The sequence below is a fragment of the Limanda limanda genome, chromosome 10, assembly GCF_963576545.1.
Source record: "Limanda limanda chromosome 10, fLimLim1.1, whole genome shotgun sequence".
Taxonomy (NCBI): domain Eukaryota; kingdom Metazoa; phylum Chordata; class Actinopteri; order Pleuronectiformes; family Pleuronectidae; genus Limanda; species Limanda limanda.
The window spans coordinates 9,073,931-9,216,002 of NC_083645.1; the positions used below are offsets into that span (position 1 = coordinate 9,073,931).

Here is a 142,072-nt window from a genome sequence, read left to right on the forward strand (position 1 = left end):
GGGGGATGAGGATCTCACCCCTTCATGCGCTGTTGCACAAACAAACCTTTTTGGCGACCAAACGTATACACATCGGGAAAATAAGGCCGACTTTTAAAAAACCCAGGGAGACAAACTCCTAAATCTGAGGGGTGTCCTTGTTAGTAAGCAGTGGAGGGTACAGGAGTGCTCTCAGCCACATCATCAAAGCCTCAGCAATTACTCCCATGCTCCCTCACTCCGGCATAAATCTGCTCTTATCTCGGCTCGCTGCAGGATCAGGGAATATCAGCTCCAGCATCTGCTCAATATACAAACCCAGCCACTAAGAGCACAACAAAGTGTCTCTCTGCAGGCATAAATAAAGGAAGGAGGGGCAAGCGGGAGAGGAGAGGGCAGAAGTGTAGGGGAGGGGGGGGATATAGAGATGTAAAGGCATATAGAAGAAAAATGGAGAATGAAAGATGAAGACAGAGGGAGGTGATGGTGTGTGTGTGTGTGTGTGTGTGTTTATGTGTTTCTGCTTGTCCTATTTGCCTCGAGCTTTTCCGCTCATTCCCAAGGCAATCTGTCAATCAGCCAGTCCCCCCCCCCCCCCCCCCAAAGAAAAAACAAACAAACAAAATAGAACGAATCTCCGAGGGGATAAACTTCCCGCGGGAAATTAAAACATATGAATAGAAGGAAGGTCAACAGCTCTGGTTCGGGTAAAAGTTCAAAGTGGTCGGAGGTTCTAGGTGTAGCTATCACTGCCCGCCTGCTCATTGCTATTTTTGGAGTTCCCTCAAATTATTCAGAATTCAGTAAGCAGACATTAAATGTTTTAGCATTTGCCTCTCTGATTGTCCGCAGGCGTATCCTTCTACACTGGAAGCTGCCTAAACCCCCGGCAGAACAATCTTGGCAGACTGACCTAATGTCATTCCTTAAATCAGAAAAAATCAAATTTTCACTCGGAGGGTCAACTGAGAAATTCTATACTATATGGCAACCTCTTATCTCATATTTCGATAATGTAGCTACAACTCCTACGGTGTAGGGGTGAACAACACATTATGTTTTGTTTTGTTTTTTGTCCAGCTGTGCTCTTACATCAATGTGAATGTACTAATGTAAGGTGGCTGATGAGATATTCTGTTTGAAAAGGGAAGACCAACTGGGGTGGGGGGTGAGATAATGTTTTGTATGTTTTCTACTTGTTGGTTTGTTTGTTTGTATGTTTGTTTATTTGGCAAAATAAAACAAAAAAAACATGCATCTATTTGTAAAGGTCATGTAACATGATGTGATTAAATAAACAGATTTATTAAAAAAAAAAAAAAAAAAAAAGTTCAAAGTGGTCCTGAGCAGATAAGAAGTCACGACCTTCATCTCATATTTATTGGAGGAGTTAAGGCAAATCTCTGACTCTCTGTCAAAGGGACAAGATGAAGGGAGGATGAAAAGGCCCAGCGGAACTTTCTTTTTTAAACTTTATAATTGATCTGTTTTGCAGACGCCACGTGTCTCGAGACAAATCTGCCAGCACCTCGCCGAGGCCACGGCAACAACAGGAGGATGAGGCCTCTCCAAGTATTTTTAGGAGGATGTTTATTTTCCTCACGGGGCAGCACTGATGCATCAATCTCTCATTCTGACCTCTTTTATTGCAGCTGTGACCCTGACCTCCCTCCTCTGCCGTCCTCCCTCCCACCCGCTCCGTCTCCTGTTCCTCCCTGTCCTCTCGGCACTTCCTCCTTCCTCTCTCCCCACTCCCCACTCGCCCCCTGGGTCGGCCGCTCCCCGGCACAGAGCTGTGGCAGGCCGGTATGCGATGGAGTCCACAGATAGAGGCTCGAGTTTACAACCAGAGCCGAGGCGCTCAGCTCCACGTCGGTAATAGAGACAAAATGTAACAAGTTAATGTTGTGAGGAAATACCTCGGCTCCAGGTGCTGGCTGCGTGGGTCAGGGGTCAGAGGTCACCGGGTCACGCAGCACCCCTCAGGCCTCCCCTAACCCCGACCTCATCAAGGCTGATGAATAGCGTGCTAACGGGGACCAGCTCTCCCTTGTACTGTGTCTGCACTCTCTCTTCTTGTCTTTGACGGCCTCTAATTTTTTCTTTCTCTCTCTCCCCAGTTTTCTTTCCCTCCCCTCCCTCTCTCTCTCTCTCTGTCTCTCTCTCCCGGGGGCCGATCTGGCAGTGAGCGCAGTAGTAATACTTCTTCTACCTGCTGAACCTTTAAAGTACCTCGCCATCTGTCGTCTCTCTCTCCCTCGGATTTATAATTATCATCATATCACATTGAAACCAGGCCCTGTCACACTCTTACATAACCTCACCCCTATCTCCCCGCCGCATGCAATACTCAAGAAGAGATTGAATAAATTATTGGGTGAGGTGTTAAATCTTGGCCGGCAATAGAAGTGCTCTCTTTCCTAATGAGGCGCCCCCCCCCCTCCCTACCTTGTCGTCGGGTCGTATCCGTGCAGAAGGGATGTGAGAGAGCTAATAACAGGCACATGCATGAGTGTGTCCCCCCCCCAAACACGTGCAGACACACCTAACATACATGTACTAATGGACGTAACGCAGACATGGACACAGCACACCCACACACACGCACACACACACACGGACACAAACACGGGAACACACGGACACACATGAACACACAATCACACAATCACACACACAGACAGACACACACACACACACACACACACACGGACACACACACAAACACACAAACACACACACACACCTAACATACATGTACTAATGGACGTAACGCAGACATGGACACACACACACACACACACACACAAACACACCTTACATACATGTAGTAATGGACGTAACACACACACACACGCACGCACACACACACGCACACACGCACACGCACACACGGACACAGACACATACACACACACACACACACAAACACAGACACACACGGACACATACACACACACACACACACAGACACACACGGACACATACACACACACGGACACACACGGACACACACACGGACACACACACACACGGACACACACACACACACACGCACACACGCACACACGCACACACGCGCGCACACACACACGCGCAGACACACACACACACACACACACACACACACACACACACACACACACACACACACACACCAGGGCCATTTGCACAGTCATATCGTGGAGCCAATTAAAGAGATGAGTCTTATTAGTGGAGGTGTCCCGGCCCTCGTTAATCACCGGGGTTTCCTGGCAGGGGCTGGTGACACGTGGAGCTCTCCGTCATCTTTATAGCGGCCCGTCTCATCACGCCCTTATAAGACACTCATCCAAACCTCACTGATACAGAACCGGCTTGGCCCAGAAAACGCGTTCATTCATCTGCCAGGTCACCTTTGGATGAGCTTCAAGCGGTAGGGAAGCGGAGGAGCAGGAAAGTAGGGCCCCGTGTGGCACACCGCTACCTCGCCAGCTCTCATGTTTTGTTTTGTATTTCAGCCTCAACCCCCTTTCACTAATTGAAAAGCCATAATCTGGTTTCCCTCTCGCTGCCGGGGAGAAACGTTATTATCCTCGCTGCCGAGCTAAGGCCCACTGGGGACGAGCGAGAGTGGCTCCACAACAATGAGCGCGAGGTGAGGAGAGGAGGTGTGGAGAATCAGATTCCAGGGTAAACACGGAGCCGCCTCCCGCTGCTGAACACCCTGGCCTTGTTTTCTCACTCGGCTCTGCCCGGACCTCTGGACCACCTGCAGGCCGGCCGACGACAGATTCCCTCCGCACGCTGGACCATCAGTGCCGAAGGGAGACTAATCCCCCCCTGCTTCTGTCCTCCGACAACAATGGCCCTGTCACTCGTTCACTCATTCAGAATACCTTTAACAGCTCTGCCCAGCGAGTCAATACGAGGAGGACCGACAGGAGGCAGACAGTCGGTTCCCACGGCGCTCTATTCATAGCTTACCGCTGGAATCTCTGACCTGTTCTGGCCTGTTTTATGAAACCTGCTCCTCATAATGAAGGGCATTGATCCTGCTCCTCATTTCACATTCACCTTGACATCTCAGTTACGGCGCACAGAGCGTCTCCTCTTGATTCAGGAGACATTAACTCCCCCTTTTTATTCGGTTACCAGATATGTTATTGAATGCACGGTGCATTGTTGTGGCTCGGAAATGTCAGAGGACGGGGGTGCGCTCCGGCTAAGTGCTTCAGGGGGAGAGGAGCCTGGACGTTTGAGCGCCAGTGGTCTGGGAGCTCGGTCTCCTCGTCTGGGTGCGTGAGTCCCTGTTTCTAATCTGAGGCAGGTTCTGGTAAATGATTTTCTGGGGTCAGCTGCTTTCCTCTGCCCTTACAAGCCGAGAAGATTACAACCAATGCTCTCGTTAATGATTTATCCGTGGAATTAAAATTCTGCGGGGTTTATCTTCTTGTAGAACACTCGCAAAGTCTTGTCCTCCGTGTACAGCAGCTCCTCGGAGAGCTGTTATCATTTACATTAAAGATGCAGAGCAAAAGTGAATATTTAAAATTTGCCGTGAAAAACACTTGCGTCGACACGGTGAACTCTGCACATGCATGTGTGAATCGCGGTTCCCCAGTCCTCCTTGACCCTCTTCGAGGTCTCGGCACCAGATAAACTGATAGGGCCTGTGGAGGCCTCTGGGTTATCAGAGGTAAACAGAAGATGAGAGCACCCACAGGCGCTGCGGCTCTGATTTAAAACGCGGCATCCCTGACCCCAGAAACACAACTTAACCCGAGTCCACCCAAACACATGCGCCGCTGTGAGAACAAATCGGAGCGAGGACAGTAAAAGGGAAAATAAGTGTTCTGGCACAGGAGAAGGAAATGTGGACATAAAACACCCGCTCAACTTTCATTAAACTGGTTTGACAACAGCTTATCTGCTGGTCGAACATTTCCCTTTGGTCTCTCTCGTTGTGCAGAAACACAACGAGCAGCGTTTTACAAGAAGGACCTGACAGCTCCGGAGACTATCAGGCAGGGGGGCTGCTGAGGTAAGTGCTTCCCCTGCACATTATTCTGACAGCAGACATGTGACGTAGTGATAGATGAGCCTCTTCATGTATCACAGGCCGGACATGAAGGCAACTCTCTGCCAGGGCCCATTCGCACACGCTCGCATTGATCTGAGCTCCTCTTTATTAATCATGCACTTAACACTGAAGTCTGGAGAAGCTTTCATCCTCTCCTGCGCTTCCTGTCCTCCACTTTTATCCTTACACCAACTGTGGCGCTCTTTGTCTGCGCAGAACAAGACATCACTGTCGCTACAGTGGGCCCTTTTGATTGTCAACACAAATGTGAAACCTCTCAGGTACACGGAGATGTGTGCATTGAAGAGACAGAGGGCCCGATGACACATTAACAGTCTTTAAACAGAGGGAAAAGGATACAGCAATTACACGTGGGGATAGGAGGTAGCTGCCTTGGACTACACTGCCCCCCTGTGCCACTTAAGGGAATCTGAGAACGGTTCAACTTCAACTATTTTACCACAAATTTATTTATGTAGCCCCAGCGTTCACCATTATTTTCAGTAAAAAGTACCACTGATGAAATGTGTTGATTTTTATTCAAAAGTTACTGTCTCCAGACAAGTACAAATCAGAAAGAGTGACTGAAAGAGGATGGGATAATAGACAACAACTTAGAGTGTAGGCAATAGTGCATGAAAAAAACAACACAGAAATGGCCAAAAAGGAAGGAAAGAAATTAAATTTTGTATATATACACATGATCTAATAAGAATTTATACCAATGTAGTGGTAAGTAACAAACAATAAACAGTACTTTTTCCTTAAAAGAATTTTCTCTTTTACTTACATAAAATAATTAGGCAAAACACATATAGGCTGTTCATCTACTTTATCACATTACATCTGACCACCTCATGTTTCATGTTCTAAGAAGCCAATTATTCCACCTTTAAACATGACTGATCCTCTGACATGGAAGATTACTGTGAGAGAAGGTGACCATCACAAGCATGTTTAAGGCTTAAGCATGGAATGACTACAAAATAAAAACCTCAGTAGACAAAACATTTCATTAAAACTCGCGTGACAAATATATGTCAAAATCTAAGCTTTGTCTAGCTGCCACAGCGCTGCTGATCATTCTCATCTTCAGTATTGTCTAAATGACTACCATACACTTTTTAACATTTGAAATCTTTTGAAGTGTTGTGTGACAGGAACTTTTTCATTCTTGAGAAAACCTTAAAGCTGAATTTCACAAGTCTTTTCATTAGTTTTATCCAAACTAATTTACACGTAGGAAAAAAGGTAGAAACCCGAAGACATTATCAAGACAAAAAAGGAGAGACAAAAACAAAACAAAAAAACGAAAAAATACAAATTTAAAAATCTTCCTTGATGCATGGATTCACATGCTCTCTTTTTTTTTTGTTTTACTTACACGTTTCTCAGACTTTTTGACTGAAGGTTGAAAAGTTGAAAATAAAAAAACCAAAAGCACATATATAAAATCAGCACCGATTCATATATAACTTTTATTCAAAATGTAGAGATACCCATTTCAACATTATGCTGCTGGATTTTTAGAGGAAAAAAAAACAACATGATTTTCTTAGACAGGGCTGCTTTAGTCCAGAGCCCACACAGTGGCACTACTGGGATTTAACTCTGCTCATTGTTGGGGGACACGTGCCCCTGGTGGATGGTGGTTAAGGAGTGGTCCGAAATCTTGGGGTAAGCTCCGGGACTTACTGCTTTAAACCGGGTGGAGCGTTCAATGGACTCTGGGAATCTTCACATCATAAAAAGAGATCCTGACTGATTCTACGTCACCATCTTAACCACCAGTGGTTATCAGGACCTCAGGCCCAGCAACAGGGAAAAGAAACTCAGAGAGGGGGGGGAGGAAAAAAAGAAAGAGCACAGAAACAGAAAGACCTCCATCCACTTGGCTAACACAGTACAAGCAAGCTACTACAGTCTGTTTATAAATTACTACTTCACACCTGGTAACTTACTACAATTGTAAAAAGGGTTAGACATAAACAAAAAAAAAAAAGGTTCTTAAGTTAAACACACCAATTCGTCCCCGCTGAAAAAAGGAAAGGGGGTTAAAAAAAAAGGAACAAAAAAAGAAAAAGAAAGCTATTATGGATTTTTCTTCAGACAAGTCTCATTTCTAATAGGTTTGGAAGTGGCCTGTCACACTATTTCTGAACAGGAAGAGCTTACCCAAGATTATAAAAGTAAATATTTGAAACAAAGTCCTCTCTGAGCAAGCAACACTGAGTGTGGGTTGTCATTGGTCCACGTGGAGTACAAGCCAGAATTTTTTTTTTTGTGTTTTTGCTTTTTCTTAGAGAAAACGCTTCCGTTTTTTTCGCATCTAAAATTCTCTTTAAATACAAAGCGCCTCTTCTGTTATCCCAGCGTCAAAATCGTCTGGGTATTAGCTTAAAACATGGACACCCCGAGAACCTAGAGGAGACACACAAAAAACAGGCATTAATGACAATTATCAAGGTAAACAAGCCACATTTCATATGATTGAAATAGATGACACATCACATCCTGACATTAAAAAGTAAAAGCCCAAAATTAGTGAGGTTGGGCAACACAATCGGTTCTTATGAAGTCCAATATCTCCCAGACTGGATCACATTGAAGATTCCAAATTATAACTTTCAATTTGCCTTGACAATAAAGAAAGTCATCAACTTTTTTCTTTTTACAACCGATACCTAAACCTAAAATCTTAAATCCTCCCATCTCTTCACTATGTATGTAAATGAACATGAATAAAGATGTGGGTCTACTTCAGACCAGAGTCTTAAGTGTGAAGGTAATGAGGCGTACCACTGTCAGGTTATGAGATTATATTTGGCCATAACAAAAGTGGCTGGGCCTCCTCACGGCAGGGTGTCACCTGAGCGGCTGCATCATTACAGTGGTTGCTGCTGAGGTGTCACAGGGAGAAAGTAACCTACCTGCTAACTTGAGCGCACTCACATTAATAATTCCTGGCTGCTCTCAACATTTCTGAAATCCTGCTGCGTAACAGCGCGTTTCATTTCCATTCGGCTGTTTCCAAATAGAATCACGTCTGCAGCCACATTCTTTCTAAGTTACTCAAAAGTTCAGCAACTAAAATAAAGTGTCCTGAACTGTATCTGCACTACAGCTCAGAAATAAGCTGAATGGCGCAATAGGTGGAGTGTTTGATGACGGGAAAAAATATTTTCTGCTTTGATGAGACAATTAAATGATTTTAAATTGACACTAACGACCTGCACAAAACTCCATATAAGGGCGTCGCTGAAGAACATTTCAAAGCTGAGAGTGGGAACAAACCCCTGGGGCAAATTGCAGGGTTTTCTTAAAGTTGGGACACATTGAAACAAGAATTTAAGGCTGGAAGTACATGCTGAAATAAATAAATATTTGGCGTGTTTATACAGGCAAAAGAAATACATAAAAAAAAGGCAGCTTTGCAACCAATAAGAAATGTTGTATTTGGCTGCTGTGCGTTCAGCCTGGTTTTCTGAACTCGTCTAAATGTTTCTGTCTCGTTCAGCGTCCCAAATACAACACTCTTGCATGTGATCCATATAATGCGACTGATTTCCAGCCATCCATTTTCCATTTACCCCCACAGCCCCGTACCAATTTCAGTGTTTACTTTCTTTAAAAGGAAGTCACAAGTGGCGTCTACTCTCGCTGTGCTTCACAAGCATCTCCAGCTGGCCAATGCACAAACACATCTGGAATCTCCATTCAACAACGGCCTGAGAACAAGCCGGGGTTTTGAGTAGTGGGGTGTCTGTGAGTACACGATGTTTAACAGAGCTAAGTGATGCAATGATTCTTACCGACTCATCCATAATAGAGGCAGGGTCAAAGTAGTCTGGCTTGAGCTCAGATCTCTCACGACGGTTCTTGGAGGGTGGCTAGAGGAGAGAGAGAGGAAGCATTTAGAGCAAACACTTAGAATCTGTCCTGCTTAAACAGCTGCTCTGGCAGACCACCAATAAATGTTTGAACTATTTGCTTATACAAAAGATTTGACCTTAAATCATTTCTGGGAAACAAACAAGATGCTGACATGGATTTTTTGCGATATGCATTACAATATTAAAAACAGGAGAGGTACAAGCTCAGCAGATCTGTGCAGCACTGAACCCCTGCAGCTCAATTTGGAAAGAATTCCTCACACATGCAACGAATGGAGTGAATTCAGAGGAACTGGGGCAGTTGTTCCATTTTCTGGTTGATTCGACGTGACATTTGGAGCCTTTTCTCAGAGTGCAGCAGCAGTGTAAGCATCCAAAACAGACATTTGTCTTGGATAACATTTCGTTCTGGCTTTAACACTCATCATACATGGTTCTGTGGTTTTGGCGTAACCGGTCAGATGAAGGAGTCATGTTGCCACGTGTTGTATATACAGTTGCGATGCCCTGTCGACAGAGTGCGTCAGCGGTTTCCACAGAATTAGATTTTATCTATGGCAGTGGGAGTTGAGGGTGGGGCACTAGAGTCGGGCCGCTGAGTTGATGATTGTGGTTGTCCGGTGAACACGCACACAGTAACACTCTCATGAGCACACAAATGACTACACAGAGGCGTGTGGGAGGTCTCTCAGAGTGCTGGGGTCCTTCTGCCTCTTCAGAAGTGCTGGGTACAACGGAACCCTTGTCTAATGGGTTCACACGTTGCTGATCAGCTCAAGGTAAATCTCTTTATTGTGCGGATCTTTCTTTCAGCCTCCGCTGGCACATTATTAGCATCCTACGAATGATTGGTTTACCGGAGCAAAGAGGGAGGTAACTGTAGCAACGGAGGTGGAGTATGCTCCAGCAACCAGATGAAAAACTGAAGAAGCACCGGAGTAAAGTTTCTGATGTTTTCAATAAATAATAAACTTGTTTTCCAGAGGGATTTAAGTCTAAAAGAAAAAAGCTCAAAAAAGGGGAGGGAGACAAGGGTTCCACACTGCAGGTTCATCAGTTACATGCATATCTCACCAGATCAATGTCCATGGTGTCGAAGTCCATGCCTTCATTGAGGTCATCCATACGACCCTCGGATGACATCATCACATCCTCCACAATCGGCTCTTCGTCTTCCTCCATGAGCCCAGTGCCGCGACGGCTGCAAAAACAAAAGCGTTGTATCAATATATAAATCATACATTAAAAAGAGATTGAGACAGGCAGCTCTCAGTGCAGGTGTTTCTTACATAGCGTGCTGCAGGTTGGTTCGGAGCTTGGCATAGTTCATGGCTCTTTCCTGCTGCTGGCGCTGCTCCTCCTGTTGTCTCTGAGCCAGCATCCACGTCACCTGGGAACTAAAACGCCCAAGATGAAAAGTCAGGGTGGATAAATAAACTAGTCAGTCAAAGTCCCAGCTGGCCTCACACTTGGCAGGCTGCTAAGTGCAAGCATTTTACTACCATTTAAATTAATAGCACGCAAATGGGAAATTATATTGAACTCTGTCCTAATGTATTCTGGCTCATATTCCACACCTCTGATTCCATTCTTAGAGAATAAGTGATCTACCCAGCTGAAAGTTGAATCTGGACAGAAGCCTAGTCAAATTTATAAAATGTTAGGGTAGCATTAGGATGAAAGGAAATAACAGATAATTAAGAAAATGGCTATCAAAGTGTTTTGGAAATGCAGGGGCAGCGCAGCAATTGCGGAGAAAGACGTTTAATTGTGGACGGGGGATATTTAGGAATGACCCGTGTGTGTGTGTGTGTGTTTTGGCACAATATTTAATGGAATAAAAGTTTGATGGTGTGCACAGTAGAACTTAACGATTAACTGAAATATCCCTATTAATGATGCCCCCAAAGTAAACTTTTTATAAGCATTAATTAAATACAAGAGCGAACACAATATTGAAGACAGATGTCAACACTTAAGTGTTTTAGATTTAAAGTGTTCTTTTATTTGATTTTGCCTGCCAACCAAAAAATAGTAAAATTACTACAACTACACGACCAGAATGACATGCAGCGGTACCCCAGCTGCACTACAGCCGACAGGGGAGACGTACAGCGAGTTGTCAATATGTCTCAAACCTGAGACAGACAAACAATCATCTGCACATAGACCGATAGGCTGTTAAAGAGCTTTTCCCCCTGTGATGAGGACAAACTGTTGAACCCATAAAAACCATGAACCCAAAACAACTACTCCTACCTCAAGTTAAATATTCAACTGTTGCCAGTCCAACTGTCAGTGTTTACAGCATTTTATCTGATCTGACTATGACTATATACATATATGTATATACACATTTCTGTTGCTATATGACACTGAACCAAGTTTTGTTGTATTTATCGTTCTGAAAATGGTTTTTGGATGTCATGTCTGAGAATAGTTATACCTACGTTCAAATTGCAACATGTGCTTTAGCAAACTGCAGTGACTGCATCATAGCACCTCTGGAAGGCAACGTACTTGTAATCCATGGGTGTCTGGTGGAGCTGAGGCGTCTGTTGATGATGCTGCGGAAGCTGGTGCGGCTGCTGCTGGTCGTGAGGGGGGAGGGGGTAGACCCCCATGAAGCTGTCATCGCGGCCCCTCTTGGGGTCACGTATGGCAGTGGAGGTGAGGTGCGGCGATGGGAGCATGACTGGGGTCTGCATGGTCTGCTGCCAAACCTCACTGCTGCTGCTGCTGCTCTCCTCTGGAAGAGAAAGAACAAAGTGTCAAACACACATTTTTCGACTATTAACAATGTTGAGATTCAAAACATAACTGACCAAATGTAGGCCTGTGACTGGATACTATAACAAAAACCAGCAAACGTATGTTTACATTGACGCAGGGGTTCTCATTGGTTTTACTTGAGACCTCCAAAAAGAAGATGGGATGTGGGAATTGTATTTCCAAACTTAATTTGAGTGTATTCCCAAAGGATGTGGAATTCAGAGCTAGGTGTAAAGTACCAACCACTCATTGCAAGTAGAGGTTTGACCTTTCACACCAAAAGGAATTTCTCGATTCAAGGCGAGTGAAGGGACGCCAGCAATAATCCTGAGAGCGAAATCCAAAACTGAGATAACAAAGGGGGTCAGATCAAACTCTCAAATGTCTGCGAGAGCCACCATTTGATTTTGACTGTACTACACTGCATGTTGCTACACTGCAAATGAAATGTTATGAAAGTTCTGTCATTCAATATTCTAGTGAAAACCTTGGTCATGAAAACATCTTAAGCAAACACTCAGAGACACATTTAAGAGACCCAGTGATTGGTCAGGAGCACTGTGACTCTTTGGACTCTCTCCTACCATCTGCTGTTTAATCTCCTCACCCATCAGCTCCACTGGCTGATCCGGCCTGGTAGAAACGCATCTGGGTTAATCTGGGCTCCAACTCTGCTTTTGTTATATCACAACTAGGCTACAATATATGTGGCTCTCATTAAGCCTTGTTCTTAGTGTGCTGGTGCAATGGAAGGTGCTGATTGATGTTTTTAGTTAATGACAGAAAAACACTGATGTCCAGTTCTAAAGCTTTACACTATAATTAGCAAATCCGGGTTTTATGCCAAGTTCCAGGAAATATAGTCACTATCTCCCCTTCTGGCCAGAAAAGTTTTTCTGCAGGAGATTACATTGTCTAGAATGTATATTATCTGGACTGTGGTGGCCCGGCATATTCCAAATGGTCGTGCCATAGTTTTATAATGAAACATTACTCATCGACGTAAGAGATTTAATTTAGAATCCTGTTGGTTGCTGGTAGAACTGTCTGCAGAGCTGTTTGCCTCACACTCACTGGTTCGGTCCCTCTTGGATGCTCGCACACAATGTGTTTGAGTTTGTACCGTCAATGCTGACACCTCACAGTTCGAGCTGTAGCTGTGTGCATACCAGCTGAGCCCTAACTCAGGGCGGGTGTCCACACTCAAGTGTGTACCCTAGAGTGTCATTCAATACAGGTCTCTACCAAACAAGAACTTCTCTTTTATCTATTTTCTGTGCACCCGTCAACCGTCCTGTTTTGAACACGAGACCAAACTGCGTGCCTGTGCAGGTGCTACCGCCACAACCTTAAGCAATTCTGTGGGGAAGACTGGTGACCTTTGACTTCTACAGTTAAATCAGTTCATCACAGCATCAAAGTGAGCATTTGTGAAGGAGATAAAACAAGTAACTCTGGTTGTCCCTGAGATTTCAAGTTCACATGAATGGAATGGATGTAAGCTCAATGGACTTGACATTTGACCAAAATCCAGTCAGACATGAAAACATGTCTCTGGCCACGGCTGCCGCCACAGCAGAGGCCTATATAGTTGTCACCAGTATCTAAAATAAAGTTAATTTACATAGTTCTTTGAAGTGATAAAAGCTTTAAAATATTAATGATTTATTGCTTCCTGTGTGCACTATACCTTCTGGCAGTTTCCTCTTGGCTGCCGACGTTCCGGCTGTTACAGAAGGAGGCTTGGACTTCTTGGAGCGAATGGAGGAGCCTCTGCTGGAGTAGCCACTCATCACCGACATGGTGTCGTCATCACCACCAGCCTGCAGGGAATTCCTGTAGGAGATGAGGGGGAGCCAGCAGTCCTCTCGCTGCAGCGCCATCTGGAATGTCATGAAGCGCTCCAGGTACATGTGGCTGAGGAGCAGAGGGAGGACACAGAAGGAAGATTAACAAACCTGTGCATCCGTGCGTACAGAGAACAAACGCTACACACATAACCAGGTGCACTTTCCGACTAGGGGGTTAAATCTGAAACACCAGTTGCAGCAGTTGTCACAAACACCTGTTGCTCTGAGACACTGAAGCCTCCCACCAGTCAGCTCAGCAAATAAAATACTTACACAGTCCTCTTGTCTTGTCTCATAAGCTTGGAGGAGAACTCGCTGAGGATGTCTAAGAAAGCCAGGTGGAGGGGAGGGCCTCCTTCTCCCTGGGGACTGGGATCCTTAAACGCAAACTCAATACCATCCCTGAGAGTTGCAGAGAGACAGAAAAGATGAATGACAGACAGTTAGCGGAGACAATGAATTTATTTCATGGAGATAAAACTAAATAAAGTTGATCAGACTGTGTGGAGAAGAGTCAAAGTCTAAAGTATCGCAATAGAGGTTTTTTTTTGTGATCCGTTACAAGGAATACTGTGGTTAATAAACCTTATTGGATAGGTGATCATTAATCAGGTTAACAATTAATTTAAACTTGATATATTCAATATATCCAGTATCAACTTCCCTAATCTTACAGCGCTCTACTTAACAAGATATCCAATTTTGTTTTATCTGTGGTGTAGTCCTGTCTTAATCTTGTAATGCTGTCAGCTCAATCTCCCATTAAAAAGAGGTTGTTAGCCTCAATGGGATTTACCTGTTTAAATAAAGGATGAAAAACTTAATCTGAGGTGTAAACAAAAGGAAGATTTTCTTTTTTGCCCGTGTGTCATTACCTTAATACCTACTACACAACCTACATATCCCATGACAGTTTGACCATATGTTGCACAATTGCAACTGATACCCAAGCAAATGTGCATTAACTGCTTCCTTGGAACCTGACTGAGATTATAATTAAATAATGTAAGTTAAATAGATACACAAAAGCCAATGTGACGAATGTGGTAATTTACAAATGTGGAGGATTACGTAATATTATACAAATCAACTCTCCATCGCAGTTCAAATGAAACGTGTATGCTCCAAAAAGGTCAGAACTGAATTAACAATAGTTTCTTGTTTTACCGCTACACCACTTCATGTTTACATTGGTGGACAACTGGATTAGGCAGCAGCAGACATTAATGTAACAAATTTTGGAGCAACATTTGCTACATAAGAGCAATTTTGATTGATGTTAGAGTTTCTTAAATAGTGTGTGTAACAGACCAGCTTTGTTTTTACAGCCTGACGTCATTGTACATGTTAAATTATTTTCAGTTCATGGGAAAAACTGCAACATCTCATTACATGAGTCTCTCCAAAATTCAGAGGATGAAAAAACCTGGCAAGAGAATTCAAGTGGTAATTTGTCTGACATGGCAGCTCCCAGACTGCAAGGCAGAAAGGTTTAGAAAGAGCATTGCCAATGTAATGAGAGCAGAATTAAACCTTACTTGTGTAGCATAGCGATGGCATCTCTGGTTTTGACTTGGTCGAGACCAAAGGTTAGAGAAAAACGACGTGCCAACTCTTTAATTCCACAGAACGCAGAAGAGGAACGATCAAACCCGTGACCCAGTTCTGACAGCATTTCATTGAAGAGCTAGCAGGAAGAGACATGAAAGGTTAGATTAACAAACTCTTAAAAGTAGGAGCAGAAGGTCAGAGTAACCGAATTAATTCATCAGTAAGCAAGTGTGTGTGCACCGACCTGCTGCAGACTGAGGATAAGCGTCTTGGCACATTGAATCTTGTCGATTTGTCGAGTCTTACTCATAGTCTCTTTGATGATGTCACCATAATCATTGTAATACTGTAAAGAAATAAAGGAAAACATTACATGGTCATTCAGCACAACTCTATAATTTATATGACAGATTATTTAACAAATCTGTAACTGGTTTAAACCATATGGACCTAAGGCGCGGGGTAAAAACTCATCCTAACATTTTTTGAAAAGTACCACCTGACAGAATTGTTAAAAAATGTTTTATTTATCAGCCTCTTCAACAGACAGACATGATCAATAATCTATAGATGTAAGATATAAAATGTTGAGGAACATCGCCAGGCTCTTAAATTTTCATTGTTAATAACTCCATTTTTGATTTTATCATTGAAAAACATGGCTGTAAACGGCTTCAATATCACTTCCTTCGCATAGTTCATAAGCGATTACCTGAAACGCTGCTTAAAAAATACTTTTATACAGGCCAAAACTGCTAACAAACAATCTATATCCCGTAATGCATTTCGCCTTTCCTGGGGGTATTTCAACGAATTAAATTGTATTTCATCGATCACGTCTTGAAAACGACCAAAGGGAGAAGCACGCAAATGTCGCAACTGGTCTTAAAAAATCTACAAACACACACATTAGACCTCAATGGATTCAATGATATAGCTTTACTTACTCGCATGTACTGTTTGAAGATGTCAGCGCCAGTCTTCATGTCTACCACACAGTAGATGATCAGTTTACAGTAGGCAGCCAGGAGGTTTCTCCTCTTGTGCAGAGCTTCAATTTTTACAGCCTCATCGTCCTGTTGCCCATCTGAAAAGAGAACGAAGAAACCAAAGTAGTTCTAAAAACTGCATTGTTTGATTTGTCCTTTTTCCTTGCTCTCCTTGCCCATTGGAGCAGGGCTGGAAGTAAATGAGCCTCTGAAACTGCACATTTGCATTTGTACCTGTGCTATTTGTGTCTTCGTCCTGATCGATGAAGACATGGTTCAGGATGAAGGAGAGAAGCTCAGCCTGCAGCGAGTCCTCCGATGAATAGACGAGGGGCTCCAGGTGTTCTCTGCCTCCGGACACCATCTGGTGGCTGAAGATGAGCAGCAGATCACACAGGATGGTGAATGCCTGCAGGGGGACAGAAAAAAGTACAGAAAGTTAAAGCTCAGTTCGTACAATACTATACAAAGAGCAGGTTTCAGGGTATAGCTACACAAAGCGCCACATGGATCTGCTAAAATAAGAATTTTCAAATCAGTTTGAGGGCAAAAATGCAGCTCAAAATCTCTATTCATCAATTATGTACAAAACAAGTAAAAAAGTATGCAGTGAATCCTTGCCGTTGATTTTCCATGTGATAAAACCCTCTTACCGGCACCTAGAGGTTTAGAAATCCACTGCTGCTGGAATGAACAGCTGCTAAACCACCTTTAGTGAGTGAATGGTTTTTGCCACCATATAAAAATATTAACTATTCCCATTTTATATCTTTGCTATCTAGATGATTCTACAATAACAGATCTGCTGCTGTTACAGATGCATATTTGCTGTTGTACATGTTTGTCACCTGTTCTTTGACAGCTGTGTTGACATTGGTGAGGTAGCGCTGGCACATCATACAGAATGCCCTCATCTGCTTCCTCAGGGTCCCCATGTCATCCTAAGTCAAGACAGAGACAAGATGCTTTTAGTTTTTTTAAACATCACACTAACATCCATCCATTTCTTCTCAAAATTATGCAAAATAAAGTGAACGTGGCTTTAGGAGACCTCACCTTCCTGGAGCTACCCTCAGATATCTTGGCCAGATTCCACAAGATCACGTAGTGGGTGCACTGCAGCGAATGGATGACTATCTGCTCACAAGAGGAAAAGACATTCATATTTCTGAACATCCACTATACATGAAACCTATTACTACAGGTAGTGCATGTCCATATCTAACAACCTGCTCAGGCATGTCTCCATTCTCTATGCCTGTGTTGAGGAGCTTGAAGTTACTGGTAAAAAGGTCCCACCCCGACAGGTCGTGTGCACTGCAACAGATATGATTAAGTCTCAGTCAGTTTCAGACAAACACACACTGGCAAATTATTGTTCTAACAGGAGAAAAGCACAAGAGATGTGAAAGAATAATATAAGTAAATTGTGGGAGGAAATAGGTGTTACACATAAATGTCATACTTGTGAAATGCTGTGATCCTCTTTAGAGTTGACAAAACCTGATATGCATCATCTTCATCGGCCTCTTCCCCCTGGAAAAAGAAAAGGAGCACATTTGTAATTATATTGATCAAGATGTTTTCTCATCTGATAAAGACTGAGGCGCCAAGATCACGTACAAATCCATGTTTATCAGATGCCTCAACACTGAATATTTAACAAGTTTTCTTCTCAATTTCTCATAAACATTATTTTAGTTTTTCAAATATTTATGCATGTTTGCAGTTAATATAACAAACTGTCTTTATTAAATATTCAATTCGGTTAATGCTTCGTTGCTTCCTATGAGCAAAACAATTTTGTTATCCAAGGGCTTCTGAAATTTGGATGATTTAATGTCACGGTTGAAAGAAAGAAAATTGTTTGATGCATTTTGCATGGGCCTAAACCACCCTTTAAATATGTTAAAATCAACAACTTTCATCACAGTAAGTCGAATTCATAGAGTAATCAAAGTTTTAATTTACAGAGAAAATTCCAGTAGTAACACAAGACAATGGCTAGAAAAGAGGTTGGTATAACATTACTGAGCAGGCAAATAATTTAATTATTAAGTGGTAGAAATGATTGGTCTCACTTTTCAAAAGAGCCAGCAGAATAAAAATGCTTGTGAATGTGTGCATCCTGTTACTCCTACCTCTTGTAGAAAATCCTCCAGTAGCCTGTTGAACTTGTCGACCTGTTCATCCAGCAGCTGGGAGCGGGCGATGTCCACCCTGTTGAAGATTGTGAACTCCTCGTTGCAGAGGGCGTGGAAAGTTTTGGAGCAAACCTCCAAGACTTCAGTGTCTGTGTGCTTCTCCACGATCTCTCTGACCTGACGCATCAGGGACTCCAGATGCTGTATTAGAGGAATATAAGGAAACATTGTGTGTGACTATCGACGATGAACATAAACAACTTTGTTTTTAAATTAAACAAACTGATTATCTTTTTTCATAGTTTGGTTGCTGTTGTGCGATAATGTTCGTACCTTCTCCAGACGTCCCGTGGTGTAAATTTCCAGATCAAAGAACTGAGGCAGCTGCAACAAGTTGGTCACCTTCTCTGAATCCACAGCATACTGTAGACAAAATAATTCAATAACATGTGAATACCCAACTGAAGCCAACATGCCTTATAAGGAGTACTTCAGTGGTTTAACAAACCTTGGCCAGTAGAGGGGGCAAAGCCACAGCAAACAGCTCCGTCATTCTGGTTCTGTCATCCAGCTGAGTCTTCTTCTCCTTAGCAGTCATAACCTGATCAGAGATGCAAAAGTTATATGAGTTTCTAGTTTGCATTCACGCAGAAAGTCTGGTGTTGGCTTTAGTAGTTTACCCATTTGACCTGACCTTTGCAGTTTTCTTTCAACCCCAGCAATGTATTCTATTGCCATTTTTATCGCACTTATGTTTCCGAGAGAACTTAATCGCCCAGTACAGGTTTTTTTGCAGCAGAAACGATAGTGCTAATGTAAAACATAAATTTAAAATTGCAGAGGCAAGATCCAACAGTAAAACCGAATGAGAGATTAAAGTGTCTGTTCAGCACAATGAAATCTATGTAGCAATGTGTGTTAGGTTGTGGAACGAATGCCCTCATACTGTCACGTCTAAAAATGCAACTTTGCAATGTGCCAATCACTGTGCATCCACCCGGCAGGCTGTCATCCCAGAACTGGCACCAGACATTTTAAGAAAAACAACCAAAAAAACCACTGGACCTTATTCAATATGTGATATAGATATATATATGGATATAAATATAGACATACATAATTTGAATGCATAAATACAAGTCAACCAGGCAAGAAATGAATCTGTGTAAAATAGGTGCAAGTGCTGTCAGAGGGGATCATTTCAACTGTGTTTTGGTTCCGCTTGCTCTGACCCGGCTCAACAGTAAACACTGATCAATGCTTAATAGATCTGTCAATAAAGCAATCCCAGGACAGCTGTGTTGGAGGAAACTGATTTATACTTTAACCCATCTTGGTCCACTATTCAAAGCAACACTTACCCTCTTTCCTGTTCCTCTTCCAACAGGCGGGTGGCATTCAGCAGCCTGGCGCACAGTGCACAGCATAATTTCAATCAAGGCTGTCTCTTGTCTGTCTGTAAGAGCTACAAAAACATGGAAACATCAGGGTACATGTTACAGATAAAGCTGAAGGTGTTGGCATCCTTCCACTTCAAGAAAAACAAGAAAGAAGCTGAAACTAAACTGACAAAAGTAGTTGGAGTCAACTAAACTGACAAAAGTAGTTGGAGTCAACTATTCACTATTTAAAAGAATAGACATTTATTCAATGCAACACATCATTTCAAGAGATATGACCTGCTCTGAAAATATTTAGGGGACCCAGTGTCAGATGCAGCAAAGTAACCCAAAACATTACTGAGCCTTGTTCCACAGTGGTGATGTAATATTTTCTTTGAAAGCTTCATGTTTTCCTTCCGTGAACATCGAGCTGATGTGACTTAACAAAAGCTCTAATCCAAAGTCATCCAAAAGTCCAAAGGGAATCTCTCCCAAAAGCACTGGGGCTTGTCAAGTTTAAGCAAACTACAGTCAACTATTTTTGTTTTAAGCTTCAAAACTTGGGTCTTCAAATGAGTCCACTTTCATTCATAAAGTGATGTGGAGTAACTGGATACTGTAGTTGTACAACAAGTTTCTTGGTTTGCGTTCACGTGAGAAAAAAAAGTATAAAACTTTCCAGCTCTCTCTACTATTCTATAAAAATCTTTTTATTTCAACAAATTAAAAGAACAGATCTAGTTTCAGCGAGGTTTTTTGAGCCACATCTCTTTTACCAGTTTGTGTCCTGAAGTGCAAACCAGTAACGTAGGCTTACAAAAATAAATACGGACATACCTTCCTCTCCTGGTAATGGTTCATCTAGCAGCAGGCTGATCATACACTCCCAGTCCTTCAGCACCTCTGCACCGCATTCCCAGAGGGAGTCCACTAGGTAGGCTGCATGCTCGTGGAGCTATGGAGAGATGTTCACATCAACGGTGGATGATTCAGTCTATTTACATATGCTAATAGAGATAGAAAAGGTAGCCTCAGTCGGAGGATGAAAAATATGATAATGTACCTCACTCTCCAGGAAGAAGAAGACAGTGGTCTTAATGAGGTTGGCGTTGGGACTTTGTCTGCCTCTTCTCTTGGGGGCACCTTCCTCCTCCGTTTCCCTTTGGCTGAACAATCTATGAAAACATTCATCATTAGTTTTGTATCATTCAGAAGCAAAAAGCATATAATCCTCCAGCTACATTTCGTAAGAGCAGCAAGGGGGCTTAAAAAAAAAAACTCAACTAAGCTGAAAACAGACTGACTTGTAAAATTCAACTGAGAGCAAGACAATCTGACAGAGAGCAGTCATTGAGTAACTTTACAAACTAGATATACGAAGTTACCAACAGAATTACTGCCAGGATGAACCTGTGAAAGAAAGTGTAGATGCTGCATTTACAAAATGAAGTTAGTCTTTGTGTAAAAAGCTGAGTGTGTTAGGAATGTTGTTAGGTGTCCTTAAAGTTCTGTAACAAATCCATTGTTCTTTTTCTTCCTCTTCCCTGACCTGCCTCTACATCATGGTGTCTGTTTTCACTTCTATTCAGTAATGTGAAGTTTGATGCATGCCCAACATACTTCTTAAAGAGGAATTCTCCAGCTGCAATGGCGACAGGCCTGTGTGCCGAGTAGACCAAGTGATAGACACTCTCACAATCCTCAGGGGTCAATACCTCATCCGTACTACTGCAGAGACAAACACAGAAGATCAGTCAGCTACAGTTCATGAAGTAGCAGCACATGTGTACTTCATGTAATTCATGAAAACGTTGCATGTGTCTCTCTGAACAGTACCAATTGGTTAACGTTGAGAACAAAGCCACTTACTTCAAGACTAGAGTGAGTAGTTTAATTGCTTGTACAGCAACATCATACTCTTTGTCCAGAGTCATGGAGACGATTCGGTCCTGAGAGAGAGAGCAAAAGAAGAGCAAGATTACATATCTAATGAGTCATTGGGCAACAGGAAGTAATTTGATGATTGTGCAAGTGTCTGCCAGTATAAACTTAATTTTGAGTCCAGAAAGCTCAATGCTTAAAGAATGAGACCGAGAAGTCTGAGATGTTGTGTCTAAGTTCACCAGCAGGTGGTGCTCACCTTGAAGCGACTGGTGAAGAGTTCCAATCTTGCATTGAGCTCTCTGTTGTAGTAGAGACCCTGCAGGGCTGTCAGACACTTCAGTCGTACCTCACCTTGCTGGAAAACAGAATTAAGACAAAGTTATTTAGCTGTCGTCATAGTCACAGTCGCAAATGACACATAAAAAAGGGTTTTGCAAAGATGAAAAAGGTTTCTCAGGTTTACGATAATAACTGAAATAAACACATCTTAAACACAAGGTAAAAAATCAGAAGCCAAGATTCACCTGCTGCAGTAACAGCAGGTTTCAAGCATGAGCTCCAAATTTGTCTGGCTTCTCTTTGTTTATGAATTGAGTCATTGATTTTGGCTATGCAAAGGTGGATTCTAATCCAACAGAGTATCTCCTCACAGTGCACTCACTGTCCTATCTGAGCGAGCACTGAAAATAAATAATGATCCTACACAGCCCTGGTTCTGTAAATGGAACGTGGGTCGGACCAAGCAACACAACACTACTCAAGCGGTTAAAGATAGTTTTTGTGCTTGTGCATAGGACAAGAGCCAGAAAAGGTGGGGTGGCAGTGGTTAAGGGAGTGGTTAGGGGAGGTACCCTGGCAAAATCTAATGGATAATTACAATTTAAGAATTATCAGTATGGCATCGCCAGATGAATTCACATCTGTAAATGAGTGGAGGAACAGCCAAAGAGGAGAAGGACAACACAGATTCTACAGTCTGACTGAGACAGGGCCAGGGAAGTTTTAAGAACTTTCTGGATATTTTGGATGTTCTACCAGTCCACCAATGAGGCAGCTCACTGGGATTTGTCCTGGTAGTCTGACTACTGTGGTGACACAAGAGGTATGAAGATGGATGTTTAGGTTGCTTTGTTTTTGTTTGACAGGCGGGTAACATTTCTTTTGTCGTTTCAGAGAGCATTCAGTATTCTTTCATCCGGAGTGCAAGTGTGTGATCGCTAATCCCAAAGGGCAACAAATTCAAATTGCCTGCCCATGGAGATTTAGTTTACTGCCAAGTTTGCCAAGATAGTGTTGGGATGTTAGCAGAATTAGTAAGAAGAGAGTTGTGGGTATTGCTGTGTGTAGCTGCTGGGCTTGCTCAGCCTGTGTTTGCCCACAGTGCTGAGCTGTGGTCTAACCAGGAAAATAAAGCATCAACTCCTGTGGACCATGGGTATTCAGGGTCTTTAAAGTAAAAAAAAAAAAACTCACCTTATCGTGCATTGTCCATCCCACATACTTCAGATAGCTGTCGTTGAGGAAGGCATCGCTATAGAGTTTCATCCACACTCCAATCTCTTCTATACAGATCGCCCGGATTTCTGCTATTGAGTCACTGTTAAAACATCACTCTTTGTTAATCAGTGCACAAGAAGACAGTATCAGAATGAACATTTTTTGATGATATATATTATGTGAAGCCATACCGATATCTGTGAACAAACACTCCTTTGAATATGGCATTCATCATGTTTTCAATCTCATCCTGATTTTCTTGGAGCTGAAACATAGAAAAAAAACACGAGAACATGAGCACATGTATTAAGTCAAACATAAAGCTTAACTGACAAGAATGTTAAAGAGGTAACCAGGAAGCATTGTTAACATAACAAGATGTGTGTGACAGCCAACTCTGCCATCATGCTGTGGTGTGGCTGCACAGTGAAATAACAGATGGATGCCCAGTAGGACCCGCTGTTATATAACCTAATAAAACTGACTGGCTGAATAACACTTGGTACGAACACAGTCACTGCAGGTCCGCCACCTACCAGGGTGTTACTATTCTAAAAAAGGAACAGATTTATAGGTAAAATAATTCACAATCATTTGCAGTTATGGTGTTACTTTAGGGGCTGTGTGTGTGTGTGTTTGCGTGGTCATCATGATTTTATGATGACACACATACATATATATAATGCCTGCAAGTTGGGCAATGGTTATATTTAAATCAATTCTGAGTTCAGATGTGATATAATAAATATGACATTTAATTACCGCTGCAATTACAAACCTGCAGTCAGTGTTGCTTTATCTGGCTGGAAAAGGAGAGGATGGGTTCGTAAGGTTCCACGTGGAACATTGGGACTTAACGTGTCATAAGGCTCAGTGCCAGATGGGACAGTAAGACCTCAGACGATTCTAGTTTACTGCTGCTTTCCTCACTGAGACCAGTCCAATCAGATGGGATGTCCAGTAGAATCATTTCTCAAACCAACCATTCTTCCTTTTACAGCTACTCTTGCAAAGACTGTCTGTATCAAAACTGTAAAACAACAGTCAGACACTTCTTCGGGTACCATCTCCTAAACTGAGGCTGTGGTTGTCGCCTTTTTTATTGTTAACAAACAGTGAAAATATCTATTAAATTATCGGGGCTATAATTTAGATAAAGATCTTTTATTTATTCATTCAGGTGCTTAAATTGCTGCAATTCCCATGTGTATATTTTCAACCAAATTGCAATGAGACACATAACTGGCAGTTAAGCTAAATGAACTATATTAAGCTCATTGTCTGAAGAACATAAAAAGCTGAGAAGAGTTTGAAAGCTTGTTTAACGTTAACATCAATTTAGAGGAATATTGTAGTCTTCTGCTTCCTTTGTAATAATACAACCAAATACAATATATTAACCAATTTCTCAGGCTAATTTTTTCTCATTAAACAGAAGTTGATCTATATGGACAAAAATAAGCAGCCCTGCATGCTATAATTGCCAATAGTCTATGTCTAGTACTGGTAAATATCTACTCAGGTTTAACATTAGCAACAATAAAACCAGTGGTTTTCCGCACATCTGTATGGATGCATAACTTTCGAAATGGAGTTTTGTGAACAAAAACCTGCTTTCTTTGTAGATTTAATACAAAACACTATAGTGTTTTCTAACTGTTCATCATCTGGGTGCTGCAATGTGCTGTTGAATGCAAGTTCCACATCTTTGAGTCAATATACATTAATTAATGACCCATAACAACTAACTTTACTTACACGAGAATGAATACATTTTTAGAAGGTAAGAATCACAATTAAGTAAAAGTAAGTAAAAACTTTCTGCCAAAGTCGGGAAAAACCTTGCTCTAGCTCAGAGTATTAGACATTGGCTAATGAAACTACTAAATATATAAACCACTGTTGATTGTCTACAATGTAGTTACAATTTGAGGCATCCAATGAGTATGCATCCGGAAATGCAAAAGGCGTGTTACAGGTATTTTTAAAAAATGGCATTTAATTGCCCTGTGGCCACTCTTACCTCTTTCCGTTTCTGCAGGAGCAGCTCTAGTCTGTCGTTGGCCCTTTTGGGGACCGCTTTATTCCTCTCGGCCTCATACTGGCGCTGGGTGTTGTCCATGTTGATGCTGAGGTTTAGAGCTACATTCACCAGGGCTGTCATCAGCTTCATGGCTAGTAAGTAACAACAAGAAAATTAAAATCTATAACAATAACAGATCAATCATGTACAATGGAAAATTGCCTCGGGATGTAATATATTCTTCAGGAGACGCAGTTCTACCACAGAACAAAACAAAACACTTGAGTGACCTAACCTTTAAGCAGAAGGAAATATGTCAAATTGCAAACCGATTCTGGGAGAAAAGTTGTTTCAAATGAGACATTAGAGCTTGGCTGGAGCTGACGCCTACCTCCATACACTATGAATACCAATCGGTCCAATTTTGGCTGCAATTGTGTTCACTTGTTCGTTTCAATGAGCAATCATTATTTAACAAGATGTCATCTGAAATAGCTCTGTACCAACTGACCCGATCTGGCTGCCTCAACTAGCGCAGATATCACAACTTTCAAACAACAAAAACATGTTAGAGCTGAACACTGACAGATAAGATAAAAGTGCTTTCTGAGACAAACATCCACACGAGTGTTTTGAGGCTAAACCACCCACCTGCTCAATTAACAACAGTCATTGTAAAATGTCCATGCTGCAAAAAACATATGAGCTGTTGTTCTGAATTCCTCTGGTTAGTACAGAGCTCATGATCTGACCCTACTAGGTGCAATAGGTACTTTACTTTAGTGGGTAAATCCACCTACACTTTACTCTACAAACCTGAGCACCTTTGCATTCATGACAAGTGCGACCAACATGTCCAAATAAACTGACTAATTCACCAAAATAAATGAAAATACGTGTGGGTGTGCCATGGAAGTTGATTAGGTTTATCTGTGGACGTATTAATACCGTCTTTTAATTGTCACACGATAGAAAAGTATGCAGACAAAATAAACTTCAAACAGTTTCATATTTAAAAGTATTTGAAATGCACATGAGCTTATTCAAAAAGTGCACCGTACACTGTACTCTCTTACAGAAAACATTGATTACACTGACATTCAAATGTACAGCTCACACAAACTGACACACACCCAGCTCATCTTACCTGCCAGTGTTGAGGTGTGTCTGAAGGCTCGGACCTGCGAGTCCGATAGTCCGGTGAGAAGAGAGATGACTGTGTCCATCATGTACTCATCATAGATGATACTGTATTGACACTGGCGCACTAGCACAGCGATGAATTCACAAAAGCTTGATTTGAACTTCTTCCATTGGGGCCCTGCTATGGTCAATGGGTAGTCACCGCTGTCCTACAGAGGCCACAAAGAGAAGAACATCAGTAAATGCAATGACATAACACTATGATTTGTTACCATTTCTATCTGTTAAAAAGTTAGAAAGTTAAAATGTTCTTGAAGTTGATATTTAATCTCAATTGACACTTTGGAGATTTACATTATATACGGAACTAATTATACTGGAAAAAGTCAAGTTACCTCATCAAATTCTTCTGTCATTCGTCGGATGATCTCAGAGTTCTGCATGTTGCGGAACATTTCTCCACTGACCACACCTGATGAGCACAGAGTGGTAAGAGAGGACAATTAACTAAATGGTCAAGAACAACAACAACAACTGAGAGAACCAAATATGTCAGAGGGCTGAGGGACACACAACCAATAAATTACCCCAATACATTTGAAAAAGGACCGATCACAGGGTAAAGTTACACATACAATACAGTACTTGCCTTTACATCCCGAGCATTGGATGAAGAAATTGATGAGATCTAGTAGCGCAACGTCTCTGTCATGTTTGTACGACTCGATCCAGTCATCAACGACAGACTGCAGGAAGGTTGGGATACATTGATGTAAAATCCAAATGAAATTAATGGAATCTACCATGACTGAAAACCGTTGTATACAAAGTGGCCATTAGAAAAAGCTTGCCATTCATACCTGCATTGCACTCCTGCCCAGCTTCACCACCTCAAACAGCATCATGTTTTCCATGCCATTCTCTTGGTGGTGGCCATTTAACCGGCCTGCTCCCTTCCCTCCTTTGCCTTTCTCCCCGGCGGCCTTCTTCCCCTTCTTCCCACCCTGGAACACCACAGAAGAACAAGATGATTAATAAATGTGTGAGAAACATCACAGGGATTAAGAGGAGACCAATTTCATTTTACACAACAGAAATATCTATGACGGCAATAAAAGAATGGACAGCATGCTGCTTTATTTGACCAGAATATCTTGACCCAGGGCAAGTGCATTGAGCAGTTTGTGCCTTTTCATACCTTTCCTTTCGCTGAGAGCGTAATTCTTCCATCAGGCTCCTCGGAGAAGTCTGTGTCTGAAGAGAATCGAGTGTCTGTGTCGCTGGAGGACACAAGAAGACATTAGTATGTAAATTCAAACCAGCCTCAAACTAACAATAAACATCAACAGGAAGCATGTACTTACTGAGTAAAGGAGAACTCTGATGGTATTTCTGGTGCTGCTATCATTTCTGTAACATCTTCTGGATAACTTCAACTTATGACTGAATTGAGATCCTCAGAGAATACCAGGCAGGGGGGGTCGCATGTGACCTGGAATATGGAATAGAGTGATTAAGAGGGCTACACGTGCAGCCCCAGTGCATGTTCCAGCACGGCAGAAACAATAAACGTCACAAAACAGACATCAAATGTGTTCATGTTTGCAGAAAGCACATCCTCTGTAGTGAGCAAATGCTACTTTGATGCCATTCAGAGGGAAAAAAACGGTTTCACATGGTAACGGGGGCGGGAACCAAAGCTGCTGTCACGCTCAGCCGCCTCCCCATTGGCTCCCTCCCTTTCTCAGCTTCCTCTGGTTTACAGAAGGCGTCACGCAACAAAGATTGGAGCGTCTTCCTCAATGGCCAAATATGGCTCTGCCCCATACGCCCCACTCCTCTCTCAGCCAATCGAGAGACAGTATCAACATCAACAAGATACCGCAGGCCACAGAGCATACGATTGCATGGCTGTGATGTGTAAATTAAAAGCACATACATCAAAAAGAGGAGTAGACCTAAGTTTTGAAATCAGAGTTCTTACTTTGACTGTTTAAATAAAATACAAATGCCTGCTTGGTATTCAGGGAATTCAATAAAAGCCCATCAGGAACAACGGATCTGACTTGAAACAGCTGAAATAAACTCCACCTCTCATATCAACACACATGGTGCAATATGCGCCTTTTCTAGCCGTAGCTTGTACAGTGGTGACATTAAATGGTCATTATTTGAATACAATAACGTTTGTGTGGGGTCTGCATTACAAGCGAAGAATTTAACACATATGTAATTAATTCTACGTGTTAATCATCATGGGATTCTCTCCTCAACAGTGCCCTGGAAACGATGGCCCACCTACATGGGGGTCTGATGAAGTCCGGATATTATCCAAATACAATAATCAACTTAAATGACCCGCGACATAAAGCACTCGGACAACGTAGAGCGATCATGTTAGGACACGGAGAGGTCTCCGGGTCTTAAACCGAGCAGGGAGGTGTGTTGGTGGGAAAATCTGCGACCATGTCCGTTTCCTTGATGTTGCGTGTGACAAGAGACGGGATTCTATGGGTGTAGACTGAAAAAGTGGCGCCAAATCGAGCGGTGTATCTCATAAACTCGTGCCTGCGAGTCGACACAAGGCGGTTTCCAGACCGATCGGACGCGTGGAACCAGACTTCAAGTGTTCGAGCGGTTCATCCGAGCCACGGAGCAGCGGCTCGGGTCCCTCCAGCAAGCCGGCGCCGCCACGCTCTCCGGCGGCTCCTGTCAAAATTGACACCGGTGCGCTGCTGGTGCTAGCTGCTGGTGCTAGCGGCTAAGCTACAGAGGGTTTCGGCGTCTTCCCCCCCAGCGTCGGCTACATGAGATTTGATCCAGAAAGCGAGCTCCTCTCCCGGGGAACCGGAGTGCGATCTTCCGCACGACGAGCCCGACCGTCCGCTGAACGAATTCACGCAAAGAATCTGCACGATCCCATGTGTACTAATGCTATCGTAGCTGGACAATAATAACAAAACAACGCGAGCCCCACTGTACCAGCGCAAGCTAATGCTAGCCTGTGCACAATAACCCGAGTCAGTGCTGTTTCCAAAGACACTATCTGCCCCCCCACTCCACACCAGTCACATGTAGGGCTCCTGTAAAGATCGAGTGAATGGCCACGATGATTTTCCAACAACTAAAGAGCAGAGAGCCACCACCGCTGCTCGGCTATGCTAACTGCTAGTGCTAACGTTACCTAGAAAAAACATCACGTCCTTGCGTCCTCCATCTTGCCTCGGGAGTTCCAGCACCGTATTGCATAAGCAACAAACACTTTGTTTACAAATATATAAAGTGTATGGAAGTCGCACTAAGCCACACAACGCTTCGTTGGGTTATTAACTAGATATTTTGCAGCCGTGAGCCCAGAAGCGGGTTCGTTAGCGTGCTAACAAGCGACGTAGCCATGTAGCCCGAGCTAACGAAGCGACTCGGTGGAGGCAGACCTCCGCGCTCGGGGCTCATCCACAGCTAGCCAGGCTAGCAAAATACAAATCAACTAACTTCCACATAGCTCTCCGCCATTTTACGGCTAACTTACCTTGTTGTGAAATGTAATCCCGGTACAGTCGGAACTTTTCACTATTCTTGCACCGGCTCCGTCTGAATCCCGCTAAAATGCACTAGAAAGAGTTTAAAAGTCGCGGTCAGAGGCGGTTTCGGACGTTCTCTCACCCGCTCGCTCCGTAGTTCGGTTTGTTGTTTCGACGACCTGGGAGGAGGAAATCCTGGTGCAGAGCTGCCACCTAGCGGCCACAGCAGCCTGTGAGATATACTGCTGACAAGGTGACATCTAGTGGCCACCGGCGAGTACTTCACCTCGTGATCACGGTTTTACTCTCCTGCAAATTACTGTGGGAAACAGCAGAAGCTAAAATATATGTCAACACTGACATCACCTTATCTCACCCCTAGTATCCTTAGCAAAGGAAGAAGAGAAGATCGTTTAATTTTCCAAATATACTGTAAAGGCTGATTGGACTCTGTCAGAAAGATGAGTATTTCCAGTTGGTCCTTGGAAAAATAACATCAAATTAATAACATTTTATATAACTGATATAAATGTGATTTATTCATTTTGACTCATCTAACAAACCAATTGTGTAACAATACAAGGTTTGTGTCTTCTAAACACCACTTATAGTATTTAAAAAAAATCTAAACCTAGTAGTAATTGAAGAAAACCACTCAAGTCCAGTTCATTAAATTTATTCACGCTTGATGATACAACAGATGTTATGGTGTAATGGTAAAATAATTTCACAACACACTCATTAAACAAAGGCCCTCACCAGTTTATCTTGTATAATTAAGAGTAAAGTTAATGGATTTACTAATCTGCCCTGAAATATCCAAACAGTGCAGCAAGCTTATAAAGGTCTAGAAGGTAAAGTACACCAAACTAAATCAATGAGCTGGCTTCATAAGTGTATGAAACTGAAATGAGATTGACACAACATCTGAAGTTTAGGTTGTAATTGTAATTGTGCTAAATGTCCAAAAGGAAAAATAAAATCTAGAAATTAGTACATAAAGCATTAAGCACTCAAAAGGCACTTCTGGCAAGAATGAGTGTTATAATATGGGAAATATATTTAAGTGTGTATTTACAGACGTCAGTATTCATGATTGAAAATCAACAATTACTATATATTATATCACCTCAATATTAACAGCTATGTACCACTTCAGATTGTCCAAACATTTCCTTGTTCTTTCATTCTCATATTCATACAGACAACATTGGTCTTCAAATATATAACAGGCTATCTACATTTAATTGTAAAATACAATATTATAAAGTTAGAGGGGAAAGCAGCATTGAAGTCAGCAAGCGTTCTATTTTATTCCCTTAAGAGATGTAGGTCTTGAGCTTCTGTTTGATGGCACCACAGCAGATTGGGCACTTGATGAGTGACTTTGAACACTCGCTGCAGCTGACCAGGTGACCGCATGGGATGAAGACGATAGAAATGTCTCTGTCCATACATATTTTACACTGTTTTTCCCTCTGCAGCTTTATCAGCTTCTCCAGTGGGTTTTCATCTGAAAGAAAGACAGACGGAGAAATATAAGAAAGATCCAACCCTGGTTGATCATATATTACAATCTCTGCTGCTCAGGCTTTGCTTTGTGTAGTCAACTGTGGTATTTGTTAATGCCACGGATAAGCCTCAGGATACAGGAGCTACAGTACCTTGCTTCTCTGTCTCTGTAGTTTCATTCTCACGTGAATTGTTGAGACAATCTTCCAGAAGTGCCTCCAAGCTGGAGTAGCCTGAGCCTGTGCGGCTGATCTTCTCCAAGATGGTCTTTTCCACCTCACAGGGATTTAGACCCATCTCTACGGCCTTCTGAGCCACGGCCGACCGCAGTGCATCTGAACACAAACATGAATCATCAGTGGTCACGGCTACACATTTTATTTTATCCAGTTATATTAATTCAGTTTGATACATATTAAGTCATACTTTCCTTCAAGCACAAGTTATGTTTTGTACAGATTCTGTAAGATAAAATACTTTAAGTATTTACCATTTGTATTTCCAGAAAATCCATTCTGATGACTTGAAGCCTGGAAACAAACATGATCAATTATTGTGAGTACAATTTAAGAAGAATAAAAGGCTGTGAGGCCACTTGTTGATCATGATATGTCACAGAAAACATAAAGTGATTTTGTCTGGAAAATAACAAATGTACAGCAAATCATTTAGGTTTCAACACTATCACTGATTTTAGGTTTATTAAGCTGGATGGGAAATGATAAAGTGATCATGTGTGTCACAGGATTGTGTTCATCAATGCAGTTGAATGGCTAGAATATATTTATCAGACTGTAACACACACACACGCACACAGTACTGAGCGTTTATTTTTGCTTAATCTAAATTTTGGATTTTGGAACAAGGTAGCGCCACTGTGAGGGATGATTTTGACCTGTTTTACCTCTTTGTATTTATCCGGAATAAGTAAAGATGTATATTGTGTATTTGGAGTATGAGAAAATCTGATTATCTAGCTAAGTCAACAACAACAACAACCATTTTTTTAAGTTTACTGAAAGCTTACAGCTCCATTTCGTCGTGGGTCTGCCAGCTGGATGCTGTTGACAAATTCTGGTCCCTTTTCTGACAATAGGAAGCTGCATCTGTTCAAATAAAACATGTCATTGTATTAAACCAAATTTTCCCCATTCTGGGCAAGACTTCTTGACCCAATTGGATATGTTGAAACAAGTGAGCATCAGCGTTGCACTTACCCAGGGTAGTGTTTTGCATGCTCTTCCCAAGGGTCTTCCTCCGGCTGCCAGGCCTTCAAGCCTCCACCACAGCGGAAACACAGCACCTTGTCTCCTGCCTCTGTAAGCACAGACATAATGTAGACATGCTTGCTTAGCTATGATCAACTACCAAAGAAAATGCTAATCACTCATAGTTTTCAAATGTTGCTTTATCTTTTCTGGTCCCAATATTCCCCTTTACTCAGACATGTGGCTCTACCTGTGCTGTAGAAGCCAGCTCTGGCGAGTCTGTCATGATCGATCGTGTGCTGGACACCTGCGAAACTACCAAGCCTCGCCTCAAAGGTGCCCATAGGGACTCGAGCGTGTTGGGGTGGTGTACTGCCCCACTCCTCCTCTATACCCCCCTGGAATGGGATGTTGCCCACATCATGGCCAAGGATGAAGTAGCAGCAGGGATAATGTTTGGTATGCTCTCCCCAGGCAGTGTCCTCTGGTTCCCAGCCACCCAGCATGCCACCACAGCAGAAACACTGCACCCGGTCACCCTCCCCCAGGTAGTAGAGCCCGGCTTGGGCCAGATCCTGGGGTCGCATTGGTGCATAAGAGGGCCAAGAAGAGAAGGTCTGAAGCCGCGCCTCCTCGCTCCTCATGTGAGGAGCCATCGGGTAGGTGGACTCATCAACCACTGATCCCGTTCTCAAACGATATTCCAGGTCTTCTGTCTCAGCATTGCAGATGGAACCGGGGTTCATACTGGAGCGGTGGGAGCAGCTGAGAAACGTGCACGATGGGGAGACCTGTAACAGGAGGATTGTATGATTGTAGCTGCAAAAGAACAATAAAAAGTCAATCACATTTGTTTTATCACTGCTATCATGATTACCTCTTTATGCCTCTCTACAGGTCGGTCTCCACTGTGCCAGTTTTCCACAGTCTGTTGACAGCTGAAACAGCGGACCCGGTCGGCCGGGCCGGTGAAGTAGAAGCCAGCCTGGGCCAGCCTCTCTGCTGGTACCTGCCGGGCCAGGCCGGAGCCACGGAACGAGTCCAGACGACTGTTCAACAGGGAGAAATCAGCTATGTAATCTGACTCCAAGTTACTATCTTGTCGGAGATCACACATGACGGAAGCTGCTGCGTGGGATCAGTTGGACAGATTATCTGCAGATAAAACAGAGAGACAAAAGAGGTTGCAGATGTAGAAGTTACGCAATGTCTGAAAAGGGTCAAGTCATATCTGTAATGTCCTATTGTGCTGTTCTAATCTGCAGGATAAAAGTAATCAAAATAGCTAATGATCTACAAAACACGATCTGTGGAGGGTCACTGTGCCTTTAAGAGAAGCCGCCAGACGTGATCACATGGAGGCTCTGGATATCCCATGTGAGGGATGGGCACCATAGAGGCTGGGTTAGGTACACACAGAGCACAACACAAGGTGTGTGTACTGTGGCATCCAACCACACCAGAAAGTGAAAGTTCTGCATTCATTCATAATCAGATGGAACTGAGACAATACTCAGGAAATGCAATTGAAAACGTCACCATACGGAATGTGTGTTGCAACTCTTTAATACTTCATGGTTAATTTAGCATGACAAGCTTCCTTTTGGACATATTTTCCAAAAGGGTGGAACCGGAACTGTACTGCCGTCACCCAGCATAACGATTCCTCTATCAACTGAAGTGCATAAAGTCCATTCTCAACCCAGGAAGGATACAGTTTATACTTTAGACTTTAGAGGACGCATGTTTGTTTCCCCCAGAAACAATGTATAGAGGGATAGATGTTAACTAAACCAAACTTACATCTACATCAATACAGTGTTATAACATCTTTAAACACAGGACGTGTCTTGTAACCACGTGATCCAACTATTCATTGATCCGTCGGTACAGATCTGACTCACAGTCATTCCAGGTCATAGTATCTTCTGGTATCTACTGGTGTCCACACTTCATTGAGTGGAGCAGCTTGTGGTCTTTAAACTGTGTTAAACACGTCAATGTGTTTTCCCCAAACGAACATATAAAACATGTTATTATGTCATATCATGACAATCAACCATAACAACAAAAATGTAAATATCGACTTTAAAAACAGCAAAGTTAAGTCAGGCATTTTTTTAAAGGTGTTTTTATTTGATATCTAAACTGCTTTGCATTAAGTTAGACTTGCGTGCAATGAAATCCATCTAAACTAAACGTTACAGTAATATTAATTACTGTATCAACAGAAAACACGTCCCGCAGCTTTGCGTTCTCCCAGCAGCGATCTGTGGGTAAACACTAGCGGACCAGTGACAGCTGACACTGGTTCAGCTCAGTGACGTACTTTCAGTTTTCCATAACAAGTGAGTGCAGTGTGAGGTTAGAGCCCCTCACCTGGACTAGGATCAGCTCTCTGCAGCTGTACTAACGATACGTTAGAGAGCAGGAATGCTAACATGTCCTCCAACGCTAGCGACAGACCTTAGCTAGCTACGTTAGCTTAGCTATTCCACAATATATCAGAAAGTTACTCCAGCGAGCAGGAAAAGCAAAACTTGAGTCAAATGGTGGTCATACTTTACAGGCAGCTCGTCGGTGTCTGGTTCCAGTCAGTCCCGGAGTGACCACCGCACACAGGAGAGGGCCAGGATCGAGAGAAGTGTTTATGTTATATGACCTAGAATCCAGGAAGTGGAAGCGGCGCAGTGAGGCACTGAGCATGTGCCCGTGCGCGCCCCAGCTGACCGCCATTGTGACGTCACTGAAAGTAGAGCCTTCCGCCAGCTCGGTGGATAAACCCACGTCTTCCCTTTTAGTTTTATTCATCATTAATATATGCTGATGTCTTACCTGCATTATATTACAAATATACTTTGATAAATACAATATGTACTGTATTATTGTACTGTACGTGTAGAACTTAGTTTTGTGACTAGAGTAGTTTTAATTTAGATTATTTTTAAACTTCATAATTCATTATACTCCAATACGTTACAAGGTATATTGCAATTTTTTTAATTGCCTCAAATATAAATTAACTAATAAAATATTAGACTCCATCTCATATAAATACAAAAATGCTGCTTAGACATTAATTGACAAGTAATACATTTTTCAATAGTATTATATTATACACTGGTATTTACACTTCAAATTTAAACTAGGGCTGCGAGCAGCACTGTGCGGGTCCGAGCACTTACGATCTTGGGACCCGATGCGGCTGCAGGGGAAGGGGAACACTTTAAAATGCTTTAAAAATATTATCGACGGTTACTGTTTTTACAATTGTGCCGTAATTTACTAAATAAGGTTTACAATTCAAAAATTATGATTGCTGAGCTAGCCGGAAAGGAAGCTAGCTAGCTAACAGCTAGTTAGTTTTGTACATATTTTTCTTTCTCACTTTTAATGGATTAAAGTAAAATAATACATACATGCAGCAGATGTGCAAAAGCAGCTCAAACATATTCACTGTCATTTAAAAACAAATGGCTTGAGAAACCAGGCTTTACATAAAAGAACACTTCAAAGAATTCCTTATTTTCAATTTGCTTTAATGTCAAAGTGTCAGTGATAGTGTTTTATATTAAACTGGGCCTAGTGCCATGTATAATCATAGCTACCCTGTTATTATGCATTCAATACTAAGCTATAGCTAAAAAAAATTGGTTCTAAAATAAATTTTAAAAAATTGAATCAACCAAAAATTTTGCGACCCCCCCTGCAGTACCTCAGATCTATGAGACTAAAACAGTGGTTCTCAAAGTGGGTTGCCCTGGGGGGGCGGGAACACTCTCCAGGGGTGGCGTGATGACACAGACGGAGAAAAAACTAAAAAATTAAAAAAGAGAGCATAAACAGTCTTTTTAAAGACTCACTCCTTCATTAGTAATACCTTCCTGCATGTGCAGTAGGCCTGTTCGTAGCCTGATCTAAGGAGTAATTTGCTCCAGTCTTTTTAGAAAGCTCGTAGCCCCAAGAGCTTGCCTTCTAGCTAGCTAACGTCTTCCAACTGCAGCTAGCCCTTTTCTCTTTAACACCTACCTTTACATCTACAGTCATCCACCGTGTGGCAACAAATAAAACACCAGCACTTGAATACTATTCTGTGCTGTCCCTGCCTACATTGTGTAGGCTACTGTTCGTTTTGTTAGGAACCATTGCCTAGCACAGCCATATTCATTATTCATGTGCAAGTCCCTCACAACCACACATACAAACACACTCACAAGACCACGACGTTCCAATTAAAACTTTATTAACTTCACACACACTGTACTATAGACAAGTTTCTGATTTGTAAAAGTCAGGCAACCGATGCGCCAGATGCGAAGAAGCCAAAGCTTTGCAAATATGACGAGAGCTATTTGCAGTTTGGTTTCACCGTCACTGGCACGACTGAGCAACGTCCTCAGTGTGTTTTGTGTGCCGAGGTGCTGGCAAATGACAGCATGAAGCTGTATGGGCCTAACAATAACAATAGCCTAACCTTGACATGTCAGGTCATCTATCTATCTATCTATCTATCTATCTGTCTATCTATCTATATGGTGGTGTAGTTGAGGGCGGCGGTGGCGAGCGGCGGGGGGGTGGGGGGCCCCATCTACCCCTAACCAGCTTTTGGGGGGCCCAGCTTGAAAAAGTTTGAGAACCCCTGGACTAATCGGTAGTGATAGTGATAGCACCACTTACTGGCACCAACTTTAATTCGATTTACATAAGATTTTCACCATGTGGTCTACTATTGCTGGAGTGGACCGTAATGTGAGATAAGTGGGCGTAGTTTAGCGCCGCGTGACGGACGCAGGAAGTGATGTGTTTATTCCTTCCCTTCCCGCGATGCACAAAATACACGCAACAAGGAGCCGTTTCGACCGGTCCTTGTTCGCCCCCCCCGTGGCTGCATCAGGTCACAAGTGCTCCGGCCTGCACAGTGATGCTTGCTAAGCAAAAATGCTGCTTCTACATTATTGCATGAGAACTCATTTTTCAATAATATAAATATATTATTACTCTGACAGAATTGTATACAGAGTACTTTTACTTTTGAGTTTTACTTATTGAGTATTTTTACATTGTGGTATCTAAGGTTCAAGGTTAATCATAAATATGCAACTAACAATGTAATCAAAGCTCCACATTATTTTTATATTGAAAAAAAGTCACAGACTCAATGTGAGTCAACAACACTCTTACAGTCAACACCAGAATCAGTGATGGGTGTGGTTAGGTGTGGTGTGAATTTAGCTTTGTCTACCTGTAAACATACCTAAGAGTGATCTCACAGGGTACTAGGGCACACGGGCATGTTGCTGTGGGGGCTGTTCTCATAGGATATTCTACATAAACTAATGCACTAGAATTCGGGTACTTTGTAAAGCAGCCTGAAGCTCTTTGGAAAAATGACAGCTAACCACTAGCATGGGCGTATTGGTCAGTCGAGCCTAAAGGCCATTGGCAAGCAACAGGCATGCAAAAGAGTGACTGACTGGGTGATGGCTGGCTTGCTGTGAAACTGGACATTCAGCAGTTGTTAAATCACACTTTCAAGTTCACACCCCAGGCTACAGTTCTGGTTCCAGAGTCCCCACTTTAGCTTGCACTCATGAGCTGTGCTAGCAGTAGCTTTACATATTTTTCATCAGCCATTTCAGTGTAGATCTCCATTAATGGCTACTTTTAGGCAGAAATTTTCACAATACACAACATAAAAAAGATGAGTGTAAACAGGAGCTATTAATACAATTAAACAATTACAATTAACAAGGATCCACTGTACAGTCGCAACACAGTGCCCATTTGCTGGAGCCACTGATTTCATGTTTAACAAATAAATAAATAAACTCAAAAGTTGTTAAGAGGCTGAACACTTTCTTTTATTATGTCCTTTTAACAACAATTCGAACTTCATAGAAAACAGGCGTCAGTGTTACACAGCGCTAAGTGCAGGAGAGTGTCTGCACAACTTCAAACCAACATTTCAAACTGTTTAGTTCAGTCCAACTTTCCTCTCTGATGCCGTCTCACCTGTTACACATCTGAACCATAGACTGTGATCTGAACGTGTCACACCAGGCTGCTCACGGGGGACTGACTGAGCTGAGAATACTTTATATAGAACATGGCAGTGGTGGGGATTCAAGCTGCAATATTTTACTTGTTGATCAGAACAGATCATCCCTCCACGATCCGACGAAGTATGTTACCCAGACCACCCTTTGCTATCTGGAGTGGGGTCTTCTCCTCTTTGTTCTCGATGTAGATGCTGGCTCCGTTCTCCACCAGTAACTTGGCTGCTTCCACTCGCTCCTCATCACATGCCAGGTGGCTGGGGGGAAAAAAAATGTATACAGAATTGTAAATGCAAGAATACTTGTAATTTTCATTTATAAAAGCACCACATACTTAGTTCCTTGTGCCAGAAAGATACTTATTCCCACTTACAGTGCTGTGTTGCCCTGTGAGTCCTGGATGTTAGTTGAGGCACTCTTCTTGAGGAGCAGCTGGATGAGGCGGGAGTTTCCCTTGGAGGACGCTCGGTGGAGGGGAGTAGACTGATACTTGTCGGTGACATTGGGGTCGGCTCCTTTTTCTAATAACACCAAGGCTATCTATAAAGAGGGAAATTCTTGTTAATCATACGTCACTGGCAAGTACCCAACTTTCAACTTCAGATTTTTTCTATTTACATGAAAAACCCATTTCCAGATCCTGTCAGTTTTAGGGGAAGCCCGATTCATACCTCAAAGTTTTAACCCAGTTTAGGAAGTAACAGTGAAACTAGGATCAGGGTATCTTATATGACAGGTAAAACTGTGGGTGAAACAATGTCTATTTAATCCCAAAATGAGATATGTTTCTTAAAATGTGTAGAAAGTGGAGTAAAGTTATTAAATCCAACAAACACATTCACAATTCAGATTATTATTGTGACTTCCTGTAGTAAACTGTGACTTCCTGTAGTAATCTGTGAGTCATTTTCTGTGGCCTGATTCCATAATACTAATGGTATCCAGTGCATTATTATAATTAACTATGCTACTATAGAATAATGCAACGGTTTTGACTTATTACTGTTCTATAATATAAAATATTAACTACTTTCAAAGTACGTCAAAGTGATAATTCTAACTAGATAACATAATATAAGTTTAAAAAAATGGTTGACAGAACCGTTACATAAATTTCCTAGAAGCCAAGGTGATGTCATTAAGTGTCTTCTTTTATCTGATCAACAGTTAAACATTTTCTTGTTTGGAAATGCAACAGATTTAGTTTTTCCTATTTGAGAGGGTTGAACAACAGAATATTGAATACAAACTTAAATACTTAACTGCTCAGTTCATTGAATAATTGATAAGTCATCAGGTCTAAATGTATGCCGACATTTATATAGAAACATATGAAAGACTAAAATATGATGGTAGATACATTTATAGAGCCACTTGAACAGACACTACAGAAACATTACAAACATTCAGCATTACAAGTATGGAGTGCAGTCATGTGGCATCATGAGGCTCAAACCATTACTGCGACATGTGAGCCTTACCTCATATCTGTCTTTAGAGGCAGCATAGTGCAGCGGGGTGCATCCATTTGTATTGACTGAATTCAGCTGAGCTCCTTTAGAAATCAGAGATTTCACTATTTCTTCTCTGCCTGCAGATGCAGCGATGTGAAGAGGGGTCCATGAAGCCTGGGGAGTAAAACATCACGTGTGGTCAGTTCACTAATCAATGAAATAGATAACTACCACAACTAAATAGCCCACCCTCGTTTAATTCAAATTGTAACCCTGAAAACCAAGTGTCTAAAAACAGAAATTTCAGATTTACAAAAGTAAACAGATGTATTTGATAAGCCTCTACAAGCTTTGCACACTGAAATTTAGGCGGTTTATTACTTCATGTTCATTCTAACAGGTTCCTCCGCACATATATGGAATTTAATTTGGGGATTTGGCTGCACCACTTAGGGGCTAGCATATTTTTTTTCCTGGCACTCGGGAGGAGTTTTTTCCTCTATATTCAGGAGAATTAATTCTGATTAATATCTCTGCTCCCGCTGAGAATCCCCCTGTAGCAACATGTGTCACTGATGGAATGACATATTGCTTTTGAGTTCTACAACAAAAACTTAAAAATGTGTCTCATTGGAGCGGGAAATACTCTTCCTCATGCTCTGAGACTCTTTGTGGTTCCATTTCACAATAAATGAAGCCGGTGAATTGATTTTATGAATTTGCAGTCACCTATACCTCCTCGGTTTCATCACAAGTCTACTGAGAGCTCCTTGGAATTCCCTGGCTTGATGTGCATAGTGAATTGTGTGACATTGTATTTGTAGGTGTGTCTTTCTTAATTATATCGGAACAATTAAATTGACCAGCGTTGGAATCCTATCAAGTCAGAGACACATCGGGTAGAATAAAAACAGAGAGTTAGACACACGACTGGGAGATTTGGATTTGAATAATATTTTTATGAATTTTCAGTTGATAGGAGAAAATAGATAGTTTTGCTAGAAGGGGAGGGGTCTAAAAAGCTCAGGAGTTAGAGCTGGTCATCCACTAACTAGAAAATTGACTGTTCTATCCCAGTTGCCCCCATTCTGCATGATGTAGTGTTTTTGGGAGAGATCCTGAACCCTGTACTGGGAATGTGTGTTTGTGAGGTGTGGTAGAGAAAGTACTTCACATAAACGCACTGCATGAATGTGTGTGGATTGGTGGATGGCAGAACTATATTGTTAAGTGCTACATGTGGACATCAACACTAAAAAAGCCCAATTTAAATACAGACCATTTATCATTTAAACTCATATTCATGCATATAACATCAATATAACTTATGTTATAGTATACTACACAAAACATGCTTTATATTGATATTGTAAATAAAGTTTCCTCTTTACACCACATTTTCAGTTATTATTGTGATTCTACATTAAATCATAGGAAAATTCACTCATTACCTACCTGCCATTATGCCAATGGTGACTCAATCACTTCACCCACCCAAACATCAGCATCCTGGGAGGTAGATAATGAGTGAATTTTCATTTTGTGTGTGAACTATCCCTTTAAGTGTGATTTCTCCACCTCCATAAAGATCAACATGACTGCTGCATCTTCCTCTTGGTTTAACACAGATAAACAGCAGAACATTCGACGTATTAAAAATGTGTCTACATCATCCTGCAGGTTGACTTCCACTCCCAGGTCGAGCAGGAACTCCACGATGTCGCTGTATCCGGCGGAGCAGGCCCAGTGCAGCGGGGTCCTGCTGTCCTGGAGGAGAACACACAGGGTCACGTATCATGGCGTGTGTTGTCGTCTGTCTTGTGAACAGCAGCAGGTGAAGTGCCATCTTACCTGGTCCGTTTTACAGGCGAGAGTCTTGTCCTGCAGGATGCTCTGTTTCAACTTGTCGAACTGTCCCGTGTAGGCGAAGTGACACACCTCCACGTTCGATACTTTCGCCGCCATTCCTAAATAAACTTATAAACAAGGAGGAGGAGGAACAGTGTCAGCGCCTCTTCTCTAGTTTCTCATTTGAACTGGAGCAGGAATGACTCAGGAAATTATTAAGTCTACTTCCGGGTTTTCCCTCTTCAAGTTAAAACACTCTTTGGATCAAGAAGACTACACTGCCCTCTGCTGTTTGTTATTAAATGTTCTTTTAAAGGTCTATTTGTATTTTCTAAACTTTATATCTATGGCACCTTTCAAAACACAATTACAAGGTACCTAACAAGTTAAAAATGAAGGCAACCATTAGGTAATAGTTAGAGTTATTGTGATGGCTTTCACCTGCACCAGTGGAAGAAGTTAAGATAAAGCGTCAAGTTCTAGAACAAAAACCTAAAACTCTCAAACTTTGTCACGGCTGATAATATACAAAATACAAAAAATATATAAATGCCAAATTATATTAACTTTCAAATTTTGTTAAACACATTTAATCTCTGTGTAAAAGAAGTAACTTTTACGTAAAGTTAAAATAAAGGTAATGGAATATAAAATTAAGCCCTCAAAAAGTCAATTAATTTGCCTGAAAAAAGTAAATAATAATAACTAGGACTGCAAAGCAGCACTGAACGGGCCCGAGCAAAATGTATTTAGAAGCGTTGCATGCGTTTTGCGCACTGCTGCAAGGAGAAACACTTCACTTGCTGCGTCCGTCACGTGATGTTGATTCTTGCCTGCTAATTGCTCATTGCGGTCAATGCTATCAATTGCATATCAGCATGTGAACATTTTATGTAAATGGAATGATAGTTGTAAAACAAAGCTTATTTCCTGTTGCCAGTATGTAGCGCCATCAGTATTATTACATACAGACTAATAGATCTCTTCAAGTAGGGGCTGTGTTGTAGCGTGATCAATGTTGTGTCAATTGGACAATGTTACAACAACTTAATTTTCACAATGATCAGTAGGTGGCGCTATGGCCCTGAGGAAATATTGACACATGGAGCTGTTCAGGCTTGGACTCTGATCATGTGACAGAAGTTTGGTGGTGATAGGACAATGCACAGTGGAGTTATGACAACATCGTCTCCTTCGCCGCGACGGTTTCTCTCAGAAATGTCCCAATTCTGAGAGAGAGAAAGAGAGAGAGAGACGTCCCCTTTGCAAGACATAAAAATTCCTTTGATCCATGACCACTGTACTGCAGGAGTGGAGTTGTTTGTTGACAGTTCAGCATCAAAGGATTCATGGTCCATGTATGTCCGAGATACAGAACATCATGTTTTGATGGCGTCAAACTTTGACGTCACGCCACGGGCTACGGTTTTTGTGAAGATCGGTCAAAGGGAAACCTAGGGGCTGTACATTTTCACCACTTTCTAATATTCTGCAAATTTTGGTAAGAATTTGAGCATGTTAAAGCACTAAAAAGCCAATTGATTTGCCTAAAAAAAATAATTAATAATAATAATCCTTACAATTTCAATAGGGCCTCACCCTGTCTCACTCTGTTCGGTGCTCTAGCCCTAATTATGGAAAATAAGGTAATGTAGTACAACTAGTACAAGTAAACTGCAAGTTCTTCAAAATTGTGCTTTGATGTAAAGTCAGAAGTTAAATGTGCTATCAACCACTATTAACCTTTTAATTCAACTAACTGATGTGTATTTAAAGTATTTTATACTTTTATTTTGATAGATGGAGCTGGTGACCGGCGGAAGTCATCCATGTGCCAAAATGGCGGAGTTAGCTGTAAGTCAGTAAACAAGAAAACCTCCGAACGTGATACTAGACAATATTCTCCTCATTTCGTTTCTCACTATCGTTCGTGAATCGTGTCTGTTCATCTGAACTCATGGCGAGTACGCTGGTAAGCTCGAAACCTCCGCTTTTATTCTGACATCGAACCTGCTAACTCAGTGTGATGCTAGCTGGCTCGTTTCTCCAATGTGCTCCTGCTTCACAAGGACCGATGAGTGGACTCGGGTTCAACATTCACATGTGAGTTAATGTGTCCCTGTAGGACTTCCGGACCCATGTGGACCAGTCCTGCAGATACTCCGAGGAGTTTGTCAACATTTACTACGACTGCATGGACAAGAAAAGGAGGGTGGGTACTGATCACCTTCTGTTCTGTCCATCCGGAATCAATTCTGTGGTTATTAAAGATGATACATGGTCAATATCATCAGCCAGTTGTAGGTAATCGGATGTGACAGTATTCTGCGTATTAGAAATCGATTACCGATATGATGAGGTCATTATCAGTATTGGTATTGCATAGTTTGGATTTTGATTTGGCAAAAGAAACCACTCTTTCATATTCTATATCTATGTTTTTTGATTGTTTTAATGAATACAATAAATGTCAATGACATGGACTTAGCTTATACTTTGAAAACATAATCAGTCTAACAGGTGTTGGAGGAAGTTATGTTTTCATATATATAGTATACACACACTGCTCCAAAAAATGAAGGGAACAAATCGCACATCAGATTTTTATGAAATAATTATTCAAGTTGAAAATCTTAACTGACGTACCTTGTTTGAATAGTTGAGTTTAAAATTACATAGCAATGGTCCATGGAAACCAAAATCATCAATGGATTCAAAACCACACTGAAAATCACAGGCTGATGGAACTATAATGTATGCTGCGTGCCTGTTTGCACTCCTGACGACATCTGGGCATGCTCCTGAGGAGTCTGAGGATCGTGTCCGGGGGGAACTTAGACGAGGGGGAATGTGAGGGCAAATCAATGACATCAATGCCTTCATCATCCAGGAACTGGCCACATGTCACATTATCCTGCACCCGGAGGATCCTCCTGTAGCTCTTTGGCCCAAGACAAATTTCCCTATGGGACAATGAAGTATATTTGATCTGAACCCAGGGCCCACTCTAAGATAAGGTCTGACAATCGCTCTGAGGGTTTCATCCTGTCTCCAGACTCTCTCACTCCTGTGACGTGTGTAAACCTTTATATATACAGTCTATGGTGTAAACCTGCTGTCAAGTGTGAAGACACTTTCATTTGCACCAAGATTAACGGACTGATGTTATACTGTGACGATTAAGTTTTCCCTTCATTTTTTAAGCAGTGTATATAGATTTGCAGCAGTCTGAATCAGCTCCACGTTGCAGAGACTGAATCTGGAGCAATGTTTACGCCCAATATATATATATTGGGCGTAAACATTTCCATTTTATATTTCCTTGTTTATATACAATGTTTTCTTATTTATTACTTCTACCTGATGTATATTATCTTATCTTTTTTGTTAAGGCTGAACTCATTAGTCTGCTTGAAATATCTCTGTAGTCTTTGTAAATTAAACAAGATCTTTGTAATGGATTGATTTATTCAAACCGTAGGTTAGGAGGACGAAAGAGCTTTTAACTTCAACGTAGAACGGAGCAGCACCATAGGCTGCATGTTTGTTACATTTCTGCAGTAATCCATTTTTAGGGATCCTTATCCAAAGTGTAAATTTTTTATACGTCAAAAATGATCTTATCTGATACTGTATGTTTGTTTTAATGTAAATGCTAATACTGACTCTGATATGAGAAGTAATCCAGTGTTGGTCAGCCTGTAGAGCAGATGCTCTGCTTGGCTCTTGGTTGAGGTCATATGTGATTGTTGTTCTTGTTCTTGTTCTTAACTGTAAATATTAATATGCTCCTGTCTTTCAGAACTTGACCCGACTCTACCTCGACAAGGCGACGCTGGTGTGGAACGGCAACGCGGTGTCAGGACACGCTGCTCTGGGCGACTTCTTTGAGTCGCTGCCATCAAGCGAGTTCCAAGTGCACACGCTGGACTGCCAGCCAGTTCACGGTTAGTGGGACAAACAAATATTCAATCAAAGTAAAGTGTGAACACACATCTTCCTCCATAAATTGAACATGTGATGATCCTCCACTGATGTTAATCCAACATGGATCTATTCTGTCTTTATTCACAGAACAAGCGACTCAAGGCCAGACGACGCTGCTCGTGGTCACTGGTGGGACCGTCAAGTTTGACGGCAACAAACAGCGTTTCTTCAACCAGAACTTTCTGCTGACCGCTCAGCCTTCGACCAACAATGACACGCCTGTTTGGAAAATCGCGAGTGACTGTTTCCGATTCCAGGACTGGAACAACTGAGGGCTTCTCCTTGTCTACGCCTAACGTATAAGCTGTCAACAGGCAGAACCCTGAAAATTGATATGCTGTTTTTGTTATCTTTTGTTATAAAATAAAAAATAGGCCATGCCACACAGATTACGAAAAGGATGTTTTATTTTTCCAAATGTTGAAGGCATGTGATCAAAATGAAGTAATAAATACATATAGGATCACTGTACAACCATCTTTTACGTGACTGTCAATGTCCGCGTCCACAAGTGTTTAATGACAATTCATCAGCACAGTACTTTGAAAAATACATAAAAAACACAAATAATTAAATCAGACGTTTAGATACCAAATTGTGCAAACCTGTCAACTGAGGTAAAGTACAGACAGTATTACAGTGCCAGTTCCGACTACAGCTAATGCTAGAATAGCTACGAGCTAAAGCATTTTAGTAGTTAAGCATGCTTGCACTTAAATAAATAAGCCTTCTACGACTGTTAGGACAGAAGCTCTTTCTATACAAGCGACCCACTATTTCCCAATCTTACATATTGAAACAATAGTTTACTTTATCTTCCTGAGTCATGTATGTTTACACATTTTGGTCTTAACGTTAGGGATAAATCCAAACAAGTGAATAAATTAAACAATTGGAAAGAAATAAGCAGACACGATTGTTACCCATGTCAGTGTTTCTCTTGGTGGGGAAATATTTTTCCTTAAGCCCCAAGTAAACATTAACCTGGCCGTTTAGCCATTTTTGTAACAAGCACACAAACTATTAGTTTTATATATATATATGCCACTTACTTCTGCTTGACCACACAAGTACTGCAGACTGAAGGCACAGTAACAAAAGGACTTCAACATTACCAGACCTTAATAATAGCTGATGATTACTGTTCATAGTTTTCAATGGAAGTAACAACAAAGCGTCAGAAGTACATAGAGAACAGTGGTACTTTTTAAAACAGCAACAACATTGTGTGCCGAATAATTTACGTGGATGGCAGCTGTGAGTTCTCATGGTTTCAAACCTTTCTGCGGAATAAGCCACTCTAGTGCATCTCTCATAATCTTCCAACACACGAGAATAAAAAAAAAAGCAGCACATACGGATTCGACAGCTATGACTATTTACAGCATTTAGCTTTTTTTGTCCGAGACACTTTTCATTTGGATGTCTGTGGTATACACATGGCATGAAAAACTAAACACCGGTGCCAGAAACAGTTTTTATAGATCGGAACAGTGGTTGTGAGGATGAGTGAGACTCTTGGGTAAAAAGTTAGTTGCGTCCGTACATTCTCTCTATTTGGGGGAGATAGTGGTTCTTAATCTCTTTCCTCCTCAGCTTGAACGCGTCTGTGACAAGACCAGTCTCTGGGGTCCAGGGCTCGGGACTCAGGTGCACCTTCACTGGAATCTCAAATCGCTGGAGTTTAACTGGAGGAAAAGGTAAAAGGAACAGATCAGTGACTCTCACTCATCTTCTTACATAAACATAAACTAAAGCCGAGATCACACTACACAACTTTCAAAGTAGTCGGACTTCTGTCTTTAGATCAAAAATCTTCACGACTGACTGTCATCTGGGGGTCAGGCACTACACAATTTTTCATATTAAGAGAACCCCCCCCCTCGGTTTACTATACCTGGTCACCAAACTACATTAAATCCTGAAAACAGGCAAGAATGTGAATCTGGTGATCCTCCTGCTGTTCTGTTTTATCCTGCTACAGAATGACACATCAAGCTGGAGGAGACGAAATGCCTCAGTTGACATCATTAGTAAACCAAACTAAACCTGATAGAAAACAAACCCAACCCAAGCCTGATGCACTAAATGTAGTTTGCGTTACCCTGTACCTCAGGCACATGGTTTTTGCTTGATTAGACATCTGCAGTGTAATAAATTAGAGGGCACGTCCCCACTTCATGCGCTGTAATTGGCTTGAATTGATCAGGGGTTACCCAAACTAACTCAATTTTCAGCAGGCTGGACAGCTCTAATCTCTCTCTAATCTAATCACGTTTTTGAAGAGTTCACACATTGATTAACAGTCGCCAATCAATCGGTAATCAGGGGCTTTTGTCTGTGTCTGGCAAGTCCAGTTCATGTAACGTGAACTTGGCTTAGAAAATGTCAGATGTAAAACTTATGGACAAAACTAAACCTAATAAAAAGACTGTCAGCTCTTACTGTTGGCAGCAACGGCCTTGATCTCCTTCAGAACTTCCCTCTCCATTTCGGGGTGAGTGCAGATCTCCTCCCATGATCCCTCGATGTTTCTCTGTTTGGCCAGCTCCGTCAGCTTTTTCTGGTTGGGAACCACAAAGCTGATCACGTAGTTCTGCTCACTGCGAAGAGTAGTAGTAGAAACAAGGTTAATAAAAGTCATGCTCAGTACTGAAAGTGTGCAGTTTGAACATTAAAAATAATTCAGATATTTAGTCAGAGTGAAATTGAAAACTTTGGGATGTGCTGAAAAACAACGGACGCAGGCACAGAAATAAAAGCACTGATTAACTATGATGGTTATTAACATTATTATTGATCAATGATAAGACAGACCTCCCAAACCATCCACTCTCTCAACTCACATACAGAATAGACTTTTATGTGATTTTGGAAAAAATATACTATCAGTGATTGGACAGTACATATCTTCCAATAGAATTTAAACTGATGACAATCGGCCTAATATCAAGATATGTATGCGTACACATGTAGGACATGTTGCTTGAATAAAAACCCTATCTGTGTCACTCAGAAACAGGAAAAATTAATATTATTTAACTCAATTATAAATTTAGAACCATATCTGCTGAGCTGGCCATTTAGGACAGGGCTTATAACTCACTAACCCTAAGCTTAATAACAAGGTTAGACATACAGAATGAAGAACATACTCATGATGTTAAAAAGGTAAGAGAAATCAGACACTTTAACTACCTTCACAAAAGCTGAAGTAGGAGTTCAAAAGAAAGTGTTGAAAGAAGCTGAAGTGTTCATTTAACTGTATGATTTGAGTTGGTTGGAAGTTAAAGCACTGAGAGGAGTTGAATTGTCAGTCAAAGCATAGGCGATGTATTCAGTGGAAGTGGACGTCCTGTAAGAAATCCTTGAACTGAGAGGTGTCAGTTTAAGTGTTGGCTTGAGTGTGAGCACACGCATATTCATCATCACCACTAGAGAGGAAACGGTGTGAAAATCTTACATCACGATTATAGAGACTAAAACTATCATAGTGTTATTCAAATGTGCTGAAAATTTTCCAAAAGAACTGATAAAACAAACTGATGTAATTTCAACAAAAGTAATTGGTTAGCACCAACAACGTATCAAATGTTCAATATTAACATTAAAGAAAGGAGGCTGTAGCTTGCTAAAGGAGATTTTGTTTTTCAGTAAAATCTTCAAGTAATGCAGATTTAAAAAAATAAATAAAATGTGCCTATAAAAATAACACAACCATTATGAACAAAGAATGTGTTGAGCATGAGCAGCTTGAACGGTTACTGTACCAACCAAATCACCACGGTAATCATAGTAATTTTAGATAGAAACGTCAGGAAACGGTATTGTGTGAAAACACTAACAATTTCATCCCTTAATAATCACATGCAAACCCACTTTAAATATACCCACTAATATTATCCAAAGTCTTTTTCGGAAAATGTTTTCAAATGCGTTATATTCGCAGAAACTCAATATTCTAAAGCAGGGGTATTCAACTAAAATGTAAAGAGCTTCAGCTAGAGAAAATGTCTTGAAGCAATGGTCCGGAAGATCATAATGTCTAACTATTTAGTGTGATATATATTTAAGTTGCTTAGTAGTTGTATTAACATCTGCATGTACTAAATACCTGACTGTCAAATCAAATGAATTCAGTGCGATTAAAGAAAAAATTGAATATTTATTATCATGTAACATAGAACTGAACATATATGTATGATGGCAGATATGTATAATGTTCTCTCCCTTTCTCCGTCTCACTCCTCTGTTTCTCAACTTTCTCCGTCTTACTCCCGTGTCTCCACTTTCTCTGTCTCCCTCCTCCGTTTCTCTCCCTCTCTCCATCTCACTCCTGTTTCTCCAATTTCTCCGTCTCACTCATCTGTTTCTCAACTTTCTCCGGCTCAGTCGTCTGTATCTCTCCCTTTGTTTTCTCTACCTGTATCCCTATCTTTCTTTTTCTTTCTTCAGTCTTTTCATATGTAACTTGCCTCTAACTCTCCCAATTGTCTGCACTGTAGAGTCGCAATGTTTACCGGCTGGAATGCACAGACTTGATTGGCTGAGTAGTCTCACGTGGGAAGGCTTAACTCGCTTGCAATTGGTCTGTGCCTTTCCTCATCCGCTAAACCCTGTAAGGTTTTAAATCATAACCCTCTGTTTTGGCTGTAGGTCCCGGTCCGTATGGGGCGGCTTCTGGGTCCGGACTCGGACCACGGTCCGTCTGTTAGTGACCCCTGTTCTAAAGGATTATCCCAGATTATCCTCATTGAAAGTCTGATTCAATGAGGATATTGCACCATTTATATCTACCCAGAATCTCTGAAGTTAGGGAGAAAGTGCTCAACTAGGAGCAAAAGTAGCTTTAGTCTATAAACGTGACCAGCGAGGTTGACAAGACATCTGAAAAGATATACTGTGGCGTGCACTCATGGGTGTGTCCTCTCACCCAGTGGTCGATGGGAAATGTAAAGTCTGTAGCTATATATACTTCCCGTATGGGGAACATGTGCCTGTTCTTCCTGGCTACTGAATAAACAACAGTAAGCAGTACCTGCGTCTCTGCCTTTCCTTGTCCTGCCACATTGGTGACCCCGTTTTTTGAACATGTTCGAGGTGAAGGAGGATAGTGTCCCTTCCTCATCGGGGGAAGACGTTTTTTCTTCCCCGGCTCCCGTGGACCGTGTCTCCACGACGACCATGGCGCAGCAGCTTCCAGGATCGAACAGCTCCGCGGAGCACGTTAAGCTCCCGGAGTTTTGGCAGAACGACCCCGCGCCGTGGTTTCAGCACATCGAGGCTCTCTTCCATCTGCGAGGAGTAACGGCAGACGACTCCAGGTATTTTTGGTGGTCGCGGCTTTGGACCAGCAATCCACCCGGCGCGTGATGCAGCTCCTGCGAGCCCCGCCGCTGCGGGGAAAGTACACCGCCATCAAGCAGCTTCTCCTCCGGCGCTACAGCTTGTCAGCCGCGGAGAGAGCGGACAAGCTACTGTCGCTTCCCGGTTTGGGTGATGGTTCGGCAGTGGACCGGATGGATGAGATGCTGTCGTTGCTGGGCTCCGAGGATGAGGGTTTCCTGTTTCCGCACATCTTTCTGCGCCAGCTCCCGCTGCAGGTGCGCGCAGCCCTCGCCAACTCTTCCTGTTTGGCGGCCGGCGACTTCCGTGGATTAGCTGAGGAGGCGGACCGGATCCTGCTGACTTCGAGGAACGTCTCTGTGCAGAGTGTGGCCGTGGAGTCCTCGCAGTCGACGTTGGAGAACGAGGTTCCGGCAGTGACGGCTGCAGTTTCCACCCGCAGACAGCGCGGCCAGCTGTGTTTCTTCTATCAGCGCTTCGGCAGCAAGGCGCGCCGCTGCGTTCCTCCGTGCGCGTTCCAGGCACCGGGAAACGGAAGAGCCGGCGCTCGGTAGCAGCCGTGGGCGCTGGTGATCAAGAGGAGCTGCTGTTCGTTCATGACTCCATATCAGGTAATCAGTTCCTGGTGGACTCCGGCTCGCAGAAGAGCCTTCTCCCTCCTGCAGCTACGGACCTCTCGGCCCGTGGCAGTGGTCCGCGTCTGACAGCGGCTAACGGCTCGGCTATAGAGACGTTTGGTACCAAGTCTGTGACTGTGTGTTTCAATGGACGCAAATTTCTGTGTGATTTTGTTGTAGCCTCCATTACGGTTCCTATTATCGGAGCAGATTTTCTGTGCACTAATGGGTTGTTAGTGGATGTAACTAATCGCAGGCTCATTGATGCTGTGTCTTTTGCGTCTTTTCCGTGTCAGTCAGGGGGACCCGGGCCGTTAACACAGGCTAATTTTGCGGCGTCAAAGGATGTCTTCCAGCGCTTACTGGCGGAATTTCCTTTGCTGACAACGCCCGCATTTTCTGCCGCGGTTACTAAACACGGCGTGGAACATTTCATTCCCACTGCGGGTACGCCTGTTTTCGCACGTTCGCGTCGCCTCGACACCGTGAAGTTAGCCACCGCGAAGGAGGAGTTTGCTACCATGGAGCGTTTGGGGATTGTTAGGCGGTCCAACAGCCCGTGGGCTTCACCGCTCCACATGGTGCCCAAGGCGGACGGTTCTTGGCGGCCGTGCGGCGACTTCCGCCGTTTAAATAACATTACGGCCCATGACCGTTACCCAATTCCGCATGTTCAGGATTTTTCGATTCGTCTGGCGGGCATGACAATTTTTTCTAAAATCGATTTGGTGCGAGGTTATCATCAGGTGCCTGTGCGGGCAGAGGACGTGCCCAAGACTGCTGTCATTACGCCGTTTGGGCTTTTCGAGTTCCTGCGGATGCCGTTCGGCCTTAAAGGCGCAGCGCAGACGTTTCAGCGATTGATGGACTCGGTGCTACGTGACCTTGCGTTTGTTTTCGTCTATTTGGACGACATCTTGGTGGCCAGCCCGTCGGCTGATGAACATTTGTCGCACCTTAGGCAGGTTTTCCAGCGCCTTGATGGGCATGGTCTCATTGTCAACACAGCCAAGTGCCAGTTTGGGCTGTCTGTCATAGACTTTTTGGGCCATCGCATTTCGTCGCAGGGTGCGGTTCCTTTGCCCTCGAGGTGCATGCAGTTGCGGATTTTCCCCGTCCGGTCTCGGTCAGGTCGCTACAGGAGTTTTTGGGCATGGTAAACTTTTACAATCGTTTCTTGCCTCGTGCGGCCCAACTCCTGCAACCATTGTATGGTGCTTTGAAGCTTAAGAAAGCCAAGGACCAGGTTGATTGGTCCCCTGTGAGGATCCAGGCTTTTGAGGGGGCTAAGGCTGCCCTGGCTAATGCGGCGCTTCTGGCGCACCCCGCGTCTCGGGCGCCCATCGCCCTCACGACCGATGCTTCAGATGTGGCTGTTGGTGCAGTTGTTGAACAGCGGGTTGCGGGTGCGTGGCAGCCCCTTGCATTTTTTAGCCGCAGTTTGCGAGACAGTGAGCGAAAATACAGTGTGTTTGACCTAGCGTTGTACCTGGCTACGTGTCATTTCCGTTTCCTGCTGGAAGGCCGCCCTTTCACAGCCTATGTTGACCACAAACCATTGACGTTTGCTATGGCAAAGGTGACAGAGCCATGGTCTGCTCGCCAGCAGCGCCATCTAGCAGCGATCTCCGAATTCACAACGGACATCCAACATGTGGCGGGTAAAGCGAACCCGGTTGCAGACTGCCTGTCGCGGGTGTTGGTGTGCCCTGTGCATCTTGGGGTTGATTTTTCCGCACTGGCTGCCGATCAACCTGGGGACCCGGGTATCGTTGCACTGAGAGCTGCGAGTACCGGTCTGGAGCTTGAGGAGGCAGTTGTGCAAAATGGTGGGCCTGCCCTCCTTTGCGACGTCTCCACGGGCCGCCCCCGCCCGGTGGTGCCGGTTGCTTGGCGCCGTCGGGTCTTTGATATGGTGCACTCTCTTTCTCATCCGGGTGTCCGGGCGTCGGTGAAGTTGGTGTCTTCGAAGTTTGTGTGGCCTGGCCTTCGCAAAGAGGTCAAGGAGTGGGCGGCCACATGTGTGGCGTGTCAGCGAGCTAAAGTTCACCAGCACACTAGGGCGCCCCTCGAGCCATTTTTGATTCCAGCCAGGCGTTTTGATCATGTGCATATCGACCTTGTGGGGCCTCTTCCCCCTTCCCAGGGTTTTACACATCTCCTTACCATGGTAGATCGAACCACTAGGTGGCCAGAGGCGGTTCCTCTGTCTTCCACGACATCTGCGGACGTGGCACGCGCTTTTCTTTCAGCTTGGGTCTCACGTTTTGGTGCACCGTCTGATATCACCTCTGACAGAGGCCCGCAGTACATTTCGGAGCTCTGGTCGGCGCTAGCAAAGTCTTTGGGCACACAGGTTCACCGTACCACTGCCTACCACCCCCAGGCTAACGGTTTGTGTGAACGTTTTCACCGGTCGCTTAAGGCGTCATTGCGGGCTGCGCTCTCAGATGCAAACTGGTTGGATCGGTTGCCGTGGGTGATGCTCGGGTTGCGCTCGGCTCCTAAGGCTGACCTGGATGCCTCGCCTGCAGAGTTGGTGCTCGGTCAGCCGCTCCGCATCCCAGGGGAGTTTCTGCCTCACAGCTCGGCCCCCTTTCCGCGTCCTGCGTCACAGTCCGCTTGTGCACCGGTGCCCGTGCATCATTTTACTCCTCTGTCTTTTTCGTGCCAACGGATCTCGCGACCGCTCGGTTTGTTTTCGTGCCTCACGATGCTCACCGGTTTCCCCTCCAGCCCCCGTATGACGGCCCGTTTAGGGTGTTAGAGGCGGGTTCTAAAAGTTTCATTCTGGACATGGGCGGGCGCAGGGAGCGTGTTTCGTTAGACAGACTTAAGCCAGCTCATCTGTTGGCCGGCGAAGAGGTGCTACCGGCCCGGGTTCCCCGTCGTGGTCGCCCCCCTTCTAAGACCCCTGTGTTGTTTTCTCCAGTTGTGCCTCCTGATCCTGTGTCTGTTGTAAATGATGTCCCTTCTGCTTGTTTCACCCCTGCGTTTGCGGACGGGGATCGGCGTAGCCGTTATGGTCGCCTCGTTAAACCCCCTGAGAGGTACTGACTTTTGTCCCATTTTGTATTTTTCCCTCTGGGTGTTCGGGGGGGGGGCTGTGTGGCGTGCACTCATGGGTGTGTCCTCTCACCCAGTGGTCGATGGGAAATGTAAAGTCTGTAGCTATATATACTTCCCGTATGGGGAACATGTGCCTGTTCTTCCTGGCTACTGAATAAACAACAGTAAGCAGTACCTGCGTCTCTGCCTTTCCTTGTCCTGCCACAATACAACGTTTGTTTTTGGAATAATGAAAATCTGTACAATAGATTAAACACTGGCATCAACAGAGCATATGTACATGTCAAATAGGAGGCTTTATATCAGTTCAGTTGATACATGAACACTCAATTCTTCTACCTGAGCTTTCTTTATATCCTCTGTAGAAGGTGTATGAAGATTTTGCAGGGTGTTTTGCAAAGTGAGAAAAGCGAAAGATGGTTTGACCTCATAACCAACACTGATCATGTTCTGCTGGTTTAGCGTTTGGAAAAATCAGAGAGAAAACACCCAACATATCATGCAATTATCTGATCATCAGAGTTATTCACATCCAAATGATACACAAAAAAAACAAGACAAGTAAATATCAGGAAAATAAAAAGACAGACGTCTCTGCATTTATCAGTAGGATAAGGATGGAACAACTTTCTTACCTGTTAGCGTAAGCACAGATGTTGTCGATGAGGAGGCCGTTCTTCAGCGCAGACTCGACTTTACCCAGAGACACGTACTCCCCGGCCTGCAGTTTGACCAAGTCTTTCTTGCGGTCTAAGTGAGAATATAAGAAAGAGCTCAGCAGTGCTCTGGTATCAATTGCAAACAGCGAGTCATGAGTTACCACCACATTGACTGGATATTAGAGCTATGACATTAAGTATGAAAGGAGCGTCTTTCACAGACTCAATCAGATGACAGCAAATGCGTCTAAGTTAAGTGATTTTGTAATACAGGGAATAAGCAGAACAAGAAAGGAATCACCGGAATAAGTAAGTTATGAAGTATTTGAAGGAATGTACCGTCCCCTCCAGGACTATAAGAACGATACGGTCAATTCCCATGAGATAAAACGATAAATATGAGACAAGAATCTAGCTTTCATTTTCTGGTTCATTTACATCTAGATGTGGTAAATGAGTAAGGACACTGAACCTCTTTGTCTGAACCTAAATGAATTGGTCTTGCCGGGGGACTGTAAACAGATTAAGGGTAGAACATACTGCAAGTACAGTAGTGGTGGTCCATGAGCAGCTTGGAGGGGAATCAGATCTATGTCACTCACAGACAGTGAGTGACATAGACAGTGACAGTGACAGGAAAAGCTCTACAAATACTGGGATAAACAGATCTCCCAAATGTTTAAAAGCATTTATATTCTCGTTTCTAAAAATATCTGAAACTATCTCTCTGCTTACAAACAGTCTCTTCTCACTGTGATATTATTATCATTATTAGTGAATTTCCCTTGCGTGGGATCAATAAAGTTTATCTTATCTTATTACCAGGCATGATTATGTTGCAGATGTTCAGAAATCGGTAAATATTACAGAGGTCCTTCATCCTGATCACATCTGTTGGTGTATGGCAAGCTATTTTACCATTTAATCAATATAATTATTATCTACGGGTTAGAAATTCCAAGCCAACAATTCCACAATGTCATTTTGACTTGTAGCAATTCTGATAAAGAGCTCTACAGCTCATTTTGCTCTAGTCCCGGTGTTAATTCTTGACATCAGTTGATTTCATACCAGTAGAAAGGGTGGACACCTGTGACCGTATTACAACTTTGACCATGGAGTTCTACAGCTATCTGCAATTAGGTTTTAACAATGCAATATTAACAGTTATATGCAAATTAGGAAACATATCTGAAAAGAATATTCAAACTAGGACCACATATCTGAAAGGAATATGCAAATTAGAAAAACATATTCAAAATGGTTTGTTGTTTGTCAGACCTTTCTGAGATGGGAAAAATGTCATCACTACAGGTCACCATGTTTTTTCAACATGTGGAAATCAAACTGTGTATTTCAAATTCGTATTTTTAATAGTTATAAAGGAATTACTGTAAGCAATAATTAAAATATATCTTTCAATCGAAATGATTGTTTTAATAAGATCTGGCTAAACGGCTACGAGTCAGCCTCACCGTCGTTAGGCTACATCCATTTCGCCCTCAGTCTATATTATGTACACTGACGTATGTTGTAGCCTGCGGGAAGAAACTATATTACTGTGCCCTGCAAGGTTCAGAGCGCTTCACTGATTTTATTTCTTGTGTGACAATTACTTCTGAGACACTAAATGTGTTTGTGAGTATTTCATGCAATACATTGTCAAATCATTCAATTATCTGCATGTTTTTTTCTGATGACCATCTTAAATTGGATGTGAAGAATGAGGCTATTGTGAAGCATGAACAGAGAGTTCCACTTCTATGCAAACTGAAACGTTTTTTCTATCAGGCCTGTCATCCTGTCATTTTAAGCAGTCTTTTTTATTATCCGCTGGTTTCACAGCCTCTCATTGAAAGATTGAAACAGCCTAAACAAGCAATGTTAAAATTCTATTCCAAGATCAGGGTAAAACAAAGTGACGACACATTGACCAAGAATGTTCTAATTAGGGCGTTGTTATATGTGCTTGTAAAACTAAGAGTTTTCCATCCCGTCTGCACTTGAACTCTTTTTTTTACTTTTATTGTTACTTGTCAACATTGATGTCACATTTATCTATTTATAGATTTAATTTATTTTAAATGCGTGTGTTAGATTGTTGCTGATAGATTAATACATCCAGAGGAATTGAGGAAATGTTTTTTTAGTTTGAGTAACTGGTTATACTGGATATACACACCGACTATTTGTAGACAACCATCTGGGTAAACCTCTCCTACGTCTCCGGTGCAGAACCACCTCTGCCCTTTTTCATCCACGAAAAAGTCCTGATTTTTGCTTTCATTCCTGTAGTAGCCCATGGTAACGTTGGGACCACCGATCAGGATCTCCCCTCTTGGGTTGGGTTTGTCTTTGCTGGTGTAGCCACCTGAAGGGAAATAAAAAGAATAATTACCCCTGCGATTATTTGATTACTTCTCATTCTGCACTGTAGGTACGGGATGTAAACACGTTTTTCAGACGTACCTTCAGCCCAGTCCCTGAGCTTGACCTCGCAGCAAATAAGAGGAGCTCCCACACGACCAGTGCTGATGTCCGCAACTGTGTAACATAATATTTGAATGACACGTTATAAATTTGATTAATTCCAAACTTTATTCCTTCCTCTTACTCTCCATTTTAAATCCCATCTTACCCTCTGTGATGGTGCCTGCTCCACAGGTCTCAGTGAGGCCATAGCCCTGACCCACTGGACAACAGAAACACACGTTCATAAATCTCTGAGTTGCTGGGGAGAGGGGCGCTCCTCCCGACAACATCATCCTCACCCGTCCTCCCAGTAGCTTCTTGACTTTTCGGAATAACAGGCTGCAAAGACAAATCACCTCGGTTAGATTTTAAGGCATAACATAATCAGATTTCCCCCAAAAATTACACTTATAATAAAAGCACTAAGGGACAAGTAATGGTTTTCTTACGCATTGCAGATCGGTGCGTCATAGCCATTCTTGATCTGCCCCAGTTTATATTTGTAGCCCAGTGTAAACAGCGTCTTCTGAATGAAGTTCATTTCCTGCACTTTGCTCATCACATTCTTGCTGATGCGATCCATTATTTCCTTTTTTGGGAGAAAGCAAATAATGTATTTATAAATTTGACAATGAGTAGATAAAAATAATTAGATAGCACATGTAAAACTGAGCAAAAAGGAGAGGTTTGTGAGTAGTGGAAACACGGAAGAATAAAACACAGGATTCTTACGGGCACAGCTGCCATCACGGTGGGCCTGAGAACTGAGCTGTCTCCTTTACTTCCTTTCTTTATCTTAGTGGACTAAAGAGAACAGGAAAAAAACATGGTTACTTGAGACCGCAACAATGATGAGGTTGAACTGCACTGAAGTAGTGACCACACTCAGGTACCCAGGTTATAAAGAAATATAGTACAGACAGTGGCTGATACAACAGGAGTACAAGGTACAATGATCTGGTGTCGGTGCTGGGTATTACCTGGTCTGACAACGTCTGCGGGGATGAGTAGCCGATCCGACAGCCGTATGTGACGCAGGAGATTTCAGCTGTCATTTCCAGAACATGAGCCAGGGGCAAATAGGCTATGTAGGTATCATTGGGCCTGTCGGAACACAGCAAAAAATGAAAAGGTTAGAGGCCAGAGCCGATACACTGTTTCTGTTCTTTTCCCCCCATTTCACAATAAATATCTTTGACTGTAGTTCTCTCTTTTTTTTCATTTCTGGAAACTGATTTGCACAAGAACATTACACGGTTATCTACATGGGTTTTTCAAAGCAAAAGTTATTTTACTGGGAAAATATTTTTAAAAAAAAAGTTTTGTAGAAAGGTTTTTCTCCGTAAGCGCTATGAAGCCTGTAATGGAGAATGCTAAAAGAAACCCTGCTGTGCTCACCATACAGTATCCTACAAATTGATTCTTACCCCTAATGAAACTTACCCAAGTCCAGGGATGCGCTCACACTGTCCGGTCATTCCTGCAATCAGGTTTCTGTGGACTATCATGACTCCCTTGGGTCTTCCTGTGGAGCCACTGGTGTACATCACTACAGCCAGATCAGAGGGCTTGGGCTTCACAATAGCCTTCCCCTCTGCAGGACAAATAAACAGGTATTGTCTTACACTGCATGTGAGAGATATTTCAACTAAGAATTTGACAAAATAATAGCAGAGCCAAGGTGAGTCAGAGAAATGCCCACCGTTTTCAGGCAGTTTGCCGAGCTCCAGTACGGCCTCCATGCTGTGGATGGAGATTCCTGCTGCGTAGCCATCTGTGCTCACTTTCTTCTGGTCCACGAAGATCACATGCTTCAGTTTTGGGGTGTTTGGAAGCACATTCTGGACAGAAAGATAGGAATGGTATCATGGTGTGCATATTACAAACTAACCTTTGTCGTATGCACCATGCTCTGAGCATTAAAGTGGGACAATACTGTAATAGAATTGTGTCTCTTTCCTTGTTGTTACGGTGGGATTGTAGAAATTGCCACGACAACCTACACCATGAAAAACCTGGATTGAGCTGCAATGAAACAACAACCTCCCTCTGCTTGTGGTCGACAGTCTGTATGTACATCCTGTATATTTGTCTTTTTCAACCTTCTGCTGTGATCAGCGCTTTACAAAACTAGCTCCCACAAAGATTTGTTCTGCCCACAACTGATGATGCTAACCACTGGAAAGCCAGCTGTCAGTATCATCATCATTACTACCAACATACGCTTTGGGAAAGAGAAGCAGTACCAGCCATTGTATTAGACAGTTGAGTGAGACATACAGTATCTGTTTAATAATTCAATATTACCCTAAAAGGATCTTGTAAAAATTGGAAATACGCTTAATGGAAAAAAGCTGTCCCATCGCTGATATTAAGTATTTTACTACACAACATTATTTCCTTTTGTTCCTATTTTCTGAGACCAAATTCCTGATTCTGTGAAAATTCAAGAGTTTTAATCAAATCAATTCAAATATCATTTAGAGAAAACTTTCTCTGCCATGACACACCACATGTTGTTGAACCTAGATGGACTTGATGTAAATACCAGTTTACAATACCATTACAGAACACTCATTAATGTATTATGTATCCTGTCCCGCTTATATACTAACTGATACTGTGTGAATTTGTCCATAGCATCTTAGAAAATTGTAAGTTAAAGACACATACAATCCACATTTGCCTCCATTGAAAGTTTGAAATTAAATATTTTTAACCCCAAATGATAATTTTCTGATGATTCATTCAGGTTTGAACATTTTAACCCAAAACTAGTGGCTCTGGTCATGTACTGTAAGGGATTAACTCACTTTCAGTCTGGTCTCCAGCAGCTCCGAGCTAGTAACTAGATGTGTGACACCAGTCTCGTTCAGGCCAAATGCAATCGCCTCCTCTCCCAGTGTGGCGTAGAATGTCACCACTGTTGTGAATACAAAAGACTCATTGAGTAAAAACAAACAGCAGCTAATACATCATGTTTATTTTTTACTTGTACCGTGCAAACTGGAAATATCCTTACATGGGAAATTACGCCTGAAGCATGCCTGGGCAGTGATCATCCACTCTGCTCTGGTTTCACAGAAAATTGCAATGGTGCTTTTGGGCTGTTGCCCGAGAGCAGCCAATCCACAGCCAAACTGACTCACGACACTGTCCATCTCATTGTAGGACAACCATCTGTAACCCCCTAAGATCAGCTAGGAGGAGAAAAAGATTCAGTTGCAACATCAGACATTTTTATCCTTACACATATCCCTCACAAAAAAAAATGAAGTCAAGGGAATCCTTACCTTTTTAAACACTTTACCAGTGGGCTGAATCTCATTCTCCTCACTCAGAATTTCTCTGGTGCCGAGACAATCTGCTTCTCCAAACCGCTGCACAGCGTAGTCAAAGAGCTTATCCAGCGTGTCCTTGCCTGGTAAGTCCTCCTTGGCCAGGCATTCAAATTGGTCCACGCAGCGGTAAGGTCCCTCGGCGAGTCCTGACGTGGAACGGGCCTTTACTCGAGTAGACAGAGCTTTTCTTTCCCCAGCGCTGGTCATGTAGTACCAGGGCAGGAAGGATACGACGGAGTACAACCACACCACAAGGTGGATTGGAAAAAGGAGGATGGACTGGAGCACTGAGTCTACCTGGAGACCCATGCTGGATTCCCTGAGGGCCTAGGTAGGGGAGGGAGATGACACTGGTCCCGGAGGTCTTTGACGTTTGAGAGGAGAATTGTGTCAATAATAGGACGAGAAATGCCCAGAGCTGAATGTCCAACGGGATCCTACAACTGTAGTCTGGAAGTATTTGGTCCACTTTCAATCAGATGTTACACCTAGAATCTGGAAAAATGAAAACACCATCAGAAAAAGTGTATTCGTCATGGGGTAGCATTAAAAAGCATTTCACACCTCAAAAGAAAAAAGTATTCATCTTCATCCCGAATATCACTCACCAACAGCCTTCTGGAATAGGGAGTGGGTTAATGTGGAAAAAAGAAAAACATCAACCTGACAAACAGCCGAACTGAGAGCAATTTAAACCGATCCCTGAAAATCTCCTCTTACGCTCAGCAGGACATTCCAACACTGACTATGAACCAGTTCTCTCAGCACCGATCAGACATTCACCTTCCTCCTGGCTCTGCTTCAAACAGCATCTGCTGGTCTGTCTGCTTATAAAGCTACGTGTACAGTACATGAGAACCGCCTGGATGGGTGTGGTAGGATAGGATGAAGCAAGGTGGTTGAGACGTGGGCTGGGAGAACACCAGTCTGGCCACTTCCCACTTCCCACAACCCACCGTGTTGTGTGTGTGTGTTATGCTGGAGAGGATGGAGACACTGGATCAACCAATGACAGTACTCTGGAGCATCACCCCACTGGCTTATGAAAGGCCACTCTAGGTCAAACTCAGCTGGCTTGTCACCTCACCTCACAGCCAGGGGGGGGGGGGGGGGGTAGTGGAGGAAGGAAGCAGTAATAACTGAACAAACAACGTGTTGGAATCTTAACTGGCTTTAAAAATCAGAGGACACACTCTACACACGCACACAAACAGCTGAGAACACCAAATGCAGTGGGTAACTAATTATAGCCTCCAGCTGTCACGTGTTCTTCCATGTCTCAGAAGCTGGTGGAGAAAATCTTTCCGGAAAATCGTCTTCCTTGCTCGTGGCTGACGTACAGACACTACATGATCACATAAATATGAAGTGCGACGTGTATTGACGCAAGTGGCCCTCCTCCCCCCGGAGGCATCACTTCTCCGCACTGTGATGAACAAGGCAGTGAATCATGGCTCCAGCCCGCGTCACCAGTGCGCCTGTGCGTGAGGCAACGCACTACACACGCCGGGCGATGAACAAAAGGTGGCGTGATGAAAACAGGGGGAACCACGGGAGAGTTTAAAACCCAATAAACACGAAACAGACTTAAAACCAGGTGGATAAACTAACAGGTTATATATAATGCGCTGATGTGACGGTGGGGGTGCTGCCCGCATTGAGCAGCCCACGGGTGAGCTGATGAGCGTCCTCCACCGAGGAGGATGATGCTAAACCCGATTCAGCGGGCGCCAACACACATGACCCCTGAATGAAGCCAGTAGCAGACCCATGGCGGCGCTGGGTGGCCGGCGGGCGGCTGGAGGGTGATGCCCTGCTCCTGTGGAAGCCCTGCGGCGTTTCATCTTACCTTGAGCCCGGCAGCCGGCGGAGGAAACAGTCGTGTCTCGGTTCAGCCTCTCGCGAATGACCGAGAGTTACCTCTCTTCACAAAACACAAACCCGGAACTGCTACGTCATCTGATTCCATATTTCTGGACCAATCAGCGGCCGCTGCGGTCTTGGCCCAGTTCTTCTTTTTTTTTTTTCTCTGCCTCACATCCGCTTCATTCGTCAGCGCTGTCTCAGAAAAGTGTTATATTATAACTATATATTTTAATCGTTATACTACCATCCTGTAATCTCAATGCAGTAATCCTACTCATGAACACATTTAGATACACGCTTAAATATTTATATAGTAATAATGATGACATCAAAACAATGCATTCATATATATTATTATTCCCCATACTTGTTATTATCGTCTGTATTCTTCGTTGTTCTTCCCCAAATTTCGTTCGTGGGGAGTGGTGTGACCTGTCCTTTCTAAGACTTTCGTTAAACGAGGGACAGTATCACAGTGGGAGAACGTCAAACCAAAACAGCCCTATATAATGATTACTTACATTTGGTTAATGATTGCGGTGCTAATTGAAGATCCCCTCTGGAGCATTTATCTTAAAATACTTAGCTTTGGTGAATATCTGTCTGATATGGGTTTCTGCCAAAACATCTAATACAATGGGTGGTTTAATTGAACCTCAGTTGCTTGTACTTGTGCCTCATTAATTTAATCATCTAGAACCTATGAATGTGCACATATTTTTTTTCAAGATTTAAAAAATGTCTTTGAATTCACTGACAGGGCCATTCTCAGAGTTTCCACATCCCTGCATGCGTCAAAGCTCTTACAGTTTCAAATAGTGTGATGATTCATTCAATGCTTTGCAATTTCCCTCTTTAGCTTTTCTCGCTCTCTGACAAACCTATTACACCGAGTGAAGCATTACATTCTTAACCGACTCCTCTATTTGGTAGTGATCACATAATTCTGTTGGATGTGTGTTTATTAAGTGCAGTGTTATTGAGTCTAGTAGTCCTATCCTCAGCCTAGACAGGATGTTGACTAGGATCCTTCTTGCTGTCCCCACTGTGCTCACCTCAGGGGCGGCTCCTGGTACAGGCGACATAGGGGGTTGCCTAGTGTGAAAAATGCAGAGAGGGCAGCACAAGAGTTGAATTATCATGACGTTACACATGCAATGTAAAACAATATATTAACGTCACACCATCATCCTCTCCCGGGACGCACCGGAGGTAGAAGCGCCGCAAAAAGTGGTCCGCCTCATTTCCTCGCCCATGTTCGCACCGGCAGCGTAATGCCGGGAAGAACCGGGAAGCACGGAAGAGTAGAGGACTGTCTACTCGCGTCCAATCACGTCTCAGTATCTGCTGAAGCTGACAGTCAATCAGGAATCAGGCTCTATGTCCAAAAGCTGTCGCCTCGTACAATCACGTCGCTCCGTCTCCGTTTGGGAAAAAACAATCAGTGGGGTCCGTTCTCCATTTCAAACACCAGTGGACACAGGAGCTGGGTCCGAACTCATGGGTAAGTTTGGCAGGCTGTCTTTGTAATTAAATTTAATTAAAAAATTAAATTAAATTTAGCAGAAACCTACTGCGCACATCCTGCGCAGAAGCCCATTGCGCACATCCTGCGCAGAAGCCGGAATTGCACAGGTTTTAAAAAAAAATTCATTTAATTTAATTTAATTTTTCTTTTTTTATATTTAATTAATTTAAATTTACATAGTGTAATATATTTTGCAATTAATAGGTGATTGAATCCTGCCAATTTTAAGAGTTCAGTATATTGCCGGCACGAAGATAAGAAAGATTGGGGATCTAACTCGCGACCTTCGTGTTGAAGAACGACCACTCTACCCACTAGGCCAAACCACCTACTGATCTGAGAGGACTTAAGCACCCTAAGAAGGTGGACAAATTATCGTGTGTGTGTGTCCGTGTCATTATATGCTGCTTTTTATACACACTTCAGAAAAAATATTTTCTACTTTACTACCTTACTTAAAAGTTACTTTTATATTTTTGGATTTTAGATACTGGATGATTTAACATGCTTTAAAAACCTATTGTTAGAGAATAACCCAGTAGTTTCCAAACTTGTCTTCTGACGCCTTACAAGAATCACAGTCTGCTGCTGCTTGTTTCCATGTGATGTCCTGAGGCTGCCTCCTGCTGGCTGCTGGGTTCCTCTGCTGCTCTTGCTTGGTTTTTGCAGCTTGTGATGAACTAAAGCTGTCCATAAAAGAAAATCTTTATTATCCTTCAAGGGCAATTTGATGTACAACCAGCAACCAGAGCACGACAAAAATAAACCAATATATACAATGTAAATAAAACACAATATAAAAACCCTATAGACTAAGTAGCAGGGGAAAATTAGCTTTTAATAAATTAATTGATAAGTCGACCAACAGAAAATTACCCGTCAACTATTTAGATATTCTAGAAACATTTCATTCTACTTTTAATTTCCTGTTGTGTTTCTAATTATTAATAATGTTGTTGACATTTCCTTGATAAATGTGTGGAGGTTTTATTACCTCTGCTAAGGAGGTTATGTTTTCACCTCTGATTTGTCAGTCAACATGTAATAAACTACTGGACCAATAACCACAAAACTTGGTAGAAGGAAGCTAGATGTACCTATACGGCTCTGTTGAGCTCTACTGAGTGCCAGTCTAGTGAATGAATCTGGAATCCTCTCTCAAAAAACATTTCCCCCCTCACAGGGTTTGTAGTATGAAGCTAATGAGGTGTTTTATAAGTGATCGAAAACGTCAGACCAAGTATATCTACTTTATTTCAGCATGAACGGAAAAAAAAGAAAGGGAGTTTCATTTCGCCGTAAGCAGCAGAACAAACTACTGGATATTCCCACTCATACCATGAAGGTTACTCTATCTCTTCAGTTACTAATAAAGCTCTGTTCAGTTAGACACACAAAGGGATATACGAACTGGGGTTAATGAAAATGCAAGAGAATTCAAAACCAACACAAATTAGTCCTCCCCACGTAACACTAAGTTTTACTCAACCTGCGTCCCTGAAATTCAAGTATGTGTCCCTTCTGTATTTCAAAAAACACTTTTAGCATTTAAAAAAAAAACACTGGCATGAAAATGAATTAAACATGGACACTACAGGGGTATATCAGGAAGTCCATGCCCAACATTCTATATTGCCATCTTTCTGCAGCAGGAACCTGAGAAACGAGAATGCATAACACATCAGTATCATTATTTAGGTTTCCATGGCTGTGACCAAACAGCTGCACTACAGCTGTTGTCCTGAATGAGCTTTGCTAATGAAAGAATACTGCATAGTCCCATGCAGTATGCGTTGAGAGCACAGCATCCTGGTTTGAATGTTACTATCAACACATCTCCTTTGGTACTCTGTGTGCAACAAGCATACTGTGTCAGGGTGAAAATTAAAATTGATAACACATGCAGTGTAATTAATTTTGTATTATTATAATTTTGTACTAACAGGAGAAAACTTACGTCAAAGTCATATGGATGATGGGTACCCAGTTGTAGCGATGGTGGATACTTGTGTATTCAAAACAAATGAGATGTTAAAAGACCTACTTCGAACATAAGTAACCGTCAAGTTGATAAACTACAGGTCTATTAGAAGAATTTAAATAAACCATTAATATTAGAAGAAGAACATTTTCTTCTCAAACTTCTCTGTTTACACCTTAATCATAATATAGCTTAAAAACCCAAAGCAAAGAATTAAATCATTTCAACATGCATCAGTAGACATTCAATTATCTGAAATAGTTTTAATAAAAAATGCACTTGTCAAAGTGTAGGTGTGCTATGTCTTGAAAAACAGCTTCAGATTCCTATCACTTGTGCACATGTACCAACTTTCTGGAGGCCAAGTATGAATTACGAAATGTGAGAATGGATTTAAAAAAAAGAACTGTACTTGTGTAACAGTGTATTGTATATAGGTGCATCATTGTCAGCTGTATAGCCAGTTTTTTGTGCAAGTGCAATATTGAATTAGCTTTGACCCCTAAAGAATGTTTGTATTAAACTATGAAATGGTCTCAATCTCCTTATTCGCCTTCCTTCAATGCTTCTCCTCCCTCCCTATCTCCCTCTCCCTCTCTCAGCAGCAAAATGACAGGCTGGAGGCGGGATCACATCAGATACCATGCAGCGAATCCAGCCAGAGCAGCAATCCAAGTCGCAAACAGAACCTGAATCCCGTTGGGTGTCGGAGGTCGGCCATGGCGAGTTGACTGGTATATGCCGTTCCACTCGACGCCGCTTGATGCACAAAAAGAGAAAAACAAACCTTGGCAACAACAACCTCACAACAGTTCCTCATAGCAGCATGATGCATACAAAGAGAAGTATAAAAACCTACTCATTTTGGCAGCATAGTAGGGACATTTGCTGATGTCACCATCTGTGGCTTCGTGGACAGGCAAGCCAGCATCTAAAACATCCTCCTGGATGGGCTCCCTGTGTGAACAGACACGCTGTGGTGACACACTGCGGTTAGAGTCAAAGATGAATCAAAAAAAGATTCAATTATCAGGTGCACAACTCAAAAAGCACCGCAAAGTAGAGGAGGAGAAGAAAGAACAATATAGAGGTATAAGAATCACCCCGATTGTGGACAGTCAATCAGTACAGTTGATTTCAGACTCTTTATATTTTTTGTTATATATTTTTATTGTTTTTTATAGCTTACAATTTTGTCTGCCTGTGTGTGCATCTGTATACAGTCCAAAAGTTATTGTGGATGCATGACAGTTTGCGTGTATATGTTGGGGGGCGCCAATTTGAAATCTCGTCTAGGGTGCCAACACTGGCTCACCTCCTGCTGCAATGCAGACAAGGTGTCTCCTCGTGTGAGCTACATTCCAGCCATGCTGCCATTCCATAATAATGTTTCTTTGATTATTGTTTTAGCTTCCGATTTACTAAGTGAAATGTCCATGACTGCCTCTCGATTTAGTGCTTGCTCAGCCAATAAATCCACCCCTTCATTGCCCTTTATGCCTCTGTTGCCGGTATCCACATAAAAGTAGTAACAATATTCATTATTTTGAAATCTACAGGGTCTCACATATCTCATCAACGAAATCTTGCTCACTGTGAGTTGAAAATAACTTTAAAAACATCAATGCTGAGCACGAATCCGTACACAAAACAACCGTCCTAATTTGTATCTCTTCTAACCACTGTAATGCCGCAGCAATCACTACCATATCCACTGTGTAAGCTGACAAATGATCTGAGGTTCTCCTTTTTACTGAAACTGAAAGTCTGGTATAATCAAACCAAAACTGGTTATCCCTGTGATAGGACGTTTTTATGTTAAACAATGAATAAATTAACAATGTTTCATAGAATGCAGTCAAATCTATCTTCTACCAAAACTGCTATATTGCGACAATCTTTACATCGTTGCACTTTTTCCAGACAGCAGAAATTAGTAGACACTTAGGGGAACAGCCAGACTGCAGTTACTGACAACGGTTCAGAAGGGATATAACTTTCCTAACTTAATGACGTGTGTCTTGCTACTTCTATACTGCTCCATACAAAGCACTCCCTCCTGGCCCCTTCACTCTCCCCACAGGTTTTAGCTGTTTAACCACAATTCAACCATAGTCTAGCACAGATCTAACAAGCGTTACATAAATATTTTTCTCTGACGACCTGCTCGATACCTTTTCAGAACCTGTTTTATCTCATCACATTTATTTATTTATCAATTTTTTACCCCAAAACCTGAAGATTTTACATGCTCTACTCTTTGTCCATACATACTTAACTGGGTATCAACACCTTTCTCTCAAGTGAACTCTATCGAAATCTTATCCATCTCAAGACATAAGATTGAGATCCTAACCCTAACAGCATAGTTCATATTAATGCTGTTGAAGTTCCAGCTGCTGTTTAACAAACGTGGACAGGCCCGTGACCATCCACTAAGCGGCAGTAATGTAGAGTGGATATCAAACACGAGGTGGAGGGGCGCCAGTTACCGCGGTCATGTGGTCGGTGGTTTGAGCTTGAAAATTGATGCGCGTCTTTTCGTGGTCACGGTAAAAGTGCTCGTAAAAAAGAGAAACAAACAACAAACGTCAAATGTCACTCGTTGTGGACGTTTGATTAAATAGGTTAAAGCTATTTTGACATCAACACAAGACATTAACAAGTATAATGAAATGGAATATTATATATATGTTTTTTTCTACTTCAAAGAGAAATTTGAGTCCATATAACTTGCTCTTATCAAATATTATTGAAAAATCCTTAAGATATGACAAAAAAATGTCACCTCATTCTTGTTCAGGATTACTCAGACTGTCTGCAAGTAAATTTTAAAATTCTACCAGAAGTATGGAGAAAATTAAAAGGAAAATTAGCTCGATTTGAATATTGGCATTCATATGTTGCTCTCATTATATATTAAAGTAAAATCCTAGGTTAAAAACGAGGTGACTAAGATTTATCCCATCACTCCCACTGTCTATGTGTCAAACTTCACGAAATTCTACTGCTTAAGTTTTTAGAAAATTAAATCGAGAGTCGGCTCAATTTTCATTATGACACTCAAAACTGTGCACAGGGTTTTCTGCACAGGTCATCAGAATCAATATTCACAATCAATATTCACAATCATTAACTGGATTTTTTTTTTTTCTTGTGCTCTCTGACCCTATCCCCGCCTCTGCGGACTGTGCTATACACGGAAACAGACGCACCGCATGCACCGCCCCACGTGTCTCGAAGCTGTTGCACAAAAACATCACGAGTGGGAGCTGCAGCTACAAATACACCACATGGCCCCACTGCTCCTGTGCATGTAGACGGAAACACCAGCGGGCCTCGGACTCGGACTCCACAGCTTGTTTGGAAACAAAACCACAAATCGTACTCAGCTTAGAGTTGCACAACTTTTTACTTTGGGAAGTTAGTTTGTTTTACAGCAAAGACCTTTAACTTGAAAAGATATTCGCGGTCGCAGTATCGAGGTCGAGGGCTTTTGAAGGAACAAACAAAGATACTTCGTCGCACTCTCGCCTGCAGCAGCGACACTGAGGCCAACATGTCGAGCGGCACCAACCAAGTGAAGAGCTGCCCCATTCCCACCAAGGTGTTCACCCTGAAGGACTGGTCCCAGCTGCCCGACCGCTACAGCCAGACACCCGGGGGCACCCTCTTCTCCACCACGCCTGGAGGTGAGAGCCGTCTCCGGGGGGAGGGGGGGAACCTTAAACTGTGGTCTAATATTGTCGAAAGGGAATATGTTGTTTAACGTTAAGTTGAGTGTTGTGTACTTTAAGTGTGTAAACACCACACAACTTGCCAGGACACGCAAACTCCTTCATCGACCGGAGGGCTTCTGTATTACGTGCAGAAACCCACAGCTCGAGGTCCAACTGTCGCGATAAGGAGTACACAATAAACAAAAAGCTGCAAACGGTCCAAACACCTTGGATTAAAACACACTTTGCAGCCCTTTCCACTTCCGTATGTCAACCACATCAACACGAGTTGTTTGTTATGTTCTGCAGTATCGCTGCGTGACGACATCGAGCCTCCACTGTCATTTATTGATTTGGGCAGTGATCAATTCGCATGAAGAAAACAAACAAATGCAGCCAAAGTACCTTAGTACTACATTCAATTAACAATAAACCTCCATGTGTGATAAGAAATGTATAAACATGAATATTGACTTATTTTTAACTCTTCTTTTCTGTTTTTCATTGACATATTATATAATTTTATACTGTTGCACTTAAGAGAAAAGCGTCTCTTAAGTGCCAAAACGCTCTTTCAGATTCTGTGCATAGCATCCGATTTGAGCAGATGCCCTGGCCTGAGCAGAGAGTCACTTGTTGCATCAGAAACACTGCAGCTCTCTAACCCATGACCAGTGATTTGAAGAGGGTTTACTGTATGTACACAGCAGAGTGATTGGCCTTGGCGGCGGTGGAGGAGCGGGAGGCCATCCTATCCCTGCTCCTCTCTCTCCCTCTCTCTCTCTCTCTGTGCTTTGCATTTCAGGAACAGCCGAGAACATTCTGTACAAGTTAGGAGACGGAGGAGGAGGGAGAGTCTCATACGTGTAGCCAGTCTGAGCAATATTGTGTTATTCCAGTTGCAAGTTGCTTCACACACATTTGACATGTGCTCCACTTTCTGTGCAACACATAACTGTCCTGGGGGTCTTACTGGACCCCCCACCCCCTGCTTTTATTTTTTATGTCACATAACCGCTCCACACAGCAATGTTGCCTTGCAGTGCATTGCTATAGCTTACATTCCAGCCCCCTTTCGTCGCCTCACTTCTCTCTCTCTCTGCTGCACTTCCCTTTGTCCAGAATGAGCCACTCGCCCATTACATAACATGTTTTTCTTGCCGAGCGGGTGAAGTGGCGCTGTACAGATCAGCTCGAAGTCCGGTTCAGAATAATATGAGCAGCGGGCCACTCCTTGGCTCACCCAGGTCCTGGTCCGACTTGTCACAACATGCTATTTATGACTCTCCATATGGCGATACACGTGACACATGCCAAGAAGATGCAGGGTTTTAAGTTTAAACAATGTCACAGCTGCAAGAAAAAAATGTCCTCTGAGACATACCTACACATGATGCGTTTGCTGTCAGTGTTAAAAATTGTACCAGTCAGGGAGTGAAATATGGCTTTAATCTCGAGGGTTTTTGCTTCAAAGAGGGAATGTTTTGTTCCCTGATTTCCAAGAACTCTGGTCCCTCCCCTCTACACACAGACTGAACCCTCCTTTTCCACTAAAATCCCCTCTGGTTCAGGATAATGATGCTGAACTATCCAGATGTGCTTCTCGCTGTGATACGAAGGTCCTCCAGTAAAAGCAGGGCTGTAATTTAACCCTTCAAAGCCCCAGAATTTGGTCTGTTGTGTGTCGCAAGCCCGCTTTACTTGACTTTCCCTTGAGAATGTGGGATTTGATGTAGAATTACTGCAGGTCACCAACGTATCGTTTTTCCCTGAAACACAGGTACCCGCATCATCTATGACAGGAAGTTTCTGTTGGACTGTCGAAACTCGCCTCTGGCCAAAACCCCCCCATGCTGTCTGCCCCAGATCCCGGGGGTAACGGTACCTGCTACACACCCTATGGGGAAATTGCAGGATCTCAAAGAGGAGGCTGAGGAGGAAGAGAAAGACATTGCAGGTAAAAATATTGCAATTCAGTTCTTGTTTTCAGCAAACCTCCCTTAACTAAAGGCCCAAACATACTTTGTGCGTCCATGGACAACTGTACACCTTATTCCAGTCAAGCAGGCGCGCACGCGATTCCATTCGTACTATAACTGAGGGTGTGCGTCGTCTGGTGTTCCGTGTTTGTGCGTTTCCCGATCCATTCTCCATTCCCTTTGGTGGCGGCAATGCACCAAGGTGTTGTTTGCCAACGTAAATAAGATCAAAACGTAGAAGAAAGCACATTCAGATTAGTAAAAGATACTTTGCCCCTAAATAAGCTTAAAAATCCGATTATAGCACAGGATGTACTTAAACCACGCAATGCTTAAGGTTTCTCTGGGATTAGCTGTTCCAAGCAGATGATGGGCTTACTGGGGAGGCGGCAGATTATTCATCACACCTTTCATATAGCTGCCATATCTAGCATAACAGACTGGTCCGTGTTTAGTTCCTCTCGCTGGTTTACGCCGGATCTCCATGCACAGCCCCTTTGTGTGCACGTGGATATCTCCACAAGTTGTCTCTAATTCATCATAACTGTGTTGATCAACTGCACAGCTCGCCGTACCGGTTAGAGTAAGTCATGAAATCACAAGGCAAGGTATTGTAGTCTAATCCAGTATACGAACTACAAACACCAATGTCCTCAATGTCCTGTGCTCATGAACTTGCGACCCTTTCTTCATTACCACGTCTCTTCATTTTCTTTTTTGTCATGAGTCAGCATGTGCTAATACAGCAGAGAGGTGCAGCATGTCTTCCTGTTGTGCCACATCAGCAATTTAGCGACACAGCAGTTGTTCTGTGTTGAGTCTTTCAGGAGCTTTGCCTGTCTCAACACAACCGGGATACGACCAACTTTAAAACTAGGCCAGTGGCTTATTACTCAACGTTCACTTTATGTTGCGTATGGTGTGTTAGTTCTTCCTCTGTCTGGGTGATAGTTTCAGCTGCTTGATATGTTTACTAAAGAGTACAGACATATCAACACCGTCTTTAGATCACAATGCAGCGTGTAGATTACTTCACACTACAGGAGAAAATAATGATAAGACTAGACAAAACTGTATTTATTTAATGACAGGGTTTTACACTGTAAGAATGTGGAGTTTGTACATGTAATTTTATATTTTAATATATATTATAAAGGACGGAGTGGATTATTTTGATTTTTCGGGTTTATTCTTACTGAAAAGTCCAGACAGATATCAGTGGTTATTAAGTAAATGTACAGTTTTACTCTACTTCCTGTATTGCTAATGGCCTTTTATTAACTTTTTCAATTAAAAAAAACTTTGTGGGGTTTGTTGTTGCACTGTGACCAAACATTTGGGTTCAAGGGCAAGTAAACTATCGAGTGAAATAAATCCCACCATGAATCTGTAAGTCTCCACCGACCTCCCTTCAAGTTAAAGACCACAAGGATCAGGGTTGACCTCCCTCTTTTTTGGTCTCGTTTCTAATCTCTCTCAGTAAACACACAGGTCGTGTCACAGGGTTTCAAACAACACCCTTTTTCGTCCAGCGATTTGTTTTTCTTGCAAGCTATGAATGTTTTGATAAGGGCTGTAGTTTGCCCCCTTCACTGTAGTTAAGGTGTGGTTTGTGCAAAACACAACTGTTAACTGTCCACTGTTTCAGATCAGATAACTCTTATTTTCATTTTTATCTCAACACTTACCGTTGTCCTCTTCTCCAACAGATGACAACCAGTTTGAGATGGACATCTGAGCTGCAGTATTACCTCCTGTGGAGAGTCACTGGTTAAAAACACCTCCGGGGTCATTGATGACCCTAATGCATCACACGCATACAAAGCTTTTTTCACCTTTTTTTCCCTTTTTTCTTTTTTAAACAATTGCTTTTGCGAGGAACCAAAAAGGATATAAACGTTAAGAAAACTGGAGGGTGTTTTTGACCCTAATTAAAGTGTAAAGCAAAGAGATGCCATTGAATGGGTTGATGGGTCGCTCACTCACTTCGGAGCGGCTGCAGGATTGACAAAATCCGTTTTGATTTCACTTTTCTTTTTTAAATCTTTTGTAAATAAGCAAATTTACTATGTTGCCTATTTTTTAGGTTGGGGAGGGGATTTGAGATGATTACATTAAGAAATGTAAAAAGTGGGTTTTTTTCACTGCAGGCATCGGTTTAGTTTAGTTTTTATTTCCCTCCCAGAAAGGAAGGCAAACTTTCTTTATGACGGCCAAACAAGGGTCTCCTCAGGGGGTCGGGCCTATGGAAAATCAGCTCCTATCGTTATGTTTGGAGGGGGAGATGAAATGTGAATAATTTCAAATAAAGGCTGTTGAGTCATAAATGGTGTGGTTTTTATTTGTTTCCACATAAATGTATAAACCTGTCATATTTTGTCTTGGGGATATGTTATTCATTTCATCCACAATGTAATAAAATAAAGTTATGAGAAATTTACTCCAAATATAACTTTGCCATTATTTTATGAAAGTACTCAAACATGGATCAGTTTTACATAAGGGCGATTTGTCACACTGGTGACACATTCATAGAAGAAGAAGAAGCTTGTCTATTAACTCAGTGTTTTCATAACACCAAGGACTTTCTCTTCTCAGTTTGAGTTTTTAAAGGTTCATGACCTTTATAACCTGAAAGCCTATTTATGTTTAAACAAACTCTTTCTTTTTAAAGCATACAGGACATATTGGTCATTATCTGTTACATAAGTACTAACGTGTGGTACATTGCCAAGGAACTTTATTTAAATTAATGCAATCTTATCTGGCACCGCCTCATAAAACATTGTGCAATAGGAAAGTATGTGGCTACAAAGACCTACACATAAAGCGGTTAATGAGTTGAGTAACTGCCTCATGTAAGGAATGCTATGTTTTTGTGCACTGGAGTGAACTCTGCAGACAAAGTTGGCCCATCTGTGCTGACTTGATCAGGCAGTGACACTTTTGCGTGGGGCTAAGTTATTATCCAAATCAAATAGATCAACAAATCAAAGGAAAGTTAATGTTTCTTAAAGAATATTGACCTGACATGAGTATATTAACACATGGATGACATGGGTGACATTATGTACTTTTTTCGGATATCCCCGAGCAGCAAACTCCTCCATTAGCACCATATTGAAAATCTGGAGACTAACTGTCCATGCACACTGTGAATTCAGCCTTGTAGACTGCATCAGCAGGGTCAGGGTTAGGTATGCCCACTTGTTCCACACACTGATCTCCAGATTAGGGGGGAGGCTGACTGCAGGAGCAGGCCTGCTGGTCTTAAAGAATGAGGGCAGCTGCGGCCTAAACAAGACATATCAAAACCCCTCAGTGACGTGGGGGTGGGGTGTGACACCTGATGGGACCTGAGCAGGCACTGGTCTCAGATATGAAATTGTGTACACAGTCAGTATATGATCGCTCATGCCCCCACAATGTGGATTTTAAAGCTAATGCTGATGTTTGCAGTGTGTATTGAAGTGAGACGTGATAAGCAGCTCTGTCTGTGTGATGTGGGGAAGTCAGCTCAGCTGTTCTCATCCCATGGGATGGTAGACGTGACTGGCAACAACTTTCACTAAGGCTACCGACTGACTACTGGCCAGGAGGCTCTCATTTATGTAATGATTAAAATAAAAGCATGTTTAAACACGTCATCACTGCTTTGTCCATTGCAATTCTTTCTTAGTAACAAGCAAAGTCTATTTGTTCTGTGTTCTACAATGTTATTGTGCCCTACAGCAAAAACTGGACCAATACATGTGGATAAGATAACGGTTTGTGTGCACTCGGCTGTCTTTGTAAAACGTGCTGGTTGACCTGCATGGGCTGTTCAAACAAATGCAGGCGAGATCAAGGCCAGGGGACTGAAATACCTGGAAGTTTTCAGGGATTTTCACACCTCTGATTTCTGGCGGAGGAAAAGATACTGTAACTGAAACTGATGACGATGCTCTAAATCTCACAATGGTGCATATAGTGCACACACATGCACATAGACATTTATATTTGCTGACCCATAATGAAGACTTCACTATTGTTGTGCACATTTTCTGAGCTTCATACAATCATCCCATATTTTACTCTGGGATTCGTTTATTTAGATTTCCCCTTCATTTATAGAGCATATTTTCTTCATCCTATATTTATTTGCTCAAGCACACTTTGTTATCATTTATTTTATGAATAAATATTAGAAAGTGATACAAAATATAAGCGTGCAGCAGCGTGGGCAAGTGCAAAATCCAGTTAAAGGCTGGATTTTGCACAGAATGTTCAACATAACTTGCCATTTGTCAGTTTTCAGAACTATGAACGAAGAGACATGTCAAGCAGTGGTCAAAGCGGGAGGTCTGTGCCAGAACATAAATCACCAGACATGTGACACAAGAGTCTATCTGTGATTTTAAACACAAGTCATCGATCACTGAGGCTAAAGGTGTCTGAAGACAAATTTGATTATAGACTTATTTCATTGTTAAAAAAGGTGATGCTCATAATATTATGGTGTGTGCATGACGAAATATGATTAGACTCATAAACAAATAAAGTGGACACTATGTACAGTTTGTGTTATTTAACTGCATCTCACACTCATCACATGCTAGTATGTATACAAATAGTGACACATACAGATGACATAACGTTCTCTCTGCCTGTGATCCTGAAATTCTACTCTCTGGCTTATGGAAATACCGAACAGCCCGGTCCACGAAATGTTGTTTTGGAAAAATGTCCGCCTTGGAAACACCTTGACTTCACCACCCTGCCTTTTCATCTGAGTTAAAGTGAACCCAAGTAACCATAGCCTTCCTCTATCGACAAAATATTCCCCCTTTCTATCCCCTCCCTCACCCCCTGCTCCCCTTCCAGTTTCCCAGAAGGAGGGTTGAGTCGAATTGGGCTGGTCAATGAGGCTCTATTTTTGTCACCTGCTCCTGTCAAAGCCAATGGTACAGGCTCGGGCTGGAATTGCCAGGGTGACGATGTAAACAGACACTCAAACACACACACACACATGCACACACACTCACGCACACACGCACGCACACACGCCCACACTGTGCTTGGTCACGTCCATCATGACAGGGAGGGGACAGGGGCTCAAGCTGGTCTCATATACGAACACACTTTACATTTACAACATATACTGAAACTTTTACACCGCAGGGATTCAGGCAACTGCTTCACAGGGTGTCTGGATACACAAGTAAAATGATATTCAATCCCTAAGTCACTGCGGCAGTAAATTGAATCAAGCTGTTAAAAGCTGCTTATAGTTTCTTGGGTAACAGGAGGTTCAAGTTAAAAAACAATTCGATTTTATGATTTTTTTACTTGATTTAGAGGTGATATTTGCAAAATATGGCCATGAACTTAACTTTTGAATTAATCTTCAATTTCTCAGTAAAGACAGTGAAGACAATATTTGGTCCTGCTCACTTTACAAACTTGTCTGAATAAAGCTTGTTATTCATTTGCTGGTCTGTTTGTTACATAACCTCTCATATTCCTCGTAGGACGGAATCATATCAGTATTTTTAAAGCCCCTGTCACACTATTGCCTAATGGACCGCCAAGGATAGCCCTTCCTGTCACCTTTTAGACGCACCAGCTGTAAACACAGCCCAGTTTGTGTGTATGTCAGAGTTCAGGCTCTTGGTTCTCAAGGGCACCACTGGTCTACAACTCACTTATACAATATAATACCTGTAGTGTATGTTTGCTCATTGTGTGAGTTTCATTCCAGTCTGCTGCTCGGCACTGCCAGGTTCCACTGTCAGCAGCAGCTGTCATGTCGGCTGGCTGCTGGTATGCTACTATATTCATACTGTACTCAAGTAATGTCATGTCGAATGGAGGACATGAGATGATGTTTCACAACCCTGTCTCGCTTCCCTATACCACCACCACTACGTGTGTGTCTGTGTGTGTATTTGTGTGTGTGTGTGTGCATACTTCTTGTACATTTATATCTTTATGAAGATCATTTTGGTTGGTTAAAGGGTTAAACAGCACCACAGCCAAATCCAATACAATTAAGTTCAACAGTGACCACTTCTTCAAATGTAAAAAATAAAAATAAAAAAAGGGAACCAAACCTAAATGCCCTCACACTGCTCCTGTGGTGTCATCCTAGTGTCTGTAAGCCTCGGCATTCAAATTCGACTTGACACGAGGTGATTTACATGTTAAATGTTTTTGTTTACGGAAACTTGGATGACACCACAGGAGCATGTTTTTGTTTTGTTATGTTTATTTATCTGTTGTTTCTTTTTTGTTTAAGGAATCGTTCTCCATTTACTTCACTTCTACTGAATTGGCTGCTTACCCCTGAACTTGTGGACTCAAACACTTCACCCACCTCTCCATCTTCATAGTGATAATTAGATACTGAGTGATTATTTTTGGGTGAACTATCCCTTTTACTTTTCTGCTAATTAAAAAGCTTGCAGCAGTAAGTATTTCTTTTTCAGTATCATATAATATAATAATTATTATATAGATAAAATGTGACACTTGTTTCACCATCATCTTTTACGTGTTTAATGTGTACAGGCACTGAGAACGAGGAATATGCATGTGTGTGTTAATGTGTACATGTGTGCTCTGCTCTGTCTGTGAGGCGCCTGGTCCCCCCCCACCCCCCAAAAAAGGGGACAGACACTGACGTTGTGAGTCAACGGTCGACATGTGCAGGTCGGACCATGAGGCACAGACCTCTCTCTCTTGTCATAGCAGGAACCGAGCAGTTTCCCTCTCGAATCACTTCCATGAACATGAAGTAGCAGTACTCACAGTCCTTTCGAAGCAAATGAGAATTTGATTTGTGTTATTCTATGTTCTACGTGTGCTAACTTCGTAAAAGTACAAAAATAAACTGGTCAAAATGTACATTCAAAGTATTATTAAGCTTTTAAATTGAAAATCTCTTCACTGATATATTGCTGGTATCTTAATGTGACAAAATGAATAACTACCTAAATAAAACACATGTTGTTATGTAGGTCAATAGATCTACAGCCATCTAACAGTTTGACACCTCGGGTGCAAGAATACTCTGTAACAAGTGTCAGAGAAAAATATGCTGGAAAGAGTCTGACATCTGCTGGTTGAAAAGTAGCATTGCAACCAAACACGGATACAACAAAGTTTCTAAAAGGGTACTAAAAAAAAAAGTCTTCTGATTGTAGATGTAAATTAATTTCTTAACAGAATTTTCAACTTTACCACCCAAATTTATACCTACAATTTTATTTTAAGTGATGTATTTGGCAGGTATGCCTTAGAATTTCTAAACTGCCTAACACATTATTAAATTGTGTTTTGTATTTGCATTAGATAGAGATAGAGGTAAATAAATAGATAGATGGATACTTTATTGATCCCGAGGGAAATATAGGCATTCAGTAGCACACAAAACAGTCAAACACAAGCGCACAAGAATAATACAAGGTCAGAATAAGTCCAGAAGAAGTTCACTGCAGTGAGATCAAAGTCTCGACACCACAACAAAGCTGACACTGCAAAGACATATGTGCTAATGGAGACATTGACAATACAAAAGTTTAAAGTATAAAGAAAAACACAAGTAACCGAGGCAGAGTATTGAAACCAAATTTAATACAGATGATACAGATTTAAAGATAAATAATAACTGAAGCTATACAAAGTTGTGCATTAGACTAACATATCCTGTAAAGTCACGGTCCGTTACATGTAAGTGTACTAAAGTTTTTCCGTTCTACACACCGGGTATGCTGTATTTAAAACATCCAAATTGACATTTAAAGGTGGAAAAAAGTACTTTTATTAATACAAAAACGAATGCCATCATTTACAATAACTATATTAAAATGATATAGATCAAACCCTTTGTTCTATAGTTAATTGGTTTGAATGAACCCTGCACCTGGCTACACAAAGTCCTGATGATGTCATAATGTGTAGGAGCGGCCAAGTTTCCGTCAACCCGATGACATCAGAAATTTTCCGAGGGTCAGCAGGTCAGTGAGTGAATGATTGACGTGCATTAGTCATCCATCTTGGCTCCTTCTCGTCCTGATGTGGCCCGCGCAGCCTCCTCTGCTTCAGTCCGTTATCAGGTCACATGATCAGGGAGACGTCGGCTCTCCCCTCGGCGGACCCGCCTCCCGACCGCCGCGCCGGCTCCTGGTTGGCTGCGGTGTGCCGCGAAGCTCTGGCCGCAGCCAATCCGGTGCGCCTGCCAGGCAGTGACGTCGCGTCCAGCAGCAGGCTACAGATACGGAGGGGTCGCAGCCGCTAAAACAAACAGCGGCGTGTCTCTGTGAATCTAACAGCGCGGCGGACACACGGGCTCTTCTCTCTGTTGCTCGGTAGGTGCTGCGACCATTCCTCCTTCTCCTTTCATATAAATGTGTGTGTGTGTGTGTGTGTGTGTGTGTGTGTGTGTCGAGTCATCACGAAGCTAGTGAGAGCGGAGCCGGGGGGGGGGGGGGGGGGGGGGGGGTCTCTGGGCTGTGGCCTGCAGGTGCCACTTCTCCCCCTCGGCTCATGGCAGCAACTTTAACGTCTCTCATTTCTATTCACAACATTTCACCTCGTTTGTGACGTAATGCAGCGGTTCTGCTTTGGCTCGTGTTGAACATCTGGTGCCAGCCGATAACAGAGGGGTTTAATTCTCCATGTCAGGTGACCGTGAGTCTGAAGCAGCAGCGGCTTCGGGGGATCTACATGTTTTCTTTGTGCTCATTGTGTGTTTACCTCCCTATTTCCGGTCTGATCAGTCAATCTATCGATCAGGTTTCATTTGTAAAGCCAATATTCACAAATCCCGGTTTCCCTCATAGGGTTTGACAAAGTGCGACATTCTCTGCGGTTAACCATCGACCAGAGTGAGGAGAAACTGCCCTGACCAGCTTTAACAAGAGCTTGTGTCGTATAACCATCTTAGATCTTCATATACAGTCTATGATAACCACAATAGCTGATGATAGCATCCCTGGTCGAGTTTACTTGATCGGGTACCGGATAAAAATAAATAAATAATTGTTATATACAGTATATATATAAATAATTGATTTTTAATACAAGAACGAAATATATTGCCCTCTCCTAGTATCACCTCATCTTGAGTCAGTACAATGTGTGTGAGATACCCTCAGACAAAGAGCACTAGACACACACACACAAAAACAATATTTTTTTTAAAAAAGCAAAACAATTAGGAATCAAGTTACTTCCCAAGCAAGTCTTCAGGATTTACTGTGCACATAATCTGAATGAATGGCAAAATATATATTTAACAACTAATCTATAAAGTTTAAATAAAATGTCCACAGTTTTTCATATGCCCAGTTTCCTTTAATTTTGTAGAACAAGTGATCAAGCAAGATATAAATTGCCAACTCAGCCTTCAACTGAGAAAGTGCTGGTGAGGAAGGGGACTTCCAGTTGAACACACTACGTGTTTTTACAACAATAAAAGCAAGAACGGCGAATTTTCTATAGTAGCAATCAATAATATGTCAGTTCTACATTTTGTATTTTATACCATCACCAGTCTACAGTTGTAATTTTTTAATTCGGGTTAATCAATTCCACCCATTTTTTTGAGCTGCGATAGAGTGACCCGTTTGGTAATGTAAAAAACTAACAGGTGTAGTAGACCTGTTAATCCTTGTTCAACGCCACTAGGATCAGATGGATGGGATGGATTGATATCTGTCCATGTGTTTGTCTGTTTCCGAATGTGATAATAACACTGTGCTATTGTTGTGGAAACAGAACGTTAGCTCTCACAAGTATCCTTGCAGTCCCACTGGGGGAGAATGCAGCAATTCCTTCTTGTTTAACCGATCTCTACAAGATTCAGTACACACGAATATCATGACCAGACCAAAAAATACTGACATACTAACACTCTGGATAAGGAAAATCCAAAGCATATTTTCAAATGCATATCAATCAGTCTATTAGGTATACTGTTATATTTCAAGTTTTATTTTGTTGATCTAGCTAAGGTTAGCTAGCCAGAGAAAGAAGCCAGCTAGCTAACAGCTAGATAGTATTGTAAATATTTCTGTTCATCACTAGTAATGGATTTTAAAGACTTACATGCATCCGATGTGCAAAAGCAGCTATTTGAATGGAATTGTAGGTGATCCGTAGTAAATACATACTGTTTGGGTCAATTTTTAACCCTTTTGTGTAAAAGTGATTTATTATAAAGTAAGAAAGGGAAAATGAAAATAACAATTTGTGGTAATCAAAAACAAGATATTACATGAACTCTTAAAAGATAAAATACATTTATTTCAAACACATAATGAATTCGGGTCATTTTTGACCCATGTTGTGCAATGCAAGACTAGTAATACAAAAATGATTTTTATTCAATAAGTAAAAAAGGATAAATAAAAATAGGGATTGTGATGATCAAAAATGTGTTAATTGGGGAATACCTGAACTACTGAATGATGAAAATTCATTCACTGCAAAGATAAAGAAAAAAAAAACTGAGCCGGCTCACTTTGGACCAATGTTGTGTATCAAAGGGTTAACTCCACCCAGGTTTGATAAAGAACACTTCATAGGATTCATTAAGCAAAGAATTTCTTGTTGTCAGTTTGCTTTAATGTCCCTATCTCAGTAGTCATAGATTACATTGATGTCTGAGACTGTTGCAAAGGTGAAAGATATACGATCTCAAATATTAATGTAATCATAGTGATGGCACCACCTATTGCCAAAAGGAGGTAAGCCTCGTTTTACAACTTTAATTTGATTTACATAAAAAGTTCACCGTGTGGTCTAAACCTGATGGCGTGAACCGTATTGTGTGGTTATTGGGCGTGGTCCAGTGCCACGTGACGGAGGCAGGAAGTGATCGGATTATCCTTCCCACGATGCACAAACTGCACGCAACACAGAGCCATTTCGCCTGGTCCCTGTCCGCCCCCCCGCGGCCGCAACTGGTCCCGAGATTTCATGTGCTCGGGCCCTCACCGTGCTTCTCGCAGCCCTAGTTCCTCATTTGATCTTGATCTGATACCAATGAATACTGGAGGTTTATGGCAAGGTGTATGACAAGTTGAACTTTGTAAATCATCACAGGTGTCAGATTACTGGATTGTTTGTAACACTGTAAATTACATCCCATGATCACCTCTGGAACAATGGATAGTCACAGAAGAAGCTTCCCATGTGAAAAAGACAAATCTGATAATTGTGTTTTTTTTATAACCCCTCGCTGCCTGAAGGTACAACACAAACAATTCACTGGGGCATCGCTCTGTTCCTCCTGGAGCACTGTTGCCATAGTTACAGTGGCCGTGCCATCTGTCAGTAGCCTTAAGATCACATGCAGGTGGTGATATGTCCATCCAGAGAAGCTTATAGCTCTAAAAAGCAGGACTCAGTTATAATTTGTTTTAAAACATCACTCTTTCCAATTCCTCTTTGGTTTGTTTAGACTTGGACTTTTACATTATTTAGGAATTGATATGTTATGTACTCAGGATTTTGTCTACAGGTATGACTTTACTTAAGAACCACCATTAAAGGCATAATTAATTCACTGAAAAATGAAAATTCACTCATTAACTACTACCCACTATGGCGATGGAGGAGTGGGTGAAGTGTTTGAGTCCACAAAACACTTTTGGAGTTTTGGGGGTAAACAGCTTTGCAGCCAAAGCAATAAATACAATGGAAGTAACGGAAACCCTTCTTCAAATGTAAAAAAAAAAACTCAGGAAAACTCCCAGAAAAAGCCTCCATACTGCTCATGTGCTGTCATACAAGTGTTCGGAAGCCCCAACATTCACATTTTTTTTCCAGACTAAATGTCCTCTGACCGCATACACTACACACAAGCTCCTGCCCGAGGGCATGCAAAAGGCTCCTTGTTTTCTAATTTGATTACCAAACTAGGTAATTGAGGAGATGAGAACGATAGAGCCACCATACTTTGAACCTAATAAATACAACGCAAGTTTTTCCAAAACAGATCAATGTACTGATCATGGCACCGGCAGTCTTTATTGTGTCAGTGTGAGAAGTGGTTCTGACACAGTTCAGTTTACAGCGTAGGTAGTGAGTGGACAGCTGCAGTGGCTGAGCAGGAAGGAGCTGCACTGCAAGCTGTTTATAGTGTACACATACAACACGGCAGAGGAATCCTGGGAGGCCTGGCAGAGCTGCTGTCCTCCATGTGGGCTCCCCTACTGTTGTTGCTGTTCTGCATGAGCAAGTCCAGTGATGAAGGCTACAACACCAAGGTTGTGATGGACCCAAACCTCCTTTACCAGAAGCCATTAAGCAGTTGGCTTTGAAATGCACTTCCTTGTCACGTCGCCATGAGGGGAACAAATAACCTTTTTTTTCATACTGAGTTGACCGCAAACATTTATTGTTCTTTCAGGCTTTAAGGATTAAAACAGTTCCCTGGATGGGCAACAAGCAACAGGAAGGCTTTCGTAAACCGCTCTTCTCTTGTTTCACGCTTGCCGCAGAAATACAATATGGACACGTGATCTTTGACATAACATGTCACATTAGTGTGTTTCTGAGAAGGGAGGAAAACCAAGTGCGAAGATGTAACCAGCGCAGGCCTGCTGTCTCTTTCTCACCCTTCTCTTTCCCATGGCTTATTTGATTAGCGTCACCACGTGCACCGTGACAAAGCCTCCATTTGGAAACTCTGTGTATGAACAGTTGTATGATAATAGTGTTGACCTCTGGTATGGCTGATGTGGGTTGGGATTGACTATTGACTCATAAGACTTGCTTAACAAAATAGAAAATCATTGGCTGTGCTTGTCTGTGCTGTGGATACCATAAATGTTTTTTGCCGTATGAGCATAAAACACCAGGAGATGGGTTTATATGCTCTTCTGCTCCATGAAACAGTTGCATCATCCTGTCTGTTGTGCTGTTTTGTCTGGACTCTGGAGGATACGTTGCCTAATGTGACTCGAGAGGCTGATTTACACACTCGTTCATGGACACACACTCATGCATCTTTTTACATGGTCCACACTACCACACATTCATCTAATTGTGGCAGCTGTGGCTTAGGGCATGATACACCTGTGTATCGATTTTTGTGAAGATCGGTCAATGGGAACACCTTCCGGGGGTCTAGGGGGGCACCGCTGAGCCATTTTGCGACGCCAATTGAAAATTCCTCCAGAATACATCAATTTTCACCACTTTCTAACTTTCTGCAAATTTTGGTAAGAAGTTGAGCATGTTAAAGCCCTCAAAAAGCCAATTAATTTGCCTGAATAATAATAATAAATAAAGATAAATATGATAGCAAAAATACAGTATTAAAATAAATTTAAACAGACAAACAAAAAAGTCTCTAGGTGCAATTGGAAAAACACAACAGGAAGCCTGCTACTTTGCATTTAGTGGCCATTTTGGCCATATTCCACGTTTTTTCTTTGATGCACTTGTACCAGGGTTTTCATCGGATCAACTTCAAATTGAGATGAGTGTCATCACAACAAGATGGAGATAAAAACTGACTGAAGGATTTTTTTTTAATCACACGGTGTGACCGTGGCGTGGTGTCAAAGTTTGATTACACGCCATTAAAACACGATGTTCCATGGACCATGAATCCTTTGATTTCTTATAGTTTTGTTATTTTATTGATCAGTACATAGGACACACACCCTTTGTCTGTCTTTGGGATGTTGACAGCCCCATTATCTACACTCTCGCTCATATTTTCTTGTCTTTTCAGGTAATTGTTTAACTCAAAGATGAATTTTGAGCAGCCCCCTCCATACCCGGGCAGCGGCCCCACTGCTCCAGGCTACCCAGGCCAGGGCCCCCCACCTCCACAAGGCTACCCACCTCAGGGTTATCCTCCACAGGGATACCCTCCACAGGGATACCCTGTAAACATGGAGCAGCCTAATCCAGCATACCCAAACTACCAGCCCGGACCAATGCCCCCAGGAGGTCCTTATCCTGGTCAAGGGTACGCTGGACAACCACAGTTTGGCTGGCAGGGGGGTCCCCCTCCTGGTCCTATGTATGGTGAAGCTCCCAAAAACACAGGTGAGTTCAATGCAAATACGTCCATGTAGCATGACCAACGGGGCCAGAAGCAGTACAACTTGTCAGCTACTCTGCTAGCATGTTTACTGTCAGCTACCAATGTAATAATGACTTTGAGTTTGATGGGGTGTTTGAGAATTAATGTCACACTTTACGAAATTCTGTGATGATAGAATATGGAAAATTACAGAACAGTGTTAATATTTAATTTACTTAACCCTAGAACACTAACGTCGGGTGTTTTTTACCCGAGCGAGTGTGGTCATGGGATTTTCATATTGTTGCTGCTGTCTGGGTAACTTCATGCTGCTCACTGATGTCATAGAAGGTAGGCTAGTTTCCCTGCTCTCATCCCTGTTTTTCAATAGGCACGTGTTCGGGTAATTTCACCCAACGTTAGTGTGAGGGTAAATTTTTGAATATCATATAAGTTGTAAATGATGCAGGGAGACTGTGCCTCCACCGGACATGTCCCAGGAACGGCTGGACCGAATAACAAGTTCCCAGCTCGATTATTTTTTTTGGGGGAATTTTTCTTTAGGTAATTTTTCACTCATTTTAGAGCTTTTTATAGGGTCCCCCCATTGTACCGTTTTATGAGATGTTGTATCGGGGAATATAAAAGAAGAGTACTTCAAATTGCTATGTATTGTTTTAGATTCATATATTTTGATGAAGTATTTTTTTATCGGGTATATTATATCGGTTAGTGATGGTGTAACTAATTTTACGTTATTGTTCTAGGGTTAAGAAAGTTTACTTGTGTTACATAGTTGTGTTGTGTGCTTCTTCACTGTTAATGTCAGTCAGAAGGTCCAAAGATCAGCTCACTCTCGCCTGTGAAGCTGACTTTGCAGCTCCTAGCAGTTCATTGTGACTCTTCCCATCATGTGACAGTAAATATCTCAGTAGAAAAAACAGCACTAATGAATGGAGGGTGAATTCCATTTAGCTGCTTGGTATTGTTCATGCTGACTGCGACTCACGGATAGAATGGAGCCATTATTCTTGTTTTTAGTAATGTCTGGGGTTTTCATACCATGAGGTCAAGAAAAGGATATTTTCGTTATAAATTGATTTTATGCATATGCATTTTATTGATTCTACTTAAAGTCAAAGTCAGTGACTATTCTTTTTTTTTATGTCAGAAAATAATGAAAATTACCACTTGTAATTTCTTAAAGCCCATGGTGATGTTTTTTATTCTGACATACAGACCAAAACACAAAGATATTTAATATTATATAGAGACTGATCACTAGGGATTCTTTGGGGGTGGCAATGCCGTTATAATGGATAATTCCCCCCCCAATACTGATCAGCAGGATATCCTCACAGCTGAGAAGCTGGAACCATCTAATATTTAGCATTTTCGTTTAAAATAATTTATTAAAATAATTGTATTAGTTACTTGGTCTCAGCTCTGTCTGTGGATGTAACATGAACTAGCTCCTAACCTGTGGAGTTATTAAAGATTCAAAGGTGTTAAGTCATGCCAGGTTAAAGATACAAGGTGTGTTATTGCAGCAGCACCTCCCAACCTCCACGAGATTAATACTGCGGTACAAGCCATGAGTCGCACAGTAAAATACTCAAGATGAATATGCAAAGAGAGTTAACACGTGTGTGTGTATCAAAGCGAGAAGGTTTTACTGGTCCTGTGAGTGACATAAGATAAAGCTTGTCGTGGTCGATCACAGGAGGCTGCACTGCTGCCCAGATTCCTCACAGTTCATTATTAAATATTGGCCAATCATTAACCGGTTCCTTGACACAATATTATCAGAGGCCAGAATGATAAGTGTTCAGCAAGCTTCACTTAATCTATGGACCAGGAGCTGGTCGCCATAGCAACACATTCACCTGTGTCATGAGTCAGTGCACCTGGCTGTTAAAAGCAGGACGATCGTTTCCCCTCCACATAAATGATTAATCACAAACACACGGAGGAGGACACGTATTCATCCAGGCCCCTTGTTTGAATTGTTTTCGTGGAACAGATGGTAAAGCTCACGTATGAGAAGCGTAACACTTTCACATGACTAGATGTGTTGACTGAAGGTGGAATAGAGCTGCTGTCGTACATGTAACGTGGAGGGATATGCACTTGTTGGGTCCACGGGAGTGTGTGGACCCGAACGCCCTCCTTTCATTTTCCCAGTGAGACCTCAGAGCGGCGCTAGTGTTACTGAACCGTACGGCTGTCTGACGAAGGCTCCGGGCTGCTATGGCATTACCATGGAGATGTGCCTCCCATGATGAATGTAATTAGAGGAAAATCATAGCAGCCATAGTTACACTTTGGCCTCGCTGCTGAGGACTTGATGGCGTTTCATGTGGTTTTATAAAAGGAATCCCTAATTACATCTGATTCTTTTCCCCTCTTCTTCTTCTTCTCCCCCTGTGCAGTGTATGTGGTGGAGGACAGGAGAAGAGACGACTCAGGGGACACGTGCCTGACAGCCTGCTGGACAGCTCTGTGTTGCTGCTGTCTCTGGGACATGCTGACATAACGCTACTCACCAGCTGCTCACTCCCACCACCCACCAGTCCCATGTCTGTGCCTTTTACCCCCGTCACCCTCTCGCTCTCTCCCCTTTGCCTTACACCTCGCTCTCCCTTAAAAAAAACGACCCGTTTCCTCTACGTGTCTTTTGCTTGTCTGTAATTAAAAGCTGATCCCGTGTGGAAGTCCTCCCTCTCTACCTTGATGTGCAACCCTCCGCACTGACTGAATGACTGATCCTGTTTAGGGGCTACTCTGTTGTAGCAGCTTGTAACTGAGCGTCAAAACCTAACCTGAATCTCAGGGTCTTTGCACACGCACACGCACACGCACACACACACACACACACACATTCATATGCTTCCATCTTCGTGAGGACACTAGTTGTCATAATGCATTCCTCAAGCTACATCCACACTAATATGTTTTTGTCATCAACTCTTTCTGGCGTTCACACTACTCCTGAGTTCAGAGCTGTTGGGAAATGTTACTGGTCACCATACAATTTGACAGCTCCAGGTTTGCGTCTAGACGGGCAGAAACTGAGATGTTTGGAAACGATGACCTAGACACTCACAACAGCAGGCTCTATTCACTGGCTGATTTGCCGGGCTCCTATATGACCGTGCTGACTCTGTTTTCTTAGCTAATAGCTGGTGTGCAGTTGAATTTTGCATTTTGCAATGACACAACTGGACATAAGTTATTATCTTAGCAATATGTCAAGTGCATGCTTAACTGTTTACACCGGCATTCACATGCACAGTGTAGGTGAGTGTTCATGTGAAGTGTGTTTTCAGGCATGTTAATACGGATGGGGATTCAAACTGATTCGGAGCCAAACTTCTTGCGTGGACCGAGATTGTTTGAGTTTGAAAACACAAACGAAAATGAAAATGTAGTAGTATGAATGTAACCTTAACCATCACAACTCCTGGTCCATTGCAAGGCCTGTACCGAACCTAAACATCATTCTAACTCTAACCCCCCAAAGGTGTGAAAATTGAGAACCAGACAAAACGTCCTCTTTCTGTAAAGTCTATGCTTAAAATGGTCCTCACAAAGATGTACAAGTACAAGTCCACACACGCCACACACCCAGTACACTTGTACCTCAGGCTCATCTTGTGTGATGCTCTTTGGCACTTTATGACGATTACCTATGTAAGATACTACTCCTGCCTCCCTCTCTCTACCTCCCTCTACATCCCCCTCCCCTCCTCCAGCCATGCTACTTGCCCTGCCCCACCCCTCATCCTGGACCCCCTGCACCCACCCCATATGACCCAAAGGCCACTAAGACCCTGGCTGTTAATGAGCCACAGGGTGCTGTTAAAGAAGCTCATGCTTGAAACGTATCCCTTTTATTTGCACACAAGCTCTGTTTTTTTTTGCTGATGTATGTCTTCAGATGGAATCATGCAATAGGTACATGGAATACATTTTTAATGACAGTGATTTATGTATGATTATGGTTCAAATCCAGTGCCCCCAATGTTTTTTTTTCATGATGATATTGATATGAAAGAAATTATTGCAATATTATTTGTATAACATACCTTGGCGATAAAACAAAACATGAAAAAATTAAGTTGTGATTCCTCAACAGAAGAAATCAACTAACTTGTTCGATGCCTTTTTTGCTTTTAAATGAGAATCTTGCATTAAAACTTACTCCCATGAAATGAACGGCTTTGTGATTTTTGTGTGATTGCAACAGGAAACCTGTTAACCCTGTGAGTTTTGTGTGGGAGGTTAGAGCAGAGTAGCGAGTATAGATCACAGCACTGTCCCTGTCAGGGGCCTGGTCAAATCCATTCTGCTATTTATAACACAGCAGCAGCAGCTTGAGCAGGATGGTGGATACAACATGGCTGCCTGCCTGATGCATTGACAATATGTTTCGCAAAAGTGAAACTAAGTAAGTAAACCACAGGAGAAGTTATTTAAATGTTACTCAAAGCTGGGAATAGAATAATTTACTGGATGAGTGATGGCTTCCTCAATACACGCTTGCTGGATGGCAAGTTTTACCAAAGCATTGACTCTTTCAGGGACTTGAGTATTTTTCACTTTCTCATAATTGATTGTTAACTCCAGTAAGATTTAGAGGTAAAGATTAAACCTTTTACTCTTCTCCATTTATCAGACAGACATTTCATGTATTGTATTAGGTTCAGTGTTTAGGATTTGGCGACATCTAGTGGTGAAGTTTCATGTTACACCTGAATACCCCTCATCTCACCCTCCTCTTCCAAGCCTGGAGGAGAACCTGTGTTAGCCTTCAGTTATCATAGAAACTCAACAGTTCTGGGCTACTGTAAAAACATGGTGGTGCAACACGTCGGCATCCGTATAAGAGGACTCACTCTGGTAAATCAGAAAGGGCTCATTTAGGGGAAATGAAAACAAGTCATACATTCAGGTGATTATACACAAATGCAAACATGATTATTTTGTTTTCCATTTCTGCCGTTTTACCTAAATCATACACTCTGGACCTTTAATTTGTAAATCATGATGTGTTCAGTCAGGGGTTGCCTGCACCAGCTTGATTATGTAGGATGCAGTTGCGTGTCCTGTGAACACAGTGTACCACCAGCAGCATCGCATCAGAGACACAGTGTTACTGTGTGACTCAAAATTAGTGATGGCTCGGTGTCATGTGCTTCCATCAAGGGAGTCATGCCAGTAAATCAGCTTATGCAAGACATGGATCCTGTGACTTCCTCACGTCAAGGTTATCGATTACAACATGCACAAATGTCTGCTGCTCTCTGTGGGTTCAACATGACATTCTAAATAGCCATTTAATCAATTTCTGTAAAAAATATTGTACACTAGATCCTGTTCAATCTCTGCTGAAAGGAGATGAGGCTTCGGAAATTCAATAGAGGAAAATTATCCCAGGAAAGAAAAAAAGTCAAAGCTCTTTGGAGCGTTTGGAGTTAACAGGGTGAGATTAATGGCCAATTAAAAGCACATTAGGATCGACTAACAGTCAATGTCAAAAACATTGGCCCCTGTGTATTTGTGTTTATTACAGTAAGCAGAAGAAATGCTTGGAGCGTGGAAAACATTGATGTAAATGAACTTTTATCAGTGAGCTTGATGCAAAGTAAACAAAGAATGAAAATCAGTGGAGAGAAACCCAACAACACACTAGAGATTTTGTGATTGTACTGTAATTCCACTCAATCCTGCTGGATTCGGTTCCTGCGAAAGAACATCGGGAGGCTTCAAAACACAAACGTGAGATGAAAGTGAACTACACGGTGCCCAAGATGAAGTAAACAATTATGCTTTTTATTGTTAAGGTTCTCAGAAGAGTCTCGTTTTCAGTGAATGTATAAGAATCATCCTTTTTGATAATACTGATTTGGTACATTATGACATCCAGCACGAGTCTCTTCACAGTGAGAGGGATCCATTACTGCTACTGCTGTCGGGATCTAGGACAGAAACAAGCTCTGCTTCCGAAAAAACAAAGAAAACAGTCAAAAAACAACAAACTGGGGATTGATATTGTAGATATGGAATATTAGAGTGTCACAAAACTCTAGAGTAGTAAGACCAGCTAAAGATTTTGCACATTACAAGCCACTTCCTCTTAGAAATATAAAACTTGATATTCTGAACAATATTCTACTGTGCTGCATAAAGGTAGGTCTATACACTGTACATCGAAATATATTTTTCGAAAAAACAGATTTCACAGTTTTAAAGACTTTATTTAAAGTATAAACCCCTTCTTTTCTTTTAAAACACTTTATTACATAAATTATTCTTTTTTTGAGAGTGACTATTATTTGCCCTGGCAGCAAACTGAAAATTAATACAAAACCAAAAAAAATGAACATTTCATACATATTTTACAAAAGAAAATAAACTTGTTCGTTTATGTTCATTTCAAATAGAACTGGTGACTCATTCATGATTGTCATATAGTACTAATAATAAATAAATTAAAAAAGAATAAAACAAAATCAAATAAATACTAAATTCGCATGTTTTTCAGACTCTGTGAGTGTGTGTGTTTGATCGTTCTGTACAGAAGTGCCTTGGTGAAAGTCTCACAATTCTACCGCGACTGAAACGTACAAAACTACGGCATCTACAGTATACGCAACATCCTGAAATTTAGTGTAGTCAGACACATACGTAGTAATATGATTTTTCTCCCCATTTCAAAATAAGCAATGCTGTATGATACCACTGTCCACAAATATAGCCATCACTATTTTTTTCTTTGTTTTTTTTTCTTAAAAAGTTTATCTTCTAGTCCATTAACAGCTTGGATTTGTTCGAGGATGCCGCGAGCCGAGTTGCCTCGGCAGCGGAGGACTGGTCCGTGGTGGACGATGGGAGGCCTGAGACAGGGAGACGACTCCTGGTATCGGACAACCTTTCCTTTTAACCTTGCCGTGTCTGTCGCTTCGTCTTTCGATGTCCTCACTCGATGTGCAGTTGTCACGGCGGCTCTCTGGAGCGGCTTTGTCTCCCCTTTGGTCCCTATTGCCCTTCAGCGTCTATTAGAGACAGACAAGCCTTCACTGCAGATGCCAGCGCAGTAACAACTCCACGGCGGTGTTCAGCAGCCGTAATGGCCGCTCGCAGTGTGACCCAAAAAATAGGGGCGAAAATATCACTATCTTTTTTAAAAAGGGGAATCTTCTTATTCAGTAAGCAACAGCTCTTAAAGTTCTTCAGTGCTTTTTCAGTGTTCCAAAAAGTTTTTTTCCAAAAGCAAGAGAGAAAAAACCCAAAAGAACCCTTTTGACTAAACTTAAATCTTTATGCCCACGGCAGTAAAATTAACAATAATATGTTTTTCTGTTAAGTCATTCTTTTCAAAAGTCCCTGCAGCGTTCCGTGAGTAACCCCATTTGTTGGTTAATCCTCGATGGGTTTTGAAAGGGGTAGGGCTGAGGAGGCTGGGTAGGAAAAAGGATTTAGAGAAATGAAAGTGGAAGAGAGGGAAGAGTCCGCCCCCTCAGGTGAGTTCAGGTGGGCTGTTACCTCTTGCCCATCTCGTTCTGTCTGAGGAACTGGATGTTGTTGCTGCTGTCAGCCAGTTCTGGGTACTGCTCCACAGGCAGCACGTAGTAGCCATCGTAGCCCTGTACTCTCCCTGTCGTGAGGAGCTGCTGTCGCTCCCCCTCCGTCCACAGGCGGCTCCCTCCCTTCCCGTCTCTGGCCCTCTGCTGCTCCTTCAACCACGCCCCTGCCAAGGCTCTCTGCCTGGCCAGCTCCAAAAGTCTTACCTTCTCCTCGTCCACCACATCCACTGCCAGCCCGTATCGAACACTAAGTATTAACGACGGAACTGCAAACTCCACGGTCACTCCTCTTCTTGAGCGGCCACTCACTGTGACGTTGATGCCGCTCTCCAGTGACTTGCGGCCGTTCGTGAGCCCCAGCGACAACAGGTCACTGTCGGCAGAGCCAACTTTCACAAAGTAGTGACAGTCCTTCCCGTCCTGGGTGTAATGGGTGCCTTCCAGGTACTGGGCGCCGTTAAGCACCAGAGCCACTTTGCGGCTGTCGTCGCTGGCCAACGCTGACACACCGGCCACTACCCTGCCCTCCTTCAATGCCAGCATTACTCCTCGACCTATAATTGGGGTGCTGGTGCCGAACCAGTGACCCGGCTTGTCCTTTCGTCTGCGACGGTCTTTGTTGAGGAGACGACCCTCCAAGGCCATGAAGGCCTGGTTGTGCCGCTCTGCTGCCTGTTGCACACCGGTGATGAGCTGGAAAAGGTGGATACAGTATTGAAACAAACATTTACAATGGAAGCTACTAACAACTAGATTGATTACATTAGCCATATTTTTCTGTACAGTCGTATATATACCTGTCCGGTCTCGCAGTGCTGGGTGGCCTGCAGCTCGTACGGAGGCTCCACAAAGTAGAGCGTGTGTCGAGGGAACCCCGGGATTATGTTGCTGAGTTGGAAGCCAAACATCACCAGCCAGCTCTTCACATCTGCAGCAGCAGACAGGAGAGAAAATGACTTTGCTGAAGGACGGGCATAAACATACTGGATCGTTTTTAGCATAGAAAAGTCAATGTGTGTTTGCTGCTGTGACTCTGTTGGTGTTGTGTAAAGATTTCAGCCACAGTGTGGCTGCAGTACACTGGTCCTGACATAAATCTGGTCTATAACAATCAGCTTCTCCTGAACACTGGAGATATCGATGTCAGGACATTATAGTTTGACCTATATAATGTAACAAAGCACATTCTTACCATATCTGTACCTCACTGCGATGAAAGCGATGTATTTCCTCCACCACTGAATTCTGATTATTTATTCAGTAAATATAACGTTTTTATGTCGTAAAGTAGTTTTTAATATGCTATGATGAAATTGGAAGCTTTTTAGCCCTTTTTCAACCCTTTTTCAACCCTTTTTCAACCGTTTTAAACAAAATATACAAAATTCTATATATTCACTGTGTTATGCAGTATTTTGCCCTTTACCTGTGACATAGTTCTTGACATCCAGCATGTCACTGAGGGGGTTGTTGTTCTTGAACATGTACAGATTGAATGGAGCGGGATCCTTCCCGATCTTGGGCCACATGCTGTAGTCGGGCGAGGTCCAGCGTCCGGCCAGAACGTCGTAGTCCCGCTGGGTGAAGTGCACCAGCTTAGTCAAGGAGTCGTAGAGGCCACCGTGGAAACCCACCACCAGCTGGAACTCTGGGTTAGAGTCCAGGTACACTTCTCCATATGCTGTGTACTGCACCTGAGTGACAGAAGCAGACTCTTTTAGCTTTCTGATTCTTAATACTTCCTCTGATGGGAAACCTTCAAAACGGGTTGAGTTACGCCCATCGGACACAAAAAAAGGGCAAAATAATTTTTCTTGTCATTTATGGCAAATAAATTCAAGGCTACTTATTGTACCTGTTTGATCATCTGTCCATTGCTGCTGAAGACAGCCAGTGGCGTGCCGGTGTTGTCAGAGGCAATGTAATATTCCTCCCCACTGCTCACCTCCATGGCGAACAAATGTCCCTGATAATGACACAGTTAGACATTCAGTATATTTCAGGATGAGGTTTTGGCTGACATGTTGTAATACAGTATATGGACAGGATTTTTGTGGACATCTAACACGCCTACCTGTAAGTCATAGTAGAGCGATGAGATGTCCGAGCTGGAGTGGTTGAAGATGTGCGTGACCCTGGTTGGGTGGTTCAGGTCGGCGTAGAAGAACTGAAGGTGCTGTCCCAGGCTGTTCCTGGTGGACACCCTGCGGCCCAGTCCGTCGTAATGATACACGACGCTCCAGCCGCCGGGACCTCGGTTGTAGGCCCGCAGGAGCTGACCTTTGGAGTTGTAGTCAAAGATGTCAGAGCCACGCTGGCTGAGGAAACCGTCTTCATCCAGGCGGTACTGGACGTCTCCCAGCCGTGTGATGCGGTCTCTGAGGTCGTAGCGGAGGGGCAAAATGCGGGCGCTGTTCCCGGGATTCAGCAGGTGGAGGTTGCCATTCAGGTCGTAGCTGTAGCGCCACGTAGACCAGTCGTTTACCTGAATAAAACAATGACATGACAACAGCAAAGAGTAAGTGACAGATTCCAGATCATGGATCAAATTAAGAGAAGTTGACACATCACGTTCTTCAGGTAATCGTCTCCGCGCAGAATATTCACCTTGACGCCGCTGAGCTGTCCGTCTCCATCATAATCGTAGCGGTATTGAGTGGTGTTGGCATAAGGCCCGATCTTGAGCTCCCTCTTCACCACTCGTCCCATGCTGTCATACTGCACTGTCATCCAGTACATGAGCGAACGGAAGATCTCGTATTGCACCTCCTTGATGCGACCGTGGGTGTCGAAATGCTTACTCAGCGTCATAACGGCTGTGGTTATGATCTGATTAATGTCGTAGTAAATGACCCCGAACTTTCCAAAGTGCTCCACCTGTAGGAAGGAGGGAAGGTTTTAGAGAGAAGGTGAGGCAAGGAAAGTACATTTAAATTGAAAGTTAAACAACTAAAGAACCAAATGTCTGCCCTCTACCTTTCCAGAGATCTCGTCGTATCTGTAGAGGTCGACAGGAAGCGGCGTCTCGCTGATGACCGGCTTCATGCTGGCGATACGGAAGCTGTTGTCGTGGTACGTGTAGTCAAACCTGGCGTTGACCATCCCCTCCTCGCTGAAGCGGTAGATCTGCTTGTCGATGAGCGGGCCCATTTTGCGGTAGCGAATGGTGCACGAGAAGCCCCCGCTCTGCAGGTTGACCATCTTCAGCACGCCAGCTGTCTCATCGTAGCCGAACGTTATGGCGGTGCTGTCGTACACGATCTCTGACAGCTTGGCCAGCTTGCCGTACTTGTAGAGCACACGGCGACCGGTGCCCAGGTAATGCGTGGCCTGAGGTCGGCCGTCCTCGCTGAAGTCATGGATTATGGAGGCGTTGCTCTCTGGGGGGTTGTAGGTGTTGCGGATGTAACCAACTGACACGTGTGTGAACATGGTATGGCGGGCGACGCTGGGCATGGTGACAGCTGTGACCCGACCTGAGGCGTCAAACTCAAAGACGTACTGTCTCTGACTCTGCAGGAGCAGCACCATGGACTGGAGAAATGAAGGAAAGCGAAAGGCGGATTAATTTAATCGCATTGTCAATGGGTGACTCGCGTCCTGTGAAATAACAGCAGGCGTAATTTTCTCTCAGCTGACAAATTTGAATCTTAATAACCGTGGAAATTATTTATTTTTTCACTCAATTCTGCAAACCAAATTGTTATTCTTTCTCACCATTGCTTTCATGACTCGACGATGACATTGTTTAAGATTAATAAACTCACTTTGTCGAGGTAACTGTAGCTCCACACCTTCCCGTCCACAAAGGAACGAGACAGGACGCGTCCCTGGGTGTCGAACTCCGTCCTCTCACTCATGCTCCCCCTCTGCAGCCCAACAAGCTGTCCAGTGGTTGAATAGGACACGTTGACCACCGCTAGGCTGCTGCTGGGCAGCCACATGGCCGGGCGGCCCTGAGCGTCGTACATGATGCGCAGTGTGAACTTGCGGTGATCGTCGTAGATCTTCTCTGTGCGTGTGTTGCGGTCGAAGTCAATGGAGAGAAGGTTGCGTCCATGAGCCTGAGGAAGAGAAACATTTTGAGTTATATTTTAATGCCAATATTGAAGTTGTGGTAAATATCTAGATTTAATCAAAACAGAAAACACTCACCCTTAGCTTCCTGCCAAAAACAGTGACCCTGCCCTTGGTCTGCTCCTTGCGCAGGCGCCACTCGATGGAGTTGAGGCCGTTGTCCGTGGGCAGTGTGATGTTCCTGCGACCAATCGTTGGGCTCACAGAACCTGCCAGGATGTGGGGCTCCGTGTGAAAGCTGATGCCCATCCCGTTGGCGTACATGACTCTCAAGGTTCCATTGTTGCATAACTGATAGTTGTTCCTTACTTGGTCTGGAGGGGGAGACACATACACATACTGTTAGATAAAAGACAAGAAGCCAAAGAAGCACAGGGACTTGTCTCTGTATTGAGGAAGGAATGTCAGAACCCCAGCAAAAAGTTATTTAGTGAGGAAGGTTCTTTACTGATTTAACTGACCTTGAGGCATCCATAATAATAATATAACATTTATTATTTGATGGTGTTTAATTCATTTAAATTAATCTTTTTGATTTCATTGTTTTTATAAATCTTATAGTATTTCTTTCCTTATCATTCCGTCGTTATGGTTTTTTTTTATAATTTGATAGAAATACAGTTTCAATACACTACATATGAGATCCTTAATTTCATATAGTTGTACATCATTTGATAGGTGTATGGGCGATGTATAGTGACATTGACTAGATGCTGGCATGGTCCAAAATATGTACATGAGGGTTTAATGGTTTTCTTTGGAAATTACGTAGTGCATAAGCTAAAAAAATATATACATTTTTAATAAAATGTATTATTATCATTATATATTGTGTAGAGGCACATGGGGTGAGGATGACATGTTGAGTTTACTGTGGGTTTTTCAATATTTTGGAGAAAACAAATGATTGATGAGATAAAAAAAAATGACAGCTTCAATTTCATGAAGCACAAGATGAAAAATGATGGGATCACCAAGTTAATTAAATTTATGAAGAGAAATATGTCTGTGCCACAATAATAGAGCAACCCATCCAACTGATATTTTACTCCAGATATGTCAATGTCTTAGGTCGAAAGAAAAAGGCTCTGAACCTTCCATTTAGCTTATAGGATAAACAGGACCAGGCTTTCATCTCTGGAAAATAAGTAATTTGCCAGATTCTTCGCAGTAATCTCTGTTCACAAATGGTGCCTCCTCAGTTCCTCGGCTGTAAATTAGATTTTTGACATATTTTCACACCAACTTTGATCTTAAAGTCCCACTGAAACATCTGTGAGAGCGTCTCTACCCCCTGTACTGTGTGTTCCCTGGTGAAAGTGAGTATAGGGGCGATGCAGTTACAGAGGGATTTGAATCAAATCCTTTGCATTTGACTGGACTGCGAAAAAAGTGAGTAGGGTTTACTCAAACAAGCCCACTTTTCAAATCACTGCATCTTTAATGCCAACTGAAAACACCATACAGCACATCCCACACAAGCAGAAGGGGCGTTGAATCAAAGTTTTACAAGGAGCATGTGTCTATATGTTTAACATCTATGGAAAATAAGCAGAGGTGTCGTCACAATGCTATGTGTGCAGATTCTGTGTGGGCCTGCTGATGACTGTACCGCGCTTCATAGCCAGAAAAAAGCCAATTCTCCCGCAGCAGCCGTCCAGCTAATGTGAGCACGACTGCAGCCAAACCAAAGAAGCTGAGACCTTCACGGTCGATGAAGCATTACGTGAGGCATCGTCCACAAGTTGTTGTTTGATGTAACTTGGATTTTTCAGTCTAGGTTGATGTAAGAGTCCTCAAAGAAAAGGTTTATATAATAATATAGTTCACCGTATGAGTTATGTATTAATTTGAATGTAAACCAGTTTTAGAACATTTCTTCACTGCAACAGACAGCATATGTGAAAACTAACTTTCTAGCGCATTGTACCATACCAGAACGTTGAGTACCAGCACTGAATTCAGTTCAAACTCAAACAGTTCCCAGCCCTATGGGAAAGCGCTTAATGATGCAAGGAAATTAAATTGAACGTGCACGTTTGTGAAGGTGCAGTAAACCCTCTTAAGTTTAATAGAAAATGGGACGTTCCAGTCATAAGCCTAGAGGCTCGTGACAGAAAGAACCGGATCGTGCCCATTAAACATTTATGGACCCGATTCAAGTTCCTCCAAACTCCAGAAATCTTCGGAAATAAAAAATTGTCGAGGCTAAACTGACATCTCTCCACAATCTGTGCATCTCTGCAATTTAATGACTCACTCTGAAACACAAGCATGGAGGCAGATAAGCCCATGTCTAATGCTGAGGCTACATTTTCCCCCCCTCCGATGTCAGAAAACAGGCGTCTTGATCACACTGCAGTGATCGAAAGTGAGATAAAGTTGTTTTCGGCGCCGGCAGATTCACAGTTGATGGGGTGGTGGGAGTTGTTTTTTTTTATTTTATTCCATTTAAAAAAGGTGAGAAGATCAGATGGCGTCTCCCTCTGAAGCGCCGCCATAAATGACAGTAATCCATAAGGCCAATTTGTAATAAAGCTCCAGGCACATTTTAACAATGCCTCAAACAGACAAGTGAAGCTTTTTCCATTGACTTGGCAGCAACAGCCTTTAGATAAATCTTCTCTGCTCCCTCTGTCTGAACAACCTTGTAATAAAACAGAGGCGAGGGAGAGAGAGAGAGAGAGAGAGAGAGAGAGAGAGAGAGAGAGAGAGAAATGAGAGCTCGAGGGCCAAGGAGATTTCACTGTGCAGAAGTTAATGAAGAGAGCGAGAGAGAGAGAGCGGAAGGAGAGGGAGACGGTTAAGTGAGTATGTCAGCAGAGAGCTGTGCTGAACCCCACATCGTGAGCCGGAAACCTTAAATGACTTACGGCTCTGTGAACAACTCTCCTACCGCAGCCCAGGTGGATCCCTGAATACATACACGACTGATTCTCTTCCGAGCCCCTGCGTTGGCCCACAGGCTGCATTCACACTTCTGTCACACCGCTTGCTCCGGTCAAAAGAAAGGAGACAATTATTCTCCCTCCTCCTCCTCCTTCGTCTCTAAACAGACCAGATAAGCTGAGGGATCATGGGAACTGGTCGAGGGCTGCATTTGTATGTTGATGCGTGCATGTGAGGAGAAAGCTTGAGGGATGAGCAGGATTCACTCTACATGAGTTAATGAATTTTTTGCTGTGATGATATTCAAAAGCAGGAGGATCCCCAGCTGGGATTAACAACCGTATATCGGTAATTTTTCACTCCATGAGAGGGAGCGAGAGAGCCGGTTGTGGGAAAGGATGGAAAATAATCTCCTGGAGCAGACACATAACTGAGTGAAAATAACAAGACTTTCAATTAGGAGCGGCAGGCCAGTGCACATCCACCACCACAGAGGGCGGCTGTGCTTTTGAATACTAAGATAAAATTGTGTATCTCTTCAGGCTCGGTTGCCACATAAAAAGAACCATTTGAAATTTGCCTTTTTAGGATTCATCTTTATCTAAAAAAATATACTTAAATCAACATTATTATAATTTTTATTTTGTATTTATTTAAATTCCTACTGATTAATGTTAATTAATTAATAATGATTTAAGCTCAGTATTTATTCACCTTCATGGCACACACGTTTTTTTTTTTTTTTTTACAATTTGGTCAGTACATTATCCAGACGTTGCCTTTCCCATGTGAGTCAAACGTGTTCACAACAACAGCAAAATGTCCAGAACATTCAGGAGAGGGGTGGTGTCTGGGAAGAGGATGGAGGAGGCAGGACATGATGTAGAAAATTCATGCTGTGGATATCAAGTGTCTTTCTTTACAGCACATTGACACCAGCATCTGCCTTCATCATTCTTTACATATTGCTGCTCTTTTTCATCCTAATATATTTGGGTATCTAGGATTCTTTCTCAGGTTTGTGTCCGTCACATGCTAGAAACGTCACCAATGTGTGAATTCTCCACACATTTTTCTTTTTTAGTCCTCGCTCTGACATGTCCTGGACATTTTATCAGTGGCCTGGCAGAAAAAGGTCCGGAAAAATATCGGGAGCAAGTGACTCAGACAGGAGAATGTCTGAAAGCAGCAGGAGTGTCTACCTTGCACCACGGTGTACGACGCCTCCACAGACGACAGGTTGGTGATGACAGTGACATCGTCGTCCCTGCTGGAGCTTTCGATGTCGATGTTGATGGAGCGCTCAATCTCTCGGTGGAGACTCGTCACCATGCCCGTGGGGTAAGTCACATTGGTCAGGCGACCCTCGCTGTCGTACCTGGGGGGTGGGAGATTGCAGTGAGGGCGATTAGCAAGAGAAGGATGTATAAATACTTGTACCACATATATGTGGAAACACACGTGTGCACAGCCAGACACAGAGCGAGGTCATCTTAGAGAGGAATTGGCTGTAGTTATAAAAGCAAACATTAGGGGGCAGAAGAGAACTGTGTTAGGAGCACTAGTAATTGGGAATTCAACAGAGCATGATGCATACGAAGCCGGCAAAACTTCATTTTGTATTTGAGATAGATGAAAAACATATTCAGACATTTTGCCCTCTGTCACGAACTTACTGGTAGAACGTGGTCCATCCAGTCTCGTCTGCTTTGGTGGCCAGCAGGCCCGTGTTGCCACTGTAGCCCATCAGAGCCACCTCCTGGCCCAGGGCCGACACACTCCGCAGCCCCCCTGTGGGGTCCAGTCCCAGCGTCACTACCTGGTTCTCTGGCAGCAGCACCAGTCTGAGCAGGCCGGCTCCTCCTCCCTGGCCCAAACCGTCCCTCCGTACTTTCACCGTGTTGTTGCAGTTGTCCACCAGCATGGCCAGCTCTCCATCAGAGCCGTAGGTGAAATTGTAAAGCGGCTCCCCGGTGACCAGGCTAATGGTTTGGATGTGAAGCCCCTCTCCGTTGAACACATACAGCTCTTGCTCTCTGGGCGAGGCGACCTCGTACTGCGCGGCTCCTCCGTAGCCAACGCTGGACACCGCAGGGCCGGGCCGATTGGCTCGCACGGCTCGGATTCGAATGTTGTTGAGGTCGGCGATGAAGAGGCTCCCATCAGGGGACACAGCCAAGGAGGTGGGGGAGTTCAAGCCGGCGTCGGGGGCGTAGCCGTCGTCGCCGTAGAAGCAGTTGCAGTTGACGTCGTTCTTGCAGTCGCAGTCGGAGGCAGCGCCGGCCAGGAGAGAGATTTCTCCATTGGTGCTCACCTGAAAAAAACACACACAGACAGATGAGGGGAAGAAGGTTATTGTAAAATAAGTCAGTTCTTAATGAAAGAAAGTATATTAACAGAGACAAATTTCGTTTTGAGTTATCAAAAGAGAGGATTAGGGAAAAAAACTTAATTGTGTCTGAACTAAATGTAGAGTCTCAGAATATTCAAAGGGAACACCCACACACACCGACCAGTTGTTCAGTCTCTTTCGGTTGCCAAGAAAACAAAATGAGTCGGATTCATTCTAAAACAAGACAGGCAATGAGCTGTGTTCTGCACGTCAGCGTCTTCTACCTGTCTGATGCGGTTGATCTTTTTCTCGTCTGTCTCGGCGATGTAGAGGATGCCGGTGTGAGACAGGGCGATGGCGGTGGCGCTCTCCAAGGCAGCGTGGATGGCCAGCTTGCTGAGGCTGTAGTCGATGCCCGGCACCTGACAGTGCATGGGCCGACCGGCTATGATGCTCACCTGCGGGCGACAACAGAAAATGTTACGTCTGTGATCAAACACCTGAAACTCTATGAAACTTTCCATGAAGTGAGATTTCAGAAAGTAGAACATCTTAGTTAAGTTGAGTAATGTTACCGCAGCAGCAAAACTTTGTTAGGATTTGAACTTTTACTTCTAATTTGCTGGAGAAAGCCTAATTGGGACTTAATCCCGTCAAAGCCCTTTTGCAAGGGTCCACCCAAAGGGGTTTGCAGAGGTGATTCGGCCCTGTGGTACAGACCTGGTGGTTCTCAGTGATGCGTAGGATGACATTGTTCTCCAGGACATAGAGGGAGTTGTCCATGGGGTTCACAGCTAAGTCCGTCGGCCACTCGAGACGCACCTGGTAGGGCGGAAACAGAAATTGTATGTCAGGCGATGTCTACGCAGAGGGGGAGGGATTTGAACGGACGCCAAGGCTCAGACAAGTCTCTTCTTCATTGTTTTAAGTGACTGCCATCTTCATTTTCTTTTGATTCACCAATTTAAAAATCAGTCCCTCCCTGACCTCCAGGCTGGCGTGTTTCCACATAATCATCGTAGCTCAGCACTTACTGGGCTGTTAGATCATCATCTATTGTGCCATCACCTCTTGTCTCTCCCGCACTGCCTCCTATAACCCTCGTACCTGGCTGACGTCCATGCTTGTGTCACAGCTCAGCGGCCGGATGGCGGTGAGATCGTTGGCCCCGAGCAGAGTGGAGATGATGCCGTTCTGGTCCACCTTACGTATCATGGTGGCGTCCACGAAGTACATCAGGCCGTTCTTATCCACGGCGATGCCTGTCAAAGCAGAGATGAACCACAATGAGTGACAATTTATAACACAAACACCGCCGGCAACCCGTCGAACATTTCAAGTCAATTAAACTTCACTCTTTCCAGCGTCTGGAAACAGATAGCGGCCCTGACAGCTGAACCGCTCAATGCTTCAACGAATGAGGGAGAACAAAGTGATGGAACGAGCAGTGAAGTGTTCGGAGAGTGTTCTTCCTCGGGATGAGTCATCGGGATGCGGAGCTGAGCTCATGCTCCTCCCAGAGGGCGATTGTAGATTGCAAGCAGATTCTTAAAGAAGACAAGTGATCTGCTGCGCTCTACTTCCTTCCTTTAGTTCCGCTCGGCCCTCTATTTTTTTGTCACCCCTCACTTTTATACCTTTCACTTTTTAAAGTTTAAAGTGGTGCAGTCGTGTCAGCCGCGTTGGTCTAACAGGCAGCCGGCATTCAGACAGGTGTGTTTGTTTGAGGCAACTCTGCCCCAAAAATAACTTCTAGACGGAGTCAGGATACACAACAACAGATGGAGGCTGCAGCAGAGGGCACGCAGCAAACCAGAGGGAGGAGAAAAGGGGGTGGGGTGGGCTGGGGTGGGGGGGTGTTGGGGTGGCAAGCTGATTTGCACCGACTGACTTTGCCTGTGACAGGTAAGAAGGAATCAGTAGCTCATTGTCTTCACCTATCTCTGCCATCTTCTCACAACAACCACACACACACACACACACACACACACACACACACACACTGCACATACACTAACATCTGAAGTCCCACATGCACACACACGCCGATAGGAAATGTGACAGTGTGACATCCTTGACAGTTTGGTGTCACAATGTTCTAACATCCGATGATCCACAAATATGATTCCATTAACAAGTTGAACATTAACCTGGTTTATAACCTCCTTTTGTCTCCGTCGTGCTTTAGTTGAGTCATAAGAGTGGGCGCAGTGTGAAGGAAAATTATATTATGATATCTCGGGCGCTGAACTATAGATCTTGATCAATGTGGCTCCATCTGAGAAAGAAGCTTTCAAAACTGGAAAAAAAATCACATTTTCATTCAAGCTAAAAAATCTTAAATATGAACTACAACAACACTTGGGTTATTGGCCCTTCTGGCATTTATGCACTCACATCCAACAGTACAAAACCAAAGCATATTAATCCACTATTTTTGTGGATAATTGTCAAAAATTAAGTTAGCAAAATCCTTGAAGACTAAGTATTGCAGAGACTCCTTTTGCAGAAGCTCACCTTTTGGGCTCATAAGTGTAGCTTCAGTTGCTTTGCCTCCGTCGCCGCAGCGTTCATCGAAGGGCAGGCACTGCTCCCCCGTCCCAGCCACCACCTCCGCATTGTCCGACAGCAACCGGCCTCCCGTTAACGAGCGAACACGATAGATTCTCCTGGAGTTGGTGTCTGAGATGAACACTGCCCCAGATACTGGATCCACAGCCAGGAAGTACTTGTGGGTTGGGTTATTACTATGGCAACAAGAGACAATGCATTTACTATTATGCAGGTGAATAGAATGATTTCACATTTTCTTTTGTTATAAATGACGGAATGTGAACTAGAAGCTTTTAATTTACAACACAAGGATCTTACCTGTGTCTGAAATCTTTGTTCCTATAAAGAAGAAACATAAAAGCACAACAAAACAAATGTTAATTCACACATTCTGCAGAGCGCAACCTACAGAGAGCAACAAATATCTGGCAGTGGTGCAAACAGCTGAATTTAAACATGGGTTAACACACCCTGGGGAAATGGTATCAAGCACAGTGTCGGCTTCCGCCTCAGCATCCCCTGTGTCTCACCTCTTTCTTTCTGTGACAATGGAGTTTACAATCCTACATGTTTTTCTTCTCTACTTCTTCCTCTCCTGCCATTTTACTTTAATCTGGCCTGCCAATCTTATCTCTATCATCTATTACTTCTATTTTTGGGGGGTTTTACCTTAACTCCAGGATGCCGGTGGTGTTCATAGATGGATAAACCCTGCGTACAAAGTTGAGGTCCCCAACATAGAGGCTGCCATCGATGCCCATCGCCAGGGCGACCGGCGCCAGCAGTTTGTTGCCATCTGCGAGGCCGTTACAGCTGGGGCAGGAGATACTGCGCCTCCGGCCATTTCCCATGATGCTGGTGATAACAGGAGGCTGCTCGGTCACGAAAATGTTTTCCCCGCTGCCCTTGTGAAGGATGCCTGGACAGGAGATAGGAGAGAAACAGAGATTAGGGACGAGTATTTCAGTTAGCGCTTGTATTTTTACTGTTAATTATTTTTTTGCCATATTAGTGCTGTTCAATATTTATATTAATCACTTAATCAAATATTGGATGGATAACCATGAACAAAGATATAATTGTTACAAAGGGACAAATTCTAATAACTTTGGTTATTCCTAAACGCTCACAATGCAACTATCAGGTCAAAATAGTTTTTTGTTCAATACAAGACCAGCGACTTCCCATCATCCTCTGCACTTCATGAGTTGTGAACATAGAGTGTGTATATTGATGGGCAATGCTAAAGCTAAAACAACCTGGATATGTGCACATTAGAAGCTAGCGTCTGAGAAGTAGCCCGGCGATCAGGGGATAAATCTGCGCTACCATCAATACAAGAGCTCAACCAATCATCACCATTTATTATAGCATCAAATAAATGTATCAAAACCAAACTTAATGTTTAGGTGCATGTCCCAACCATTTACATGGAGGAGGTGGAATTTATGACCTGTACTTGATAGGATCACTTGCAGAGGAAGCGCCACTGAAGCATTTCTGAGAATAATCAAGATGTCTGTCACTAATGTAGTGAGATCGGCTATCGAGTGATTATCCGAAGTGTATATTTCATCCAAAGGAGGAATGTGAGTTAAGCTGGTTGACGCCAGGCCATAAAACCATCACAGGGTTGTACATCAGGCTAATGTCAGGTGAAAAGGGTGTGAGCTTTACCCCACTTCTAAAAATACCTCCGTACACCACTGGACCCTGAGCTCCGTCCGTTCCATTAGCACATTAGATTATCATGGCAGGTGAATGAGTGCATCAGCCTATTTATTTCTCAATGCCTTTCAGCATTACTGCACAGAATGTGGATAATGGTACAGTAAATGATGTAAACAAGAATAACTCTCATTTGCCCACAGCCATAGAGATCGTGAATCGGTTTTCTGCCCCCACATCCCTGACCCCCTGCTCTGTTCTCGTAGCCTCTGCTGATTGGCTGGCGTACGTGTTCCCTCAGTGGGGATGGTGTGAGCGGATGAGGGAGTCTGACTGGGAGAGAACACAAGCTCTACCCACTGACGGATAAAAAAAGAGGTGCCTGGCATCTCAGTGTGAACCAGAGGAAGTTTACACCCTCCGAAAGGCAAAAGCAAGTTTGGTGAGATATACTGTAAACCTGCGACACAAGGCTAAATATAAACTAGAGGGAAAAATAAAGAAAAAGCTGTGTAAGTCTGAACTTATTTTTTGTTTCATATCAGTGAGTTTACGCACTGCTGCGCGTGTTGAGGATATGGTGCCTGTTGAGTGACCAGCCGCCGAGATTGGTGGGATCCAGCTCATAGCCCTGCAGAACGGCTGTCCTCTTCTCCCAAAGGATGAGGCTGGCACAGGACTCGTACTCGTAGCCCACTGACACTATAAGAGAAAAAACACAGAGAGAGAAAAAGATATGGAAAACTGCATAAGATGATGAAATACAAAAAAAAAACGTGAAAGAAACAATACAGGAAGAGAACTTCACAGCACACCCCTCCGAGCTCATTTAAATTGAGTAACGTGTGATACACATAAGCTAGTTAGCACCTGTACTAAAGTTTGCACTCACACCTAACTAACACTCTCACACGCTGCTAAATCAATTAAAAACCTTGTTAATTGGAGAGATTGCCTGATGGGCATTTAAATCATTGGGCCTCACCGGTTGCCACGGTTAAAACTCTGCTGGTTGCCCATGTGCTGCTGGTAGGGTGGATTCTCATTAGATTTGTTTCAAATGTACAAGAAGGGAGAATGGGCTGAAACGAGGAGGATACTGTGTCCTGACTATTCCTGAGCATGGTAACATGCATGTGTATTTTTATACTGTATGTGTGTGTGCATGTGTGTGCGCTCGTGATCCTACGTGTCATGAGGAGAAGTGTGTTAACACATCAACTCCTGGTTGAGTCACAGCAGAGTGCTGTCGCCTGCACCTTTTCAGCTCCTATAATGCATTTCACCTGCATTTGTGTCCTCGGTAAGCAGAATATAACCTAATCGTAAAACCACGTATAGGCTTCATTTTCTTGGGGGAACGTGAAATTACAGTCACTCCTGGGTACCGCAGGATCTTTGAGTGAAAGTAATTTTACAAACTGCACGCCCCTCGTGATTTTAGTCCACACTGAAGCCCCAGACGTCCACTGCGTCCGCGGCCTGACAGCAGCGTTTGGCTGACAGCATCTGTGAGCGACTGTGACGGCAGAGTGTAATAGCGCCGTGGCTCCCCTGGACTCCTGCTTGCTGCTCCAGTAGCTAACTGCTAACTCACCCTGATGGCTAATAACCCTTCACCACGGTTACGGCTGGCTGACTGAGCCACGCGCAGCTCCGATGAAAAGTAGACGTCTGGAAAAAGAAGCACTTAACTGTGGCTGCGCTGCGTAGTGGATGGAGGCCAGGTTCCTCATGTATTATCTCCCCCAAGCTTCCTAATTAGTGCTCCCTCCCTCTGACAGAGCCAGCGCTGCCTTACTTACTGGTAAAGTTTCTAATCTATTCAGTGAGGGCAGGGGAAAAAGAAATCGCAGCATCCTCCGAAAAAAAAACAGCCTCTCTGACATCTGTCCCTTCTACTCACCAACAGCCTCAGACAGCCCGTAGACCCTCTGTCCATATGCATCGGTCTTATCCCAGATGTAGGTGTAGGCCAGGTTCGGTGAGGAGTGGAACCACTTCTGGAAGAGGTGGCCCTCCACTGCGACCATCAGGTGAACCTTGAGCAGCCCCATAGACACCACGGCGGGAGTCATGGTCACCTTGAGCAGGGAGCGGTAACCCTGCGTCCTGGAGCTTAGGTAGCACAGCTTCAGGGTTGTGCCAGGCACCTCGATCTGCTCATGCAGCACCTGGAAGACAAAGAGACGGAGATGACAGGAGAGAGGGATTAGGGGGGATTAGAGAGGGAGGGAGTAATGGGGGTCACGCTTCCACTGACGGCTGAAGGACAAAAAAAGGGGAAAAAAACAATGGAGGCAATAAAGAATGAGAGAAAGAGGGAGCGAATGAGGGGTAAAGCTGAGGAAGGGAAAGAAGAAAGGAGAGAGAGAGCTACAGGAGACAGGCATACAGGAGAGCGGGAGCACAGAGAGGGAACCACAGGGAAGATTAACCGGCTGCCAGAGGTCAGTGGTACTGCACCTGTGTCTCCGGTATGATGGGTTTCTCCCCTGGTTTGGAGCTGAAGAAGGAGGAGAGAGGGGATGCAATCACAAGAGGGTCAGGTCTGACGAAGCCGCTCAGGTCACAGCCCGGGATCGTGTTCTCTTCTGTCTTAAGCACCAGAGTGTCCATAGCATAAAACTGGCTCCAGGGCAGCCACACGGTGCGCTCCTGGCTCAGGAAGGGGGCGCGCTCGAACCGCAGAGTCAGTGATGCACCGCCGTTTGCTATCAGGTCAAACCTGGAGGGGATTTGAAAAAAAGAGGATGGGAATGAGGTACAGGTGGGTAGGGAGTGTGGTGTTGGTGGAAGGATTGTTATTTTGGTCTCATACTCTGTCAGTGTTTCTCTTCCTCTAACTCAGTGTTTACTCCACTGGTTTAGAAATAATTCAACCACAAAAACACCTGGAATTAATATTTCAACATTTTGGTACAACAAACTTTTACAACACATACTTACACAAGAGTTAAAGGCCTGAAACATGAACACAACAATGTCCGGACATAGACAGGAATAGGATTTCATTACAGCAGATGTTCTTCTTTACTCTCATTGTGAGCTGTGGGTTAATGATGAGTATATACAATACACACGTTGACATTTCTAAGGAGAAATGGCCAAGGCTTTGGAAGTGCTGTGGCCAGGAGCCTCTAACAACTGAAAGCAAAAAAAAGACTAAAGAAGAAGGTCAGGCAAGGACATCAGAACATGCTCACAAGTCTGAGAAACTATTAAGTATCTGCCCCCTGAAATATAAAGCCTATTAAATGTTACTGGAAGTTCAGATGGTTCAGCATCAACTCGACCTAACTGGAAGAGAAACTACCTGCAAAAAGAAAGCACTGGTGAAAAGGATGAGGAGTGTAGGAGTGCTTAAAGAACCTGAGACAGGAAACACAGAAAGCGCACATTTAATGAGCAGAGGTCAGGCTGAGGAACCAATGAATCAAGTTTTTGGCAATAACATGTTCCAGGTGTCAGCCAGACCTAAATTCAATTTAACTTGTATAGGGAAGAGAATTGGACAAAAAAAGTCAAATTAAAGCAGTCGACAAACTAAAACTCCTGGAAGTCCTGGAGGAGAAACAGAAAAACATGTCAGCAGGGTTAAACCAAAGGTATTAAAACATGGATGTAAAAGCAAAGGATTAAGGGGCTTACTTTTGTATGAAGTGTTTGGCAATTGTTTTTTGGTATTTTGGGCATGTTATGTTCATTGAATATAACAAATTAAAATCTGACCTGATGTAAAACCTTTTTTTCACGGATATATTTCAATGTATAAATAGTTTTAAAACACATTTTTCCAAATATACCTCGGCCAAGGAGGACTGTTGGGCCTTGGCGGAGGTATATACTGAATGCTTTTTTAAAGTTTTAACTTTCATTTATACTTTGCTTTTATTTAAAATCCCCTTTTGTTTCCTGCTGCAACAACAGCTTAGATTCATCTTGGGATCATTAAACATTAACGTTCCCTAATCTAATCTGATCTAATCCAATCTAATCTAATCTAATTAAACATTCTATGTGGTGAGGTAGTCTCAGCAAGGCGTGCTGAGGAGCTGATGTACATACATTCCATCCTGCCGTGTCAGCGTGTATCCGTATTGAGGGTTGTTGACAAAAGACACGTTCACCCCCACCAGAGGGGTTCCATCTGTCGTCAACACCTGACCCCGGATTAGAGACGCCAAGCTGGAAGAGGACAGAGAAGACAAGAGTGACGGAGCGATAGTAAATCCATCAGCCCAATCTTCCTAACCATCAATCATCTGGTTTGATTAATCTCGCCGGCTTTCAATCATCCAATTCCTCCCCCATTCATCTATTGCTCTGGTCTTCCACCACTCATTAATTAGAAACAATCAGCAACCCACACCATCCAGATTAGCTCACGTCAATCATGTAAACAAAGCATGCCAATATAGATGGACATGTGTGTGTGTGTGTGTGTGTGTGTGTGTGCACCCTAGCTGATGCACAAAGAACAAAATGTAAATGTTTCAGAGCTCGTTCATCATGACTTTGATGAGTTATTTCCTTTGAAACATCTGATGGCTGCTTGTGTAAATGTATGCAGACAAGAATCAGCACCATGGGCAGTGCTTCACAGCTCCTCTGGATCTGTGGGGGAATCTTGGCTTGGTCTGCCTTTGGCTCTGGGATTTGTTAAGGTCTTGGCTGCCTTCAGTGAACCAATCTGAAGTCTGTTTGATATTTGCGATCTATTTTTCACAGCATGCATTTATTCAAATAAATGTCAAACCGTCTAAGCACATCAATGTGTTCATCTGTAGCATCTCACAGGCCAGTGTGATGTATTTTTTAGTGTTTCCGACAAAAACAATAAAAAAAACGCTAAAAAAAAGGAAAAATTTAAGAAATGCAGTTTCTATCCTGCAATATTGTATTTATAACTACTTTTTGATGTATGTTGGAAACATAAAAAATAGCATGTCTGGGTGTACTCTTGAATAAAAATCCCTTTCTTTACTTTTCTTGTGGAATAATGCTAATACTAGTTATATTATGATTCACCCTGCACTCACTGATATATACATAAATTTAATTTATCTCATGAAATGGAAAAGAGACTATGGGTAAAAAGTGTGGGCTAGATGATCATTGGTTTCAGTCTCAATTATTATTTCCTCCCCTGTTCTCTGTTTAAGTATCAGTTCACTACATGTATCATAAGTGGAAAATGTGACACTTTTATTTTGAAAAGCTGTAACTTTGCTGCTGTCAGAATCCTTCAGGTTATGGTCTAATGACGCTTCTGACTCTGGTTGTCTTGGATACCAGTGGTGGGTATGGATATTAATAGCGTGTAATTACATGCTTCTGGTCACTTGTGTGTTTCTTGCTGTACCTGGAGTTGAACGGGTTTTCCCCGGGGATGGTGTGGGTGCTGTCCCGCCCAACCAGCATTTTCACGCGGTCGTAGAACGAGCGGACGTGCGGCTGGGCCACGGAACTCTGCTGGATGACTTGCAGTGGGTCCCGGGAGCCGCGGCACAGTGGGCTGTTCTGACAGGGACTCTGGATGCAGCAGTCTGGGTCCATGCAGTCCGTGAGTCCGTCTGATAGAGGAGGGAGAGTGCAATTATGAGGTGGGGGTACAGGAGCAAAATACCTCCCCCTGCTTCTTCCACTCTGGATGTAATCTGTGCTTCGTTCACAAAGAGAAGTTTAATTTTGCCGTCCGCAGTGAGGGCTGCCTCTCATGAGACCTTTATCTTAATTCTATTTCTTGTTTTAATTCATTATTTTTCCTCTATCTCCTTTCACGCCATTCAGAGGCAAAAACTTTTGCAGGTGGTTTTCCTCACCAAACTCCCTCCGTCTCCCCTCGACTCACCTCCTTCGTTGTCCTTGTTGTCGGCGCAGGAGGTCTCCATGGCGACACTGCAGCCGGGGCCCCTCCAGCCTGTCTGGCATTCACAGTGCCAGCTCTGCTGTCCCATGGTGCACTGGCCGTTCCCGTTACACAAGTTGGGACAGCCGTCTGGGAGGAGAGGACAGGAGGAGAGGACAGGAGGAGAGGGGAGGAAGAGGGGAGGAAGAGGGGAGAGATGATGGGACGGTGATTCTTGTTTGTTTTACCAGCACTGCTACACAGATGAGCACATTCAAACACAACACACTCTCATATGGTTGATTGACCAATGAGCCTCACTCAATTGAATAAGCACGTGAAGCACGTTGTAAGTATTGATTGTTCAAGAATCAATTTGATAAAGCAAGTCAATTTTCATAGACACCTTCCCATCTGTATGTGTCTACACCTGTAGGATGGCTGCTAAAACACGTGTGTGTGTCTGTGTGTGTGTGTGTGTGTGTGGAGAGAGGTGAATAGATCATTTAATTCACTTACTTGATAAAGCTCTACCTGATCATCACTCTCTCTCTCACTCTCCCTTACTCAAGATTCAGCGTAGGTAATGGGATTCTGATGGCCTCCGAGTAATGCTTTCTCATGAGAGAATGAGATTATGTTCGATGTAGAGTGTGTGTGTGTGTGTGTGTGTGTGTGTGAGAAGTAGCAGTCTATGAACTAATACACCTTCATTTGAGCTATATGCAAAGAGTTATATCATAATCTATGGCCCTGGAGCCAAGTTAGTTCTAGAACTGCCAAAGCAAACCAACCTTCAACCTACAAATGACTTAAAGGCCAGAGAAACTAGAACATATTTGAGCCTGATGAGATAGAAGTCTGATAAAAACAGACAAAAAACGATTTTTATGAAGGGTAACCTATGTGTGCAGGACTATTTTGGGACTGGGAAAAGTGACTTCCTGGAGTTTCCAGTCAACCAGGAGCTAATTTACTGAATGATGCCCAGAAAAATAACCCCACCATACGAACACAATTAGTCCTTTTTACATTTCAGACAGAGCTAGCTGGTTGTTTCACCCTGTTTCAAGAATTTATGCTAAGCTAAGCTAACTAGCCACTGTTGCCAACTTCATATTAAGCAGATTTACTGGATATATGGCATCAGTCTTCTAGTCTTACTCTCAAAAAGATGTTTCATTCAATATTACAACTATCACAATAAATTCACTAAACTGGGTTAAAAATAAGAACATAGAAAATGTTAAAGAATAGATATTTTCTCTTTCTATGACATTTTTATTTATTCCATTGCTCGCTATCATCTATCATCGATCCATTTCAATTTGCATTCATGCTCATACAATAGTACCCATCAATGTGTTTCTTTAAAGGCCTTTAACTCAGGGGCGGATCTAGGATAATTCTAAATCAAGGGCCACAATTAGAAGGGGGTTCAATTATACGACGTCCAACATCCATGTTCAGCAAGGTTCAAACTTTTCATGTGTATAGTTCATATTTTTTGTTGGTGACAAAACAGGTGCACCTCAAGGGCTGATTTCAGCTGGGGCCCTTGTCCCCATTCCTAGATCTGCCCCTGCTTTAAATCCTAGCCTGGCTTTACCCTGCAACGCTCTATATTAAACCTTTCTAGCTCTGATCTAAGATTGTGTGCTTGCCACATTATAATGCATCAGGAAGAGGAGGGGAAAAGCCATGATGACAATGACAATGTTTTCTCCAGCAGCACAAGGAGCCCAAAACAAACTTGTCACAGGGCTTTTCTTTTCAATAAACGCAGTAGCGTGATGTGACACTCTTAAGTCTACCCACGGGAGAAGGAGGCAAAGACAGGGTTGACTGATAAAACAATATGTGCATGCACGCAAAGGCACTTAGCCACAAACACACACCCAGCGCAACGCACCCGGGGGATATGACCTGACATTTCTCACTCGGCTGTAGTGCGGCGACACGGAGCGAGGAAGGACAAAAAAATAAATAAGAACCTCAGACAGAGATTATGAATATGAAACGCTTTTCATCGAGTCCTGCTCAATAGATTAATGAACATATTTTCACTCAAGTTGCACTGTAGTATTTTGCCCTCTAACAAATCGCTGCATCAATACAGCCATGCATCATGAATACAAATAGTGCAATCTAAACCGTGGCAGCGGCTGAATTAACAGGCATTTCTCCCCAATTGGCATTTCATCATATGTCTCAACCACCAGGCGACGAGGGAAAGTCAACAAAGGACTTTAAAAAGGGACAATGCGCCATCTTGTTTGAACTCCCGAGAAGAGAGAGAGAGAGAGAGAGAGAGAGAGAGAGAAGGAAAGAAAAAGAGAGATGGGGGTGGAGAAGCTTAACCAAGTTTTTCAGCTCAACAAGAGGAATCAAATCAAAGGTTTTTAGCTTTAATTATTACCATTTTCTGCATCAGGGGACTGATCATGACACTGTATTAACAGTCGAGCTGGAATAGATTGTCCCCAAGTATCGAGCTGGGGGAACAAAGGCAGTTAGCGGTGATTGCCTGTTAAATGGAGTTGCCATTTAAAGCAGCCAAATACTTATGAAGCACCCGGACAGGACAATCCATAGTGGGCATTGATCGGCTTGCCTGGGCAGGCCGGCACGAGGCTCCTCTCTCTTTAATGCCAGCGCCCAGTCGATACCCCCTCATACTAACAAGAATAAAGTGGGATTTCAGAAACCATTAAATCCACCCTCCTCACTAATGTAGTTGGACTCTGATGAAATCCCCTTAAAAAGGAGGAGAAATTGCCTTGGGTTATGGGTCAGCACACACTCTTGTGAGGTGAGCGGCGTGTGTGTGTGTGTGTGTGTGTGTCTGTGCGTATGTGTGTGTGTGTGTGTGTGTGCGTGTGTGTGTGTGTGTGCGTGTGTGTGTGTGTGTGCGTGTATGGGTGTGGGTGTTGGGGTATATGTCAGTATAGAGAAAGATATTGTGTGAGACTCCGGGGAAGGAGTGAGAAAGCGATAGAGAGACAGAAAGAATGAGAACAAAGTCTGTAAGCGAAACTAAGTCGAGTCATTGTGCTCAAAAGTTCCACCATTCTCTCTATTCCAGCTCTAAAGGTCAAAAAGTAAAGGTCACAGCCATAAATCCGAGACCGCTGCTTATAGATGGGCTAGATAACTGCGCTCTCTCTCTCGGATCAACCTCCGCTCATCTTCTCCATATTCTTCAGACGCTACCTGAGGAATCACATTGATTACTTTGCTCCACATCTTCTTTTAACTGCCTCTCTGCCTCCCCTTTGATTCCATCTGTTCGTCTTTACTCTCGCCCTCCGTCTCCTGCTACCTCTTTTTAACCCTGTGATTTACCTTTTTCTCTAGGCTGGCTCTTCAAAAAAACAATGAGCATTATTCCATTAAGTGGCGAGGGTGAGAGGACAGTGTGGACGGTGCTCCAGGGACCCGTACTGTCAGGCAATCTGTGCTGCTCCGTGTAGCCCGACAGAGGTTCAGCTGCGGGGGGGGGGGGAAATATTAAGCATTCTAGTTGTGCGGTGTGATACAACTCACCCCGGACCTGCACCCTTGTCTGTTTGTGTCAGTGTCTCAACCCTGATCCATGATTCCATTTATCTTTGTGTGATCTGACTAAGCTGTTTGCTTGTTATATTTTTTCTTGGCTTAGGTTGTCGGGGATAGGTTTGATAAAAAAAAAAAAAGATCTGGAATTAATACTGTATGCTCGCTGAGTCACTCACACACACACACACAGACACACACAAACACACACACACAAACAGAAGCTCACAAAATAAATTTATTAGCCACTCTATCATGGCTGCTGCTAGAAATACCCAAATGTAAACACACACACACTCTGTATTTCTGACACCACATTAAGGCCTCGCATCAGTGGCCTATGAAATTCACCAATTACAGTACCTCAAAAGTTCTTTACGGCTTTCAGCATTTTCTCCTCGTGTGAAACAGATGTTTACACCGTACATGACTAGAATACCTGAGGAGAGTTATGTGTTTTGTGATTCCACATTAAAAATATGGAGAGGAACACGCACGCACGCACGCACACACACACACACACACACACACACACACACACACACACACACACACACACACACACACACACACACACACACACACACACACACACACACACACACACACACACACACACACACACACACACACACACACACACACATGCACATCCACACTAGGGTTGCCAACTCCCTGAATAATAAATAAGGGATTTTATAAGGGGAACTATTTGACCCTGAATTGAATTAGATGCATATTTTTGAGTGATGAACACATGGAAAACAAATTATTATCCAACAATTCAATTCTTTAACAATAAACAAAATTAACTGAATAAAATAAGAATCTTTCTTAAACAGAAACCTGTCTTGCTTAACTTTATACCTAACTGTATACATTAATATAAAACAATAGATAGAAAGCAGAACATCCATCCTGAAATCGTGCATATTTTTAGTGCAATAACAAAAGTGCAAACAGAACGTCTGTAGAAAAATGTTCAACATATTTGTGCCTCAAAGGCCATGACTGTAGGCTACAGCTGTAGTAAGCAACAGTACCTCCTCGACCAATGGGATGAGCGTATTCTGTATCATCGTACTCGTGTGTGAATATGCTGTCAGCTCATTGATCCCAGAGCAGGACATTGCCTGGGAACAAGTTTACCATAAATTTTCATATAAAGCGCCCTGTTATTCATTTTCCATTGGCATTTTACTGACCTTTTTTGTAAATCTCACAGTAATACGGGACAAAGTGCGTCCCTTTTCAGCTCAATACGGGACGGGTGCTTTTGTTTCTAAATAGGGGATGATTCTGTTTTTCAAGGGACGGTTGGCAACCCTAATCCACACGTTCGCACCGTTGATGCCACACTACGGCTCTACGGTACCCCACGACACATCTAGGCACAATGACAGCTCACCCCCCGCTGTGGTGCACCACCCTGAACGGCAGCGCACTACATGCAGGAAGTTATCATTGAGGCCGACGCCCCCTAATCTACGGACAGATAGCACCACAGAGTCTACAGAGCCAAGCCAGGCCAAGAAACCCACAGAATGCAGCAGCTAGCTTCTACCACCACAGGCTAAGAAACAAAAACACCAGAGTCAAGATACGGTACCTGCTTTGTCAACCATGCTCCCATGGTCTGCAGTGGGAGAAAACGTGCAGAAGGTAAGAGATGGGGAGAGAATGTTTGTCTTTTTTCTGTAAATCAATGCAAGCAACATCATGCAGAGCTGAAATGAACAACAGGCAGGCTGAGATAAGCTATGCACTGGGAGTGTCTGATGCCGGTGAAATGTTCTTAGCGCCAAGCGAAGGCCTGACAACTCTTTCATCTCGGGCTGATGTTACAGTCAAAGCTGCCCTACTTTCTAATGGGGGGGGATCATAATCTCTTGTTCCCCGGTGCTTATGTATGTGCTGGCATGCGTGCACATGTATGTATATGCGTTGTTAGTGTTTTGGTGTTTTTGTTTGTGTATCACATTGCAGTCACAGTGCTTGTGGTGACAGAGAAATGAGACATTGTGTCTCAATGCGCTCCGGGTGAATCAAAGGAATCTAGCACTCATCCATCCAACGTGACAGTGATGTCAATATGAGACAGTGGCTGACATAAAGAGTCTCACACACACACTCACACACACACACACACACACACACACACACACACACACACACACACACACACACACACACACACACACACACACACACACACACACACACACACACACACACACACACACACACTAGCACAACTGTGTGCATGCACACATACACAAACAATGTAAGGGAGCTATTTTTTGATCAAAGTGAGGTGAAGAGTTTTGCCTTTCATCACGTAACTTTGGTGTTTCAAAGGCCGGAGAAACTAAGATTCCTGGAGTCTTGCAGTTGAGAGGCAACCTAACAGAAGCTAAATCCTGCTCTTTTGTAATCCTCCCACCCCCACTTCAAAGAAGTTTGCTCCTCTCCTCTCTGTTTCGCCCGCCTCCTACATCAACCCCTCTCTTCAATCCCCTGAGGTCCCCTTCTTTTGCCTCCACTCCTCATGTCCAGATTTCTCTAACAAAGTGGAAAGGAGCTGCCAGTTTAGGGCAGACTTGGTGCTGGTGTTTCTGTGCACACCCACATGCTGACACGCAGACACACATCAAACACACACCTCCACACAAACATACGCTCACACACACGTAAACAGAGAGGGTACTTACCAATGGTGCAGTGCTCTCCGTTCCAGCCTTGGTGACACTGGCACTTCCCTTCCTTGCAGGACCCGTGTTTGATGCAGAGGGGGTTGCACACGCGCTGGTCACAGCCGGAGCCGGTCCAGCTCTCCTCACAGCGACATGTGCCGCCCATGCACACGCCGTGAGTCCCACAGTCCACGGAACAAACCTCTGAAGGAAGTGAGAACAAACAGGGTCACGAACAACATTTCTGGCTTTGAAGGTGGATGTGTTTTGTAGGTTTATAATTACTACTGCAGTGCCTGTGGCTAACCTGCCTGTTTTAATTCCTCCTCAGGAGATACTTTCAAATTATTCCTCCTTAAACAGTTCAACAATATGATGTAACTTTTTATTGTTTGTGTGCTGGACGTTGTGTACAAACTTTGTGTTCATCCTTCCTGGTTTATCCGCAATGAATATTTTATAGTCAATGTTTTCATAAAATATACAAGTTTGAACGATTTAATAATAATAACAATGCTAATAAAAATGATACTAATTCTAATAAAAATGCATATAATAATAACTAATAACTTTAATTGTAAAACACTTTTCAACACAAAGTGCAAAGTGCTGCACAATAAGAAAACAGTAGTACATAGAAGTACATAATAAAAGTCATACTAATAATAGAGATAATAACCTAGCAGCCAAAGCAAAGTCAGGAATATGCCTTCCAACAAAAGTACGAGTCTTTGTAGTAAGCACTGATATTCCGGTCAAAAGAGGCCTGGATATGTTTTTAGATGTCTGGGCTGTATCAAGAGGAAATGACAATATTTCAAAGTTAAGCAGGCTCTGACTAGATGTGGTAATTTAGTCACTGAAGTGCCACTTAAAAATGGTGATGTTTTAACAGAAGTCTAAAAACGTTCACTTTTAAACCCAATTCATTTTCAGTTTAAATCTGCGAATAGAGTGTTTGATTTCATCCCATGTGACAGCGAACATGTTATCCTGGCAAGTGCAAAAGAGACAAAGAAAAAGAAAAGACAAAAATCAAACCCCCTAATCTGCACTAAATACAATTCTCCACCAATGCACCTTCAGTTAAAATCAGTGACAGTAGTTTTGCGACGGCTGGGTTTATTTGCCGAGGCTCCATTACCGTCACTGTGATTCTCAGATATTGCAGCCGGAGACGGTGCATGTGGTGAGATGTGACAATCGTGCTCGTGTGCGCAGGACACCCCGGTGTGCGCTGAATGTCGTATGTACAGATGTTTTGATACACACTTGCCGGGGTATCCTGCGGAGACGAACAATGTTTTCTTTATTAAAGCCAAGCGTCGCTTCTCTCGTAACAAATGCTGGCGCTCTGCTTGTGATCCTGAGACGGGAAAGCGTCTCGGGCTGGCACGGTGGAGGTTGCCGTCTCTCTCACAGAGGTGGCTTTATTTTTATTGAGATGAAAAACTGTGGAAGTTGAGTATTTTTTATTACAAAAGGCTTTTAAACATGGATCCAGCTACTTTAACAACCAATATCTCGCTTCTTTTTTTAAACTCCATCCCCGGCGAAGCCAAGTATTATGAATCGCAGGAATTGACTCCAGACTCCAATCTTCCTTTTGTCTCGCACATCCTCACTTTAGTGCCTTCACTGGATGATTGTAAGAGTTACTATCCACAATAACACCTCTCCAAAATTCATGTTGTCATCGAGTTTCTCAAATATCATAATCTCTCCTTTGCATTTGCTTCCAGTACAATACAGAATTAACTTCAATGTGCTGATAATAATAATCTATGAAGCCCATAATAGTCTGGCTCCCTGGTACAATTTCTTACATGCTCACAGCCTGAGACCATTTGGACCTTTCAGGTTATTATGCAATGGTCTTTCAACTGTTGATACAGGAAGGAGGCATTTACTGGAACTATCTAATGACCTGAGATCTGGATTTTCTGCAGCTTTCTTATTTGTACCATATATATCTACGTGTCTGTCTGTGTGTGTCTGTGTGTGTGTGTGTGTGTGTGTGTGTGTGTGTGTGTGTGTGTGTGTGTGTGTGTGTGTGTGTGTGTGTGTGTGTGTGTGTGTGTGTGTGTGTGTGTGTGTGTGTGTGTGGGGGGGGGGGGGTCTGAGCTTGTGGTTTGTTTTCTTTCCAGCCCACTGGATGCATTGGTTTCTTGTGTTTTTTTATGGATGGTTTGCTTATTTTTTCTTCTTTTTGTTGTTATCGGGGCTGCATCATCTTGCACCTTTTATTATATTGAGTTTGCTGTTATGTAAAGCCCATTGAAATGAAAATGAAATATACCAAAAAGTGCATTGCCGTGCATTTGGCCCCTGATAATCAGTGGCATCGATGCTGCCACGGTAAGTAAGTAAGTTTGTAGATTTGTAGCTTTCTTCCAAGCCCAGTCAGAAAAATACAGCAGTGTGAAATAAAACACATCCATAGGGACCACAAAATATGTTTATGGATGGTCAGTCTAAGGCTACATTTATACTATTACGTTTTTGCATTAGCAATTCTGCTAATGATATGCCTGGTGATAACATACTAGAGCCATAAAAATACTTTCCGGTCACGACATAGCCTTTTTTGATTCTTCAAGCTATCACATTACAACCTTCTGAGAGAAAACAACCGGCATTAGCCTCGGCTGCTCTCTATCTGAAATGTAGTATTATAGATACAGCCCTATCCTCTTTATTAAACCCCAAACTCCGTCTTTACTCGTGATTTACTCTAACAGGCTGACCATCAGTTGTGAAGTCGTTCTTACCCATGGAGCAGTCAGGTCCCATCCAGTTGGGGTCACAGCTGCACAGCCCAGTGTCTGGTATGAAGGCCCCGTGGCCGTGGCACTGGTCTGGGCACTGGGCCCTGGGCAACTCGCAGTGCAGCCCCCCCCACCCGGGCTTACAGTGGCACTCCCCATTCACACAGATGCCGTTGTTGGAACACGTCGGATCCAGGCAGTTGACTGCATTAAACCAGGACCGCACCAAGAAAACACCATGAAGAAAAACAAAAATGAACAAAGACAAAGCGGATGTTAGAAACAAATTAAATAACAGTTTTCTTCTGTATTAAATAAAGAACGAGATGTGACAGAGGACATATTTTCATTCTTTGTGTACACAAAAAGATAATGAAATGAAGGGAAAAACATTACTGGACATTACTAAGGCAATTAAATTGCACAATAATGAATAGCTCCAGCATCTAATTGGGGCCTGTGTTCCACTCTGAAAGAGGAGCGAGGTCTCACTGACACATCCGATGTTGTGTGAGCCGTCTGCCTCCGTGCACGGGCGCGTGTACATGTGTGCGTATGTGCTAATACATGGGGGGGGGGGGGATGTGACACTGTCAGTCTGCCAGGTTGACAGGCAGCTCCGAGTCCGAGCAGTGAGTGAAAACCAATTTGACAAATTACCTCCTCCTCGCAAAGCGCCCGCCCGCCCGCCCCTCCTCATGCCTCCTGTCATTGCTCTGTCCCGCTCTATCTCTCTCTCTCTCTCTCACCTCGTCCTCCATTCCCCCCCCCTCCCTCCTCCCCCCTCGCAGACATGACTGACCCCGCTGCACCTTTTTTAGGACACAAGCGTTCATAAAAAAAGCACACGCTCGCACGAGACCCCTGGCCCCTCCATTTCTGTTTGCCTGGCAGAAAGCGGCAGATCACAGCGATCGATTTTCATGTCGCCGGCACTCCAGGTAAATTGTTTGAGGGACTCGGCTGTGATGAATATCAGATTTGAGACCAGAGGAGGAGGGAGGGGGGTACAAATTGAATGAGAGGGGGGAGGTGGAGAGAGAGAGAGAGAGAGAGAGAGAGAGAGAGAGAGAGAGAGAGAGAGAGAGAGAGAGAGAGAGAGAGAGGGAGAGGGGAAAAAAAAGAAGAGCAGGAGAGAAACTGCTGACATTGTTCCCCGGCCCCGAGTCTTCACTTCCTTCTGTCACTCTGATACTTTTTTTCCTTTTTTCTCTTTCATCACCCCTGACTCTCCTTTTGCTCTTTCTTCATACATATTTACCTCCTGACCCCGTGACCTTCCCCACCTCTCCCTTTCTCTCTCGCTCTCCGTCTTTCTGACGAGAACTTGGGCCGTGTGTGTGTGTGTGTATACTATGCGTGTTTGTTGTACTGAAAACAAATAATCACTCAGACAGGCTGGAAGAGAAAGAAAAAACCGAGTGACACATTAAACCATCCCACATCCTTGGGGGATCACCACACCATTAACTCTTCTGCTCTCACCCTCGGCACAGCTCGGCCCTTTGTAGCCGACGGAGCACACGCAGTTGCCGTCGGTGCAGGTGCCGTGGCCGCTGCAGAGCGGGTCGATGCACTGCGTGATGGGGACGTCACACTCGGGCCCCTTCCAGCCGCTGTAACACACACAGGAGCCCTTGTCGTATTGGCCGTTGCCGCTGCAGAGCACGGGGCACGCCGCTGGAGGAAAGAGAGAAAGAGAAGGGATGAGAGGAAAAAATCATTAGCAGGCTGTTAAGATCACGGTGATCTGAGACTTTTTACCTTGTGCCTCCTGCATGTGTTTTGTTATTCCATGTGTTTCCCCCTGTTTATTTATAGTCATGTGCTTGTTGTGGTTATGTTGTCAGGCCATGTGTGTTCTGTTATTGTCCGGAGACTCCGCCCTCTGCTGCTTCCCGCTCTTTTTCCCCCTCACCTGTTCCCTATCATCACCCTGAGTGTTTGCCTCATTTGTTCACCTGTGTCTTTGTTCCTCCTTCTATATAAGCCCAGTCTTTCTGTTGTCCCCTGTCGGATTGTATCGTTTTTGCCTGTGAGAAGCCATGCCAGGATTCTGAGTTTTTGAGGTCTGTTTATCTGGTATGTAATTTGACATTCTGATTTTGTATCCTCTTTATTTTTTTTACCTTTTGTGGAATTCTGTTTTGCCAACTATTGAATTGGATTTTCTGTTTTTTTGCTCCTGTCATTTTTGCCTTTTTGGATCCTTGTTTTTTGCTATTTTTGAAATAAATAAGTATTTTTTGCATCTTGGTCTGCGATTGGGTCCTTACTCTGAGAAAGCCTAACACAGGCTTCTTAGACATTTTCAAAAACAGTGAAACAAAGCCAAGGGGCCCACCCACACGAACGCTGACCCGCCGAACACTTCACCATTCAGGTGGGTGAATAGAGCGGTTAGGGGTCTGGCGACTGGCAATGACACGGAGAGTAATTACAGGCAAGGGTAACTAAACTATTCATCAAAGCTGTCTATCCCAGGTGAGCCGAGGAGGCGTTAGCTCGGGGAGCTGCCATTCATCATCACTCATCATGTCTCAGCTCCACCGAAGGCCACCCGCCGTCTCAGCGCTCTCTTAATCCGCTCGCTACTTTGCAGCATGAAACGTACCTGCTCTACTAATTAGACGAGAGAAAGAGACGACGCCGACTTTTCCCGGCAGAAGGAACTCATACCTTTGGAGCAGTCCATGCCGTGGAATCCCGGGAAGCAGTGACACACACCGGAGTTACACTCTCCGTTGCCATGGCAATTGCGCGGGCACTCCTGCACCGAATCTGTGAGGAAGACAGACAGAGGAGGGGGGGGGGGGGTTAGCGTGAGAGTTTGATGGCAAGCATCAAAGCGTTCGATTAAAATCATTGGCACCGTTCATTCTTTAAGATGCTACAAATGGTGTCAAGGCGCCCCGAGTCGCGCTGTCACACAAAGACATCAAAGGCAAATGCCATCCTTCAAGATTCCACGCGATTCTTCTCAGTGCATTTTTCAGAGTGTGGGGAGAATGCGTTTTGAATCGGCCGTTTCCTTCAGATTGGTATCACCGCATATCTAGCGTTTCCCTGCACGCTGTGTCAGAAATAAGAGTCTGGCCCCTTGCTCTACACCAACCTCCTCCAACCCGGCTGCTCCTCCTCTCCACATTCTCACTTCGGTTGTTTACGCCTGAATCGGGTCCCACTGAGTTTATTAATACTTCATACACATGTGGTTGTTTGGCGGAACTTGGCAGGTTTGAGCTGGAGTGCCTTTCTGCTCGTGTGAACTCAGTGCAAACAGTTTGTTGGGAGGAAACAGGGTCAATGCCAGCGGCTGAGGAGCCATTTTTGATTTTGAACCTTCCTCTTTTCCCAGCTTCCACTCGTCTCCACATCATTACTCAGCCCATCCACGCTGCCTTCCTCTCCTCACGCTTCCTCCCCCCGATTCGCTGTCCTCAGCCATTTACCTCCCAAATCTCATCCCCTCGTCTCTCCCTCTTACCCTAATGCATCCCCTCTCTTTCACTCCCCTCTTCAGCTCCTCGCCCTTCACTCCACTTCACTTCATTCTGGCTTTGCCCCCTGCCATTATTTTCTTCCCTCCTGCTCCCTCCTTGACTTCTCACTCTAATTCTGCCCTTGCAGCCTCTGCCTCTCGTTCTTTCACACCTCTCCTACTAAAACCTCTACTGCCAGATATTGACATTGAAGGATTCCTTCAAACTACTTGACTCCTTCTATCCATCCCCCCACTTGTACTCAGGTTTGTGACTCTGAAATTATTTGTGCCGCTGTTCCGGCTCCTAAATACATCCAGTTTGCAGGGTTGTTGTATTATTTTTATTTGGATACGTTCCGTTGGTATATGTGGTGCAGACTGATCCTCTTCACACGTGCACTTACACCATGGAAGTGATTCTAAACTCTCGGATATAAAAAGCTGTGTTTTGTTTTTGACTGCACATTCTCCACTTGTCGTGCTACGTTTTTTTTTTGGCAAACACAGATTGTTAAACTCACTAAGCGGTCCTGCCAACTTGACAATGTTACTATAGTTGTGTGGCGAGTGGCAACATTGTACACATGCTGCTGGTGTGATTTTCACCCTGTGAATGTGCAAAGTCTTTGTCAAGTTGAACGAAATAAATCTTTGACGTAAATGCTACTATGTTCCTTTTAAAGGGGAAAGCACCCAATTAATGTATTAAAGTCTCTCTGCATGTAACATGGTTTCGACCTGTTTCAAGTTAAACTTAAGACTTTTTAAGACCATAATGGATGTAATTACAGATCTTTGTCAAGAATGACAAGTCCTGGAATTACTAATGGAGGATAAGGTGAAGTAGCCTTGCAGAGAATAACTCTTAAAATGCCACAAGAACCAACTTTGGTCTTTCCAACAACCAAAGTGAGTGTAGTCACTAGTTGGTTTTGTTTGTAGTTTTATTGAAGTTTGCTAATATCTGTATCATAGAGAAAGAAATATCCACACATGGAGCATTTTATTAATATTTAACAAAGACTTTTTAAGGCACAACATTTTAGATTTAGAATTATTTTTAGATTTTAAATGGGGAAACCCTGCGTAATGATCCAGTGTTCATGTAGATGCATTGAATAAAAAAGACATAAAAAGGTTCTGATGTATTGATTTGATCCTTTTTTTGAAACTGTCCAATGCTAAATCAGAGGCGTGACCTTTTAAATTACTGCTGGTGAAAAGCTTGGTCTCCCTTAACTTTCCATCTTCTAAACGGCTGTGTTTAATCACCAGCCTGCCAATTCATTCTTTCGTCTCACAGTTTTGGCCTCTCCCTCACCCATGATGTTTGTGCTGAAGGAGACCATCTCTCTTTCCCGGCCGTCGTTGTAGAAGGCCAGGTGCCAGGCGCCGGCATCCAGGTACTGGACAAACACTGCCTCATTAAGGACCACGGTTTGGATGCTCCTCCTCTCCCGTGGAGACTCCACCACGCTCCACTTCTCCTTCCCGTCCAGCCGCTCCATATAGTCATACTGAGGGAGAAAGAGTGAGAGAAAGTTGAACAGGAGTGCAAGTACGAAATGTATGATTCATTGATGAAGTGCTGTACTGGCACTTCTTCACACTGAGAAAAATGACCCACAGTTGTGTGTACAGGAAGATTAAAAGATGGAGGGAAGGACGTGCGGTTGGAAATTGCCGGGGAAGCATGAAGAATGCAACAGACAGAACCCCTCGACTCAGACAGACATTCTCCGAAGACACATTCAGACGTGCTTCTGCTGCAGCGCCACAGCCTCAGCTGCCGTCTCTCTACCAGGTCAGGCAGTGAAACAGTTCTCTGTGTGCAATTATCCTCTTCTACAAATCAAATCCGCTGTTAATTGAGTAGTTTCTACTTAATAAGAGGCACTAAAACTTACATTACTGTGAAATTAAATTAAGTATAAATCTTAGCCTGAATTAGTTTTATTCAAACATCTATTACAATAAGTCACAAGTGGATTTTAGGACGTTTTTTCAAATGACTTCTTCATTTTGTGGAGAATTTGCCATGATTAAAATGATAATTCCGTGGGAAGATCGTTCCCCTGCAAGACTTTCAATTGCCAGATTTTACCTGTGCATGTGACGGAGGCAGGCCCTTGCGAATGTACACTCCAAACAGGGCGTCCTTGCCCAAGGATATGTTGAACTTGAGGAACTGGGGTTGGCTGAGGTGCAGCAGGGACCTCCAGAACACCCCCGGCGGCACCTCCTGAGTCACCCGCCTCCCGACCTCAATGTTGCCCGTGTCTATGCTGCTGTTTCGGCCTGCCCACGGACCTGGAACGAGGGGAAAAGAAACTGTATAATCTGTGATTATATGCATCGATTGTCAGAGTCAATAGTTAATCATCACAGTTTACTGGGAATAATTTGCTATAAAAATTCATGGTCATTGAATAGTAGGGGGACGAGCGCCATTAGCTCTGCAAACTGTGCGTCCGCAGCTTGTGTTCAAGCGAGTGCTGTTAGGCGACGGCAGGATGCAAAATGATGCCTTTTGTTGCGGAGCCTGCAAGACTGTGGACTTTGTTGTCTGGGCTTAAATGAGCGAGCTGATGGAACTGCAGGGGAAGAGCTTTCCAAGCAGACACGCAAACAGGCACGCACGCAGAAAAACACAGCATCCTGCAATCAGGTCAGTCATCTAACAGCAGAGACTTTAGGGCCCGGTTGGAAAAAAGACTGAGTGCGAGCGAACGAGCGTGTGTATGTGTGTTTGCAGAGAGTCGGGAAGAAATGAAAGTAACAATGAGAAGAACGACGGCAGCATCTGGCCCAGACGGCTGGGGAACACAATACAACAGTCCTCTCATTAATACAGAATACAGACACAAAGCAGCAGCCCACATGTATCTATAGTACGTGCTGTGTGTGTTGCAGAGCGAGATCGAGCGAGTGGAAGAAGAATAGATAGAAAACCGCATGGGGCCTTGAGAGAGAGAGAGGTAGAGAAAGAAAGAGAGAGAGAGAGAAATACTGGGGGGTGCATTTGGTGCTTTACCTTGCTGCTGACTGAGACGATAAACCTAGCCTGACACAACTCAGCGGAGGGGTTACACAGCACAAACTGATAGCACAGCTAGTACCCTTCCATGAATTATGGAGATATTTTAGTTGGTGAGTGTTTGGGTGTAAAAAGTAATCTTTTGGACTGCTTTGGTACGTGGTTGCACAGCAGACACAGCATTTTAAAGGCCTTAAAGGGAAATCGCTGGAAGTCTCCATTATTTGTCTTGCTTTCAACAAACCCAGCGATGTGTTCGTCTGACTCTCATTTCATTCTGACTCTCCAGTCTGCGCCACTGAGGCCCCCCCAGCCTGTTTACTCTTGCTAAACACATAAATCTTTAAAACGGGTCAAAAACGTGTAGGTTTTTTTCAGGAGTAGATATAGCATTTTTTTGGGACTATTTTCAGCAGTGGATTAATACACATTTTGGCATTCCGGTGAGTGTTTACAACACCGGGGTGGAAGTATCCGTGGCTGACTGATAAACCACAGCAGCTCTGCTCATTGTAATGAAGGAGCATGTTACCCTCTGCAGAGTGCGGCTCATTAATGTGGAAGAACTATGAAGCACGGCGGCACGGAGAAATAAATGACAGTTTTTTTTTTTTTGCTGCAGAGAAGATAGTTAATGATCTCAACGTTGGGGGTTGTTTGTACTGCAGTTCATACCTCTGCCTCCAGAGGGCAGCGTGGCCACGTCGCTGTTGACAGGCAGGCCGGTGCCCAGTCCGTTGTTTAACACCTGGCCGTCGGATGCCTTCAGCTGCCATGTCAAGCCCAGAAAGTTGATCGCTGCACACAAAGGGACAGAGAGGGATAAGAGAGAGAGAAGGGAAAGGAGGGAGTTAGAGGACATATGACTTGAATGGTGGATTTATTACAGGTCCAGGATTAAAAAATAAAGCCGTACCACAGAAATACAGCAGGTCGACCCCTGTAAGTCTGATCTGTCATTTATACTGCAACCAGGGCTGCTTTTTATATAACACTGCTTTTACACTTTTATCAATCACAGACACTGAGGCGAAGTGGCAGGTAGCCCGCAGCCCCCCAAAAAACGGAGGCAAGCGTTGCACGGCTGACAATTAAAAACGACAAGAGAACAAATCATTGTCTCCCTCCCTTTTTGCCTCAACCTCTCTCAATCCTCTTTCAACCTGACAGTGTCTCCTGCTTTCACTCGGAGGCCTTTACACCGACTCGCGGAGAGCAGGTGACAGATTGCTCTCTGAAGAGACGGCTCTATGACTTTCCCTTCTCCTCTCCTTTTGTCCTCTGTTGTGTTATTGCGTGTTGCTGTTGGTGTGCGACTGCTCCGGTGCGTTCTCTCCTCACTTTGTCAGCCCCTTGCTCTCCCTTCGTCTCCTCTAACGGCTCCCCAAAAATAGCAGAACAGTGAGAAAGAAGCCCATCCCTTTACAGTACTTTTGATTCATGCTGACGGATACACACGTTTTCTTGCACATGAGTGATTTCATTTGTTTCTGTTTGCTCCATATTAAGAAGAAAAAAAAAAAAAAGTTGCACAACGGCCCCAGTGCACCTGCAGTGGTAGATGCACAAACACAGTGGTGTGAGCTCTGAGAGCACACATGCATTATGTAGGTGTTACTGCATGCCTCTCAGCATTGGCTGTAACCCCCGGCACATGGGCCCATAACACCTGCATCTGAGGCCCGGGAATCAATTTCCCTCTCATCAAATTCCATCTCCACTTGCCCAGGGTTTACACACACACGAACACACACGAACAAACACGCACACACGCACGCACGCACGGAGAGGGATGAGTGTAAAAGTTGCAGAAGAAGGGGAGATGCGGCTTTAGGATTTGCTGCCGGGGCAGACTCATTCTCACCCATCTCTCTCCCACTCTCACTCTGTTTCTGTATTTCTTTCTTTTTATGCCCCCCCCCCACCACACATCCTCCTCCTCCTCCTCCTCCTCCTCCCCATTGTTGGTCAAAGGAAAGCGCTGACACCTCGACTGCTGCCCGGCCTCCGCCGTCAGCTCTTTTTATATTTTTCATCGGGGTAGGGTGAGTGTGTGTGTGTGTAGGGTGGTTACAAAGAAGAAAAGAGGGAGGGAAAGTGAAAAGCAACAGAGACTACAGTGTCCTCCCTCCCCCTGTCTCCCTCTTTTTTCCTTACATCCACCTCTTGCCCTCTCCTCTCTCGACGCGCTGACCTTCATCCCTCTCCCTCCTTTTAATTCCCCCCCTCTTTTCTTTCTCCTTTCTCGTCTTATCTCTGCCTGTCCCTCCTTGTAGATAACGCAGACATGCATCCGTGCACACGTGCCGGCGCACGCACATGCAGAGATGGTATCACGGGGGGGTTGGGGGGAGTGGCGGTCGATGGAAAGATTACCTATTGAATCAGGTGGAGACAGTAAGCAATCCTGAGTCTATTGTGACGGCGCTCCCAATCTAGGTCATCCCTAAGAACGCACCAGACAGCCCTATAGTTGGCTTGTTGTGTGTGTCTGTTCATTGTGTGTGTGTGTGTGTGTGTGGGCTTGGGTCGCTGCACTTATGTGGTTTCCTATCACAATTTTTTCCCTCTCCTGCCGGAGGTTGTGAAAGTCTGACCAATAGATGGCACTCTTCCTCCTCTGCGACAGGAGCATCGAACCCAGTTACTTTGTCAACAGGTTTTTCTTTGCAGCACCGACACCGAACGAGAGAGACAGAGAGGAAAAACAAGACAAAGAGAGAAACACTTGTTATCGTTCTCTGTACAAGCTCCATCCCTCATTTCAACAAAACTTCTAACTTTGTTAGGGGTGTAATTTTATCCCAAATGAAACTACTGAAATTGATGTATTTAGCTTTGTGTTGCCATAATTCTAAGCATTTTCCTTTCGGATCATAATTGCTGTAATTACTGTTTTCAGGCTGCATGGGAAAGCTTCACCGAGCACAATGCTAGTAAATCCTATCTGTATTGAACTCAACTGACAGAAGACGGAAGAACAGGAGAGGCCGTCGGTCTCAGGCTGTGTTTTCCTTTCTAATCTGTCGTCTCACTCATGTTCATTTATCACACACCTCCCCACACACACAACCACACAAATGCGCATGCACACGCACACGGAAAGATCACAGAGAAGCAGGTTTAACAAGCAAACGAGTTGGATTAAAAATAGATCAGTTGCTTCATGAGGTTTTTTATGTAATCTCAATACATAATTCAGAGCGGCAAAGTGCTTGCCAGTATCGACTGCAAAAGACAGTATCTGAACCGGCACAGTCACACGAGATCATGTGACAAAAGAAAAGAGAGGGAAGAAGGACTGATGGACAAAGAGAGGACGGGCGATGGGGGCAACGGCCAGGAGCTGGAGGGGCTGGAGACGAGGGGGGGGGGGAGGAACAGAGATGAATACTGGAGGACGACGAGAACTGAGAGAATATTAAAAAACGTATAAAAATCCCCGGAGGATAAAAAAAAAAGGAAAAAAAAGGAGAGCAGGGAAAACAGGCTACACTTGATGTTGCACAGAAGGGAAGACGAGATGAATAAGGGCCCCAACGGATGAAATGAGGAAGAGAGGAGGAGAGATTTAAGGGATGACTGGCCCTGTATTCATTGACTGGGCTCGGTGAGAAAAGATGGCCGTGACTCATCCTGTGACAGTAAGTGGCTCGAGACACAGGCGACCCGACAGACACACAACGCACAATCGCACATGTGTGTGTTCCGAGAAATATTTACACACCTCAGAGTTAAAGGGTGTTAATGGACTTCTGCATGAGAGGCAGACAGGTGACTTTGTGGCAGAGTGTCCCCTGACTGGAAAAATATTGTATCATCATCATTCTGTGCTCTGGAACATGTTCCAACTGTTTCCCCCCCCCCCCTACTCTCTCTCTCTTCCTTCCTCTCCGTCCCTCGCCCTTTTCTGTCTCAACTCAACCTTATCATTGCCTATTTAAATTGCAGCATCTCCCATTGAACCAATTGCACCGCTCCTAATTACACCGAAGGCAGAGAATGGTCCTCTCGCACGTTTTTGTTTGCAATCTCTTGCACTTCAACTAAAGCAACACAGAGAACAAGTGTACACACACACACACACACACACACACACTCACACACACACACACACACACACACACACACACCACACACACACACACACACAGCCGTCTCCCCTGGCCATCCTGATAAATGCATATTAACTGTTCTAATTCACCACTAAATTAACAACTCTGACCTCAATTAGGGAGGTAATTGTGGCTGAGACCAGCCCCCCAATCCTTGGCCCAGCTGCTAATTGGTTTAGGAAGCCTTTTTTTCCCTGCCGCTCTACCTTTCTCTCTTCCCCCCCTTCCCGCCCGCCGCCATCTCCGAAGCCCTCATTTAAAAGGCCGGTAAACATTTTGTTGGGCAAAACAAACACATGCATAAGAAGCAGCCACCTGAGAAAAAAAACTTTCACAATCGCTCGCACCTCCCGCTCCATCTCGACGGGTGCGGTGCTAGTGTTGGTGAGACCGAGGGGGAAAACAGTGCGCTGCCTCAGGTTCCTCAATATTCACGCCGTTTGGGATATTTCTTGGAATTTATCACACAATATGTACTTATGTAGTCTATAAATAAAGCAGCCTTCTCTCTCTCTCTGCTAAGTTTGAAGGCGCTGCTTGCTGAGATCATTTAGAGTCTCAGACAGAGGGACGGGGGCGGTGCTCGGCTGCTGCCCTTGGGGGTCATATACTCTAAGAGAGACAATTTGTCTGCCTCTGTGTGTGTTTGTGTGTGTGTGTGTCGGCGTATGCATGCTTCAAATTGCACGGTATTAACAACAAGCACGCACACAGGCTCACACATCGCAACCCCCCGTTGGGACCTCCTCACCCAGCTGATGCAACTGAACTGTAATTGACTGCAACACAAAAGGTTATGTGAGTTGCTCTGGGCTCTGGTACCTGCAAAGAACAGTGTCTTAGGTGGAGAGACGCCGCAACTCACTCAATCACGCAGCCAAATGGCTTTCTTATTGGCACTGAAATATTGAGACGGAGACGACGCAGATGTAGCAGATGTGTGTGAGCGCGAGTGTGTGTGTGTGTGTGTGTGTGTGCCTGTGATAGGCTAAATGAAAAGAGATGTGCATCTGAGTGATGTCCTCCTTTCTGAATCCTCATTTCCTCTTCAGATATCTCTACCCTGACCCCCCCCCACCACCCATCTCCTCCCTCCCTCCCTCCCTCCCTCCCTCCCTCCCTCCCACCTCCTTCTCCCCTTCACATCAACCCACTCTACCTCATCTCATCCCGTCCTACCTCGGTCCTTCTCCCTCTCATCGATCTGTATTAGAAACAGGATATGAGGAACTATGCTATCTTATCGCAGATCAGAGACCGAGAGAGAATGAGTGAGGGAGGGTGGGGGGGGAGGACGGTGAAAGAGTAGCCTACGCCGTGGAGGACGAGAGTCAGAGAGAAAATGAGAGACAGAGAGGAGGAGGTGAGAGGACAGCGCTTTCTTTCACTTCACCTTCATCCATCTCCTGTTTCAGGACTAGTGAAGCAACATGGGCCTAATTGGACTAACGATTGGGCCCCCGATAAGACCTGTGCTAATGAATAAATGAATGAGGAAGTAAATAAATGGAAAGAACCCATGCGGGCTAATGTGGGCAATATGAACCGAGAGTAGTGATGACGTCAGTGAGGCTGCAGATAATGGATGAACGCACACGTCAGGGCCTGGAATAACGGCTCCAGAGCACGTACTGAGACTTCAGGTTCACTAACAGGAAGTCAAAGGAAGAACATTGATGTAAGCACCGCATTCTGGACCACCATGTGTGCCCCCTGCTTTGTATTACCTGACCAGTGCATATGACCCATCTATCCCTCTGCTGCAGATGGTATAGCACCCTTTGCCCGGGCCTGGCCAAACCCTGCTCTTCTCCTGGACTTGCAGCGTGTGGTAAGATCCTAACCTTTATCATCCCGACAGGCCCTGCTGCTACAGACACACGCTTCACGTCTGAGCCTTATGTCCCAGCTTCCTGCATTTCACCATATGCCCAACCGTGCCCTCACCTCTGCACCCATGCAGACGCCAGCGTACACGGACACACACACACTGGCTTGAGCGACACTGGCTCTGACCTCTGGCTGTTCCAGCTTGCATCAGCAGAAGGGAAGCCACATGCAGAGTGCGAGGGGACTCTGGGGTCAAGGTGTTGGGGTTTGGAAAGCAGCCACATTGTGATGCCTGCGAGTCGGACACAAGTTCACCAGGCAGGCCCGATCCTCAAGGGCTCACTACTCTTGTTTTTTTTTTTTTTTTACTTCAAAAGTCTCGGAGGGAGGAAAATTACCACAAAAGAGTTTTTGTCGTATAAATTAGCAACTCATTTGAATTTTCTCCTCAGTCTCTAAAACTACAAGCAATTACTAAGGCAGTGGTTCCCAAACTTGAGGTCGGCAACCCCCCAGGGAGCGGTACCACAGATGATTAGTGAGACGGGATAAAAGACATAACATCTATTTTTCTGACCTTTATCAATCACGGTATTGCAGTCTGCCCTCATGTACCTGAGTCTGACAGTATGTGTTTCATGTTGGTGTTTAATAAGGCAGTATATTTGATCCACATTTCACACATTAATATCTCTAATTATACTATTTTGCACGCGTTAGAAAGATGTAGATGCAGACTTCCTTCCAAGTTAATACAAATAACCCCAAATAGGATGTGGTAAGCAGATCCAAGAGCGTATCCAGGATAACATATTTTACATTGCAATGTGGGGTGTTTTTCAACATTTTCATTAATTTCTCAGAGAATATTTCATGGTTCTTAATGGAAAAACTAGGCAAATTAAGGGAACTGATAGCTATGAGTGTTTGAAATTTGGTGTGGCTTGATTGACCTTGAGGGGACTTGGTGGAGTTCTGCGCTCCCTGAATAAGAGTGTTGTTTGAAAAGTGAGTAGAAATCTGTAGATTCTAATTTACACCACTTTGATAAGAATTTGAGAGAAAATATTGAAGCTATAGATCATTTCAGACTAAAATATAATCATTAACATGTTATTATGTAAGGGAGCAGTGATACGACCCAAGCAAGGCACTTATAAGCGGGAAGAGCGGGCAGTAAGCGATTGTGATCAGTCTGGACCAGTGAGACAGCCATGATGGATGGAAAGTGGTCGGTCTCGAGGCATGAAGGTCACACTCGATGACAGTGTGTGTGTGTGTGTGTGTGTGTGTGTGTGTGTTTGCATGTGTGTGTGGGTCATTTTAATCCAGAGGAAGGGGAGCTGGGAGCAGACTAAAAATACGCTGCGAATGTCTGTGTGTGTGCGTGCATGTGAGTGCGTGCGTGCGCTCTCATTCATCAGTGGTGACAATACCATGTGGAGTGTGCCACTGTGGCTGACAAATTCAGCCACCACGCACGCACACACATTCACGCCATACACCCCTGCAAAGGTGACACAAGCGCCCGCTAGCAAGTTTGCTCATCGCAATGAAGGGCACACCTGGGCCTGTGTGTGAGTGTGTGTGTGTGTGTGAGTGTGTGTGTGTGTGTGTGTGTGTGTGAAAACACTAGACACAAGTAGTCTGACATGTCCTCGATCTTTCATCTGTGTATTCCCTCGTCTGCGATGCATCTCTTCCTCTGTTCCTTTCCTCCCGCTCTCTCGCCGCGCTCTGTCCGCGAACGCTTCCGTCTTCTTCTCTTTTTTTTATATCCTTTCTGACTACTTTTGTCATCATCCCCCTGTTCTGGTTCTTGTCCTCCACTGCCTCCTCTCCTCTCTCTGTCACACTCCCTCTGTTCTCTGCTCGCTGTGATCAATTAGGAGACATTAGTCCCAGAGTTATTCCAGGTGACAGAACCTCAGGAGGCCGCGCTCTCCTTCATCTCGCCTCTTTCTCTGCCTCCCCCTCGGTTTCTCCTCTCCGCACCTGGCTGTCTTGTCACTCCTGCTCCTCCCTCCCTGTCACCCCCTTCCTCCCCTCCCCCCATTTGGGGCTGACAGTGACATATCAGGCTCAGCCTTCCTTCCCTCCGTCTGTCCCGTAATCTATCCTCCTTTCCCTCTTCCCTTTCTGTTCCGTCTACATGCCGACAGTGACGCATCTCCCTCTTCCCCCCTTTGCCCTCTTCTGCCCTGACTCTATTCCACCCATTTCTCTTCTTGCTCTCCCTTTGCCTTCCCTCTATCTCGCACTTTCCAGGTTGCCGCTCACAATGACGGACCCGTCCTCCCTCCTGGATGCCAACCGTTCACCTGTATCCTAGCAACCACCTCTCCTTTGGCTCCGGTGCTCCATGCGGAGCAAGCAAACAAGACGCCGGGGGAATGAAGAACAAGCACTCTCGTTTATCCTCCTCCCTCCATCCGTTCAGTCATTCCTTCACACGTAAAGAGGAGGCCATACTCCACTGGAGTTGAGAGCTTTTATGCAAAACTGCTGTCTGTCCTCACAAACAAGTAAATGCTCTCAAACTGTTGCGAACACACATACAGGTGCAGGAATGTACCGGCACACAGATATGTTTCTCCGCACTTATGTGTGTGTGTTTATCTCATTCTCATGGCTCCATTCTTACAGCCACACTTAGTGAATATTGCTTCAAAGGGACATTGTCTACCATACCCCTGAAGCATTCTAAGTGCTGTCTTTGTTAAAGGTTCTCAGTGTGTGAACATGTGTTTGTGTGCTTCCGGAAAGTTGTTTCTGAAGCTATATTTATGGTTTTGAAAAATAAGTCAGGAAAAATAAGTCAGTTGAAGGCCAACCTGCCCTCAAAGCCACACAATCAGACACACATTGCACTCGCATACGTTGCATTGGTCGATGCAAGGGAAGAAGCACACACACGCATGCTCACACACAAAAAAGAAAAGTGCTGCTCAGGCACATGTGTCCCAGTGTAATTTATGAGTGGGCTCCTGGGCGGACGCCTCGGAGGGGTCCTCTTCACGCTACATGGCTCTCGGTGCTCGGCACAGTCCCTCCAGTGAGCGCAGGGCTCTATTTCTCACACACGTAACGCACAAACCCGGTACCACAAACCCACCCAACCTCCCCATGAGTGGCGAGCTCTACCGACTGAAACTCGCCGCACGATTAACGCTACAGAAAGCCAGGTAAACACTTGGGTTTCAGGCTTGGCAACTGTTACAGCTCTGTTCGGCACAGACAACAAACCAGAGCAACACATTTCCTCACAGCAGATTAAACGGGGACCCGGCAGTTAGCAAGAAGTGATAATAACAATAAAGTATCATTTCAGCCTTGTTCGGCTTCCTGAATTACAGCCAGCGGGACGATTAAGCTCGGCAGTAAAATGCTGACCATCGGTATATTAAAAACACTAAACGTACAGAAAAATGGAGCTTAAAGAAAATGTTTAAGCAACCTTTGTTCTACAGTCACTGAATTTCATTAATAAAATGTACCATAATACCGAAAAGTGACAGTGCACTTGGAGTAGTATGCAAACAAATTTCTTGATATTGCAAACAAAACAAAGTTATACATTTTTGAAACAGACGAGCTGTGTGCCCTTTTTCCACTAGTCAAAAAAAAACCCCAATAACATCTGGCTTTTGTCTGCAATGGGAACGGATACAATCGGCAATTTCTCCCAAGTCAAATGACTCTTCAGCAGACAGGGTATTATCAGCTTCAGCTGCAGTCGGCAGTGAAACGTGACACCTTTGTGCACATGCTAATTTGGCAAGACAGTGAGGTTAGAGCAGCGTAGTTTATTTTAAGTGGGTTTACCGATGTTTAAAACCTGACAATTTTGATGTAAACAGGTATTTGAGTTGTCAACTGTTTGAGTCCATGAAGCGAAGGAATCAGCTTGGTTGTTAAAAGCTTGGTATTCACGTTTAAAGAACCTTAAGGACCGTTAACAGTGATGCTCTGTCGGGATCAGTGGCTGGGATCCTGGGGTAGGTTTTGTATTTTCCTTTATTCTAAATGTTGTGTGTTTTTTGTGTTGGTCCTGCAATAAGCTAGCAACCTGTCCAGGGTGCCTCTCACCCTAAGTCCACTGGGATTGACTCCAGCCCCTGTGGCCCCCAAAGGATAAGCAGTAGGCCTACAGATAATGAATGTAGGGATGCTCTAAAAAAACAAGTATTTGTGTCAACAATGCCACATTGAGCTCTATTTGCACAAAATAAAATAATACAGATAAAACAGAGATTGTTGTTGTCACTGTGTCCCACTACATCCCTGCCCTCAAGTATCTCTGGGGAGGTTTGTGAACTTTGTGGGAGTTGTGGCCTTCCTTCTCCCTCCTCACGCTGGTTCCGTAGCTCCATATGTGGCTGTCCACTGCAGTGTGACAGTCTGAAGCTCAGGAGAGGGTGTATCTGTCTCTGCGCCCTAGGCACCGGGCTTTGATCTGCTCTGGAGGACACGCAGCCCTCTCAAGGGCAGGCCAAAGGAGGACATGTGCACACAGGCACAGACCTGAGTGCACATTTGGACGCATCCAGAGGTGCATCAATCCAAACATCACTATGGATGGATGGATGGATGCTGAGTTAGATGAAAAAAAAAATATATATATATAGTATATTTAAAATAAATAATGTAAATTATATTAATAATGCATGTAGACGCAATGAAGGAGTTGTTCTTTCTGCTGATGCCACAATTTTTTTAAGAGCCCCCATCTGTTGACTTTGGTCTCTGGGGTAAGAGGCTAATCAAGGGCTCAGTGACACATCTGCCCCCTCTCTCTCTCTCTCTGACACCCCCCCTACACACACTGTACAGTATATACTTCCTTTGTCTTTTTATTGTCTCCCTTTTCTCTCTCTCTCTCTGTCTTACACGTACACACACAGACACACACATGTCTGCGTTCTCTTGTCCGGTGAACGAGGTCAAAAGGAATGAAATCAACACCCACACACCCACTCCCACACACTCTGAGCGAGGCTCTCTCTCCCTCTCTTCCCACAGATCTACCATTCGACAGCCATCAGACTCTCATCCTGAGGTGCTCAGTAAGTGCTCTCCTCTGAGTGTCGGCCATCCCTTTGAGTTTAACTATTGCTCGTTGGCTTCAGATCAGTGAGAAACATCCTCTCCCCTGCTGGGTCTGTTAGGATTCCTACCCTGACTGATACCTGCTCACTGAAACAGCCCCTGCGGTTAATGTATCCTCCTGTCTGTTCGGCTGGCTGTTTACATAGTGGAGGCCGGAGCTCCTGCTGAGTCAGGTTTTGACCGTGCTGCTCAAAGCTCTCGCCTCGAGCAGGGCTCAATTTGTAGCAGATCTTTGCCGGAACGGGATCCGAGACCTCCCAGATTGGGGCAGGCGCCTATTTGATTAGATGCAGGCCCTCCTTCGTCTCTATCAAAATCTGTAAATACATTCAGATACATTCGGGGAGAGATCAGGCACTCATGTCACGCAGAGTTGCCTGGAGTGTGTGGAGCCCTGTTTGTTGTGTGTAGGTGCAGCGCTGTGCAGCCTACTAAACAGAGAGGAGGAGATCAATAGACTGACAGAACACGTCGTTAGTCTGCTTCCTTTGCCTGCTTGCTTTTCATGGTTGTAAATAGAACTTTTGGCCCCAGTTCCATTTGTACCCTGTTGAAGGTAATCCACAGACAGAAGGGGAACAACAGGGAGGTGCAGGGATAGTCAATGGGAGCGAGGGAGCTGCAAGGCATGAACAGCTGTTTCCACGTGCCTCCACCTACGGATTTTGAGTGATTACCGTGAATGCTCTGATTATTAAATCTAAATTAATGATGCTCTGTTTGTGATGACATTTTAGCTTTGTTCAGTTTGAATAGCTAAGCAATAGGTGCTGGGATCCAGGCTTGAGTCAGACTGGGCGTCAGGATCACTGGTACAAATCCTGATGGGCTGCCGCATCAGTGTGATAGCGGACCGCTCTAATATCTTTACAATTATTACCGTCGCTGTAAATCTCTTTGTGTGCCTGTTGCTCAGATTGCACATGAAACTGTTCTCTGTGCACAGAGTGTGACTGAACTCGATGAGTAAACACAATAAATAATCAGTACTCAAATCTTTAGTGTTAATAACTGGGCGTTTCAGCTTTAGACTCATTTATTCTGGTGTCGGATGAATGCAAACAAGAGAAAAGTTCTTGTGTTGTGGATCAGTACCGAACAAAGCTTAAAAAATATCTAAAAAATCAAAGATATGTTTTACTGAGCATGTGCTAATCCAAAGGTTTTTCTGTTGTCTTATTTAATCTTTGAAAATAACTTGTAATTTCTCGGCATACGATATAAAATTCAAACACATGAAATGTAATTAATCCTCGTGATGAAAAACACTTGATCACTTACTGATGAAGTAGGACAGTAGGACGGCCAGCAGGGCAGCCGCTGCGATGGCGGTCACCGCGGCACACTTCCAGCTGCAGTACTTGGACGGCTTCTTTAGCTTGAAGGCCGAGCGGGAGAAGGTGTTCCTGGGGAGCAGGCGAGGGGGCGGAGAATACACCGTCCCCGAGGTCAGAGGGTACCCGGGGGAGGAGCTACTGAAGAGAGGGGTGGTCCCGGACGACGTTTTGAACAAGAAGTGCCTGAGGGAGTGAAAAGAAAAAAAGGGAGAGAAAAAGTCATTTTAAGGGCAACGAAAATGTGTTTTGATTCGAGTCGATTCCGTTCGGGACGGTAAACATGGAGGGGACACACCAATCTGACATCCCGTCAAGGTCCGGATGACAGGGTCACATGTGTGCCAGCTTCTGTCAAATATATATTTCTGATGAACCCTTTGTGCCGTATGGTTTTGAACATCCTTCGACTGATTGTGTTCCCAGCTCGAGTCTGAGGTCTCTTTTTAACCTTGACCTTCCCTACACTGGTAGTTTCCCACTCCATTCACCCCACTTACGGTGTGCCTCGCTTCTGCTCTCAGCGGCTGCGGAGGATCAATGCCGTCCCCGGTTTCCTGTCTTCATCGCTGCAGTGGGGTCAGAGCTCAGACAGAGGATAAAAGATGGGTTTTGAACCATCCTCTCTTTGCTCATATTACCCATTATCCTCTGCTACCGCTGCACCTGCTCACCCAATGCTCCGCCTTTGCCGCTCTCCCTCCCTCCTCTCCCCATTTCCCCGTGTTCTCATTTTTCTTCACCTTACTGTCACACCATTCCTTCTACATACATTTGTGCTGCATGTATTCCTGGTATTCAACATGTCCTCTCTGTAATCATGTCTTTGC

At 43.6% G+C, this 142,072-nt stretch overlaps 8 protein-coding genes across 15 annotated transcripts in view; 3 read left to right on the top strand and 5 right to left on the bottom strand.

The window, feature by feature from the left end:
* Positions 1-5,561: 5,561 nt before the first annotated feature.
* stag2b (STAG2 cohesin complex component b) lies at positions 5,562-29,856 on the bottom strand. The gene is made up of 34 exons (XM_061079108.1): positions 29,699-29,856; positions 27,534-27,661; positions 27,368-27,449; positions 27,030-27,173; positions 26,819-26,915; positions 26,565-26,641; positions 26,174-26,378; positions 25,027-25,178; positions 23,195-23,268; positions 22,980-23,103; positions 21,763-21,861; positions 21,492-21,571; positions 21,243-21,350; positions 20,686-20,797; positions 20,460-20,577; positions 19,602-19,705; positions 18,749-18,841; positions 18,574-18,663; positions 18,238-18,441; positions 17,562-17,632; positions 17,326-17,413; positions 17,153-17,233; positions 16,945-17,037; positions 16,331-16,505; positions 16,055-16,194; positions 15,352-15,453; positions 15,095-15,243; positions 13,830-13,958; positions 13,397-13,623; positions 11,455-11,683; positions 10,224-10,331; positions 10,009-10,135; positions 8,854-8,931; positions 5,562-7,462 (listed from the first exon to the last, which is right to left on the bottom strand). The coding sequence occupies exons 2-34, from the start codon at positions 27,575-27,577 to the stop codon at positions 7,439-7,441; spliced, it is 3,828 nt and encodes a 1,275-aa protein (XP_060935091.1). The 5' UTR covers positions 27,578-27,661; positions 29,699-29,856; the 3' UTR covers positions 5,562-7,438.
* A 494-nt stretch (positions 29,857-30,350) lies between these two features.
* xiap (X-linked inhibitor of apoptosis) lies at positions 30,351-35,108 on the bottom strand. 2 transcript variants are annotated; one of them, XM_061079321.1, is made up of 8 exons: positions 34,978-35,108; positions 33,288-33,565; positions 32,661-33,201; positions 32,420-32,519; positions 32,230-32,308; positions 31,693-31,732; positions 31,355-31,537; positions 30,351-31,203 (listed from the first exon to the last, which is right to left on the bottom strand). In XM_061079321.1, the coding sequence occupies exons 2-8, from the start codon at positions 33,525-33,527 to the stop codon at positions 31,010-31,012; spliced, it is 1,377 nt and encodes a 458-aa protein (XP_060935304.1). In that variant the 5' UTR covers positions 33,528-33,565; positions 34,978-35,108; the 3' UTR covers positions 30,351-31,009. The 2 variants fall into 2 exon arrangements, with proteins under 2 accessions (XP_060935304.1, XP_060935303.1); XM_061079320.1 differs by having other exon boundaries at positions 34,973-35,108.
* Positions 35,109-38,246: 3,138 nt separating this feature from the next.
* Positions 38,247-41,960, bottom strand: psmd10 (proteasome 26S subunit, non-ATPase 10). Its single transcript, XM_061079760.1, has 5 exons — positions 41,772-41,960; positions 41,589-41,687; positions 39,948-40,094; positions 38,840-39,006; positions 38,247-38,723 (listed from the first exon to the last, which is right to left on the bottom strand). Exons 1-5 carry the CDS (start codon positions 41,883-41,885, stop codon positions 38,570-38,572), a joined length of 681 nt encoding a protein of 226 aa, XP_060935743.1. The 5' UTR covers positions 41,886-41,960; the 3' UTR covers positions 38,247-38,569.
* Positions 41,961-43,594: 1,634 nt separating this feature from the next.
* On the top strand, positions 43,595-46,153 carry nxt2 (nuclear transport factor 2-like export factor 2). Its single transcript, XM_061079096.1, has 4 exons — positions 43,595-43,740; positions 43,894-43,980; positions 45,571-45,715; positions 45,843-46,153. The coding sequence occupies exons 1-4, from the start codon at positions 43,726-43,728 to the stop codon at positions 46,025-46,027; spliced, it is 432 nt and encodes a 143-aa protein (XP_060935079.1). The 5' UTR covers positions 43,595-43,725; the 3' UTR covers positions 46,028-46,153.
* acsl4a (acyl-CoA synthetase long chain family member 4a) lies at positions 46,145-63,177 on the bottom strand. Of its 2 annotated transcripts, none has more exons than XM_061079094.1 (15): positions 63,109-63,177; positions 61,212-61,754; positions 60,941-61,118; positions 60,732-60,841; positions 59,621-59,759; positions 59,362-59,512; positions 58,899-59,022; positions 58,651-58,722; positions 58,368-58,507; positions 58,085-58,257; positions 57,916-57,990; positions 57,629-57,817; positions 55,423-55,537; positions 48,201-48,358; positions 46,145-47,443 (listed from the first exon to the last, which is right to left on the bottom strand). In XM_061079094.1, the coding sequence occupies exons 2-15, from the start codon at positions 61,566-61,568 to the stop codon at positions 47,286-47,288; spliced, it is 2,139 nt and encodes a 712-aa protein (XP_060935077.1). In that variant the 5' UTR covers positions 61,569-61,754; positions 63,109-63,177; the 3' UTR covers positions 46,145-47,285. The 2 variants fall into 2 exon arrangements, with proteins under 2 accessions (XP_060935077.1, XP_060935078.1); XM_061079095.1 differs by lacking the exon at positions 63,109-63,177 and adding an exon at positions 61,868-62,263.
* A 6,718-nt stretch (positions 63,178-69,895) lies between these two features.
* eif4ebp3l (eukaryotic translation initiation factor 4E binding protein 3, like) lies at positions 69,896-74,659 on the top strand. The gene is made up of 3 exons (XM_061079836.1): positions 69,896-70,326; positions 72,134-72,310; positions 74,042-74,659. Exons 1-3 carry the CDS (start codon positions 70,194-70,196, stop codon positions 74,068-74,070), a joined length of 339 nt encoding a protein of 112 aa, XP_060935819.1. The 5' UTR covers positions 69,896-70,193; the 3' UTR covers positions 74,071-74,659.
* Positions 74,660-80,581: 5,922 nt separating this feature from the next.
* Positions 80,582-90,572, top strand: LOC133011334 (cysteine-rich and transmembrane domain-containing protein 1-like). The gene is made up of 3 exons (XM_061079043.1): positions 80,582-80,680; positions 86,062-86,381; positions 88,791-90,572. Exons 2-3 carry the CDS (start codon positions 86,081-86,083, stop codon positions 88,892-88,894), a joined length of 405 nt encoding a protein of 134 aa, XP_060935026.1. The 5' UTR covers positions 80,582-80,680; positions 86,062-86,080; the 3' UTR covers positions 88,895-90,572.
* Positions 90,573-93,902: 3,330 nt separating this feature from the next.
* Positions 93,903-142,072, bottom strand: part of tenm2a (teneurin transmembrane protein 2a) — a 162,749-nt gene continuing 114,579 nt past the window's right edge. For 2 of the 6 annotated variants that reach the window (XM_061079824.1, XM_061079820.1), the window contains 32 exons: positions 141,190-141,428; positions 129,530-129,652; positions 127,922-128,148; positions 127,139-127,334; positions 125,013-125,114; positions 123,819-124,013; positions 122,337-122,537; positions 119,584-119,769; positions 118,482-118,508; positions 113,321-113,467; positions 112,832-113,042; positions 111,535-111,654; positions 109,933-110,194; positions 109,373-109,640; positions 108,025-108,168; positions 106,468-106,717; positions 106,117-106,137; positions 105,763-105,992; positions 104,353-104,507; positions 103,966-104,067; positions 103,530-103,703; positions 102,590-103,227; positions 102,116-102,291; positions 98,103-98,338; positions 97,715-98,011; positions 96,924-97,481; positions 96,555-96,824; positions 96,022-96,432; positions 95,803-95,913; positions 95,374-95,641; positions 94,745-94,875; positions 93,903-94,640 (listed from right to left, as the gene is read on the bottom strand). In XM_061079824.1, coding sequence (XP_060935807.1) covers positions 93,903-94,640; positions 94,745-94,875; positions 95,374-95,641; positions 95,803-95,913; positions 96,022-96,432; positions 96,555-96,824; positions 96,924-97,481; positions 97,715-98,011; positions 98,103-98,338; positions 102,116-102,291; positions 102,590-103,227; positions 103,530-103,703; positions 103,966-104,067; positions 104,353-104,507; positions 105,763-105,992; positions 106,117-106,137; positions 106,468-106,717; positions 108,025-108,168; positions 109,373-109,640; positions 109,933-110,194; positions 111,535-111,654; positions 112,832-113,042; positions 113,321-113,467; positions 118,482-118,508; positions 119,584-119,769; positions 122,337-122,537; positions 123,819-124,013; positions 125,013-125,114; positions 127,139-127,334; positions 127,922-128,148; positions 129,530-129,652; positions 141,190-141,428 — 7,414 coding nt within the window. The remainder of the gene's footprint in view (positions 94,641-94,744; positions 94,876-95,373; positions 95,642-95,802; positions 95,914-96,021; positions 96,433-96,554; positions 96,825-96,923; positions 97,482-97,714; positions 98,012-98,102; positions 98,339-102,115; positions 102,292-102,589; positions 103,228-103,529; positions 103,704-103,965; positions 104,068-104,352; positions 104,508-105,762; positions 105,993-106,116; positions 106,138-106,467; positions 106,718-108,024; positions 108,169-109,372; positions 109,641-109,932; positions 110,195-111,534; positions 111,655-112,831; positions 113,043-113,320; positions 113,468-118,481; positions 118,509-119,583; positions 119,770-122,336; positions 122,538-123,818; positions 124,014-125,012; positions 125,115-127,138; positions 127,335-127,921; positions 128,149-129,529; positions 129,653-141,189; positions 141,429-142,072) is intronic. The other 4 variants (XM_061079821.1, XM_061079823.1, XM_061079822.1 and 1 more) reach the window with 2 other exon arrangements.

What these genes read in the sequence shown, in the direction of transcription:
- stag2b (XM_061079108.1), bottom strand. Translation starts at nt 27,577, where the DNA reads ATGATAGCAGCACCAGAAATACCATCAGAGTTCTCCTTTACTCA. An exon ending in TCTTCACCAGTCGCTTCAAG is followed by an intron (nt 21,572 to 21,762) that starts GTGAGCACCACC and finishes TCTCTCTCTCAG; the next exon opens with GACCGAATCGTCTCCATGAC. An exon ending in AGACAAGACAAGAGGACTGT is followed by an intron (nt 13,624 to 13,829) that starts GTAAGTATTTTA and finishes TCTGCTCCTCAG; the next exon opens with CCACATGTACCTGGAGCGCT.
- xiap (XM_061079321.1), bottom strand. Translation starts at nt 33,527, where the DNA reads ATGTGTGATCTCCGACAAGATAGTAACTTGGAGTCAGATTACATAGCT. An exon ending in CATGCAAAACACTACCCTGG is followed by an intron (nt 32,309 to 32,419) that starts GTAAGTGCAACG and finishes TTATTTGAACAG; the next exon opens with ATGCAGCTTCCTATTGTCAG. An exon ending in ATTTTCTGGAAATACAAATG is followed by an intron (nt 31,538 to 31,692) that starts GTAAATACTTAA and finishes GTTTGTGTTCAG; the next exon opens with ATGCACTGCGGTCGGCCGTG.
- psmd10 (XM_061079760.1), bottom strand. Translation starts at nt 41,885, where the DNA reads ATGGCGGCGAAAGTATCGAACGTGGAGGTGTGTCACTTCGCCTACACG. An exon ending in CCTCTAAAGACAGATATGAG is followed by an intron (nt 39,007 to 39,947) that starts GTAAGGCTCACA and finishes CCCTCTTTATAG; the next exon opens with ATAGCCTTGGTGTTATTAGA. An exon ending in TCACAGGGCAACACAGCACT is followed by an intron (nt 38,724 to 38,839) that starts GTAAGTGGGAAT and finishes TTTTCCCCCCAG; the next exon opens with CCACCTGGCATGTGATGAGG.
- nxt2 (XM_061079096.1), top strand. An exon ending in GCATGGACAAGAAAAGGAGG is followed by an intron (nt 43,981 to 45,570) that starts GTGGGTACTGAT and finishes CCTGTCTTTCAG; the next exon opens with AACTTGACCCGACTCTACCT. An exon ending in GGACTGCCAGCCAGTTCACG is followed by an intron (nt 45,716 to 45,842) that starts GTTAGTGGGACA and finishes CTTTATTCACAG; the next exon opens with AACAAGCGACTCAAGGCCAG.
- acsl4a (XM_061079094.1), bottom strand. Translation starts at nt 61,568, where the DNA reads ATGGGTCTCCAGGTAGACTCAGTGCTCCAGTCCATCCTCCTTTTTCCA. An exon ending in CCGTGATGGCAGCTGTGCCC is followed by an intron (nt 58,508 to 58,650) that starts GTAAGAATCCTG and finishes CTCCCAAAAAAG; the next exon opens with GAAATAATGGATCGCATCAG. An exon ending in TGGTTGTCTACAAATAGTCG is followed by an intron (nt 55,538 to 57,628) that starts GTGTGTATATCC and finishes ATTCTCACTTAG; the next exon opens with ACCGCAAGAAAGACTTGGTC.
- eif4ebp3l (XM_061079836.1), top strand. Translation starts at nt 70,194, where the DNA reads ATGTCGAGCGGCACCAACCAAGTGAAGAGCTGCCCCATTCCCACCAAG. An exon ending in CTTCTCCACCACGCCTGGAG is followed by an intron (nt 70,327 to 72,133) that starts GTGAGAGCCGTC and finishes CCTGAAACACAG; the next exon opens with GTACCCGCATCATCTATGAC. An exon ending in GGAAGAGAAAGACATTGCAG is followed by an intron (nt 72,311 to 74,041) that starts GTAAAAATATTG and finishes CTTCTCCAACAG; the next exon opens with ATGACAACCAGTTTGAGATG.
- LOC133011334 (XM_061079043.1), top strand. Translation starts at nt 86,081, where the DNA reads ATGAATTTTGAGCAGCCCCCTCCATACCCGGGCAGCGGCCCCACTGCT. An exon ending in TGAAGCTCCCAAAAACACAG is followed by an intron (nt 86,382 to 88,790) that starts GTGAGTTCAATG and finishes CCCCCTGTGCAG; the next exon opens with TGTATGTGGTGGAGGACAGG.